The sequence below is a fragment of the Tamandua tetradactyla genome, chromosome 8 (assembly GCF_023851605.1).
Source record: "Tamandua tetradactyla isolate mTamTet1 chromosome 8, mTamTet1.pri, whole genome shotgun sequence".
NCBI lineage: Eukaryota > Metazoa > Chordata > Mammalia > Pilosa > Myrmecophagidae > Tamandua > Tamandua tetradactyla.
Genome location: NC_135334.1, coordinates 71252045 through 71373940, shown reverse-complemented (window position 1 = coordinate 71373940; position 121896 = coordinate 71252045). Strand labels below are relative to the sequence as shown.

The following is a 121896-nucleotide window of genomic DNA, read 5'->3' as shown; positions in this document are numbered from 1 at the left end:
TCAGAAACCTATTACCCAGCCTCCTCAGAATCTTGCTTTCTTCCTTCTCCTTGCTATTGCCCATGCTTGCAATGTCATTTCTGTTTGAACACCTGTTCATACTTCAGGGCTCAGTTCTAATCCCAACTCTTCCTTCCGAGATCCAGCCTAGTTTCCCCTTTTTCTGTACTACTGTACCATTTTATCCTTACCTCTACTTTAGCACTTCTATGACATTTTAATTGTTTGTATCTTCTTAAAGGTTTGCAATACCTCTTGTCAACTTTTTATTCACTGTTCTGATTCTAGTAGATTAGTAATATTTATATAGGAGAAGGAGAAAGGGACCACGAGGCAAGAGACCCGAGTATTAGTCCTACGTTTGCATGGGAAAAATCACTTTTCTGTGACCTAGGAAAAGTCACTTTTCTTTTCGGGGGTGGGATGGTGGCTCTTAGTTTTCTTTTACGTAAAAGTAAGGAGGAACTGTCTGGCTGGAAGACTAAGATTCATCAGAAGAATTTTAATTAGCCACCTTCATGTTGTTGGGTAGAATGCAGCAGACTGAGAATAAGATGACTTGAGCTCTGCAGTAGTCCGCACTATGGACTGGGGTTTATCCTCTCTCCCATCCTCAGGCTTTCCTAACTGTAAAGGGAGACATTTGGATTGAAATTGGGTTCTTTCCAGAGTACAAATTCTGAGTCATGTTTCATGGGGCACGGATCCTTGTCCACCAGGAGGAAGCATGCATATGAAGAATGGCAAACAACTCGAAAAAGCTGATCTGATCCAGGTGCTCTACTATCCCTACCCCCATGCATCCTCCTCTTTGCTTATTCACAGCCTACTTGCCTTTAAAAATGCAACTGAAGTTCCAATTCAGTTCACTTCACTTGAACGAATTTTTTTTTTGGCTGAAGGCTCATGATATGCCTGGCTCTGTACTGGGCACTGGCATACTGTAATGAATCAGCCAATTCAGTTCTCAGGGAGCTCACATTTGCCTGGGAGAACTTGAAGGACAAACAGATGATTTCAATATGGTATGGGAAGTGCTGTAATAGAGGTCAGAGGGAACTATGGAAGGATATAGGAAGGCCTCTGCTCAGCTGGGCCAGGAAAGGCTTTTCAGAAGAGGTGAAATGAGGGCTAAATGGAGAAGTTGTTTTCAAAGTAAAGAGGATTCAAGGAGTGGATAGACATGGCTAGGAGGTAACGTGGGTGGTGGCTGGATGAAACATTAGCAGGTTTATAAATCTCTAAAAGCTGGTGTTATTGCTACTGCGTATTTCTCATTATGTGCAACTTTGTGCATATGTAGAATGAAGAATTTAACATTCTTCTGCAAGCAGGAACCACGAGATTGGTTTAGTCATTAAATAAATTTTTATCGGTCAATTACTATGTGTCATGCCCTCTTCTAGACAGTGGTGAAGTAGTGGAAAAGCTATAGTCATGGAGACTCACAAACTACTTCTTAAATTTATTTGTTCATGTGTTTATGTGCTACGAGGAATAACAGAGTACAAAAAGGGGTTAAGGATGGGACCACCATGGTTCTCAGAATATTCAATTTAGAAGGGGATAAAATTACCTTATAGAACACTACTCCCACTCTGCCTCTGGAGTCTGATGGGAAGAGAGGGACGCAATGGAGATCATGCACTATAACCTTTGGAAACTCATTTCCAAGACCACTATTGTATCACAGATGTAGAGTTATTACCTTGAGGGATTTCCAAGTCTTAACTTGTCTGTTTTATGATGCTACTTGGTGTTAACATGGTCAAACAAATTGGGTCAACTGAAGTACAGAAAAAAATAGAACTGAAAAAAGTTTAATATTAGCTCGTAAGTATGGGACTTCTGAAGAACCAATAAAGAAACATTTGCTGAGTACTGAGCTAGAATAGATTATTCATTTAGACTCAAGTAGGTTCTAGGGTATGCCATGTATATATTTCAAGAATATGTTCAGTTTGGATAGCACATTTTATCAGCTTCACAGTATCTAACATAATAAAAATTACACAGAAACTTATGCCTATGGAGAGACTTTTTTATTACTGATAACACTTTATTTGGCTAAAACCACAAGATATCCACACACAATACTTTAAGTGCAAATCCTCACAAGCATACTTGTGATATGTTGACATATCACATATGACAATAAGATGTTGAGAGGAATAGTCAAAATAAGGGCACAATTTTGAACTACTGCTATGTACTTATCCAGAAAAATAATTCACTCTTAACTGCATATATTTTATCCAGCATATTCACTGAAGGATACCAAGTTTATTCTGGCCTATAACAAGAAGGCCTCACCATATAAGGTGCTGACTCCTGCTTGAGTGGATCTTGTACAAGATATAACTCATAACATTGGATAAAAGTGTACCAAATCGTATCAAATTAGTTAGGACAAACTTGGAAGGTAGGCCTAGTAGGCTCAAAATGGCACTTACACCAATGATATTGTCTTACATATAAACACTGTTTCCTTGTCCTCTTGGCCAACACCTTGCTTTTAATGTAAAATATTAGGCATTATATACAATTTCCAAATAGAAATATGCTCTGCTCTCTCCAAAGAAACTGATTATTTAAGGGTGTGTGTGCTTAATAAACATCACAAAATGAATTTCAGTACTGAGAATCATTCTTTTAAAAACTGAATTAGAAAATCAGACTATTTTCTTATTAGTCTAAACTATTTGCTTCTTCAAAATTAAATTTTTTAATTCCCATCATCATCAATGAAACACTCTATATCAGATAATGAACTAGAGAGTGTATATATGAACAATAATAAACCATGGTCCCTGGTCTCAGGGAGCTGATGGGAGTGTCTTCTTAGCTAAGGAATGTCAATACATTAAAAAGAACAAACTGGCCAATATCTCAGACTATAAGATTCAATGGTAACATAATTGTTGCAGTCAGTTTAATTTGGCATTAATACTTTAGAATTAAAGCTCTTAAAGAGTAAGGAATAGCCTATATATGTTCTATGTTTATATTTCTCATAATAGAGTCAGTCTCAGGGATATATAGCAAATGCAGGAGAGACTGGGGAAGAAAACAGGCCACATAATAAACTTGGACCTCCTTCAGGCACCACCAGTTTTAGTGAGGACTGGAAGAGATTATTTTTACATGAAAAAGTTTTCTCATGGAGAATTCAAAATTCACCTACATATTTAAGGCAATACATGAAAAAAAATTTTTATTTTAATACATGAAATTTTATGTTAGTGGTAGGGTGCTTCTGATTTTTCTCTCAAAGCCCCCCCATAACCCCCTCCCCACTCTTCTTCAGAGTTATGCTGGTGGAGAAATTCGAGAAGCAAACTTTAGATTTGTTACTTTGTCCCTATATTGAACATTTTACCTATTCTTGTATGTTCTCTCTTTTAGTACAGATTCTTGAATTAACAGGGAAAAATAAAGATTACAATGGAAAAAACAAGCAGGAAATACTTTAAAGTAACCAATAATCAATACTAAAGATTTTCCTTTAATTTTGTTTCCAACTAGAACTAAAAGACATGCTGTGTAGAGTCAGACATTGAGCGATTCTTTTCTTTCTATTTAGATTTTTTATGGCATTCAGTAAGATGCTTTGAGCAGTAAATGTGAAATAAATTTCCTTAAATCTTCTGCTTTGGATGCACAAAGTTCAAGGAAACCACAAATAAAATGCTAGATCAACTGACCATTCATTTTGGTTAATATGATTCTTTCCTCTTCAGTTTCTAGAGCAATCTCAGAAAACAAGTGAACTGTAAAAGGCCATAATAAATTAACATACAGTAGTATCCAGACAGACCAAAACAGCTTAGGAAATAGATTTAAAAAGTACTTTTACAAGTCTTAAATGTACTGACAAAAATAACAAAATAATCAATAGTTCACAAACAAACATAGTTTATGAATAAGTTTAAAGCATTCCAAAAGAATACAGTTAAAATTTCTTATCAGTGAGGTAATAGGGCAATAGTTTTTCACAGTAACAAAAATATGGGAGGATTTCTAGGAAAAGAAGGAGGTAGAGAGAAAAAAGGCATAAAATTAAATTTATCCAAGTGGAATTTGGATTTTTCAAGCATCACAAACATCAAGGGAAAACAACAGAAAGAAATACCAATAGCAGCAGTTTACAGAACAATTTATCCATTAAACTCCAGCTAACATCTTTGTTGCATCAATCCAGAAGAAACCTGCTTAAGAAATGGGAGGTCAATTTCCTATTTAAGGATATTTCAAAGTATCCAATTTCCCAGAGCCTCTCTGTCTGCTGAAGTTACTACATCCAAATAACAACCCTTTATATTTAGAACAGAAATTCTGAATGTCTTATAAAGCTATACATTCTTCATGATGAACAAAATTGTGTTCAAGTCTCACTTGATTTGCCATGTTAAATTAAACATAAAATCCAAATAAGTCTTCTATTCATTGCACTCATACCCTGACTACTCAAAATATACAAAACCCATTTTAGAGCTAAATTCTTCTAGATATGGAATGAATCCCAAATGTTATTTTCAGTGCTCTTTATGACATTATCTTTGTTCAAACCTGAGTTTAAAAAAAGCATTAGAAGGAACCATGAAAATCCATTTAATATATCCCTTAATGTTTAAAAATTTTGTTCTTGTAAGAGTAAAAAAAAGATTTCAAACAAGAGACTTTATGACAATTTCTGCCCAAGAAGTTTAATTCTTAAATTTTTCATGCTGAGCCCCCCACCCCACCCCCCATTTTAAGATCCTTATTCCCTTGTTCTGCCCTCACTGGAAATGAAAAAGTTTGTCATATTACTTCTTATTCCAGTCCTTCAACAAAAGCTTCAATTAATAACTTAAGACTTATTAAACTATCTCAACAGCTTTCTCCTCTCCAGAATCGAGAACTGAATGATCTCAATTCCTTGAGCTTTTGCTCAAAGGTCTTATTTTCCCATCTACAGGTTATTTCTTTTTGTTTTTGCTATATACCCTCCCAAGTTTTCATATGATCCTATCCCATACTACAATATGCTATTTGTACTTTTACTACCTCCTACAACTTGGCCTCTTTTCAACAGTGAACAAGATTCACTATTTGCATATCATAAAAAATAAATGCAAGTAAACAACCTGCTCACAGTTTATGCCCTGCTTTTTGGGTGACAGGTTTGCCCTTCACAAGAAGCATTTTCTGTGCTAACTTATTGACCTTTCTATTGTTTGCTCTTTCTACAGTTTATTTCCAATCTATGCTTTGATATTGCCTCATTAATACTTTCCTTTTCCCCAAATCTCTAAAACATCCCAGTTCTGAGCTACACACTCAATGAAAATGCGTGTGTACATCCTTCATGAAAGAAAAGGATATTATCATGAAAATAAAGGAAAAACAAGGCAGTGCCCAATGTCTACCAGCCAGCACTTATATCTCTCTTGACTGGCTTGGGTCACTACTGAATTTAGCTGTTAGGCAAGTGTGCATCTGCTATGTCAAGTTAAATTTCATGCTCAGACAGTCTCAAGAGCTTGGCTAGAATTAAGTAATTTTCTCAATCTATATTCTTGGGATACATTTGTAAAATTTTGTCAATATTTACTTTGAGTTTTTAAATTTCTGAAACAAGAATTCGAGCTTCAATTACTTCTCACCCACATGTTGCTTTATGTTAAAGCATTCAAATAAAACTGTTCTCTTTCTAACAGAATGAAAATCATGACATGGCTTTAGTGATTATGAATGAGCTGTTCTATCATTTTAACTTCACTGTCTTCTTCAGTTAATGAAATACAGATAACTAAAAACAAATATACATATTCTCATACATATATATATATATATATATATATATATATATATATATATATAGCATTGTTCATACCACTTTGTAGAATACAAGCCATTTCCTAAACTACAATATATATTCCTAAAAGCAAATAAACAAAAAAATTCTATGTATTTCTTCTTTAGTGCAAAATCTTTGAAAACAAACTCAATTCAGAAATACGGTGCTCTACATTTAGCTAGCTGTCTATTATCTACAGTCATACAAGATCCAGCTATAAAAAAGTTAGGAAGAAACAAATTAACAATAGTGGCAATACAATAATTTGAAAACTATATTTGGATTATATGAGCTCAACCAAATATTAGTTGACAGTTGCAACAAACCAAATCCTGATTTAGTGAGCATTCTAATCAATTCATTTTTAGGAAATAAATTCTCTAATAACAGTGCTATCTCTTATAGACAATTCATTTAGTTTGATTACACCAAAGGCCTTGTTATTGTTACTTCTTAAGTATACTCTGTAAGTATGCTGTGAGCTATAGGATAGAATACACTTTAAGAAGATTAAACAGACTTCTCTAGTAAGTATTTTTCAGAAGGCTGAAGAATCAGTCAGCAATTATCTTTAAAAAAATATTTTTCTACATTAAAAAAGATAAACGTAGTCATTGAATTCAGAAATTCCAAAGAAACCAGCAAGATATTAGAATAAACTTGACTTCAGTTTTAAAACACATAGTTTTAAGTATTTCATAATACTTAAAATTTGGATTTTTTTTTTAGTAAAATGACCATTACTTCATCAGATAAAGGAAAAAATCTACTTAAAAATGTAGTTCAAAAGTCAGACTTCTAAATAAATTCAGAGCTCATTTCCCAGTTCAGATTTTTTCTTTTCTTAAAGGTTATAAATGGACAATTCTAATACGAAGATCCCTAACTACAGTTTCGTTAAATGTACTTTCATAAGATCTTAATTTATATTCATTAGATTTTTAAACCAGCAAACCCATTTGATACAGAGGGGAAGCACCTACATGGTTTGGAAGATTTTCCTTAACTGCCTAAAAATGGACTGTTTTAATTATATTCGGTTCGGGAACACTGTTTCAGTGCACACCAGGCCCCGGGAAGGCACTGAGAAACTCGACAAAAACAAAGCCTCTAAGGATGTTGCCACTATTGTTTCATGTTCAGTAAACGTTAGAATTGTAAATACATACATACGGCACCAAGAGCACTTGAAACAGAGGTGCTGAAACCAAGTATTGTTACATCTGCTCTAAACTAGAAATTCTAAATACTCAATTTAAATACTCAAATTTGTACATTAATACCTGTGAAGTAACAATGACACTTTACCATAAACAGTGCCATTTTCTCACTGATTTTATGGATTAATTTCCTTAACTAATTCTACAATTATATATCACTTATCTGCTTCTATTTAAAGTGTTATACACAAGTACAAGAATAAGAAACTAAGCTTATTCAGACTTTAAGAAGAAAACTAACTTTTGTATTGTTATATTTCTGTTAAAGGAAGAACAACAAAACGTAATCCTTTTAATGTAATGACTTTTGTTCAAGATTATGAAAAAATTTGAATCATTTCTCTGCACACCATTTCATTTCAAATGTATATAGCTTATTCAGTCAGCTGACTAAACAGAAAGGAAAAAAAAACAGAAAAGTTACTTGGCCAGATGAGAAAGCACGCTAACAGGAGGTTCAATGCGTCAAGTTTTTGGTTGTTCTGTTCCGTGCGCCGGTACAGAACAGTGGCGTGCTACAGTGCACCTACACAGAACGCCAGGTCAGTCCGTTCTTACTGGGCTCAAGAAAATTCTCAATCAGAGCTTCAATGAGTTTCTTCAGTTCTTCTTCCAGTAAGGCAGTGTTACTGAAGAAAAAGATTGAGAGTTCTGAAATTATTTATTTTCATACCCTTAAAATTTGTTTAAATTGATATAACTTTTTTTTAAGAGGGCACATACCTGATGGAATGATTAAACAATTGGTGAATTAAAGGGAAATCATACAGTTAAAACAAAACAAGACAAAAAAAATCATATATACACACAGAAAACATTACTATGAGCGACTGACATTGAACTGCATTATAGGAGTTCCTTGGTATATAAAAAAAGGTTGGGTTATACTATATTTAAAGAATGCTCCTAGGTCAGGCAACTTAATGGATTAAAATGCTAATATCATGTATTAAAATAAAATGGCTTCTGGAAATACTTTTAAGAACATTCAATAGATGAATGGGATGATGTGACCTATTTTCCAGGTAGCAGAGGAAGGGGTAACGAAAATAATGAGATGTTTAAAAACAAATATATACACTTACACATTTGTCCTTCCAAGTAATCACCTGAGGAGGTGCTGTTGCCCAAAACATTTCTAGTAAAGCCTCTTCTAAGCTGCCTTGACAATAATCTTACTAGCTATACAAGTCAATTTTTATTAATTTAATAATCATTCTTCATTTTAAACCAAATATAGCATTACCCAATTTGGTTTACTTTAAATTTTGCTCTCTATGACTTCAGAGAGTCTTTTCTTCCCCCAAAAGAAATAAAATCTACTATTAAAATGTAAAGATTTGATGATATCTTAATCTTTTTTTGTTAATTTAATTAATAAAAAAAAAGTTTATATCCAGTCCTGTTGCACAGTCTGTATCCCTTCAGGTCCAATTACCCACATTATCTTACCCTATTTCTAACTCCTGATGGTCTCTGTTACCAATGACATATTCCAAGTTTATTCTCTAAAAAAATGTAAAGATTTGAGGTACAGTAGGTTGACTTATGTATCCAAACAAACACATGTTCTTAAACTTAATCCCTGTGGGTGCGAGCCCACTGTAAATAGGACCTTTTGAAGATGTTACTTTTAATTAACGCGTGGCCACCTGAAGCAGAATGGAGCATAATCCAGACAGCTAGGGGTTCTGCAAAGAGAACCTGGAAGTCAGAGAAGCTAAGAAAGGAGAGGACGTTGCCATGTGACAAGAGGAAGAATTATGTCAAGGAACTCCCAGGATTGCTGACAGCACCAGAATACTACAGTTTCTGGGCAGAAAGCATGCCTTACAGATATTTTCGTTTTGAACTTCTTCCAATTTCAAACCTGAAAGCCAAAAATTCCTGTTGTTTAAGCCAACCCACTGTGTGGCATTTGTGATAGCAGCTCTGGCAAATGAAGACATGGGGAAATACAAAATAATGTATGGGGCTCAGGAGGCAATTCCAAAAAATCCCCTTCCACAAAATACCTTAGTTAATAACAGCATTATAGTAAGTACTACTTTTTTTTGGTATGCTGTACGGTAGAGGTCACATTTCATTCTTTTCCTATGTAACTATCCCATTATTGCAGCACCATTTGTTGAAATTTTTTTTTTGGAAGTGAACGGGATGGGAATTGAACCTCCGTCTCCCACATGGCAGGCGAGAATTCTGCCACTGACCTACCCTTGCCCCCCTCTGTAAGTACTACTTTTAATATGTTTAAATAGCCTGTAAATGTGATTACTAAAGTCAATCAGCTAAGTGGAAGTACAATTTAGGCACAATTCATAATCTTAAAAGGAAATAAAGTCAAATCATATTAGATGTAGAAAATGAGTATTTGTCAATATTTGTAGATCATTTCTTTATGTTTGTTATATAATATATGAATCACAGCGGCTTCCCAAGAATATAAATTCACTAAAATTTTAGAAGTCAATTCTCAAATGATGCATCCACTTTGGAAAAACAGTCGGGTAGTTCCTCAAAGGTTAAATAGAGTTATCATATGGCCCAGAAATCCCACTCCTATATGCACATGAGAAATGAAAACATACATCCACACAAAAACTTTTAAGTGAATGTTAAAAGCAGCATTATTTGTAATAGTTAAAAAGTGGGAAGAACCCAAATGTCCATCAACTGATGAATGGGTAAAAAAATTTGTGGAATATACATATAATGTTATTCAACAATAAAACAGAATGAAGTACTGATACATGCTATAAAATGGATGAACCTTGAAAACATCATGCTAAGTGAAAGATGCCAATCACAAAGGACCACATATTGTATGATTCCGCTTATACGAAATGCCCAGAATATAAAAACAGAGAGCAGGTTGGTGATTTTTTAGGGTGGTGTGGGGGTGTAGGTGCTGTGGGAGGGAAGGGTTCGGGGAATGATTACTAACAGGTATGAAATTGACTGGGGTGATAGTTACAAAACCCTTTGAACATACAAAGAGCCAAGCCACTGAATTGTACATTTGAAATGGATAAACGGCACAGTACATGAATTATGTCTCAAAAAGTTTATAAGTGTATGTGTGTGTATTAAAAAGGCAATTCTCACCTCTGGTCAGGTGATGCACACATCTCTGCATAATACTTTATCTTTGGTTCTGTCCCGCTTGTCCGAAGAGTAGCAACACAGCCATTTTGAAAAGTAAACGTAATCATTTGGCTGTTTTTACTCACAGGTAGCACCTGTGCAGAATTGCAACAATGGCTAATTACACCCAGTATCCTTTTCATTTCCAACATATATAAAATACAAAAGAAGATTATATAATAATCCAAAAATAAACCATTTACTTGATACTTATAATAGTCCAAGCATTGGGTTATATACTTTACATACATGATCTCTGTGTCTCAACAATATCCTGCAACCTATGGACAGGGCTCAAAGAAAGTAAAGGATCTGCTCAAGGTAATCAGCTAAGTGGCAGAGCAAGAAGTAGAAGCCAGGTCTATATGATCCAAAATCTAAACTGCTTCTATATTTGCAGAGGGCTTTCCAATTTCAAAGCATTTTCTTAAACAGTTAATCAATGGTTTCCAAAACGCGGTGGACATATTCCGGGGGTTATGATCTCTTTTGGGAGCAGAAAAAAAGTGTTTACATATTTTTTTTCTAAATATTAAGAAAGAAATTAAGTTTTCCTTATAGTTAATATATATGTTGACACTGGCATCCTCCCTGGTCCACAGATCAGTCTGTCAAAGTATCTTGAGGGAACTGTTGGGGTGTACATCAGGGGGACTGCTAGAAGTGTTTTCACTCAGATATCCTGAGGCATTTTTCCAAACTGGTGGTATTACCTACTATACACAAGTTGCTTCCATACACTTCCCTCTTTTTCACTCCCTGACCTCTCACGTATATTGCTAAAACAGTGCATTACCTGGAAGTTTTCCTTCTTCAACCCACTGTCCACACATGCCATTCTACATAGAGAACTACTGGCAGTTCTCCGAAGGAGATGTGCCTTGTCATTCAATGGAGGAATGTGCCTCTATTCATCCTGCATCTGGATATTGCCTAATTATATTCTAAGACTCAGATCAGATTAGTCCTCTGGAAAGTCTGCCCTGGGACCCCCCAATCTGATGCTCTCCAAGCCCTGGTAGCACTTATCATATTGTAAAATAATTGCTATTTCGTTTGTCTATTTCCTCACTAGACTTAAGTACAGAACAGTACCTTTGTCACTGCTGTATTCCAGAGTGCCCGTGCCTGTAGCACAGAAGGATTAATAAATCATCTGTATGTTGTATACACAGATTGTGCTGGTTTGAAAGGATTATGTGCTCTAGAAAAACCATGTTTTAATCCTGATCTATCTTGTGGAGGCAGTTGTTCCTTTTAATCCCTATTCAGTGTTGTAAATTGGAAACTTGTTTAGATTATCTCCATGGATATGTGACACACACATTTGATTTAGAGGGAGATGTGACTCCACCATTCCAGGTGGGTTTTTGATTAGTTTACTGGAATCCTTTAAAAAAGGAAACATTTTGGAGAAAGCTTCAGAGCCAAGAGAATCATGAGAGCCCACACAGTCAAAGACCTTTGCTGATGAAGAAGGAAAACACCCCTTGGGACGCTTCATGAAACAAGTCTGGAGAGAAAGCTAGCGGACGTTGCCACGTTCGCCACGTGCCTTTGCAGTTGAGAGAGAAACCCTGAAATCATCAGCCTTTCTTGAGTGAAGGTAACCTCTTGTTGGTGCCTTAATTTGGACATTTCTATAGATTTGCTGTAACTGGGACATTTTCAGGGCCTTAGACCTGTAAACTTGCAACTTAATAAATTCCCCCTTTTAAAAGCCACTCTGTTCCTTGTATATCACATTCTGACGGCTAGCTAACCAGAACACATATCAGTGTCAATCTGAAGTGTGGAGAAGCAAGAACACAGGAAGTATTTGCTACTTACTATATAACTTGGGGATAATAACATCTATGTTACCTGTCTTACCAACTTGAGTAAGCATCAGGGGAGACAAGACAAAAATGGACTTCTGAATAATTAATAGCATAAACTTTTAAGTAGTCTACAAAGCAGAAAAACAGACACACACACACATACATGCACAGAATGCCAACAACTGAGAACTAGTATTTGTTGACTACGTAAACACATAAAAACAGAACATGGGTGATACTCTATACAAGAGTCTGATGATCTCCCAGAATACAAATGTCCCTATGATCTTGAGACAACATCAGAACATTACAGATTGAAATTTAGACTAATAAAAATCATAACAACAAAGTGAATGTGATCAGCAATCTATGACATTTAAAATATTTGTTGAGAATCTACCACATATAGGAGCTTTGAAAGGTATGAAGGTATATCAGAAGTGGATCTACCATGTGTAACACAATGATAACATAAGATAAAAGGCAATGAATACCACAATATGTAAATTAAACTTCAGGAGGAAGACATCTGATTATGGGACCTGGACATTAAGTGGAGAAGGTGACATTTGCCTTGGGTCATAAATAAAGGTTAAGGTTTAAACCTGTAGTAGTATGAAGAAAAGACAGACTGAGGAAACAGCGTGAGCTAAAACACAGAAATAATAAAATACATGGAAGTATGTAAGGAATTATAAGCTGTTCTATTTGACTGAAGGTATAAGGGATATGGTTGGAAAGGGAAGTTGCATCTAGGAAGATGCATAGAATTGAAATTATAGGCTTTTAGATTTTATTTTCAACATCATCTAGTATCAACGCACGCGCGCGCGCACACACACACACACTCTGCGGGTAGCATAGATGATTGTTGTGAGGCTTATGAGGACAGGATCAGAGATAGAGAGACCAGTTAGTGGACTCACATATTTAAATGTAAGCAATCCACTGCTTTTCTTCAACACTGAAGAAAAGCAATGGATCCTAGTCTTAAGAAACTCACAGTCTTTAAGTTCCACTATTTTTACTATTTCGATATGAATTACTAAAAATTGGTAAAAAAAATTTTTAAATAGGTACTTACTGATTTTTTATTCGGCTGGCTGCTATCATATCCAGTGGTAATGTCCCGTATATACAACACAGCAAATGTCCCACAAAATTTTGGATATTCTTTTAGAGCATCAAAATTGCGAAGTCTTTCAAATATACTTTTGATGGTAGGTGGATCATAACACAAAAAATATGAAGTTTTTGTAATATGGTAACCATATCTGCACAAAGATTTAAAGTGTTAAAATCAGATTTTGGATAAGTATTTTAGAAAAAATATATATTTATTAAAGACAAGCCTGTAGTAGTATTTTATAGAAAGTAGCAGCCCTTAATTTAGACAATTTTAATGCTTTTTAAAAAGTATTGACTATTCCTTAAAAACAAATTTAGAAAGCTAAGTCTCGGAAAAAGTATGAAAAATGTGACATATGTAATTCATAATAGTAGAACTTACTTTTCATAAACTTTAATCAGTTGCTGTTTCAATGTTATGTTCATAGTTTCAAGGTAAGCTGCCATCTCAGCCACAACAACAGCTGCACTCACCCCATCTTTATCCAAAACTGAAGTTCCACACAGAAAGCCTGACGATTAAAAAAACATCTTTAGAGGGGGAGTTCCAGGATGATGGCAAAGTAAGATAGGTCGAGTTCACCCCTGCTCCAAGGAACAGCTAGAGAAGGGATGGGAAGGTGACTGAGATGGCGATTTCAGGATGTAAGTGGCCCAGGAGGGTCTTCTATACCACATAGGGAGGCCCTGGTTGCAAAAGTGAAGAATTGAGACACGGAGAACAGGAGAGCAACTGGCTGGTGCAAACAGCTTAATCACCCCTTCACAAATGGAAGCCCGGAGCCCTCATGAGTGCATGGATGGATAGATGGGGACTAGGAAGCAAGCCAGGCTGCATTCCTTGAATGCACTACCCTCAGCAGCGCTGTCACTCACCCCATACCCCACGCACCTGAACCCTGTCACCTGCCCACCCCATTCCTGCGCTCCAAGCGCCCCTGCCCTGCCACCTCCCCATCCCCCCACCCGCATATGCATACCTGCCCCACACATCACCCCAAGGGCGCACATACCTGCCCCAGCCCAACCCACACATCCGGAGTAAGTGCAGTCTTGCCCTGCCCCTCCCGAGACCCACCTCCACCTCCCTACCCCCTGCAGGCAGTTGTCAGTGCATAAAGGCCACCCTGGGCTTTGCAAGTTTACAGCAGTTTACAGCCCTCCCAGATCCACACACATGCATGACCTCAAGTCACACCTTCCAGCTCTGAGCAAGCTGACCTGCCCATTCGGACCACACCCACAGGCTCAATCCGAGCCCGCTGCCACTCTGCGTGGGCACCCCTCCCGCACCCCCACCCCCTGTCTCGCAAATGTGCATACCTGTCTCTCCCAATTCAAGCGCCCCAGCACAAACGCCCTGCTCCTACGCCTGGTAGGTGCTTCCGTGCACACGGGATTGTCATCCATACCAAACTCTGAAATCTGTTCTACAACTAATTGTTGCACTGTGCTTTTAGATTTATTACTTTTTTGTATATATGTTAGTTTTCACACAAAAAAGAAAAAAGTGATGATGAAAAATATATGTATTTCCTCTAGCCTCCAAGGTTCTGGAGCAGCTAGAAGGAAAAATCTGAGACGTGTATGGTAGCCCATGACAAACTCTGGGGTCAGTCCTATAACTACTTGTTGAAGAGTACTTTCAAAACTATTGCTTTTTACTTTCTTTGCTTTGTAAAAATGCTATATTATACAACAAAAAAAGTTAAAAACAAACAAACCAAAAACATCTTAGAGAAGACACTATCAGAGGAAAACTTAAGCCTGTCATTTCAATAGTTTCACATTTCTTTAGAAGAATCAATCAAATCAGTGAATGTAAAAGTCTAGTAATGATGAAATCCATCTACATTAAACATTTTTTATGGGTCTTTTAGGTTCTTTTTTCCCCTGAGAAATGCATCTAGAAATTTCTGAGTTCACTCATAGAGTCAGAATCTAGAATACAGGTTACCAGGGGATAGGTAGAGATAGAGAACAGGAAGCTAAGGCTTAAAATGTCCAGGGTTCCTATTTAGAATGATGGTGATGTTTTGATAATGGATGGTGGTGAAGGTGACGCAACACTGTGACTGTAATTAACAACACTGAAATATATATCTGAATGTGATTAAGAGGGGAAATGTTAGATTGTATATATAGAATAAAATTTTTTTTTAATCCTTAGAACTATGCTACACAGTGAACCCCAAGTTAAACTATGGACTACAGTTAACAGTACAATTATAAAATATTCTAGTATCAACTGTAATAAATGTTCTGAGCAAATGCAAAATAATAATAAGGTGGTATATGGGAATACTGTATTTTATGCATGATTTTCAGTAAATGTACAGCTTCTCTAATAAAATGGGAAAAGGTAAAATAAAATAAAATGAAAAAGAAAATCCTCTGAATATTAAAAAAACTTTTTCTGAGTTCTCTATAGTTTTTATAACTCAAAATGTAAAACCAGAAGACAAAAATTCTTCCTTATTGAATTATCACATTTTTAAAATGCTCTCAAATTTCAAAGACTTCAATATTTATTACATACCTATAGACTCTTCAAATGCAAAAAGGACTTCTTTCCCATTTTCCAGGAGGTCTTTTATCCTACTTCCAATCCATTTAAAACCTGGTAATGTTTCCTGAAATGCAGAGAAGGTCATGCTCGTTAAATGATTCATAAATAGATATTAGAAAAAATTTGTCTAATATCTAAATGCACGTAACACTCAGATAGTGATCTTCTGTTATGGTCAATGGTGCCCACAGATTTATATAGTGGAAAGCATATAGTTGTAAAGGACCACAAAGACACACGCTGCCACTACTGATTACCAACTATTTATTGAGCACAGTTATAGGTGATTTACACCAAATATAATCCAATATTTTTAGTGGTGATGTGTATAGACCCAAAGTAAAAGAAACACACACTTACACTATGATCACCTACTATTTATCAAGCACTATAATAGGTGCTTCACACCTATTTAATGCTCACAGAAACTCTGTTGCTAAAAAAGTAAATTTATTCAAGATTATGCTGCATATGAGATGGAGCCAGAATCTGATTAGACTGCTTCTCAGAAACTGTCCTTTAAGTTGCGTTATAATCACTGATCTAAGAGTACATTTGAAGGTAGTGATTTAGTCTCTCTGAATAATCAAAGGCCATGAACTTTTTTTAATGATGTGCTTTCAAAATCAACACACCACATACTTGAACCAAGTGTATCTTATTATTATACCATGGCCTAAATAAAACTACCAAGAAAGTTGTTAAGTCCTTCTCTGATAATTAGATTTTAGGACTTTCTATCTGATGAACTAGAATTGACAGAAAGAGCATGACACACACTAATTCTAGAGCTCATCAATATAAATTTAAGATTCTTTATACACTTTACCTCCTCACCAAAGAGACCAAAACCAAAACCAAACCCCTCAAAATCAACCCTCCCCTCGAAAACAAAAGCAAACAAGCAAATTTATAATACTAGTCTTTAGAATATGCTCCCTTTTCCCCCTTTTGTGTTCATTATACATTTTTCTTGCCATAGACATAGACAGGGAAAATATTAACATCATCGTAATTAAAAATGTTAGGCTGAAATAAACCTTCAATTTGTTCTACATTGTATCTGTATTTTAGAAAAACTAAGATTAGGAAGTTCTATTTCATACACAGGTACAATTTTCTTTAACTCAGCCATGATAATGGTTCCAGAAAAATAACCCAGAGGTGACACTTCCACTGGCATTTGGTTAAGATGGCAGAAGAAAAGCAACTTAATTGGCATTAGTCCCAGTAGCAGCAAAATGGTCTATTAAAGATCAGTTTAATAGGTTGAAAAAAGTTAATGATCTCTGTTGAAAGAGAGCCATTACTTGTTTTTTAAATGTAGACTCATAGGGTCTTTATTTACAATTTAGAAGACTACTCAAAATAGCTTAAGACTGAACATTAAGGGACTAAACAAGTGGTTCATGACCTACAATTTTTTGAGGTGGTGTCTGTATTATTGATGAGGTCACCAGGAGCCAGAATTTCCCAGTATCAAAACCAGACACTACTGTACAGAATAATAAATGTTGAAACAATTTTTAGAATATTTCATCTAGTTCCAGAAACTGTTCACATACAGGATGAATTTTGGTAAAAGCATCTGAGCTATCAAAGAAAATTTAAAAGGATTAATAGAATTAGGGAAAAAAGTAAAATTATAAATGAAATCTATAAGTCAGCTTTGGTAAAGAGACACCTTTAATTTACAGAAAAAGCTTTAGAAAAGTAGCACATAGATATCTATTCTTACTTCAAAATGAAATCCTTCTTTAAGTGCAATTGCCTTCAAAATTTTGGAAGAGACTGTGGTAGCTAACATATAAACATTCTTCACATCAGCATTTCTTGATTTATTTTTCTTCCAGCAATCAAACATCCACCATCCAAACAAAGCTGCCAATTCATTTCCTGTGAAAACTTTCCAATGACCACTGTAAGGAGAATAAAAATTCAAAGTTAAAACCTTTCTAGTTTCTCATTAAAACTTCTTGACTTTAAGATCTAAAAATTAGCCTCCTTCAAATAAGAAAAGCCAACAATTACCATGCAGAATCTTTCAGAGAACATTTACTACTATTTCTTTTCTAATTAACCAAGGATGGGCTTAGGGTAGGAATGGTTGTAATATCTTTAGGAAAATTATTACTTTTATTCCTCTACTTAATAAGAAAAAAGTTATGATATGTGTTTGAGCCTTTTTGCATAAGGACATTTGTCACAACATTATAATAGCAAAAAGGCATAAACCAAATGACCAACTTAGGATAAGATTAAATAAATAGATAAAGCAATACGGTGAGATACGTTGTTTTAAAAATTAGTATTTTCAAACAATATCTAAGGACAGGGACAACTGCACACAGTACAAAGTTAAGTAGAAAATAACATAAAACAATATATAGCTTGATAACAATTTTATAAAAACAAAAAACAATTTTACAAAAACAAAAACAAATATGTCGTTATATATTTGATTAGAAAAAAGACCAGAAGGAAATGTCAAAATAACAATTTAGATTGATATATAAATATCAACTTAGGTGTCTGGATAGTGGTGCTTACGGAAGATTTCTTTTCTTATTTTTCATTATTTTCAATGAAACTGTACAACATAAAATCAAAAAACTATTTTTCAGAATTGAAACTTTTAATCAGTTAACAGATCCTACTTACTTTTCCTGCAGTTCTGCCACTGCCAGTCGGTCTGCATCAGGATCTGTGGCTAGCACAATTCTAGCATTTTCTTTCTCTGCCAGTCTCAGAGAAAGTTCCTGAAACAGTAACCAAAAAAGCTGGATTATACTCAAGAAGATAAATTCAAAGTTAATGTTCCTAAATGTAGGCACTATGTATGTCATATGAATTTAGGAGAAATACAGTTTGACTAAATTCAAAACAAGAATTATGCCAGTAGAGATACATACCATAGACATTTCAATTAAAATAGAACATATGGCTCTAATATAATTTAAAAGATGTAAACTAAAGTGGTTTCTGCTTTTGTAAGTAATTTCTGAATTTTCAGTGGGTTTATCTATTCTGATGAAGTTTAATAAACTAAAATTAAAATATGTATTTTAAAAAATACCAGCACAGATTCTCCTTCTTCAGGATTTGGGCATTTAACCGTAGAGAAGTCTGGATCAGGATCTTTCTGCTCTGGTACTGGGATTGGAGGCTTAAAACCAAATACTTGAAAAGCCAACTGCACGTAGTCATGTCCAACCCCATGAAAAGAGGTATGCACAAATTTCAAGGTAGTCTTTGAGTTTAATACCCTATAAAAGAAAATCATCATAATATCATTACTTGTCATATAATGAAAAACAACTTCTGAAGAAAAAGTGATTAAAGATTTCAGGTAAGAACAAAACAAAACAAAACTATGCAATATTAACATAAAGATCAAATGATTTTGAATTAAATTGCATTCTTTCAGGGTTCAGCTCCTTGGCCAGATAGCTTCCCTTCATTTGCCAAGCCATTACCTAAACATATCATCCTCATATCACCTCTTACCAGAATCATCACAAAAACTTCCTAATTGGTCTTTCACACTCTCCAGCAGATCCCTCCTTTCTTTACTTCTTTCTTGTCCAGCTTAGATCTCAAGGTTCTTCCTCCTTCCATATCACCTTGATTACCTTGACACCTTTATCAGGCCTGTTCAAAATAGCTAAATATTTATACAGAGTAAATCTCACAAAAGGACTAAATGGCTTCACTTTTTTTTTTAACTTCATTATTGTGTAATATAACATATACAAAGCAAAGAAAGAAAAGAACAATAGTTTTCAAAGCATTCTTCAACAAGTAGTTACAGGACAGATCCCAGAGTCTGTCAGGGGGTATGATACCATCATCTCAGATTTTTCCTTCTAGCTGCTCCAAAACATTGGAGACTAGAAGAAATAAATACATTTTTTTTATCATAATCAACTTTTTTATTTTTTGTGAAAAATAATACATATACAAAACAAAAAAGCAATAAATTTCAAAGCACAGCATAATGATTAGTTGTAGAACAGATTTCAGTGTTTGGTATGGGTTACAATTCCCTAATTTTTTTACTTGTAGCTGCTTTAAGATACTGGAGACTAAAAGAAATATCAATATAATGATTCAGCACTCATACTCATTTGTTAAACCCAACCTTTTCTGTATAACTCCACTATCACTTTTAATCTTTATCCCACTCTTTTGAGACATTTGGGCTATGCCCATCTAACTTTTTCATGGTGGAAAGGGCTGTCAATAATATGGGGTAGGGAGATGGGACTAGCTGATATTCTGGAGAGGCTGGGCCCTCTAGGTTTCAGGAATGATCTGTTCCAAGGACCTATCTGGAGGTTGTAGGTTTCTGGAAATTTACCCTAGTACATGGAACCTTTGCAGAATCTTATATATTGCCCTAGGTGTTCTTCAGGATTGGCTGAAATGGTTTTGGTTGGGGTTTGGCAAGTTATGATAGGTAGCAATGTCTAACTGAAGCTTGTATAAGCGTGACCTCCAGAGTAGACTCTCAATTCTATTTGAACTCTCTCAGCCACTGATACCTTATTAGTTATACTTCTTTTCCCCCTTTTGGTCAGGATGGCACTGTTGATCCCATGGTTCTAGGGCCAGAGTCATGCCTGGGAGTCATCTCCTGTGCTACCAGGGAGACTTTCACCCCTGGATGTCATATCCCATGTAGGGGGGAGGGTGATAATTTCACTTACAGTATAGGGCTTAGAGAGAGTGAGGCCACATCTGAGCAACAAAAGAGATCCTCCAAAAGTAACTCTAGGGCATAACTATGGGTAGGCTAAGCTTCTCCACTACATACATAAGCTTCACTAGAGCAAGTGAATGGCTTCACTTTAAATAGACACTCAACACTGTCAGGCAATTCTACTTAGTCACACAAATAAGCTTACTTTTTTTACTCTCAAAGATGATAATTAATTGATTCTTTCTTTTCTTAAATCTCCCACATTCCTTTCCTCCCCCTTTATCATATACATCAAGACAGAGAAGACATCTGATAAGAACTTAAACTTCCAAATCTATAACCAAATCTATAACCCCACCAGCAGCTAAACATATATTTTCTTTCTCCCATCTAACAACAATGAGGAAGTGTTCTTATCAAAGGTCAATCCCTCCACTTCTGCTCTGGTCCCCTGTTCCTCTCACTTAAGAATAATACTGCTTTTGTAAATTTCTCTCTCAGAGATTAGCATTAAGTCCACATTTCCCTAGTCTCTTCATAACAAAACTCTCTATATCCTCACTTACCATTTACTAATCTCTCCCACTTTGCATAATGACAATCATCAAATACGCACAAAAGCAGAGAACATAACACCCATATGTCATATGTCCATCATCTCCCTTCCACATTTATCAATATTCTGACAATCAAGTTTCATTTATTCAAGGTATCATGTTATGTCACAAGAAAATGATTTACTATTTAAAAACACAACCATAATAACATTATTATACTTAACAAAACTATCAGCAATTCCTTAATATCATTTAATACCCTGTGTTCAAATTTCCCAAATTTCTCAAAAAAATGTTTACAGTGGGTTTACTTAAATCTAAAAAAGGTCCACTTCATTTCGTTGTTTCTCAAGTCTCTTTTGCTCTATAAATGTTCCTCCCTTCCTTTTTTCCCTTCCATTTATTTATTAGCTGAAGAAACTAGATCACTTGCTCTGTATAATTTCTTACATGTTGTATATGCTGAGTGTATGCTTTGATATTAACATGTTTCTCTTTTTCCCTATTTTCTGTAACTCCATAGTTGAATCTAGAACCAAGATTAGAATCAGTTTCTTTTGGCAAGATTAGGTCCTGTGTACTTCCTATTTAACCAGAAGAGAGCCACAGTTACATCTGTCTTTCTTACTTCTAGTGATGGTAAATTTAAATTCATTAATGGATTCTGGTACTGTAACTGAGAAATCAAGATTTAAGGGATGATTTTGATCGCTGAATCATTACATAGACATTCCTTTTTGCTTTCTGGTATATTGGAGTAGACAGAGGGAAATACATGAAATCTCTAAATTGTAATTCAGCTGTCTTGATCTCTGATAATGACTGAATAGCCCTTATCTTCTGCCCCTTTGATTGTAAAAACCTTATAACTAACCTTCATTTGTACCCAGTTATCCAGTTTCTCAAGTTTAGAGTCTTGTAATTACTAAAGACAACCCCTAATGTTTATTAATGAGGGGTCTTGGGTCAGCCCAGAACTAACCCACCCCAAGTCCAAAGTGATCTTGAAAATGGAGACTGGATCTAAACAAAGTGGGCCTGTCTGACATGGGCAGCAGCTTAGGCTTTAACCTACAAGTCACCTACACCTCGGTATAATACTCTGCAATTTTCTTACCTGTGACTAAGCATGTAATCATCTACACATGCTCAATAACTAGATCACCTCAAATTATATCATTTGGGGACACTGTGCTAGTTATCCTAAACCCTGCCCATCTTTTTCTCTAATAAATATCAGAATTATTGCAATTCAGAGACACAGATTTTGGGCCGATAGGCCATCTGCTCTCCTACTACATGCCTAGTAACAAACTCTTTCTGTCTTTGAAACCCTAGTGCCCAGGAATCGGTTATTGAGCATGTCAGGCAAAAGAATCCTTCGTCTGATAACAGTATTCTCAGACCAATTCATTCATTATGAAATTTTCCACCAAGCTTTCACCTATTGGTCTTAGCAGTCCTTGATGATCATTGTTCATTAGAGGTTATAAAACAGTGATTTTTCTGTTATTCCTCCTGCATTTGTTAGTTTGATTTCGTCTTTAAAGAATAATTATCCTTCATCAAACATCTGGTTGATCCTGAAATCCAGTTCATACAGGAAAGTTAGAATAAAATAAAGATTCAAGCACTTATAAATTTTCAGAATGAGTTTGGGCCTAGCAAACCCCAAAAGTGACTAATGAAGTAGCTTTTTAAAGAATTACTACCAGTTATGGACTTACATTTAATGTTTTAATTCATTACTGTGATTATTCTTTTTGATGCCCAACTATCCCATCTTTGATCAGTAGGTGCTCCTGCAAGTCGGTTTCTGTGTCCTTTGATATGACACCGGTATCTTTGAAAGCTTCCTTTCTTATTGGTAAAAATAGACATCCCAGTCTTATTTAGTGCATTTCCTGCCCCAGTCCTGGAATCCACAATTTCTCTAAGGAGCCCTGGTTGCTTTTAGTGGGAAATGCTATTGAGAAACCACAATCTGGGCTTTAGGAGTACTCCCAGGCCTTTTCAATGAATGGAACTGGTATTTTAGAAAGAATAAGTCATGAGCTCATACTAACATTTCAAATTCATATATAAAGTTATAGCTTTAAAACGTATTTTCTTTGATTTTGTACTTGTTTCTCTTATGCTAAAATCTTAGTTCCTAGTGACAATAATATAATTATCTATTTCTTTTATAATATATATGTCTCTCTGTATGTATATATATATACATATATACACAAATATATACATCTATGTTTTTTAAAGCTTTCACATTATTATTAACAGTGGGTCTACAGAATGCAATATTGAGATCTTTTTGTGTGGTTTTTTATCCTTAAAATATAGCATACTAGAAATGTATAGTCAAATTATTATGTTTTAAAACTCACTTAAAATAATTATTTCCAAGAGATTATGCCTACAACTTGGCATAGAGTTAGGTCCATTTGTCTTCACTTGCTTTTGCCTATATACTCTTTAAAGACCAAAAAATTTAAATAACTAAACATTTTAGATAAAATCAAAATCTCCTTTCTGCCTTTCCTTCCCTAGAGATAACCATTATTCTGAATTCATTATTTTTCCATTGTCATGCAACTTAAAATTTTTTATCACATATCTACATTCCTATAGATAGGTCCTAATATTTTACATGCTTTTGAATTTGGCATAAATGGTATACTAATTACCATATATATGCTTTTTAAAAATTTCAACATTATATTATTGAGAATTTTCCATATTTATACATATAGTGTTGAATCATTTCTTTTCATTCCTGTTATCATATCCTATACCACAATTTATTCATTTTGTTACAGGTGGAAAAAACATTTTTTCTTTCTTTTTTTTGTTTTATAACCAATGCTGCAGTGAATATTTTTGCACACTTGCTTCTGGTGTGTGCTAAATCTTTCTTCCGATTAGTTTTACCAGTTTATCTTCCACGGCTGTGTTTCAGAGTTCTCATGTCTCCATATTCTTGTCAATGCATGGGGTAGTTAGACTTTAATTTGTTTCCATTGTTACATGTGGAAATAGCAGTTTTGTTGTTCTTAACTTGCATTTTTTCCAATTATAAGTGAGCCCATTTACTCATCAACCAGTTCCAATCTGGCTTCTTTTCCATGAAACTAGTCCTACCAAGAACAGTAATAATTTCCACATTAACATTTCCAGTGACTGTTTCTTTGTCATCTTCTTGACCCTCCACAGCATTTTATACAGCCACCGATTTTCTTCTTGAAATATTTCCCTCACTAGGCCTTGTGATACCACACTCTCCTATCTACATAACTGCTCCTTCTTAGCCTCCTTTACTTAATTTTCTACTTAGCTATAGATGTTTAAGAAGATCCTCTTGTCTACTCTCTTTCTACACGCTTCTACACACTTCTCATTCATTTGACATTTTATATCTTCTATGTGCTGACAACGTCAAATTTTAAACTTTTAGCAAACTTCTCCTTCGATCTCCAGACATATCTAACTGCTTACTTGGTATCTCCTCTTAAACATCTCATAGGGATCTTTTTTTTTTAATTTTCTTTTTCTCAATGGGATCTTAATATTAAAGATCCATAGCTGAACTCTTGAGGCTTTTTCCACCCTATGCCCCAAACCTCATTAAACCTATTTCTCCTTCTTTTTCTCCAAATTATTAATTATACCAATGTCTACCCAGCTATTAAAGCCAGAATTCAGAAGTCATCCGTAAGTCCTTCCTTTTGCTTTCTGCCTACACTCAGTTCATCTTTAAGTCCTACTGGGTCTACCTCCAAATATCACTCAAATGTGTCTCTGTCTCTTCATTTCTAATGCCACCACTACAGTCTAAGCCATCATCTTATTTTGCTTTCTAATTGATCTCCTTGCTCCCATTTTTACCTCCCTCTCATCCAAGCACAGTAGTCAGAGTGTTTTTTTTCATGACGTGAATGAGATGGAGCCACCCCTGCTCAAAAGCTCTTCAATGGTTCTCAATGCATTTGGAATTAATCCCAACACCTTTCCATAGTGTTTGAGGTTCCACTTGATCTGGTTTCTGCCTTATTTTTCCTCTCTTCTCATCATACCCTCCACTCTCACACTTACTACCCTCCAGGTTTTCTGCCTTTCTGTCATTTTTAAAAGCAGTGTGATTATTAATTTTATACAGAAGCTAAACTACCCAATTATTTAATCAAACACTAATCTGGGTGTTGAAGTGGTCAACATCTACGATCAGCTGACTTTAAGTAAAGAGACTACCCTTAATAATGTGGTAGACTTCATCCAATCAGTTCAAGAATTCAAGAGCAAAATCTGCAATTTCCTGAAGAAGAAAATCTATCTAAATACTGCAGTACATCCTGCCTAAGTTTTTAGCCTACCAGCCTACCCTACAGATATCAGACCTGTCATCCCCTATAATTACATGAGCCAATTCCTTAAAATAAATCTCTCAAATATCTATATTTATATCTATACCTATATCTATATAGTTTGTTTCCTCCGCCTGGAATGTTCTTTCTTGTCCTGCCAGCCCTTTCACCTCTAATCATGATTGACTCATGTCCATACTTCAGGTTCAATTTAAACAGTATCTCCTCACAGAAGCCTTCCCTAACCATCACTCTTCTAAGAATTATTCCCCATTATAGCACCCTATTTCCTTCACTGCACCAATGACAATCTGTAATTATTTTATAATTATAAAATTACTTTATTTGATTGCTGAAGGTAGGGACACCTCATATGTTTTGTTTAAAATTTTCAGTACCTGGTACATGATAGGTCCTCACCAACTATGTGTTAAATGACTGAACGAACTATTTTTGTGAAACTTCAGAGTTAAAATGACCCAGGTAAAAGATAAACAAAGATGGAACAGATAACAAAAGGATTAAATTCTTTTAATATTGACTATCACTAGCAGCACTTAGCTAGGACTATTGCCCAGTTCTCAGAAGCAGCAGGCAAATGATATCTCAAGTTGTACTTTTGAAAATAACATGAACTGGACTAAAAGAGCTAAAATCTACTTCGTAAAACAGGAAAAATATACTCAGTAAGCCAGGACTCTTTCTAGCAATAATGTTTGCTTTATAGAAAGGCAAATTTTAAATGAATAAATTCCTGATTTTATAGAGGGCATTTAGCTAAAATTTTAATGCCATTGAGATACAATTCACATGCTATACAATTCACCAATTTAAAGTGTACTTTCAAATATATTTAGAGTTATGGAACATCACATCTAAGATCATTCTCATTACCCAAAAGAAACCCATACTTCATAGTGGCCACCCCAAAGCCTTCCATTCCCCCCAGCCCTAGGCAACCACTAATCTACTTTCTGTCTCTATAGATTTGCTTATTGTGGTCATTTCCTATAAATGGATGTATATAGTATGTGGTCCTTTGTGAGTTCTTTCAGTTACAAACTATTTTTGGCTATTATGAATAATGCTATTTATCTATAACTTTAATATAATGAATAAACAACCTTTTTAAATTCCTTTTTCCCTCTCTTTTTTTTTTTCTTGCATGGGCAGGCACTGGGAATTGAACCTGGGTCTCTGGCATGGCAGGCGAGAATTCTGCCACTGAGCCACTGTCGCACCACCCAAAGAGAGGAATTTTTTTTTTTTTTTGAATGTGCAGGTTCTGGGAATCAAACCTGGGTCTCCCACATCACAGGCGAGAATTCTACCACTGAGCTACCCTTGCACTGCACCCCTCTCACTTTTTAACCTTACTCTAAAGTAATACAACCATACATTCCCAGTTGGATACCTGTGAAAACAGATCTTTTTCAGATCTTCCATGTATCTCTTGCAAATTTCCTGCAGAGGGTCTTTCTTCAGTGGGCTGGTATCCACTAGATTATCATTCCAGGAGCCATTCCAGGGTTCCACACATTCTTCTATACATTTCAGAATTTCTTTATCATGTGGAGATGTGATTTGCGCACCAGTTTCCCAATAAACCTAGATGATATGTAAATGAAGGTATAATTACATGAAATGTTTGTCAGATCCTTTCTTAACTATAGTAGAGATCTTCGGCTTTATGAAGATGCAGACCAAATTAATCAAATAGAAGCTACTGACCCACTAATTTAATAAATTCCAAAGGATTTTGGTGGCAATGATTTCACAAGACCCTTCAAAAAATGATCATGCATTATTTTCTCTTTTAGAAGTATACTTTAATAACAATACAAGTAAAATATAAATAAGCAGGGCATCATTATGACAACATTATAATATGCATAGACCATAATGTCAAATCCATATTCTTAGATCTACAACTATATACTAAAGACAATACCTTAGAAAGTAGGGAATATTCTATGTGGCAGTTAGATTCAGGTGTCAACTTGGCCTGGTGAAGGTGCCTAATTCTAATGCTGTGGACATGAGCCAATGGTATGTGAACCTCATCTGTTGCTGATTACATCTGCAGTCAGCTAGGAGACATGCCTGCTGCAATGAATGATGTTTGATTTAACTGGCTGGTGCTCAAATGAGAGAGCTCAATGTAGCATTGAGCTACAGCAGCTCAGATACCTCATCCCAGCACTCACAGCTCAGCCCACGCCTTTGGACATGCAGAAAAGAATCACCCCTTCTGAATTGATGCAAATGTTCTGGGAAATGATCATGATGATGAATATGTAACTATGTGATGATATTGTGAATTGCTGAGTGTATGTGTTGGGAATGTTTGTGTTTCTTTCTTGTAATTTTTTTTTAATTAATAAAAAATTAAAAAAAAAAAAGAATCACCCCAGGGAAAGTTGTTGGAACCCAGAGCCCTGGAGAGAAGGCCAGCAGAGATCGCCCTGTGCCTTCCCAAGTAAGAAAGAGCTTCAGTTGAAAGTTAGCTGCCTTTCCTCTGAAGAACTATACATTAATTAAATAAATCCCCTTTTACTGAAAGGCAATCTGTCTCTGGTGTGTTACATTCCAGCAGCTAGCAAACTAGAACATTCTGTAAAAGTTGATACTATTAAACTTAGCATTATAAAGTGGTTCTATTATATGACATAGAAGAAATCATTTTTCAGTTATAAATTAAAGTGGTTACAACAAATACAGTCTATATCAGAAAAGACAATGTTAATTATTCTATTTATATTTCAATATTGTCAGTTTTTCAATTAGCTAAATCAGTAAGACATTAGGAACGGTTACTAAAAAAGCAAGAAAGAGTATTTCTAATAATTCACAGGATCCCAAAGTTAGAAAATACTCTGTTTACAGGATTTCTATACTTACTTCTACCATGTATATTACATGAATCTTCTCCATTACATCTGAATGAAGGAAAGATCGGGAACAACAGTATTAAGTATTGAATGTAGTTGTCTAGATTCTTTGCAGTTATTTGCCTTTTGTACTTGTAAACATGAAATTTATGTATAAATGTGAGTGTATTATAAAGTATATGGTGTTAATCTAAAAAAAAATCTAAAAAAAAAAAAAGATTCTACAAAGTTTCCATGCTGAATGTGGACTTCATTTTTAGAAGTCAGAGACTGTATGTAGTTCTGCACACGTCTGGGTTTCCACTGAACTGAACTGAGACTCCATCGTGTTCCAGGTCAAGTTAGACAGAAAGAAATAATCCATGGCTGACTGAGTTTCATTGCTGGTGAAAAACAAACTCCCCAGGTTTCAAATCCCAGAATTCATAATCTGTGTTTCTGTACTGCTCAACTGAACTCTGCTTTCTAGAGTAGGTAGGTTTTTAATGTAAATCACTTCTGTTTAAGTTTCTGTGTCAGAATAATCAGTGCTCATGGAAAAGCTGGAGTGTTTCAGAATACTGCCCAGAGGCAAATGAGGGCTACTGTCTGTATTTGTGTATCAAACATTTCAAGGCCCAAGAAGTTAGCATTTCTCTTACAACTGTCTGCAAGTAAAAAAAAAAAAAAAAAGAAAGAAAGAAAGAAAAAGATGTCTACAAGCAAAAAAGTCGGTTTAGGTCTCCATGTCCGGGGATTCCAAGACTGGTTCAGTGTTCATACTGCTAAGTTTACTCTCTTCTGTTTGAGTTTGGATATTTGAGGCCAAAAAGAACTCTTCAATATCAAAATCTATCCTGGGATTCTGGGTTGGGCCAGAAGGGAGCTGGGTTTCAGGTCCAGTGTTCATGTCAGACAAAAGACTGCGATTATCCAATGTCTGACCTAACAGGTTACTTGACAAGACATTTTCTAAATCATTTAATAAATCTATGGTTTGGATCTGATTATTTGTTAGGTTTTGTGAAGGAAGTATACTGTTTTGCTCACTGAAGTTTATAATTGGTATGGATTTCTCAATATCTTGATTTAAATTCTTAGAGTCATTCTGAGGTAACAAACCATGAGTTATAGTCTTTGCTACCAAACTTTGGTGTATAATATTGTTTGTAGAAACCCTGTATGAAGAATGGATATTCTCAAAAATGTCTCCACACATTATTGCTTGGTCCATGTGTACCAGGTCATCTGTGGAACTCTGCACTCCACTAGTTTGAGTTTCTCTGGAGGTACCAGAGAAACAAGCTTCTAAAAAATCATTAGTCTGAGTGGCTGTACATGAAGTTACTTTGGAACTAGGAAACAATGTTCGAGTATGAACACTAATGGGAAGTGAAATTTGAGAAACAACTTAAAATCAGTTTGAGAACAACACAATACAGAGGAGACTGGGGAAGCCCGCTTCCCCCTTTTGGTCAGGATGACATTGTTGATCCAGGGCCAGACTCATCCCTGGGAGTCATCTTCCACTACACGAGGGAGACTTTCAACCCTGGACATCATGTCCCACAAAGGGAGTAGGGCAATGATTTCACTTACAGAGTTGCGGTTAGTCTCTCCAGGCTTCGTATCTCATGAAGCAACCCCGGGGGCATTTTCCTTCTTCATCTCCAAAGGTCTTTGGCTGCAGGGGCTCTAGTGGCTTTATGGCTCTGAAGCTTTTTCCAAAATGTTCTCTCTTTTAAAGGATTCCAGTAAACTAATCAAGACCCACCTTGAATGGGTAGAGTCACACTTCCTTCTAATCAATTGGGTGCACCACATCTGTGGAGATAACCTAATCAAGTTTCCAACCTACAGTTCTGAATAAGGATTAAAAGAAATGGTTGCCTCCACAAAATGGATCAGGATTAAAACATGGCTTTTCTATGGTATATAATCCTTTCAAACTGGCACACCATCTTATTAACATGAGCCATGATTATGGAATGTCTTCCCACACATTGAGATGTTCTTTGGCTTCTTTTAGCAATGTTTTGTAGTCTTCTGTATACAGATCTGTTTTAGTTTGCTAAATGCTGCCAGAGTGCAATATACCAGAAATGGAACAGTTTTTAAAAAGGGAATTTATTAAGTTACAAGTTTACAGTTCTAAGGTCATAAAAATGTCCAAACTAAGGCATCCAGAGCAAGATACCTTAAGAAAGGTTGATGCCTGTCACATTGGAAGGCACATGGCATCTGCTGGTCCTTGTTTGGAGTTCCACTGCTTTCAGCTCCTGATACCAGTAGTTTCCTCTCTAAGGATCTGTGAGCCTTTATTTAGATTCTCCAGGAAAAAACTCTGGGTTCTGGCTTGCTTAGCATTTCATGGGAAAGAACATAAAATGTGCTCTGCATCTCCAAACAACCATGTATAGGCATCTGCTCTCTCTGTTGGCACTCTAAAAGGCTCCAAATGTCTGAGTCTCTGCTGGGAGTCTAGCAACTGGAATCTCCTGGGGCTTCTGCATTTCCAAATACGTATTTCCAAATACGTGTCTGAGATTGCATCTGAGGTTTCTCCAAAATGTTTCCCCTTTTAAATGGCTCCAGTAAACTAATTAAGACACATCTTTAATGGGTGGAATCACATCTCCACCTTATCAAAAGGTCACAGCCAAAGTGGGTGTGCCACATCTCCACGGAAGTAATCTAATCAACGTTTCTATGCACAGTATTGACTCAGGATTAAAAGCAACATGGCCTCCCTCAAAAGACTGGATAAGGAAAGAGGACATGGCTTTTCTAGGGTTCATAACAGCTTCAAACCAGCACAAAGTTCTTGACATCCTTAGTTTATTCCTAGATACTTGTTTCTTTTAGTTGCAATTGTAAATGGAATATTTTTCTTAAATGCCTCCTTGTATAGCTCATTACTAGTATATAGAAATATTACTAATTTTTGCACACTACTCGTATCCCACCACTTTGCTGAATTTGTTCATTAGTTTAAGTAGCTTTGTCATGGATTTCTCAGAATTTTCCCAATATAGGATCATTTAATCTGCAAATAATGAGAGTTTTACTTCTTCCTTCTGATCTGGAGGCCTTTTATTTCTTTTTCTTGCCCGACTGCTCTAGCTAGATCTAGCACATTATTGAATAATAGTAGTGACAGTGGGCATCCATGTCTCATTCCAGATCTTAGGGGTAAGGTTTTCAGTCTTTCGTCATTAAATACAATGCTGGTTGTGGGTTTTTCATATGTCTTTTATCATATTGAGGAAGTTTCCTTTGATTCCTACCTTTTGAAATATCTATTAGAAAAGGATGCTGAATTTTTTCAAATGCCTTTTCAGCATTAGTTGAGATGATCATGTGATTTTTCCCTTTCAATTTGTTCATGTGTAATATTACACTGATAGATTTTCCTGTGTTAAACTACCCTTGCATATCTGGAATAAACCCACTTGGTCATGATGTATAATTCTTTTAATGTGCTGTTGGATTTGATTTACAAGTATTTGTTTCATCACATAGCTGGGTATTCATCATCATGATCATTTCTTAGAATATCTGCATCACTCCAGAAAAAGCAATAAAATGAAAAAACCTCATGCATACCATACTTCTTACCTCTCCTTCTCATTAGCCACTAGTATTTCCATCTACCCAATTTCTTTTACCCTTTCTCCCCCTTATTATTTCATTTTTATCTGTTTTTTTTTTTTACTCATCCTTCCATACCCTGGATAAAAGGAAAAACAGACACAAGGTTTTCACACTCACACAGTCACATTGTAAAAGTTACGTCTTTATAGAATTGTCTTCAAAAATCAAGGCTACTGGAACCCAGCTCAACAGTTTCGGGTACTTTCCTCCAGCCATTCCAATACACCATAAACTAAGAAGGGATATCAATATAATGCATAAAAATAAGTTTCAGGATAACCTCTGGACCCTGTTTGAAATCTCTCAGCCACTGAAACTTTACTTTGTCTCATTTTTCTCTTTCCCCTTTTGGTCAAGAAGGCTTTCTCAATTCCTGATGCCAGGTCCTGGCTTATCCTGGGATTTCTGTCCCATGCTGCCAGGGAGATCTACACTCCTGGGTGTCATGTACCACATAGGAGGGAGGGCAATGAGTTCACTTGCCACACTGACAGAGAGAGGCCACGTATGAGCAACAAAAGAGGTTCTCTGGGGGTGATGCTCTGGCTTAATTTTAAGTAATTTGCAAGTTATTTTTGTTGAGAACTTTTGCATCTACATTCAATAGGGAGATTGGCCTGTAGATTTCCTTTTTTGTAGTATTCTTGGTCAGATTTTGTATTAGAGTGATGTTTGCTTCATAGAATCAGGTAGGTGGTGTTCTCTTTTCTTCAATTTTTTTGAAGAATGTGAGCAAGAACGGTGTTAATTATCCTTGGAATGTTTGTTAAAATTCCCCTGTGAAGCCATCTCTTCCTGGTTTCTTTTGTTTTGTTTGTTTTTTGTTTTAGCTGAAACAATAGGAATGTATCTGGTCATGGTTTTGAGGCTAAGAGAAGTCCAAATGAAGGCATCAGCAATTCATTGTGCTCTCCCCAAAAACCATGGCATCCTAGGGTTGACAGTGATCCTTTGTTCCTTGGTTTTTCTTTCACTTGGCAATGCAAATGGTGGTATTTCTTCTTTCTCCTCTGTGTTCCACTGACATCCAGTTTCTTGCACCTCCCATGGCATTTCTATATGACTGAATTACATTCTGTAATCCAGTAATCCAGATCAAAGCCTAAACTGACTCTGTTAGTCACACGTCATCTAAAAATAACATCTTTAAAAGGTTCTATTTGGCCCCAATCACTGAGCTGCCACCAAGAATTCAGCAGCCTCTCCCTTGAGCCCCATATCATACCACTATCCTCAATCCATCCTAATCACTTTGAGTTCCATTAAACGTGCTAAGTAATTTCCAATGTCAGGGCTTTATATGTTCTGTTTCCTCTGCCTTGTGATAGTCTCCTAGCATTTCCCAAAAATGGTTTACCTTTTATAATGCAGTTTTATTGGTATATATTCACAAACCATCCAAAGTATACAACCCATGGCTCACAGTATCATCACACTGCTGTGCATACAACCCCATGATCAATTTTAAAACATTTTCATTACTCCAGGAAATAAATAAAAATTAAAAAGAAAATCAAAATTCTCCCATACCTGTCATCCCCAACCCCATTACTGACCCACAGTATTGATGTAGTATATTTGTTACTGTTGATGAAAGTATTAAAATATTACTATTCAACTGTAGTTCATAGCTTGCCATAGGTACCTTTTTTCCCATATCCCCTCTATTATTAACTCCTTGTAATAGTGTCATACATTTTTTCTAGTTCATGAAAGAACTTTCTAATATTTGTATAGTTAATCACTGACATTGTCCACCACAAGAGTCACTGTTCTATACATTCTCATGATTTAACCTCCAACTTTCCTGCAGGTAATGTACATGACTTTAAACTTTCTATAGAGAGGTTTTTGATGACTGATTGAATCAGTTTACTTGTGACTGGTTTGTTGAGATTTTTTATTTCTTCTTGAATCAGTATAGGTTGTCAGTGTGTTTCTAAGAAATTGTCCATTTCATCTAAATTGTCTGGTTTGTGGGCATAGTTTCTCTTAGGAACTTTTTTCTTTCTTCAGCTTCCTTGGCAATGACTTTAATTATTTACATCTTCTCTCTTTTATAATTTGTCAGTCTATATATTGATCTCAAAAAATCAACTTCTGGTTTTATTGATTCTCTATTGTTTTCTTGTTCTCATTTTATTTATTTCCATTTTAAGCTTTGCTATTTCTTTGTTTTTTCTTTTCTTCTACTTGCTTGGGGTTAGTTTAGTTTCTCAAGTTGTTCAGTTAGGCCTTTGGTTTTAGCTCTTTCTTCCTTTTTTTTTGGTATGAGCAGGCACCCCAAACCCAGGTCTCCAGCATGGCAGGTGAGAACTCTGCCACTGAGCCACTGTTGCTGCCTTCTTTCTTCCTTTCAAATGTAAGCATTTAGGGCTATAAATTTCCCTCTCAGTACTGCCTCTGCTGATCCCATAAAATTTAATGTTATATTCTTGTGTTCACTCATCTCTGGGTACGTACTGATTTCTCTTGCAATTTCTTCTTTGACCCACTGATTGTTGAACCGTGTTGTTTAACCTCTATATATCTGCGAAAGTTCTGGTTCTCTGGTGGTTAATGATTTCCATCTTCATTCCAATATGGTCAGACAAAGTGCTTTGAGTAATTTCAATCTTTTAAAATTTGTTAAGGCCTGTTTGTGCCCCAACATATTGTCTATACTGGAGAATGCTCCAAAAGCACTTAAAAAGAATATATATCCTGCTGTTTTGAGGTGCAACAATCTATATATGTCTGTTAGGTCTAACTCATTTATCACATTATTTAGCTTCTCTATTTCCTTATTGATCCTGTCTTTTTTTAAATTAATTTATTAATTAAAAAAATAAGAAACAAAATAAAACATACATAATCAGTAATTCACAATATCATCACCTTTGATCCTGTCTTGATGTTCAAGTATTGAAGAGAGTGTTGTATAGAAGTCTTCCACTATTACCGTAGAAACATCTATTGCTCTCTTCAGTTTTGCCAGTGTTTACCTATATACTTTGGAGCACTGTGAATAGGTACATAAACACTTTTTTTTTTTTGCATGGGCAGGTACCAGAAACTGAACCCAGGTCTCTGGCATGGCAGGCAAGAACTCTGCCTGCTGAGCCATCATGGCCCGCCTTAGGTACACAAACATTTATGAGTGTTATTTCTTCTTGGTGAATCGTCCCTTTTATTAATATATTGTGTCCTTCTTTGTCTCTTATAACATCTTTGCATTTAAAGTCTATTTTATCTGATATAGTATAGCTACCCCAGCTTTTTTTTTTTTTGGTTATTGCTTGCATGGAATATCTTTTTTCCATCCATTCACTTTCAACCTTTTTGTATCTTTGAGACTAAAATGAGTCTCTTGTAAACAGTATATAGATGGGTCATATTTTTTTTTACCCATTCTGTCAATCTGTGTCTCTTGATTGGGGAATTTAATCCATTAGCATTCAATGTTATTATTGTAAAAGCTATTCTTATTTCAACCATTTTACCCCTTAGCTTTCATCTGTCAGTCTAGTAGTTTACTCTCTTTTCATCCTTTCAGTTACCCTTACTGATAATCAACATTTCTATAATTTTCTCCAAGCTTCTCTCTCCCGTTTTGTTTTTTATAGCTGACAATACTCCATTTTATTATTTCTTGCAGGACATGTCTCTTGTTAACAAATTCTCTCAGCATTTGTTTACTATGAAATTTTTAAACTCTCTCACTTTTAAAGGTCAGTTTTGCTCAATAAAGAATAGTTGGCTGGTAATTTTTCTCCTTCAAAATCTTAAATGTATCTTACCACTGCCTTCTTACCTCCATAGTGTCTGGTGAGTAGTCAAAACTTAGTCTTATGTGGCTTCCCTTGTATGTGGTGAATCACATTTCATTGCTGCTTTCAAGATTTTCTTCTCTTCTGCATTTGACAATCTGACTAGTATATGTCCTGGAGTGGGTCTATTTGAATTTATTCTATTCGGAGAACGTTGGGCTTCTTTGATTTGCATATGCATATCTTTTATAAGGTTTGGGAAGTTTTCTCCAATTATCCCCTCAAGTAGTCTTCCTGGCCCTTTACTCTTCTCTTCTCCTTCTGAGAAACCTATGATCCTTTTTTTTAAAACTTTTTTTTATTGTATACTATAACATATATGCAAAACAAAGAAATAAAAAGGCAATAATTTTCAAAGCACTCTAAAGTGGTTACAGGATAGATCCCAGGGTTTGTCATGGGCTACCATATGATCGTCACATTTTTCCTTCTAGCTGCTCCAGAATATAGGAGGCTAGAGGGCTTAAATACCTTTTTTATCATCACAATCGACTTTTTTTCCTTTTTTTGTGAACAATAATATATATACAAAAAAAGGTATAAATTTCCAAGCTCAGTACCACAATTAGTTATAGAACATATTTCAGGCTTTGACATGGGTTACAATTTCACAATTTTAGGTCTTTACTTCTAGCTGTTCTAAAGTACTGGAGAAGACACCTATGATTCTTATGTGCTTCCTGTTGTCAATCATTTCCCTAAAATCCAATTAAAATTTTTCCATTTTTTTATTTGTTCTTTTGAGTGTTCAAATTTGGTTCCTCTGTTTTCTAGCTCATTTCTATTTTCTTCTGCCTCTTAAAATCTGCTGTTATGTGTCTCCAGTATATTTTTAATTTGATCTACAGTATCTTTCATTTCCGTAAGATGTACTATTTTTCTATTTATTCTCTGAAATTCTTCTTAATGCTCTCTGAGTGTCATCTTGATATCTTTTGTCTCTTTACCCATCTCATTGAAGATATTTAGGAGATTTGCTTGAAAATCTTTGATTAGTTGTTACAAATTCTGTATTCTTCCTACTTTTTTTGGTTTGGCTATATCTTCTTGCTTCTTCATGTGCCTTGTGAATATTTTTGCTAGCTTCTTGCCATCTGATTATCTTGATAAGATTATTTTAAAAGTTTGTTCCCCTCACTTGTCTAAGATTTTGTTTTTGCTTGGGTTTGTGTTGAAGGTCTCCTTTGGTACTTGGTTTGTCAGCAATTCCCAGCCAAAGCAGGGCCAGGGCCTCAACCAGGGGGTGCAACTCTTTTCAGAAGGGTGTTAGAGGCTGGGCAGAAAAGCAGTCGCCAGACTGCATTTTTCCAGTCTTCCCAGATGATGATGCTCTTGGGCCATACACCTACTTCCCAAAACACCAGTTCTTCCTAACTGCAGCAGCCCTCTAGGCGGAGTGCAGAGCAAGTAGAAGTCCAGTCAAGGCCACAGAACCCAGAGGATCACCCTCCCTGGCCAACTATTAGCTCAGGACTAATCTGCTTCTCCTTCTTTTCCCGAGAGGAGGGCCTCCCTGGAAACCACTGACTCTGGGGTGGGGGATGGGCACTGTACACAATGGCAAAGACTCTGCTTGTGGGTACAGTGGGTCTGGTGGTTTCACATATGTGGAAAGATTCCAGCTACAGGGTCTGAAAGTTTCAACTTCTCAAGCCAGAAGCCAGTCCACGAGTGTACTGTTTTTTGCCAGTCGGCAAGACACAGGTCAGTGTACACTTGCTGGCCTCGGGGATAGGGGAGGTGCACCTGGTATTGCAATGCAGCTCCCCTCCTTGCCCTTGCCTTTCTGCTCTTGTACACAGCTGAGCCACGAGCACCCTCATACCCCATGCTTCAATAAAAGGAATGAAGCTGAAGGACCCAGAGGGTTTCCTTTGCCGACCAATCATCAGATTAGCACTGCTCTGTATCCCCTCTCCTCTTGAGGGAAGGGCTTCCCAATCTCTCTCAAATCCAGGTGCCTGTAGGGGCCAGCCTCAGGGATGGGTGGGCACTGGGCACTGTCGCAGGGTCCCTGTATGTGGACATAACGATTTTTGCTGGCTCCTGAGTTCCTTCATGGAAACTCTAGGCTACAGGATTGAGAGGGCTGACTCTCCCAACAAGCAGCTACAGTAAAGTGCTGCGCTTTCCAGCTACCTGATCCAGCCAGTGTGCAGCCATGGGTCTCAGGGGTGATCGTGATTAAGCACACTCCTGTTTCTCAGTCATAGGTTCTACACTTTTTCATCCAGCTCTTCCTTACATATTGCAATGGTCCTTCTCTGGTCACCTGAGCACTGGAACCTCTGCTTTGGACAGTTTCTGCCTGTTATCTAGTTGTTCTATGGTGGAGGCAAGTGAGTTCTACCTGTCTTTATTTCATCATCTTCCCAGAAGTCTTATCATTTATATTTTAGACACTAAAATAGCTCCTGCAGCAGCCAAAATAAGAACAGCTATTATTGGTGAAGTTTTTCTGTTTATATTTTAAAAGATCATCTCCACTTTGTGGAGAACAGATTGCAGGGAAGGACTGGGAAGCAGGGAAGAGACCAACTAGGATGCTGTGGTTCAGAGAGAAGACAACATTATGGCTTAGAATGGTAGAGATGGGCAGAGATAATAAAATTCAACACATATTTTTGATGTAGAATTTGCAGAATCTGTTAACAGACTGAATAGGAGTGAAGGAATGGGAGTAATCAAGAATGATTTTTGGTTTTTGTTTACATGGGTGATAATGTCAATTTACATAGATGGGGAAGACACGGAGAGGAATACATTTTTTGGGTACATGTGTGGCAGGCTGCGGAGGAATCAAGAGCTTTGTTCTAGAGACACTAATTTTGAGATACCAAGTAGGCAGTTGGATACAGGCATCTGATACTCAGAGAAAAAGTCTGGGTTCTTAGCTCTATTTTTCAGTTGACCTCTCCTACCTTGCAACTCTCTTATCTTTTTTTGGTTTCTATGACAACAAGCTCTCCTGTTTTTTCTCCTATCTCCAGCTCCTCTTCTTCAAGTTGTTTTTTCCTAGGGATCCATTGTTGCCCTTCTTTATTTCTACTCTATGTTGTCTCTGGGCTGCTTATCCAATTAAAAGACTTTCAAATACTCATACGTGTGTTGACCCCCAAACGTGTAACTTCAGTGTAGATTTCTTCCCTGAGCAACAGATCTACTTATCCAACTATCAACAGGATAATTCTGCTCGGTTGACCCACAAACACCCAAAACTTAATCCCCAAATTAAATTAATCATGCTTACTCCCCTGCTTTCCCTGCCTCTGTGAACAGTATCATTACCTACTTTGCTGGGTAGAGCCAAATTCTTAAATTAGTATTATATCTTCTTTTTCCTAATAAAACAGAGTTCAGTGTACCCAATCCTCCCAAACAAGGAGAAAACAAATATGATAGCATGGGCATATCACACAGAAGCCCTAACCACTGTCTCAGGACTCTGCCACATTATCTTCTTTCAGCCCCTACACAGTCATTCTCCACCCTTATCTCCTCTCCTTTCTGCCATAGGTGGCTGATACATCAAATAGACTCTGGCCATCAGGAAGTGTCAGCAGAAAAGCAGAGGGAGAGGAGAGTGAGGTCAATGTATTTATTTTTCTGACTTTTCTCCTGATAAACTCCCGTCCATTCTTCAAATTGTCAGTACAATATAACCTTACTTCTGAAATGGTTGAGAGAATGGATTTGAGATGCAAAGGGGAAATCTGGGACAGTGAGATATTAGAATGCAAAAGACCAATGAAGAGACATTTGTAATTTGAGATGTAGTAAGGGTCATTAGTAATACACTTTCTTTGGGGGCTGGCTTTGGCTTTTCATCTTTCTCACCCCAATGTCTGTCCTGGTCCCCAGTGTAGAGAATATATTCAGTACATATCACTTGAACTAAAAAATAAGCAAAAGGTTAGGAGACAAAGTTTACCTTGTATCCATTGTCTTCCTTGCGGTTATGAGATGCAGTAATCATCACTCCTGCAACTGCTTGGAGCTCCTTGACTGCATATGGCTGAAAAAACAATAACATCACAATTCCATTTTGACTTCTAGCTACATAAAAATTGTATATAATGTAATTCTAATTAAATAACAGAAAAACACATTATGGTATAAAATCCTAAAACCTCAACAATCAACTCTTAGCTTGTATTTTATATGATAATACATTTTTCACATGTAAATTCTTTTAGGTCAACAGCTTTGATACCATCCATTTTTGTCATGGTTTGTTTCATCTTTTTTTTTTTTTTTTTTGTACGCAGAATGGCAGGGGTCACATTTCATTCTTTTTCCATGTGAGTACTCCTTTATTGCAGCACCACTTGTTGAATTTTTGTTTGTTTGGTTTTTCGTTTGCTTGCTTGTTTGTTTGGGAAGTGCATGGGCTGAGAATCGAACCTGGGTCTCCTGCAATGCAGGAGAGAATTCTACCACTGAACTACCTGTGCACCCCATTTCACCTATTTTTCAATATTGTTTCCATTTCCATTAGTATTTCTCTGCTAACATTTATCCACTAAAAAAATGAAAAACCCAGCAGATAACATCCACAGAGATCATAGCTGCATATTTCTTACAACTTTAGTATGTGCTTTTTAGAGAATGTGGAGTGGATGGATAGGGGTATGTACTCCAAGAGGCATCAGGAATTTTGTTTAAAAGGCATATTAAATTTCAAGTACCTTTATTCATTCAAGTACATACGTTAAATAGGGAGTTTAATAAATATTCAAGCCTGGAGTTCGAGTGCGTTTTAAAATTTCCAAACATATGGGCTTTTAATGAACTTTTTTACTTCTCATTTTTTTGCATTAGAGTCCAGGGATATGGCCTTATAAGCACTTCTCTGGTATTTCTTGAAAATCCCTTTGTGTTGCTGCTTGATCAGAATGTGTTTGTATGATCACTGGATACAAGGTTTCATACACCACCCTACGCTACCCCCACATCAAGCCTGTTAATGGTGTACTATAAGCTACCATTATTCTTTTTTGTCTGTCTGATAAATCAGTTTCTGAAAGAAGAATGTTAAAATATTATACCATTACTGTGGATTTATTAACTTGTCATAGGTCAAGTTCTTAAGCAGTTTAATAAATGCTATTGAATGGAAATAAACACAGGACAAAATCTGTTTTCCTTCCTTTGGTCCTTCATATCACTTAATATGGAACTATATGTATGACAAAGATTTGAGTTCTGGTTGATTTATGAAATCTTTTCAAGAGCAGGAAACTGCAATCAATAATACAAAACACTTACCACAAAAGGTGTAGGAACATATCTTGAAAAAAGATACACAGGAACTTCCTTAGCTAGCAAAACTGCAGCAGTGAGTTTAGCGAGCCTAAAAAAGAGAAGAAAGAGATCTTTTTTTTTTTTTTTTTTTTTGCATGGGCAGGCACTGGGAATCAAACGGGGTCTCTGGCTTGGCAGGTGAGAATTCTGCCTGCTGAGCCACCATGGCCTGCCCTAGAGAGAGATTTTAATTCAGCTTTTAAAAATCAATTGGTAGGGATTGAATTATGTGCCTCACAAAAGGTATGTTCAGGTCCTGAACACTGGTCCTGTGGGTGTGAGTTCATTTTTAAACAGGATCTTTGAAGATGTTTTTAGTTAAGGTGTGCCCAATCTGAAAGAGATTGGTCCTGAATCCAATATGGTCAAAAGTTCTTAGAAGTGAAGGAAATTGGACATGGAAAAAGAAGCAAGATGCCATAAGTCAACAGAACCCAGAAGAGAAAGGAGAAGATAGTGCCATGCATATTGCCATGTGAGAGAAAAGCCAAGTACCAAGAATCACTGGCAGCCAACCCCAGACCACCACAGTCTTCAAGGACAAGCATTGCCTTGTTGACTCTGGATTTTTCCTAGTCTCAAAAACATAAGCCAATACAGTCCCGTTATTTAAGCCAACCCATTGAATTTTATTTGTTTTAGTAGCCATGAAACGAAAACACCAATCTTTCACAAAATAAATGCTTTATATTACAATTACTCTGAATATATAGTAGCCTAATACAACCAAATCTTATAACCACTGTTATATACAAACTTCATACTCCAAATTAAACATTTAAGTAAATAGAATTTTTAAAAAGAGAACAATGAGCAAAATAATTAGTCTCTCATTCTCTTTTTCCCTCATTCATCTTCTGATGTCTCTTTTCTTAAGAAATAAAAACCATAAACGGTATAAAGAATGAAGGAAAGTGAAGAGGTTTTGATAAGCCCAAGATAAGATGGTTAATTATCCCAAGAAAAAGGTATCACTGTATTATGATTATCTATGTGTGAATATATCCTAAAACTAATCAAATAGGACTATAATGAGAATATACAAGTACATAATTATGCCTGCCTAGTGCAGTTTCCATTGTAAATGCAAACTCTTTAAATATTTAAAATTTTACTCCTTTCTATAAAACTAAAGTTTTTCTTTGAAATGTTGCTTCTTCTATTTCAGCTCTGTAAAAAAAAAAACATTAAAATGTGATCACATTTCTATTTAACAGTCCCGTTTCAGATATTCTACTATTGGATAAAACAATTTTTAAATGTTTTATTGCAACCCAACTTAATCTCTGAAGCCATTAACATCATACCTCTGGCTGCTGCAGCTGCTAGTTACTTGACCCCGGGTGTCATACCCAACAACAAAGCCTCTCTGCTTGAAGTCTGAGAAGCATCTTTCAAGGTATTTATACATCCCCTGAAGCAGAGAAACACAAAAGATTAGCTCTTCACTAATGCTTGCATTTTAAAAGACTTAAAATTTTTGATTTTTAAGTTTGCTGGACAGCTTATGGCTCCTAAGGAACTGGCTTTTTCCTTTACACCCATGCTTACTAATGTGTGAATAATATTGTTCAATCCACAAATACAATTTGACAAACCTATTTATTTCCTAGAGTTTCGGACACATTTAATATTACAGAAGTCACAATTACACCATCTGATCCAATACAATATATAACACATTAGAAAAACATGCAATATCTGAGCCAGTATGCTAAAAAAGCCTGTTATAGTTTGCTAGCTGCTGGAATGAAACACACCAGAGATGGATTGGCTTTTAATAAAGGGGATTTATTTCATTAGTTCTTTAGAGGAAAGGCAGCTAACTTTCAACTGAGGTTCTTTCTTATGTGGGAAGGCACAAGGTGATCTCTACTGGCCTTCTCTCAGGCCTCTGGGTTCCAACAACTTTCCCGGGGTGATTTCTTTCGGCATCTCTAAAGGCCTGGACTGAACTGCAAGTGCTGAGATGAGGTATGCTGAGCTGCTTGGGCTGTGCTACGTTGAGCTCTCTCATTTAAGCACCAGCCAATTAAATCAAACATCATTCATTGCAGCAGGCACACCTCCTAACTGACTGCAGATGTAATCAGCAACAAATGAATTTCACATGCCATCGGCTCATGTCCACCGCAATATAACTAGGCATCTTCACCTGGCCAAGGTGACAACTGAATCTAACTACCACAGAGCCCAAGGAAATTGTTTCTTGCCTTCATGGCTCCAGAGAATAGAGTTTTAGCCATTTTAGGCTCTGGCTAAACCATAAGACTGAAGCTAACCAAAAGATCTGACCTATTTATGCGACAAACAGATATGTATATAAATTTTTTTTTTTGCATGGGCAGGTACCAGGAACTGAACCCAGTCTCTGGCATGGCAGGCAAGAACTCTGCCTGCTGAGTCACCATGGCCCACTACGCAACAAACATTTTAAACTCAAACAACATAGTTCTTTGTGAGAATATTTCTTAATATGGCTGACCAGATTTGTAATTCCTTGGTTTTAAAATCTCATACAGTGGCTAGAGGGAAGTACGTGAAACTGTAGAGCTTTGTTCCAGTAGCCATGTTTCTTGAAGATGATTGTATAATGATATAACTTTTACAATGTGACTGTGCTATTGTAAAAACCTTGTGTCTGATGTTCCTTTTATCTAGGGTATGGAAAGATGAGTAAAAAATATGGATCAAAAATAAATAATGGGGGAACAAGGGTTTAAATAAATTGGGTAGACTGAAATACTAGTGGTCAATGAAAGAGAGGCATAAGGGGTATGGTATGTATGAATTTTTTCTTTTTTATTTCTTTTGCTGGAGAGATGAAAATGTTCAAAAAAATGATCATGGTGATGAATACACAACTATGTGATGATATTGTGAGCCACTGATTGTACACCATGCATAGAATGTTTGTATGTCAAGAATGTTTGTATGTTCGTTTGTTAAGGATTGACAATAAAAATATTTAAGAAAAAAGACCCAAAAAATCTCATAGAAAAATGAATCTCACAGACTAAAAAAATTCAGTAAAGAGTGACAAAAATGGAATGAAGTATTTAATATTGAAAACATCACAAACAATAAATGAAAACCATTTAAATATCTTTGAATAATTTGCTAAATTTAATAAATAAATGAACACTTTCATTTCTAAAAACAACACTTCATATTGTTAGACTTTTAAAATTACTTTCACAAATGCTGCCATATTTAATCCCTACAAAACCATGAAAAGTAGGAACTACAGGTATCATTTTATTCCTGTCTTTGACTCTCAAAATCTCTTTAGAAAAGAGGAGGCAGAATTAGACTGAAGCTCCATATAATGACATGCCCAAGGCTATGCATTCAACTAAAACTAAGTTATGCCAATTTACCGAAGATCTACTATATGGTAAGCAGCATACACCGTAGCACCTAATTAGAGCCCAGTGACTTCGGGTCCATTGATTTTTAAACTATAATTATTCCAGTTCCCTTCATAACTTATTCCCTGTGCGTGTGTGTGCGTGTTGGAGATGGGGTAGGGGGAGCTTAATATAGCCCAAATTATCTACTTTCACCAACATATCCATTTCAAATGGTAATACTGTTCTAAAATCCCATAAAACCTCATATTATGCTTTGCTATGAGAATCCATCTTCTTATCCTTTCAAACTCTGCAGAGGGGATTTTTGAGATTTGATCTGGCTTTTCCACATTGCAAAACGGGATCCCAACTTCTGCAAAAACTTGTACTTTTTTAGAAATTGACTTTTAAACACCCCCTCTGTTTCCTTTTATAAAGTCTAGGAATTTTCACCACTAATAAAAGCTTTTGAGGAAAGCTAATACATAAAAAAGATATAACTGAAGCATGTGTGTTTGAGGAATACATGAGATAGCATGTATCCTACCTATTTAGCCATCTTGTCGCTCTGTCTCCCCAATTCCCTGCATAACCCTTTAGCTTTAGAGATTTACTATTTGGCAATATTGATTAGAATTACGTTCATTGGGCAATTCTCTAGTCCAGAACTATTTTTAGTATGCATTAACTGCATTCTTGGCCTTAAAGGTGTTATTCTTTTATGCAACTGTCCTGTAGGTTTGAAATTATTTCAGAGTAAAAAGTATAAAGAAAAAAATTCCTTAAAATAAAAGCATAGTTTCTTGAATTAGTGAGGATGATTCACTGGAAAGAGGAGTGATTTGCTCCTAGAGTAAGCTACACAAAAATGGATAGGAATAAAATAAATTGTAACAAATTGTTTAAAATCATATTAAAGGAAAATAGTTTCCACTAAATATTCCAAATACTCTGGCTGATGTTCATCAATTTCTATATGCCAAACTAGTGGTAATCTCCTTTCTATCTAAGTTTCTTTGTATTAATCAGAAATATCAATACCCACTTCCTCATTTCAAATGCAAAGTAACATAAAGAAGCTGACATTGTCAATCAATATAAATTAATCAAAAAATTAGTCTATGACCCTGAAGATTGCAAAATGACTTCTAAAATAAGCCTTGGGCAAGAGCAAAGTTCAGAGTTTAATCTATATTTCCACTTCATAAAGTACCTTCCTGGAAATAAAGCTAAATTTTTAAGCAAGGCACCACCTAATTTACAAAGAAAAAAAAAAACAGAATGAGAAAAAGCATACATATAAGACTTTATAATATTTACCTGTGTTGATTGTATTACTGTAAGGTCATTAATATAGCAAAACCCTGCCCCCATGGCAGAACGAAGTCCTGCGGTCCCAAAAGTCATTCGACAGCAAAGACGATCTCGCAGTTCCTTATTCATCCCATTCCGTAACAGATTTTCAATTTGCTCTTTTGTTTTGGGATTCTATTTAAAAAAAAGAAACATTAAAACTTAATCATAATATTTATTTATTAAACATAACCACATACAAACACAAACATTCTTACCATATGATCATTCCATTCTTGATATATAATCAATGACTCACAATATCATCACATAGTAATCATAATACTTTAATGAAAAAATTAATCAGAATGACAAAAAGAGTCCTAATAATAAGCCCTTCTAAGGGGCCATTAAGTATTATGCATATATTATTAACTTATTAATAGCTGCCATTTACTGAGTCTCCAAAGGAGATGAGCACTATTTTTTTTTCCCATGTAAAATTCCTTTTTATTCCTATTTACCCAGAGGAAATGAAAACATGCATTTATAGTATGGGCCAGTACATGAATAACCACAGTATCTTTATAAACAATATCCCAAATTTTTTAATGTCCACCAAGAGGAAAATGGATAATCTATTTATGACAGTCATTTAAAAATGCCAAAATGAATCTATCAAGAAAATATAATGATTACAAATATATATACATGGAAAAACAGAGCACCCAAACATACAAAGGAAAAAAAAATAGAATTGAAGGGAGCAATACAGACTTCCAAAAAAGTGGATGAAAACACCAATTTCAAGTTCAAAAATGGATAGAGTACTCGCTCCTGCAGCACATATACTAAAATTGGAACAATACAGAGAAAAGATTAGCATGTCCCAGCAGAAGGATGACATGCAAACCTGTGAAGTAATCCAAAGTCTTCTTATATTTCCAAGAGACTTGCATGGTTCATGCCTTAATACCATCTCTCAAAATTTTGTATACTGTGGTACATTTGTACAGAGGCTTTTGAAAAACTTTTTTTATTGTGAAATACAACATATATGCAAAAAAGCAATAAATTTCCAAGTACATTTCAACAATTAGCTATAGAACAGATTTTAAAGTTACTTTGTACAGGTTACAGTTCCACAATTTTTGTTTTTTTCTTCTAGCAGCTCCAAGACACTGGAGACCATAAGAAATATCAATATAATGATTCAGTAGTCATATTCATCTGTTAAATCCTATCTTCTCTGTTATACTCTTCCTCTTTTTTTTTCTTTTTTGGATAAATATTCATATATACAAAAAAATAAATTTCAAAGTACACAGCAACAATTTCAGAGTTTTGTATGGGTTACAATTCCACAATTTTAGATTTTTACTTCTAGCTACTCTAAGGTACTAGAGACTAAAAGAAATATCAATATAATGATTTAGTGATCATACTCATTTGTTAAACCCTACCTTCTCTGTAGTAGAAGGTAGGGTTTAACAAATGAGTACTCTGTACTTCATCATCACCTTTCATCTTTCTCCTACTCTTTGCCCATTCTAACTTTTTTCATGTTAGAAGGAGCTGTCAATAGGGGATGGAACTAGTTGATGTTCTGGAGAGGCTGGCCTCTCTGCATTTCAGTACTTATCTGGTCCAGGAACCCATCTGGATGTTGTACGTTTCTAGAAAGTTACCCTAGTGCATGGAAACATCATAGAGTCTTATATAATGCCATAGAAGTTTGACAAGCTATGATAGGTAGTAATGTCTAACTGAAGCTTGTGTAAGAGTGACTTCCAGAGTAGCCTCTTGACTCTTTTTGAACTCTCTCAGTCACTGATATCTTCCTTGTTACACTTCTTTTCCGCCTTTTGGTCAGGATGTCATTGTTGATCCCATGGTGCCAGGGCAGTGGCTTTTTTTTTTAAGATACATTTTCAGTATGAAGTTTGTTTTGTTAACTTCTGCACTCCAGAGATTTCTATCTTGTGGAACCTTCAATACTATATCAACTATATATTTAAAAAGCACACTTGAGCAGCTAGGGAAATATTTTGAAAAATATATTCAATATTTAAAGATACAAACAATAGTGCTTTAAAAGTAATATATAAAAAGTTATTTTAAAAGTTATACTGGGGTCGGGGCGGGCCGCGGTGGCTTAGCGGGCAAAGTGCTTGCCTGCTATGCCGGAGGACCTCGGTTCGATTCCCGGCCCCAGCCCATGTAACAAAAACGGAGAAACAATAAAACAAGAAAATGTTTAAAGATGTTTCCCTTTCTTCCTTCCTTCCTTCCTTCTATCCTTCCTTCCTTCTCTCTGTCTTTCCTTTAAAAAAAAACAAAAAAAAAAAAAAACAAAAACAAAAAAAAAGTTATACTGGGGTCGGGGCAAGATGGCAGCATAGTGAGGTGTGGAATTTAGTTCATTCTCCAGAGCAGCTAGTAAATAGCCAGGAACTGTACAGAACAACTGCTAGGGAGATATCTTTGATTGGACACACAGCATACACCAGTTTGGACCAAGTGGAAGGGCTTATTGAATTGTAAGTCTCCCAAGCCATGGATACTGGTGCTTATCTGCCACAGGAAAAGCAGGCTGGTTCTCCGAAGGGAAAGGAAGCAGACTTTAGTAGCACAAGGACTTACCTCAACCAAGCTCTAATTGTGGAATGAATTAACCAAATTTTACTACTGAAAACAGGCCCTGAGCACAGATATGACTGGAATAAGCACTAAAGGAACTAGGAGTTTTTGACCCAGCAGAGAAGGGATGGGGCTAACAGAAAACAAACAAACAAACAAACAAAAAAAAAACCAGGAGGCTTTGAGAGTTAGACAGCACAAGATACTGGAAAAGAGCTGGACCCCAAGGAAAGGGGGTACATAGAGCCTGGAGATACACAGAACCACATACCAACTCAAGCTCTTGATTGGCAAACCTGAGGGGTCCAGCTCTGAAAAGGCTATTTGTTTTTTCAACTTCTAAAGAAGCTTCTTAAAGCACAGGATTTTTCAGTTGGACAGCACAAACACTGAAAAGGGCTGGACCTTCAAGAAAAGGGGGGCACACAGAGCCTGCAGATACATAGTGCCACATACAAACTCAAGTTCTTGATCGACAAACCTGAGGAGCAAGGGTCTGGGTATGAAAAGGATTTTACGCTTTTATTTTTACTTCTTAACAGCTCATTAGATAGAACTCCAAGTACTGTCAGGCTCCAGCACTGCCACAGGCAAGGGTAGAGACAAGGGTAGAACTAAGGCTTGTCTGAGAAACAAAGTAACTAGTCAGGTGAAAGGGGTTTATTCCCTAAAGGGCATCACTTCCCAAGAAAATGGGAAGCAGGGGCCCAGTTCAGGTGGAAACCCTCCTTCAGGGAATTCAGGCTCCTGAGACTGGAAAACAGAAGCAAAATAAACCCTTCTACTACCGCAGCTTCTGTCTCAACCATGCCCCTGGTATGGAGAGTCTGCTGCAATTAAACATACTACATCACTTTAAGCTGGTGGGAAGCTGGGAGCAGACTAGTACCCCACACTGGACAGAATAGGAAAAGCACAGGGTCTAGAGACTTCATAGGAAAGTCTGACAACCTGCTGGGTCTCAACTCAGGGAAAACTGATGCTGGCTACTATCTCCTCTTGAGACATAGGACTGTTGGGTCTGGGAAAATGTGAATGGGGTCTATATTATCTGAGGAGACCCTCCTAAAAAAAGGCTCCATGTAGACAGGGCAAGAAACAGAAAAACAAAAACTGAAAAATTCTGATCAGTTAAACAGAACCTATGCTAGAGGTCTAGGATAAGGTGAACTGAAAGACAAAGAACAGATAGAGAACAAAGACATCCAGCAAGAAAACCCTAGGTAAAAGAGTGAAAATAATCTCCAGAATAAACTAATAAGGACATCAAATGCCTAGACACCAGCAAAAAATAAGAAGTCATACTAGGAAAACAGAAGATATGGCCTAGTCAAAGGAAAAAACGAACACTTGAAAGGAGACAACTAATTCAGGATGATCGAATAGACATGCAAAATCTCATAAAATATCAAATCAATGAGTTAAGGGAAGATATAAAGAAGACTTTGGGCAAATAAAAAGAACTCAAAAGTTTGAAAAAACTCTTCTTTATGCTCTTCTAGTGTTTTCCTGTTATCCTTTATGTTTTTAGCCAACCCACTGAAATTATTTAGGAGGTTTGTAAGAGTATCTTCAATCTGGTCATTTGGCTTGGTAATATCTTCGTGTATCTTTATATAAGTGATATTTTGTTAATTCCAAGGCATTTGATTATCTTGATCAGGTTCTTTTGAAAGTTGATTTTCCTTGCTTGTACAGGATTTTGTAGTTGCTTGAGTTTGTTTTGAAGGTCTCCTTCAGCATTTAGTTTGTCAGTAAGTCCCAGTCAAACCAAAGCCAGGGCCTCATGCAGGAGGTACAACTACTAGAAGATCTGTTAAAGGCTGGGCAGAAAGGCAGTTTGTCAGAGTGCACTTTCTCTGTCTTCCTAGCAGATGGCATTCTTGGGCCACCTCTTCCACTCAGGCCTAACTTTCCCTGACAGTGGCAGCTGGTTGGGCAGGATCTAGACCAAGTGAAAATTCAGTCAAGGCCTCACGTCTCTGTGTGTGCTGAAAGCCTCCAACCCCGGGAGTGGAGGTGGGCACTATGGACCTCAGCAGCAAGTATGCTTCTGAGCACAATGGGTCTCGTGATTCCCAGAATCATGTGTGGAATTACCTTGGGTTGTAGACTGAGTGTTTCAACTTCCCCTGTCCATAGCCAGCCCAGCAGTGCCTGACACTGCAGTGCAGCCCACTCCTTCATCCCCACCTCTCTATCCATGCACACTGTGCATGTTGGAAGTGCTCCAGATCTTCATGAAGAAAAGGACAGAGAGGGAGCAGGACCCAGAGTGTCTCTTTTGTTGTCCAATTGTCAGATTGGCTCTGCTCTGTGTTCCCACCCCCCTCCTCTGGAGGGGAGAGCCCCTCAGTCTCCTCTAAAACCAGGTGCCCACAGCACCCTGCTTCAGGGATGGGGGGTAGGCACTGTGCACTGCAGTAAGGTGTCCATGTGTGGGTAAACCAAGTCTGCTGGCTCTCAGTTCCCATGCGGGAGCTCTCAGCTGTGGATAGAGAGAGAGGATCTCCTCAGCTGGCTGCAGAGGTGGAATTGTGGGATCATGCCACTCCTTCAGCACCCAGCTCTGGCTAAGCATGGCAGCCTAGGCCAGATGTGGTCATGAATGAGAAAGACTTACAGCCAAGAAGTCTTTTACTGCCAAGTTGTCTTACAAGATTGAGGGTGAGATTAAAATCTTCACTGATAAACCATGGCTGCAAGAATTTGCCAACAAAAAACCTTCCCTATGAGAAATATTAAAGTGCGCTCTGCTGACGGTAAAAAGACTAGAGAGAGGTCTGGAGGAGAGTACAGGATTGAAGAGTATTAGTAAGGGTAACAAAGGACAAAAGGGAAAAGGATATATAGCTGTGATAAGAACTATAGGATAAGACACTAGACCCGAGACTTGCTTTTACAGTAATAATTTTGAATGTTAATGGACTAAACTCACTAATTAAAAATACATTGAAAGAACAGATTAAATAATATGGTCTATCTACATGCTACTCACAAGAGATTTACCTTAGACCCAAAGATACAAACAGATTGAAAGTGTAAGGATAAAAACAGATGTTCTATGTAAGCTGTAACCAAAAGAAAGCATTAGTAGCTATAGTAATGTCAGATAAAATAGATTTTAAATGTTATAATATCTTAAGAGATAAGAGTATCATATGTCATTTGTAAAAAATGTGTATCTTTATATTTTCTTGAAATCAAAAACTTTGAAAATGCTCAGTAACATAGGTCATTACTATTGTAAAGTTGATGTTGTTTCTAATAACTGTCTACTTGATATTTTGAGAATGTATATAGCTGCGACAGCTAATCAAATGGTGTTTAACCTAGGGTTTAATACTTAGAATTTAAGAAACACTGATATCTGTATCTGTAGGTTTCTTCCTTGTTCACCTTAATTTTAAATTGGTTTATGTAACCTACTGTACAACATAGGCTTTACAATGATTATGTTTTGTTTGGCATGCCAAAAAATAAAGTGTACAATATAGAGGGGAAAAAAAAAACGATCACTAAGGAAGCAGGCATCTTAAACAACACTATAAACCAACCAGACCCAGCAGAACATACAATCCTTTCAAGTACAAATAGAACTTTTCCCAGACTAGACCACACATATCCCAAAAACATACATAAAAATATTAAAACCATAAATATCTTCTTGGACCAAAATAGAATAAAATTAGAAATCAGCAGCAGAAGGGCAAGTAGAAAATTCACAAATATTTGGAAATTAAACAACACACTCCCAAACAACTAATGGTCAACAGAACAAATCACAAGGAAATTTAGAAAATGCAATGAGACAAAAAGAACAACAAATCAACACTGATAGAATGCAATGAAACCCTGTCCGTCCATAGAGAAATCCATATGTATAAACACCTACATCAAAAAAGAACAACCATCTCAAATTAATAACTCAATTTTACACCTGAAGGGACTAGAAAACGAAGAGCAAACTAAATTGTACACCAACATATTAGATATCTTAGACAAATTCTTAGAAACACACCAAGCCTTCTTTATAATATCTACTTTTAAAAACATACCGGTCTGAAAAAAAAATTGTACTGGGTATTTACCAGCAGGTATTTTAGGTAATAATGTTTTATTTATTTCTAAATTTTTTTATTAATTTAAAAAAATTACAGAAAGAAACACAAACATTCCCAATATGTGATCATTCCATTCTACATATATAATCAGTAATTCACAATATCATCACATAGCTGCAGATGCATCATCCTGATAATTTCTTAGAACATTTGCATCAATTAAGAAAAAGAAACAAAAAGACAACAGAAAAAATAAAACAAAAACAGGAAAAAAAAAACCATGCACACCATACCCCTTACTCCTCCCTTTCATTGATCACTAGCATTTCAAACTAAATTTATTTTAACATTTGTTCCCCCTATTTATTTTTATTCCATATGTTCTACTCATCTGTTGACAAGGTAGATAAAAGCATAAGACACGAGGTTTTCACAATCACACAGTCACACTGTGAAAGCTACACCATTATACAATCATCATCAAGAAACATGGCTACTGGAACACAGCTCTACATTTTCAGGCAGTTCCCTCCAGCCTCTCCATTTCCTCTTAGATAACAAGGCAATATCTACTTAATGCATCAGAATAACCTCCAGGATAACCTCTTGACTCTGTTTGGAATCTCTCCGCCATTGACACTTTGTCTCATTTCACTCTTCCCCCCTTCGGCCGAGAGGATTTTCTCAATCCCTTGATGCTGGGTCTCAGCTCATTCTAGGATTTCTGTTCCACATTGTCAATGTCCACACCCCTGGGAATCAGGTCCCATGTAGACAGGGGGAGAGTGGTGAGTTTGCTTGTTGTGTTGGCTGGAGAGAGAGGCCACATCTGAGCAACAAAAGAGGTTCTCTTGGGGGTGACTCTTGGGCCTAATTTTAAGTAGGCTTGACCTATCCTTTGTGGGGTTAAGTTTCATATGAACAAACCCCAAGACTGGGAGCTCAGCTTACAGCTTTGGTTGTCCACACTGCTTGTGAGAATATCAAGAATTCAACTTGGGGAGGTTGAATTTTCCCCCATTCTCACCATTCCCCAAAGTGGACTTTGGAAACACTTTCCCACTCACTGTCAAATCACTCGAGGATTCACTAGGGCATCACTCTGGACAAACCAACAAAATCTCATGTCTTACCCAAGGTTCCATGTACTTATATTGTTCAATCAAGCTATCTACATAAGTTATATTAGGAAATGCACTAGTCAAAATACAAATTTTGTACCAAATAAACATTTTTTGCTTTAGTCTTACACATAAGTTAAAATTAAAAAATATTAATTACCATCTATTTTCAGCACCCTGCAGTAATTCCTTTGTTCTTCCTCATGCAAAACATTTTTTAAATTTGTACATTTAGTCACTGTCATTATACACTCTAGGCAATCCTAGATTATACCATCTCAATCTTTGTCGTCTATCTTTCTTTCTGATTTCATTTGTGCCCCCAGCCCTCCTCCCTCTATCATTCTCACATTCAGATTCATTCACTGTTTTAATATAATTGTATTACAGTTAGGTAGCATTGTGCTGTCCATTTCTGAGTTTTTACATTCAGTCCTGTTGCATAATCTATATCCCTTCAGCTCCAATTACCCAATATCTTACCCTATTTCTATCTCCTGATGGTCTCTGTTACCAATGAAATTCTCCAAGTTTATTCACTAATGTCAGTTCATATCAGTGAGACCATACAGTATTTGTCCTTTTGTTTCTGGCTTATCTCACTCAGCATAATGTCCTTAAGGTCCATCCATGTTGTTACATACTTCATAACTGTATTGTGTCTTACAGCTGCATAATATTCCATTGTATTTATATACCACAGTTTGTTTAGCCACCCGTCTGTTGATTAACATTTTGGCTGTTTCCATCTCTTGGTAACTGTAAATAATGCTGCTGTAAACATTGATGTGCAAATGTCCATTTGTGTTCTTGCCCTCATGTCCTTTGAGTAGAGACAGCGTATAGGTGGGTCCTGTTCCCTAATCCACTCTGCCAGTCCATGTCCCCCGATTGGGAAGCTTAATCCATCAACATCAGTGTTCTTACTGCCCGGGCTTTTTGCCTTTTGGCTTTTATACGTCCTTCTAATTTTCATTCTTTTTACCTTTACTCATGGTCTTCCTTTCTACACTCTTCTCCACACCTCTCTCTTCTGCCTTCGTATCTGTCTCTAGTGCTCCCTTTAGTATTTCTTGCAGAGCTGGTCTCTTGGTCATGAATTCTCTCAGTGATTTTTTTGTCTGAAAATGTTTTAATTTCTCCCTCATTTTTGAAGGACAATTTTTGCTGGATATAGAATTCTTGGTTGGCAGTTTTTCTGTTTCAATAATTTAAATATATCATCCCACTGTCTTCTTGCCTCCATGGTTTCTGTTGAGAAATCTACGCATAGTCTTATTGGGCTTCCCTTGTATGTGATGGATTGCTTTTCTCTTGCTGCTTTCAAGATTCTCTTTCTCTTTGACCTCTGACATTCTGATTAGTAAATGTCTTGGAGTACATCTATTTGGATCTATTCTCTTTGGGGTACGCTGCACTTCTTGGATCTGAAATTTTAAGTCCTTCATAAGAGTTCAGAAATTATCAGTGATAATTTCCTCCATTAGTTTTTCTCCTCTTTTTCCCTTCTCTTCTCCTTCTGGGACACCCACAACATGTATATTCATGTACTTCATATTGTCCTTCAATTCCCTGAGTTCCTGCTCAGGGAAAAAAATATTTTTTTCCCTACATTTTCTTTTTCTTGCTGGATTTCAGATTTTCCATCCTCCAGTTCAGAAATCCTATGTTCTGTCTCTCGAAATCTACCATTGTAGGTTTCCATTGTTTTTCTCATCTCTTCTACCATGCCTTTCATTCCCATAAGTTCGGTGATTTGTTTTTTCAGACTTTCAATTTCTTCTTTTTGTTCATTCCTTGCCTTCTTTATATCCTCCCTCAAATCACTGATTTTGTTTTTGATGAGGTTTTCCATGTCTGTTTGTATATTCTGAATTAAATGTTTCAGCTCCTGTATTTCATTTGAATTGTTGGTTTGTTTCTTTGACTGGGCCATATCTTCAATTTTCCTAGTGTGATTTGTTATTTTTTGCTAGTATCTAGGCATTTAATTACCTTAATCAGTTTATTCTGGAGATTGCTTTCACTTCTTTTACCTAGGGTTTTCTTGCTGGACGAATTTGTTGTCTATTTGTTTTCTGACATTCAGTTCAGCTTTTTCTGGACCTCTAGCTTAGGTTTTGTTTAACATAGGAGAATTTTTCAGTTCTTGTTTTCTTGTTTCTTGCCCTGCTTGTATGGTGTCTTTTTGCCCCCACCCTGAGGAGGGTCTACATAGGTATTACAGACCCCAGCTGGATTTTCCCAGACCAAACTGGCCTCTTATGAGGAGGAAAGATTCACCTGCGTCGGTTTTCCCCGAGGGTGAGACCCAGCAGGTTGACAGACTTTCCTATGAAGTCTCTGGGCTCTGTTTTTCTTATCCTGCCCAGTGTGTGGTGCTTGTCTGACTGCAGGTCCCACCCACATAAGGTGATGCGGTACCTTTAACTTTGGCTGGGGGTGTGGTGGAGACAGAGGAGAGGTTGTAGGCTGGTTTTAATGGCTTCAAATTACCAAGCCCTGGTGTCTGAATTCCTTGATGGAGGGATTTCACCTGAGTTGAGCTTCACCACTCCCATGGGGGTGGCACAGGTTCCAGACAAGTCCTCAAAACGAGCTTGTTTCTGCCTATGCCTGGGGCAGTTGCAGCCTGAGGAGCCCTGCTGCTATATCCAAAGGCAGCCAAGCCTTTGTAGAAACACAGCCACAAAAACCTCTGTTTCCTTCTCTTTTTTTTCCTTTTTCTGTCAGCCCTGCCCCCTTGGCGCAAGGGCAGAAATTAGTGACCTCTGCTTTGACCAGGTTCACCCTAGCTGGGGGACTATTTTTAGTAGTCAGAATTTGTTAATTAATTCCACAATTGGTGTTTGGTTGGGCTCAGCCCCTGCTGCTGGTAAAGTCTCTTTCCTTTCCCCTTTGGGAAGCAGCTGTGGGGGAGGGGCACTGGCCGCCACGGCTTGGGGATCTCATGGTTCTGGGAGGGCTCGCAGCTGATCCAGCTGGTCCAGACTGGGGTACGCTGTGTGTTCGGTCACTGACGTGGCCCCAGGAGCTGTTCTGTATTGTTTCTGGTTATTTACTAGTTGTTCTGGAGGACGAACTAAAATGCGCACATTGCTAAGCCGCCATCTTGGCCTGGAAGTCCATTTTATATATTTTTTAAAGAAGTTTTTTGTTTTGTTATTATTATTTTTTTTATATGTGCATGGTCCGGGAATCCAACCCACGTCTCCTGAAGGGAAGGCGGGCATTCTAACCACTGAACCACGCGTGCACCCTATTTTTAAGGCAGTTTTATAGAGATATACTCACATACCATAAATCCATCCAAAGTGTATAATCAATGGCTTTTAGTATAATCACAGAATTGGACATTAATCACAATAAATTTTAGAACATTTCACTACTCAAAAAAAAAAATCCCACACCTCAGACTACTTACAGTCACTTCTCAATCCCTCCATCCCTCCCAGCCCTACATAACCACTAATCTGATCTAGTCTCTATAAATTTATTCATTTTTTCATTTTCTATAAATGGAATCATATAACACATAGTACTTTGTGTCTGGTTTCTTTCACTTAGCATAATTTTTTTAATTAGTGTTATTTTTTAATTAGAGAGGTTGTAGGCTTATAAAAGAGTCATATAAAAAATACAACACACCCCCAAAGTAATGCACTGACACTCTGCATTAGTGGGGTACCTTTGTTACAATTGCTGAAGGAATATTAAAACATTACAATTAACTCTAGTCCATACTTTACATTAGGTGTATTTTTTACCATACACTACCTTATTATAACACCTTGTAAAAGTGTTGTCCATTTGTTATAATTCATGCAAGAACATTCTTATATTTGTACTATTAACTACAGTTCACCATCCACAACAGGGTTCACTATGTTATTCAGTACCATGTTTAATTTTCTTACTTTCCTTCTAGTAACATGAAAGGCCCAAAACTTCCCCATTCAACCACTTTCACCAACATAATTCAGTGCTATAATTACACTTACAATACTCTTCTACCATAACCACTATCCATGTCCAAGCATTACAATCAACCTACATAGGAATTCTGCACAAATTAAGCTTTAGCTCCTCTTTCTCTACTCCGTTCTATTCCTTGATAACCTATAGTCTAGATTCTGACTCAATGAGTTTATGATAATTAGTTCATATTAGTGAGGTCATACTATATATGTCCTTTTGTAATCTGACTTATTTCACTCAACAGACTGTCCTTAAGGTTCAGCCATGTTGTCTATATATACCACATTTCGTTTACCTATTCATTAGATGATGGAAACTTGGGTTGCTTCCATCTTTAAGCAATTGTGAATAATGCCGCTGTGAATGTCAGTGTACAAATGTCTGTTCAAGTTCCTTTTAGTTCTCCTGAGTAGTAGTGGGATTTCTGGATCATATGGTAATTCTATCCTTAGCGTCCTGAGGAATCGCCAAATTGTCTTCCACAGCAGCTACACCATTTTACATTCCACTAGAAATGAATGAGTGTTTCTATTTCTCTACATTCTCTCCAACACTTGAAGTTTTCTGTTTTTGTTTTTGTATAGCGGCCATTTTAGAGGGTGTGAAATTATATCTCATAGTGCTTTTTTTTTTTTTTTTTTTTTTTAAAGGAAAGACAGAGAGAAGGAAGGAAGGATAGAAGGAAGGAAGGAAGGAAGAAAGGGAAACATTTCCAAACATTTTCTTGCTTTATTGTATTTTGTTTTTCCGTTTTTGTTACATGGGCTGGGGCCGGGAATCGAACCGAGGTCCTCCGGCATAGCAGGCAAGCACTTTGCCCGCTGAGCCACCGCGGCCCACCCCTCATAGTGCTTTTGATTTGCATTCTCCTAAAAGCTAGCAAGGTGAGTATCTTTTCGTGTGCTTTTTAGCCATTTTTATTTCCTTTTTGGAAAAGTATCTACTCAAGCCTTTTGCCCATTTTTTCAATTGTTTGGTTTGTCTTTTTATTATTGAGTTGTAGGATTTCTTTATATATTCTGGAAATTGAACTCTTATAGGATATGTGGTTTCCAAACATTTTCTCCTTATACTGAGTATGCTGAATTTCACATTCTTGACAAAGTTCTTTGAAGCACAAGGTTTTTATTTTTGAGGAGGTCTCATTTATCTATTTCTGTTTTGGTTGCTTGTGCTTTGGGTGTGAAATCTAAGATACCACTGCCTACCATAAGACCTTTTTTTAAAAAAATATTTTTATTGATAAAACAACATACAAACATACATTCTTAATGCATAAATGTTCCACAGATGGTGTACAATCAATGGCTCACAATATCATCATACCATTGTGCATTCATCACCATGATCATTTTTTTAACATAAGCATCACTCCAGAAAAAGAAATTAAAAGGAAAAAAGAAAAAGCTCATAAATACTATACCTGTCACCCCTCCCTCATATTGACCACTAGCATTTCCATCTACCCAATTTATTTTAATTTTTGTTCCCCCCATTGTTTATTTTTTACTCATCTGTCCATACCCTAGATAAAAGGAGATTCAGACATAAGGTTTTTACAATCACATAGTCACATTTTAAAAGCTATTTCATTATACAATCATCTTTCAGAAACTAGGCTACTGGAACACAGCTCTACAGGTTCAGGTGCTTCCCTCCAGCCACTCCAATACATCATAAACTAAAAAGGGGATGTTTATACAATGCGTAAGAATAACCCCCAGGAAAACCTCTCAACTCTATTTGAAATCTCTCAGCCACTGACACTATTTTTTCTCATTTCTCTCTTTCCCCTTTTGATCAAGAAGGCTTTCTCAATCCCTTGATGCCAGCTCCTGTCTCATCCCAGGATTTCTGTGCCACATTGCAAGTGAGATTTAAATCCCTAGGAGTCATGTCCCACATAGAAGGGGAGGGCAGTGAGATCACTTGCCATGTCAGCTTAGAGAAAGGCCACATCTGAGCAATAAAAGAGGTTCTATAGGGGTGACACTTGGGCCTAATTTAAGTAGGCTCAGCCTATCCTTTGCAGGAATAAGTTTCATACTACCATAAGATCTTGAAGATGATTCCCTACATTTTTTCCCAGGAGTTTTATGGTTCTCACTTACATTTAGGTCGTTGATCCCTTTTGAGTTAATTTTTCTTCATATGCTATGAGATAGGGGTCCTTTTCCATTTTTTGCATTTGGATATGCAGTTCTCCCAGCACCATTTGTTGAAGAGATTATTCTGTCCTAGTTAAATGGATTTGGTAGCCTTGACATACATCAATTGGCCATAAACAAGAGGGTCTATTTCTGAACTCTCATTTCTATTCCATTGGTCAATATATTTCTGTTCATAGCAGTACCATGCTGTTTTGACCACTGTGGTTTGTAATATGCTTTAAAGTCAGGAAGTTTGAGTCTTCTTTGTTCTTCTTTTTCAAGATGTTTTGGCTTTTCACGGCCCTTTACCCTTCCAATTAACTTGATTACTGGCTTTTCCATTTCTGCAAAATAGACTGTTGGAATTTTTATTGGGATTGTATTGAATCTATAAATAAATTTGGACAGAACTGACAACTTAATGCTATTTAGTTTTCCAATCCATGAACACAGAATGCCTTTCCATTTATTTAGGCTTCTTTGACTTTCTTAAGTAATATTTTGTGGGTTTCTATGTACAAGTCCTTTACATTCTTTTAAAACTTATTTTTAGATATTTGATTATTTTAGTTACTATTATAAATTAAATGTTTTTTCTTGATTTCCTCCTCAGATAGCTCATTACTTGTATAGAAACACCACCGATTTTTGCATTGTGATCTTATACCTCACCACCTAGCTGAACTCGTTTATTAGCTCTAGTAGCTTTGTTGTTGATTTTTGGGGGGATTTTCTACATATAGGATCATGTCATCTGCAAATAGTGAAAGTTTTACTTCTTTTCTTCTGTGCTAGTTTGAATCCTATGTTCCTTAAATCTATGCCTGTGGGTGCAGACCTATTGTGGGTGAACCTACTGATAAAACTATTTCCATGGAAAACTGACCCGGTCCATTTAAGGTGGGGGTTCTTAATCCTTTACTGAGTCCTTTAAGAGAGCTCACAGAGATGGAGTTGAGAAAGAAAACATCCTAGGAGAAGTAAGGAGGGCCCACAGAAACCGAGAGAGCCATTTTGAAACCAGAGCCCTGGAGAGAAGGGCCAGCAAATGTTACCATCTACCTTCCCATGTGACAGAGGAGCCCCAGATGCCCATAGCCTTTCCTCAAAAGAAGGTATCTTCCTCTTAATGCCTTAATTGGGACATTTTCATGACCTGTGAACTGTAAATCTATAACCTAATAAATCTCCTTTGAAAAAGCCAACCCAGGGCCAAGTGGAGCTAGGAAGTCAAGCAGTTGTGTGATCATGTCTGGGAGACTGGTAGAGCTTGCAGCATGGCTGACCAACTGTGCTAGTTTGAATCTATGGTGGACCCCAGAAAAGCCATGTCCTTTAATCCCCATTCAATATGGCTGGGTGGGAGCATTGTGATTGTTCCCATGGAGATGTGACACACCCAATTGTGGGTGGTAACTTTTGATTAGATGATTTCCATGGAGGTGTGTCTCCACCTAGTGAAGGTGGAGATGCTTACTGGAATCCTTTAAAAGAGGAAACATTTTGGAGAGAATCCCTTTTGATAGAGCCACAAGAAAGCCAGCAGACACCGCCATGTTCGCCATGTGCCCTTCCAGCTGAGAGAGAAACATTGAATGTCATCGACCTTGTTGAACCAAGGTATCTTTCCTTGGATGCCTTAAATTGGACCTTTCTATAGACTTGTTTTAATTGGGACATTTTCTCAGCCTTTGAACTGTAAACTAGCAACCTGTTAAAAGCCTCCTTTTTAATTTCTCCTTTTAAAAGCCATTTTTGTTTCTGGTATATTGCATTCCAGTAGCTAGCAAACTAGAACATCAGCTGACTGAAGATTACAGGGAGGCCTGGATTGTAAAAGCTGAAGAACTGAAAGCAGAGAACTGAAGACTGTCCAGCTGGTACAAACAGCCTTTCCAAAAGGAAGCCTGGAGCCCTCACAAGTGCCCAGATGGGGACACAAGGACTAGGAAGTAAGCCAAGCCACATTCCTTGAACATGCTAGCCTCACCGGCGCCACTCCGTGACCCACAACTCACTCTACACCCCATGTACCTGAACCCCATTACGTGCCCCACCCCTCCCCATGCTCCTAGAGCTCCCACCCTCCCACCACCAAAATCACCACCACCCCTCACCAGGCATACTTGCCCCACACCCCACCTCAAGTGCTTGAACATCTCCCCAGCCCAACCCACCTCTCCTGAGCAGAAGCAGTCTCACCCCACCCCTCCCGAGACCCACCCCAATGTCCCTGCCCCTGTAGGTAGTCGCCAGTGCATAAAGGCTGCAGAAGCTTACCTTCACAACCAGGCCACACCTGCCCCAACCCCATGTAGCAATGCAACCCCAGCCAGCCCCCACTGAGCTATGTGCATATGTACATCAGTTTATGGCCCTCCCAGATCCGTGCATGCACACGGCCCCCAGCACGGCAAGCGCTGACCTGCAAAGGCAAGTCACACCTGCCTCCAGCCCATGCAGGCACAACTCTGGTCCACTGCCCCTCAACTCTGCACATACACACACAAACACCCCATCCCCTAGACCAGTGCACACCAGGGCCCCACTTCCCAGACCTGTGCACCCACATAGCCACATTCTCCCCATCGCCAGGCACCCATGCATTTGTGCACTGACTTCTTGACCCCTGCACTCCAACCCCATGCCCCATAAACTTGCAAATTTGCCTCACTCCCCGACACAAGCACCCTGATATCACACCTTGGCAAATATGTGTTACATAGTCCCTGCCCTGCACACATGCATACCTGCTCTAACCTCCTCCACATGTATGCACCTGGGCCAGGGCACCGCCCACCCAATACCACCACTTCCCACTCATGTCCCATACTCCAGTGACCTGTGCCTGCCCCTGTACATTCCCACATCCACATACAGGGCCCTCTGGATGCCTCCCCCTGTGCAAGACACACTTGCACCCTGATTTTCCATGCCCCGACCTCTGTGCCACCTACCATACACCTGATACCCAAGATTCCCAGGCTCCATGCACCCACCCATATTCTACCTGGCCACCAGCCCCACTGCATACAGCCTCTCCATCCACCTCCCCTAAAGCTCTACCACTGTGTGCCCCATGCCACACCCTGCCCTGTGCTCTAAGGTCTGCCTGAGCTGCCCATACCCTCAGCTCCTGCACCACACATCCATAATCCTGCAACACGCACCCCATGCTCACAGGCACCAGTGTAGCATCCCCAACCTGTGCCTACATCTGCACTGCAACACATCACTATACTGTTGTGCCCCGCCCCACATCCTGCTCCACATTCATCCCACAAATACAAAGCTTTAGACTACTGAAAGAATCAACTTCCAAAGTAAACGTATCAAGATATTTACATGCCTTGAAGACCACATAAGGTCACTAAGCATATCATAATGCAGACAGATACAGCCCAGTCTAATGACCAAATTAAAATACCAGAGAAGATAGACTTTGGAACAACTAATCAAAGATGTTCATATAACTCTACTAAATAAAATAAATGGGATGGCTAATGATATAAAGGAGATCAAGAAGATGCTGGTGCGCATAAAGAGGAATTTGAAAGACTAAATATAAAAATAGCAAATATCAGAGAGATTAAAGATGCTGTAGACCAAATAAAAAATATACTAGAGACACACAACAGCTGATCTGAAGAGGCAGAAGAATAAAGCAAAGTAGAGGACAGGATAATTAATTTTGAACTCTTAAAACAGCAAATGGCAAAACAGATGGAAAAATTTGAATTGGATCTCAGGGAAATGAAAGACAAAACATAGTGCACCAATATAAGAATCATTTTATCCCAGAAGGAGAACAAAACAGTAAAGGGCTAGGAAAATTAGTTGAGGATACAATGGAGGAGAACTTTCCAACCCTTATAAAAGATATATCCAAATCAAAAAAGTCCAATGAACTCCAAATAGAATAAATCCAAATTTGCCTTCCCGAAGACACTAATCAGTCTGTCAAATGTTGAAGAGAAGCAGAAAATCCTGAAAGTGGCAAGAGAAAAACAATCTACTACATACAAAGGAAACAACATAAGACTGAGTTCAGACTACTCAACTGGCACTATGGAGGCAAGAAGACAGTGGTATGATATATTTAAGATCCTTGAAAGAGAAAGACTTTCAGCCAAGAATTCTATACCCAGCTAAAATGTCCTTCAAAACTGAGGGAGAGATTAAAATTTTCACAAGCAAACAAATGCTGAGAATTTGTAAGCAAGAGAATGGCCCTACAAGAATTACTAGAGGTGAATTAGTTATTCAAAAGCTCCCTAAAAAGAAAAGTCCAGGACCAGACGGCTTCACATGTGAATTCTATCAAACATTCCAGAAAGAATTAGTACCTACTCTCCTCAAACTCTTCAACATAATCGAAGTGGAGGGAAAACTACCTAATTCATTCTATGAAGCCAACATCACCCTCATACCAAAACCAGGCAAAGATATTACAAAAAAAGAAAACTACAGACCAATCTCTCTAATGAATATAGATGCAAAAATCCTCAATAAAATTCTAGCAAATCGAATCCAACAACACATTAAAAGAATTATACATCATGACCAAGTAGGATTCATCCCAGGTATGCAAGGATGGTTCAACATAAGAAAATCAATTAATGTAATACACCATATCAACAAATCAAAGCAGAAAAATCACATGATCATCTCAATTGATGCAGAGAAGGCATTTGACAAGATTCAACATCCTTTCCTGCTGAAAACACTTCAAAAGATAGGAATACAAGGGAACTTCCTTAAAATGATAGAGGGAATATATGAAAAACCCACAGGTAATATCATCCTCAATGGGGAAAACTTGAAAACTTTCCCCCTAAGATCAGGAACAAGACAAGGATGTCCACTATCACCACTATTATTCAACATTGTGTTGGAAGTTCTAGCCAGAGCAATTAGGCAAGAAAAAGAAATGCAAGGCATCAAAATTGGAAAGGAAGAAGTAAAACTATCACTGTTTGCAGACGATATGATACTATATGTAGAAAACCCAGAAAAATCCACAACAAAATTACTAGAGCTAATAAATGAGTACAGCAAAGTAGCAGGCTACAAGATCAACATTCAAAAATCTGTAGCTTTTCTATAACTAGTAATGAACAAGCTGAGGTGGAAATCAAGAAACGAATCCCATTTACAATCGCAACTAAAAGAATAAAATACCTAGGAATAAATTTAACCAAAGAGACAAAAAACCTATATAAAGAAAACTACAAAAAACTGTTAAAAGAAATCACAGAAGACCTAAATAGATGGAAGGGCATACCGTGTTCATGGATTAGAAGACTAAATATAGTTAAGATGTCAATCCTACCTAAATTGATCTACAGATTCAATGCAATACCAATCAAAATCCCAACAACTTATTTTTCAGAAATAGAAAAACCAATAAGCAAATTTATCTGGAAGGGCAGGGTGCCCCGAATTGCTAAAAACATCTTGAGGAAAAAAAACGAAGCTGGAGGTCTAGCGATGCCTGACTTTAAGGCATATTATGAAGCCACAGTGGTCAAAACAGCATGGTATTGGCATAAAGATAGATATATCGACCAATGGAATCGAATAGAGTGCTCACATATAGACCCTCTCATCTATGGACATTTGATCTTTGATAAGGCAGTCAAGCCAACTCACCTGGGACAGAACAGTCTCTTCAATAAATGGTGCCTAGAGAACTGGATATCCATATGCAAAAGAATGAAAGAAGACCCATCTCTCACACCCTATACAAAAGTTAACTCAAAATGGATCAAAGATCTAAACATTAGGTCTAAGACCATAAAACAGTTAGAGGAAAATGTTGGGAGATATCTTATGGATCTTACAACTGGAGGTGGTTTTATGGACCTTAAACCTAAAGCAAGAACACTGAAGAAGGAAATAAATCAATGGGAGCTCCTCAAAATTAAACACTTTTGTGCATCAAAGAACTTCATCAAGAAAGTAGAAAGACAGCCTACACAATGGGAGACAATATTTGGAAACGACATATCAGATAAAGGTCTAGTATCCAGAATTTATAAAGAGATTGTTCAACTCAACAACAAAAAGACAGCCAACCCAATTACAAAATGGGAAAAAGACTTAAACAGACACCTACCAGAAGAAGAAATACAGATGGCCAAGAGGCACATGAAGAGATGCTCAATGTCCCTGGCCATTAGAGAAATGCAAATCAAAACCACAATGAGATATCATCTCACACCCACCAGAATGGCCATTATCAACAAAACAGAAAATGACAAGTGCTGGAGAGGATGCGGAGAAAGAGGCACACTTATCCACTGTTGGTGGGAATGTCAAAGGGTGCAACCACTATGGAAGGCAGTTTGGCGGTTCCTCAAAAAGCTGAATATAGAATTGCCATATGACCCAGCAATACCATTGCTAGGTATCTACTCAAAGGACTTAAGGGCAAAGACACAAAGGACATTTGCACACCAATGTTTATAGCAGCGTTATTTACAATTGCAAAGAGATGGAAACAGCCAAAATCTCCATCAACAGAAGAGTGGCTAAACAAACTGTGGTATATACATACGATGGAATATTATGCAGCTTTAAGACAAGATAAACTTATGAACCATGTAATAACATGGATGGACCTAGAGAATATTATGCTGAGTGAATCCAGCCAAAAACTAAAGGACAAATACTGTATGGTCCCACTGATGTGAACGGACATTCGAGAATAAACTTGAAATATGTCATTGGTAACAGAGTTCAGCAGGAGTTAGAAACAGGGTAAGACAATGGGTAATTGAAGCTGAAGGGATACAGACTGTGCAACAGGACTAGATACAAAAACTCAAAAATGGACAGCACAATAATACCTAATTGTAAAGTAATCATGTTAAAATACTGAATGAAGCTGCATCTGAGCTATAGGGTTTTTTTTGTTTTTGTTTGCTTGTTGGTTTGTTTGTTGTTGTTGTTTTTTACTATTATTACTACTTTTATTTCTTTTCTTTATATTAACATTTTATATCTTTTTCTGTTGTGTTGCTAGTTCCTCTAAACCGATGCAAATGTACTAAGAAACAATGATCATGCATCTATGTGATGATGTTAAGAATTACTGAGTGCATATGTAGAATGGTATGATTTCTAAATGTTGTGTTAATTTCTTTTTTTTTTTCTTTCCGTTAATAAAAAAAAAAAAAAAAAGAATTACTAAAGGGAGTTCTGCCAGTTGAAAAAAGAAAGACAGGAGAGGGAGGTCTGGAGGAGGGCACAGAATTGAAGAATGCCAGTAAGCATAACTTATAAAGGATAAAAAGAAAAAGGAAAAAGAATATATAGATCTGACAAGTAAAATCCAAAAGATAAGATGGTAGATTCAAGAAATGCCTTTTCAGTAATAACTTTGAATGTTAACAGACTAAACTTACCAATTAAAAGATACAGATTGGCAGAATGGTTAAGAATTATAATCCAGCTAAAGCTGCTTACAGGAGACACAAGGATACAAATAGAATGAAAGTGAAAAGATGGAAAAAGATGTTATATGCAAGTTGTAACCAAAAGAAAACAGGAGTAGCTATACTAATATTAGACAAAATAGACTTTAAATGTAAAGACATCATAAGAGACAAAGAAGGACACTATATATTAATCCATGAAGGAGCTTCAAAGTACATGAGACAGACACTGGCAAAAGTGAAGGGAGCAACAGATGTTTCAATAATAATAGCTGAAGACATCAATACACCACTCTCCTCTATAGACAGAACTACCAGACAGAGGATCAAGAAGAAAATAGAAAAGAAAAACAATTTGGTAAATGAATTAGACCTAACAGACATATACAGGTGATTACACCCCAAAACACCAGGATATATACTCTTCTCTAGCGCTCATGGAATATTATCCAGGATACATCATATGCTGGGGCACGAACAGGTCTTTATAAATTTAGAAACACTGAAATTATTCAAAGCACCTTCTCTGATCACAATGGAATGAAGGTGGATATCAATAACCACCAAAGAATGAAAACTTTCACAAATACATGGAGATTAAATAACATACTCTTAAACAACCAGTGGGTCAAAGAAGAAATTGCTAGAGAAATCAGTATGCATTTAGAGACGAATGAAAATGAAAATACAATATATCAGAAATTATGGGGTGTGGAAAAGGCTGTGCTGAGAGGGAAATTTATTGCCCTAAATGCCTACATTAAAAAACAAGAAAGGGGAAAAATCGAGGACTTAAGTGCTCACCTGGAGAAACTTGAGAAAGAACATCAAACTAACCAAATAGAGGAAGAGCAATAACAAAGATTGAAATGGGTTTAAATGAATGGGAGAACAAAAGAACAATAGGAAGAATCAGTAAAACCAAAAGTTGGTTCTTTAAGAAAATCAATAAAATCGATGGGCCACTAGCAAGGCTGACAAAGACAAAAAGAGAGAGGGTGCAAATAAACAAAATCAGAAATGAGAAGCGATGTGTTATCACAGACCCCGAAGAAATTAAAGAAATCATAAGACAATACTATGAACAACCATATGCCAACAAACTAGACAACTTAGATGAAATGGACAAATTCCTGGAAACACACAAACAAGCTACACTGTCTCAGAAAGAAACAAATCACACATAAAGAGATTCAATCAGTCATCAAAAATCTTCCTACAAAGAAAAGCCCAGGGTCACATGGCTTCACAGGGGAATTTTATCAAACATTCTAAAAAGAACTAACACCAATCCTGCTCAAACTTTAAAAAAAAACTGAGATAAAAGGAACACTATATAACTCATTTTATGAAACTAACATAATTTTAACACCAAAACCAGGTAAAGATGCTATCAGGAAGGAAAATTACATGCCACTCTCCCTAATGAACACAGATGCAAAAATTCTCAAAAAAATACTAGCAAATAGAATACAACAACACATTAAAAGAATTATACACCATGATCAAGTGGGGTTTATATCAGGAACGCGAGGATAGTTCAAAACAAGAAAATCAATTAATGTAATATAGCACATTATCAAATTGAAAGGGAAAAAATCACATTATCATCTTGATTGATGCTGAAAAAGCATTAGACAAAATTCAACATCTTTTTCTAATCAAAAACACTTCAAAAGATAGGAATCAAAAGTAACATCCTCAAGATGATAAAGGGCATATATGAAAACCTGATAGCCAGCATTGTACTCAATGGAGAGAAACTGAAAGCTTTTACCCCAAGATTGGGGATGAGACAAGGATGCCCTTCATCACCACTATTATTCAACATTGTGCGAGAAGTTCTAGCTAGAGCAATCAGGCAGGAAAAAGAAATAAAAGGCATCCAGATTGGAAAGGAGGAAGAAAAACTTTCATTATTTGCAGATGACATGATACTATATTTGGAAAATCCTGAGAAAAATCTAAAACAAAGTTAGTTGAGCTAATAAACAAATTCAGCAAGGTGGCAGGATATAAAATTGATGTGCAAAAATCAGTAATGTTTCTCTATATAAGCAATGACCTGAGGGCTCTATTAAGGAAAAAAAATCCATTCAAAATAACAACTAAAAGAATCAAGTACCTAGAAATGAACTTAACTAGGGATAGAAAGAACTTGTATATAGAAAACTACATAACATCGCTAAAAGAAATCAAAGATCTAAATAGGTAGAAAGACATTCCCTTCTCATGGATAGGAAGGTTAAATGTAGTTAAGATGTCAATTCTACCTAAATTGATCTACAGATTCAACACAGTACCAATCAAAATTTCAACAACCTACTTTGAAGACTTGGAAAAGCTAGTGTGCTAGTTTGAAAGGATTTATGTGCCCTAGAAAGGCCATGTTTTAATCCTAATCCCATTTTGTAAAGAGAGCCATCGAAACTTTGATTAGATTATCCTCAAGGAGATGTGACTCAATCAAGTTAGGGTATTAAACTTGATTAGGTGGAGATGTGTCTTCACCCATTCCAGGTGGGTCTTGATTACTTTCCTGGAATCCTTTTAAGAAGAAGCATTTTTGGAAAAGGCTTGAGAAAGCAGAGAACAACACAGCAATGAGAAGCAGAAAGTCCACCAGCCAGCAACCTTTGGAGATGAAGGAAAATGCCTCTCAGGGAGCTTCATGAAACAAGAGGCCACTGTGGCTTTATTATAAGTTTTAAATACAGGAAGTGTTAATCCTCCCACTTCGTTCTTTTTTTGGGGGGATGCTTTTAGCTACTTGGGGTCTCTTTCCTTTCCAGACGAATTTGGCAACTAGCTGCTCTAATTTGCTAACTGGTCAAATGCAATACACCAGAAATGGAATGGCTTTTAAAAGGGGAATTTAATAAGTTACAAGTTAACAGTTCTAAGGCCATGAAAATGTCCCAATTAAAGCAAGTCTATAGAAATGTCCAATCTAAGGTATCCAGGGAAAGATACCTTGGTTCAAGAAGGCTGATGACGTTCAGTGTTTCTCTCTCATCCGGAAGGGCACATGGCAAACATGATGGTGTCTGCTGGCTTTCTCTCCAGGCCTCTTGCTTCATGAAACTTCCCAGGAGGCATTTTTCTTCCTCACTCCAAGGTCGCTGGCTGGTGGGCTTTGTGGTTCTGTATTCCTTCTGCTTGATTCAGTGGCTCTCTCCTCCTTCCCAAAAGGAACTCTCTCTGAAATGTCTCCTCTTTTATAGGATTCCAGTAAACTAATCAAGACCCATGTAGAATGGGTGGAAACATGTCTCCATCTAATCAAGTTTAATACCTACAATTAATAGAGTTACATCTCCGTGGAGATAACCTAATCAAGTTTCCAACCTGTAGTACAGAAAGGTATTAAAAGAAACTGTTGTTCTTACAAGATTGATTAGGATTAAATCATGGCTTTTCTAGGGTACATAAATCCTTTCAAACTGAAAATTTGACAGTTGAAAAGACAAAACAGTCTTTTCAATAAATGGGCACAGAAGAACTAGATATAAATAGCCAAAAGAATGAAAGAGGACCATTATCTTACACACTATACAAAAATTAACTCAAAGTGGATCAAACACCTAAATACAAAAACTAGTACCATAAAGCTTCTAGAAGAAAATGTAGGGACATATCTAGTAATAGGAGGTAGCTTCCTAAACTTTACAACCACAAGCAATAAAAGAAAAAATAGATAAATGGGAACTCCTCAAAAAATCAAGCACTTCTGCACCTCAAAAAAAAAAAAAAGGATGAAGAGGCCACCAACTCAAAGGGAGAAAATATTTGGAAAACACACAGTAGATCAAAGGTTTGATGTCCTTTATACATAAAGAAATCATACAACTCAACAACAAAAGAACAAACAACCCAATTATAAAATGGCTAAATATATGAATAGGCATTTTTCTGAAGAGCAAATCTAGATGGCTCACCATCTCATGAAGAAATGCTCATTTTCATAATCTACAAGGGAAATGCAGATCACGACTACAATGAGATACTACCTTACACCTATTAAGAATGGCTGCTATTAAAGAAACAAGAAAGTATAAATGTTGGAGAGCATGTGGAGAAATTGAGACACTTATGCTCTGCTGGAGGGAATGTATAATGGCAGAACCACTATGGAAGACAGTTTGGCGGTTCTTTAGGAAACTAAATATCAAGTTTCCCTCTGACCCAGCAATACCACTCTTGGTATGTACCCAGAAGAGCTGAAAACAGTGACACAAACAGCCATTTTCACACCGATGTTCGCTGCAGCATTATTCACAATCACCAAAAGTTGGAAACAATCCAAATGCCCATCAACAGATGAGTGGATTAGCAAAATGTTATATATACATGATGGACTATTATGCAGCAGTAAGATAAAATGATGTCCTGAAGCACACGACAAGATGAATGAGCCTTAGGGACATAATTCTGAGTGACATAAGCCAAACACAAAAGGAGAGATACTGTATGTAACTACTGTACATAGTTTTTTTTGTTGTTGGGAGGTTTTTGAAGACTGATTCAATCTCTTTGCTTGTAATTGGTCTGTTGAGATCTTCTATTTCTTCTAAATTCAGTGAAAGTTGTTTGTGTATTTCTAGGAAACTGGATATTTCATATAAGTTGTCTTCTTTTGTTGTTACAGAGTGGTTCATCGTTTCCTCTTGTAATCCTTTTCACTTCTGTGAGGTTAATGGTAATATCCAGCCCCCACACACACCATTTCTGATTTTATTTTCATTTTCTTTCTTTTTCCTTTATCTGACTAGGTTAGGGCTTGCCAATTGTATCATTATTTTCAAGAAACCATTTTAAAATTTAATTCTATTTAATTTATTAATTAAATTCTATTTTTTATAGAATTTTATAATATTTTTAATTGTCTATTTCATTTATTTCTGCTCTAATCTTCGTTATTTCTTTCCTTCTGCTTGCTTTGGGATTATTTTACTGTTCTTTATCCAGTTCCTCCAGGTATGCAGTAGGTCTTTGATTTTAGTTATTATTTTTAATAATAATTAATGTAGGTATTTAGGGCCATAAATTTCCCTCTCAGCATTGTCTATTTGTCAGCAAGTGCTGCATTCTCATTTTTTTCAGCTTAAAATATTTACTGATTTCTCTTGCAATTTCTTCTTTGATTGTTCAAGAGTATACATCTAGCATCTACATGTTTGTAAATTCTGCAGTTAGTCACCTGTTATGAATTTCCAGCTTCATTCCATTACAGCCAAAGAAAATGCTAGCTTAATTTCAATTTTTTTTAATTTACTGAGATTTGTTTGTGACCCAATATGTAGCCTGTACTAGATAATGATCCATAAGCACTTGAGAAGAATGTACATCCTGCTGTTTGGAGTGCAATTTCTGGATATGTCTGCTAGGTCTAGTTTAATGGATGAAGCATCTAGACAGAGATGATCAAGTTCTCCTTTTGCCCACTGATCCTCTCTGCCTAGATGCTCTATCCATTGATGACAGTGGTGTACTGAGGTCACCAACTGTAGAGACGTCCATTTCTCCCTTGAGTTTTGCCTCATGTAATCTGGGGCACTCTGGGGTAGGTGCATAAATATTTATTATTATTATTTCTTCTTGGTATATTGCCCCCCCCTTTTTATGAATTAATTAATTATTTATTTTACTTTAAAGCTTTAACACATAACAGTAATTAACTTTTAGTTTTAAAAATAGTTGGTCAAACTGATGAGGGGGGGAGAGAGAGAGACAGAGAGACAGAGAGAGAAAGGGATAAAGAGAGAAAGAGAGGCAAAAAGGAGACAGAGAGAGGAAGACAGAGATACACACACACAGAGAAAGGCTGAGAGAGAGAGAAAGGGATAAAGAGAGAGAGAGACAGAGAGAGGTAACACAGAGAGACTGAGAGAGAGGTAGAGAGGGAGAGAGTAATGGAGAGAGAAAGATAGAGAGACAGAGACAAAGAGAGAAAGAGAGAGAGGCAGAAAGGAGAAGAGACAGGGAGAGGGCGAGAGAGAGACAGGGATAAAGAGAGAGAGACACACACAGAAAGAGAGCCTGAGAGAGAGAAAGGGATGAGAGAGAGACACACAGAGAGAGGCAGAGAGGGAGAGCAATAGGAGAGAGAAAGAGATAGAGAGAAAGACAAAGAGAGAAAGAGGCAGAAAGGGGGAGACACAGAGAGAGGGAGAGAGACAGGGATAAAGAGAGAGAGACACACAAAAAGAGACAGAGAGAGACAGAGCGATGGAGAGAGAGATAGAGACAAAGAGAAAGAGAGGAAGGAAGACAGAGAGAGAGACACAGACAGAAAGGGATAAAGAGAGAGAGAGAGGTAACACAGAGACTGACAGAGAGACAGAGAGAGAGAGAGAGAGGCAGAGACAGAGAGAGAGGCAGAGAGGGAGAGAGCAATGGGGAAAGAGATAGAGACAGAGAGAAAGACAGAGTGAGCGATATAGAGAGACAGAGACAGAAAGAAAAAGCTATATTGCTTCTTTTATTAATATATAGTGTCCTTTGTCTCTTATGACAATTTTACATTTAGAGTCCACTTTGTCCAGCATCAGCCACCTGAGCTGTTTTTTTTTGGTTACTCTTTGAGTGGAACATCTTTATTCCAAACTTTCACCTTCAAGCTACTTGTGCCTTTGGGTCTAAGGTCATTTTCCTGTAGACAGCATATAGATTGATCATACATTTTTAACCATTATGCTAATCTGAGGCTTTTGATTAAGGAGTTTAACCCACTTCATCTTCTTGTTTCATGAAACTCCCTGGGAGCGTTTTCCTTCTTCATCTCCAAAGGTCTCTGGCTGCATGAACTACTGGCCTCATGGCTCTGCCGTGGTTCTGTGGTTCTCTCTTTGTTCTCAAGCTTTCTCCAAAATGCATATTCTTTTAAAGGATTCCAGTAAACAAATATTTTTAAACATTAAATACTTGAAAGATGCTTGAATTCTCAGTGACTTTATAAAGCAGAGTTGAAAAAGACACACAAATAGAAAAATAGATTCAGGTTTGTTTGAATTGCATTATAGTATAATATCAACTGTTTTACATTATTTTTCTTTATAACTATGTCAAAGTTCTTTGATATTTATTTTGTACAAGTATGAATCTAACTTTACAGGAACCACAAACGGAACTTCCTATCTCTATAAAGTAAGATGCTGCAATTTAGAGTATATCTTAGCTGTATTTGATGTTTTATTTTATTGTGAAATTTAATTTTGTTAAATAACCATGGATTCAGAAAATCTTATAGTATACTCTTCATGGAAAAGTTAACAGTATCCACAGTTTTAAAACATATATTATAAGGAATACAATACTTCAATTTTGATTCACTTGAATGTTTTCAAGCACTGAAACAGTTCTTAAGTGATTTTTATAATGGGAGATTTCAAGCTTCCAATGTTATCTTCATTTGATTAAGTAAAAAACAATTATTTTTAACCAAATAGGAAATTCAGACAAAACCTTAGAATTCACATATGCCATGTTACTTTTCAGAAAGGAAAAGAATGGGATCAGGGAAAAGGACATGGGAATTTCTTTAAAAAGGAGATATGATTTAAATTTATCAAAAGGTTATGAGTTGATATTTATTTTCAGGGGGCAAGGCAGCAATACAATGAGGTGTGGAATTTAGTTCTTCCTCCAAAGCAGTTAATAAATAGCCAGAAATGGTACAGAACAACTGTTGAGGGAACAAAGTGACCAGATACACAGTGTCCACTAGTCTAGACCAAGTGGAATGGCTGAGATCGTGCACAGAATTGTAAGTCCTCTAAGCCACGGAGGCTGGCACTCTTTCCCCACAGGCACAGTAGGCTGGTTCCCAAAGGGAAAAGAAAACAGATTCTACTAGCAGCAAGGACTTACTTCAACTAAGCCACAATTGTAGAATTAAGTATCAAATTCTAACTACTGAAAACAGGCCCTAAGTACAGATAAACCTGGAATAAGTACTAAAGGAACTAGGAGTTTTTGACCAAGCAGAGAGGTGGCAAGACTGATGGGAGGGAAAAAAAAAGCAGAGCATCTTTGAGTTGAACAACACAAAACACTGGAAAGGGCTGGACCCTCAAGAAAAGGGAAACACAGAGAGCCTGGAGATACACAGCGACACGTACAAACTCTAGTTCTTGATTGACAAACTTGAGGAGCAGTAGGGGTCTGGCTATGAAAAGGATTTTATGCTTTTTTTTTTAACTTCTTACCAGCTCATTAGATAGAACTCCAAGCACTCTCAGGCTCCAGGCAAGGGTAGAACTAAGGCTTGCACTCCAGGCAAGGGTAGAACTAAGGCTTGTCTGAAAGACAAAGTAACTAGTCAGAGGGGTTAATTCCCTAAAGGGCACACGTTCCACAAGAAAGGGGGGCAGGGTGCAGCTCAAGAGGAATCCCTCCTTCAAGGAATACAAGTTCTAGGGGCTGGAAAACAGAAGCAATCAAAGCCAGCTGTGCTGGTCTGAAAGGATTATGTACCCTAGAAAAACCATGTTTTACTCCTGATCCAGTCTTGTGGGAGTAGCCTTTTTGTTAATCTTGATTCATAAATGTAGGTTGGAAAGTTTAATTAGATGATCTCCATGGAGATGCGACACACGCAATTGTGGTTTTTAACTTCTGATTAGCTGGACACATGACTCCACCCATTCCAGGTGGGTCTTGATTAGTTTATTGGAATTCTTTAAAAGAGAAAACATTTTGGAGAAAGCGTGAGAGCCATGAGAACCACGAGAGCCCACACAGCCAACTCTGGGGGAGGGAAGATGGGAACCTTGGAGATGAAGAAGGAAAACATCTCTGGGGGAGCTTCATGAAACAAAAAGCCTGGAGAAAAAGCTAGCAGACATTGCCATGATTGCCATGTACCTTTTCAGTTAAGAGAGAAACCCTGGACTTCATCAGCCTTTCTTGAATGAAGGTAACCTCTAGGTGCCTCAGTTTGGACATTTTTATAGACTTGCTTTAATTGGGACATTTTCACAGCCTTAGAACTGTAAACTAGCAACTTAATAATTCTCCTTTTCTGGGATATCACATTCTGGCAGCTAGCAAACTAGAACACCATCCTACTATCTCACTTCTGTCTCACTCATGCCTCTGGCAGGGAAGGTCTGCTGAAATTAAAGTTACCCCATCACTTTAAGCTGGTGGGAAGCTGCAGGCAGATAAGCACCATGTGCTGGGCAGGAGAGAAAAGGTCAGACTCTAGAGGCTTCACAGTAAAGTCTGGCAATCTGTTGGGTCTCACCCTCAGGAAAAACTGGTGCTGGATACTCTCTCCTCATGAAACATGGGCCTGTCTGGTGTAGAAAAATCTGACTCGGGTCTATAATATCTAAGAAGACCTTCCTCAAAAAAATAAATAAATAAAGGCTCCAATATAGGGAGGGCAAGAAACAGAAAAACAAGAACTGAAAAATTCTGATCAATTAAACAGAACCTATGCTAGAGGTTTAGAATAAGGTGAGCTGAAAGACAAAAAACAGATAGAGAACAAAGTCATCCAGCAAGAAAACCCTAGGTAAAAAGAGTGAAAACAATCTCCAGAATAAATTAATTAAGGAAATCAAATGCCTAGATGCCAGCAAAAACTAACAAGTCATACCAGGAAAATCAAAGATATGACTCAAAGAAACAAACCAACACTTCAAATGAGATACAGGAGTTGAAACAACTAATTCAGGATGTTTGAACAGACATGCAAAATTTCATCAAAAAATCAAACCAATGACTTGAGGGAGGATACAAAGAAGACACTGGGCAAACACAAAGAACAACTCAAAAGTTTGAAAAGAACAACTCACAGATCTTATGGGAATGAAAAGCACAATAGACAAGAAGAAGAAAAAAACAGTTGAAGCCCACAATAGATTTGAAGAGGTAGAAGAAAGGATTAGTGAACTAGTGGATTGGACATCTGAAACCCAACATGTAAAAGAAAATATCGGGAAAAGAACAGAATAATATGAGCGGGGTTTCAGGGAACTGAATGACAACATGAAGCACATGAAGCATATGTGTAGTGGGTGTTTCTGAAGGCAAAGTGAAGGGGAAAGGAGCAGAAAGACTACTGGAGGAAATAATCACTGAAAATTTCCCATCTCTTAAGACAGACATAAAATTGCAGAACCAAGAAGTGCAGCATACCCCAAACAGGAGAGATGCAAATAGATATACTCCAAGACACTTACTAATCAGACTGTCATATGTCTAAGACAAAGAGAGAATTTTGAAAACAGCAAGAGAAAAGCAATTCATCACATACAAGGGAAGCTTGATAAGACTATTGTGGATTTCTCATCAGAAAACATGGAGGCGAAAAGGCAGTGGTATGATAGATTTAAGATTCTAAAAGAGAAAGACTGCCAACCAAGAATTCTACACCCAGAAAAACTGTCCTTCAAAAATAAGGGACAGATTAAAATATTTTCAGACAATCACTGAGAGAATTTGTGACTAAGAGACCAGCTCTGCAAGAAATACTAAAGGAAGCACTATAGGCAAATAGGAAAAGGCAGGAGAGAGGTCAGCAGAAGGGTGTGGAAATGAAGACTATCAGAAAAGGTGAAAAGAGAAAAAAAAATTAGATATGACATAAAAGCCAAAGACAAAATGGTAGAAAAAAGTACTTCCTTTACAGTAATAACATAAATGTTAACAGATTAAATTCCACAATCAAAAGACAAAGACTGGCAGAATGGGCTAAAAATCAGGACCCATGTATATACTGTCTACAGGAGACTCATTTTAGACCCAATGACAAAAATAGGTTGAAAGTAAAAGGGTTGGAAAAGATATTTCATGCAAACAACCTGAAAAGAACAGGGGTAGCTACACTAATAGCCAACAAATTCAATTTCAAATGTAAAACAAATAAAAGAGACAAAGAAGGACACCATGTATTAATAAAAGCTAGTTCAACAAGAAGACATAAACAATCATAAACATTTATGCACCAAGTCAAAGTACTATGAGGCATGGGTGCATGGGTGGTTCAGTAGCAGAATGCTCACCTTTCATGCAGGAGATCTGGGTTCAATTCCTGGACCATGCACCCACCAAAAAAAAAAAAAAAATGCTATGAGGCAAACACCGACAACACTGAAGGGAAAAGTAGACACATTTACTATAATACTTGGAGACTTCAATAACCTGCTTTCATTAATGGATAGAACATCTAGACAGAGGATCAGAAAAGAAATAGAGATTTTGAATAATATGTAAATGAACTAGACTTTAAAATTGGGGTAGATTAAAAATCTGTGGATCAATCAGAGGGAGGGGTTAGAGGTATGGGATGTATGAGTTCTTTTTTCTTCTTTTTCTTGCTTTTTTTGGAGTGATACAAGCGTTCTAAAAATGACCATGGTGAAGAATATGCAACTATGTGATGATATTATGAGCCAGTGATTGTATAATATAGTTGGACTGTATGTGTGTGGGTATTTCTCAATAAAAATATTTTTTTAAAAAAGGTGATGAGTTAACAAAAAGGGAGCTGTTTATCATTTTTTGTCTTTCTAGAGAGAGGAGAGAAATCAATTTGCTTATAAGTCTTACCTTATTTCTCCATCCCTAATTTTCTTAAAAGGAACTCTATAATCACCCTAATATTTTACAATATTTCTGCAAGAGCCTCCAAGCTACCTTTCACAATTTTAGTCCATCCCATTCTAATAACATACTAAAGTCAGATTAATCAACCAAGAACCAACAACCCAATCTGGTTACATCAGACTTAAAGGTTAGGAAAGGTAAGATCAGATCCAGAAGGGCAAAGGAGTTCAAAGCCTTTTAGCATTCAAATAGTCTCTCCACATTCTGAACCCAAGTTTGTGTGTAGTTAAAAGATGGGTATAGGGTGGGCCACAGTGGCTCACTGGCAGAGTTCTCGCCTGCCATGCCAGAGACCTGGGTTCGATTCCCGGTGCCTGCCCATGTCAAAAAAAAAAAGAAAAGAAAAGAAAATACATTAATACATTTCCCTTGTTTTAAAAAATATAATGATATAGATAAAATTACAGATACTTTTGACTAGTACCCTCATTCCCTACCTCTTCTTGGGGGAACCACTCACTGTTTGTGATATATGTTCCAGACCTTTTCTCAACATGCTTACAGAAATAAAGTTTTCTTTAGTTCTTTTTCTTTTATATAGACATGGCATCATCAAACTGTAAATGATATTCCATAACTTACTAACATATCTTGGAGATCCATTCAGTACTTCTGGGTCTATGTCACTCTTTTCAACTGCTGCTGTGTTTCACAGTTAATTTAACCAGTCCCCTATCGATGAAGATTTAGGGTTTTTTCTAAATTTTCCTTGCATAGATAATTGAAATATTTCAGAGGAAAATGACATGAGAAAATTCTGAAGTAGAAACTATGAAATAAAATCTTAGTTACATTAAAGAGTAATTAGGTGAAAGTCAACATACCTAGCAATCTGAGAGCAACAGTATTTTTCATCTACTTTATTATTTTCATATTCTTTGGAAAATTATATATGGTCATTTTCATAGTTTTGTTTGGTAAGATACGGTGCTTATTAAACTACATGGTATAAAAGATTCTATGCAGGATTGGATACACATTCCTGCTTAATGCACTCCCTGTCTTTGTCTCCACCGCAGTAATTATTTTCTCCATTACGTAACTTCCAACGCCAGAGGGCAGCAGCTTCAGTACTAATTAGCAGTAATGGCAGAGAGCAAATTAACTAAACAAATACTCTTTAAACAAAATCTGCCCTAAATTACTAGTCAACCCTTTACTGGGTGGGGGTTGGGGGGATGAAAGGGTATATTTCTAAAAAACAGGAAATATGAAGTAGGCAAAAACAATGAAATAGGCAAATTACGCTGTCTCTCTACAAGTATAGATGAAAAAAATCTAATTTAGACTACCCAGGGAGGGGCCCTGAAAATCTGTCCTAGTGGAATGTAATGATATTTAGGTTATTTTGTAAATTCAATGTACCTCACAAGTAAAATCTAGATGAACCAAATGAAGATAAATCCCTATGTATTAGATTCCCCATGCTTTCTTTTTTAAAAAACAAGAAAGGAGAAGACAGGGCAAATTATTCTGGACCAAAGTTAGGCTTTTCTAATGGCCTTGAAGGAAACTAAGAAAAATCCTTTATGAAAGGAAAAATAGGGCAAAGAAGGCCCCCAAATAACAAGTATTCATAGCCAGTCCACCCATTTTGAGAACTGTCAGTTGGGAGAGGAGGAAGGGCTTTCAAATATGAGTCTCTTCACTTTCAAAATTGAAAGAATAGAAAGTTTTCATTCAAGATGAAAGAAAAACACCTGTTTTCCTTTCCTCCTGAGAACTCATCACAATGACAGTAAAGGAATTTTAAAAAGAGTAATGCAAAAAATTAGCACTCAGGAACAGATGAGAGATTTCAACAAATTTCTGAAAGACACAGAAGGCTAAAACAAAGCAGAATAAGCCAGAGCCCAAAATATGTTGATAACATCTACATTATGTTCTATAATCAAAATTAAATCTTGTGTTTGTCTTCTGGGTGATCCTCAAAGGATATTGAAAACAACATAAATACTATTTTGTTCATATAAAATAGATAAATTTCCTTCTCTTCAGATCCACTCTCATGAACTTTCTATTACTTAAAGGTGTTGAATCAAATGGATTTTTCCCATAATTCCAACTTTTCCAAAATTCCAAAAATTTTCCATAATTATTCAAAATCATGCCCCATTTAGTTTGCTTCATTTTGGACCATAACTTCCTTACTATAGTTTTTCTCTCTTCCCAAAGTGGATAACTTTTCTTTTTTTTATTTTCTTGTGAGAAGTAACATGCCATCTGCACCCTATCAATAAGTACTATCTTCCAACTTTTCATTACATATGACAGAAGTTGTATTCTTTTTCAAGGCACAGTTATTCTTTATTTTTTTTGCTATTGTGTATATTTTTAATGGTTTTTTTTTTTAGATGAAAAGGAAAGGGAAGCTGGAGGTAGTCACTTCCTATAGCCAGGGCCTGTTCTAGGAGAAAACACTCAGTAGACCATGTTACCTGCAGACATGACCTAACAGACTTCCTGGAGACCTCCCTTCCTAGCTCCCTCCGCCAAAGTCACAACAAAGCAGCAGAAGGCTCCAGCATGAGCACCAGTTCTGAATGTGGGGAATGGCAGCCATCTTCCAATAAACTCTCTTTGAACACGTGCTGTGTTGGCTTGAAACTGCTGTGTACGCTAGAAAAGGCAGCACATTTTAATCCAATCTTGTGGGACCAGACCTATTGTTGTGTGGGACCTTTTTGATTAGGTTGCTTCCATAGAGATGTGACCCCAACCATTCAAGGTGGGTGTTAAGGGAGAGACATTTTTAGAGAGAGCTCAGGGCCAAGAGAATTTAAAGAAACTTAGACAGAAACGCCCCAGGAGGAACAAACAAGGACCCACAGAAGCCCAGAGACATTTTGGAAAAGAAGAACTAGCAGATGCCAGACACACGCCTTCTCATGAGAAAGAGGAACCTCGGATGTCATTGGCCTTTCTTCAGAGTCAAGGTATCTTTCTCTGGATGCCTTAATTTGGCCATTTTTATGGTCTCAGAACTATAAATTTGTAAGCTAAAATCTCCCTTGTAAAAGCTAATCCATTTCTGGTTTAGTGCATTTCAGCAGCTTCAGGAAAGCAAAACACCTACTATGTGCCAGGCCCTGAACTAAGCACTGGAGACCCTAGGAGCAAAGAAAGCAGTCAAGGCCCTTGCCCTAAAGAGCTCTCAGTCCAGTGGGAGAGGCAGACGTGTAGACTGAAGTTCTGCAGGTAAAGGAACATTAGCAGATCCTTGAGGTCAGGAAAGTTTTCTTATGGAGGATGAGATCCCCAGTAAGACCTGGAAAGGTGAACTCTTCTTTGGAGGGACATATCTTCTAGGTAATGGCCAAGCAGAAATTCTTTGCCTGTCCTTGCTATGAAAAGAGCTCCAATTTTTCTGGGGAAATTAGACACTGGGAGTTCAGCCCATCCTGACCTCCCTTGCCAGCCTCTCCAGTGTCCTGTCCCTCCATGCCCTTGTTTGCCATTTGTGCTTCAGAAACCCTGATCTCCCTCTAGGTCCCCACAGAAGACAAGCTGCTCCGGGTTCTGCAGCACAGCAGTCATATCACAAGTGTTCATCTGTGTTGCAAGGACATGCCTTACTGATGTTATCACTCCTAGAGCATGGCAAAGTTCCTGGCACAGAGCTAGTTCCTAAAGTCTATTGAAAAAATGAGCTTACGAACACATCTAAAGTGAGCACAAGAGCTCTCTTAGGAGCGATGGAAATATTCAAAAATTGGATTGTGGTGGTGATGGTGCACTCTGTACATTTATTAAAAATCACTGACTTGTACACCTAAAAACAGGGATTTTTTTAATGTTATGTAATTTTTTTGCTAGCTATTTATTTTAAATATTTTTATTGAGATATCTTCACACACATACAGTCCATTCAAAGTATACAATCAGTGGCTCACAATATCATCACAGAGTTGTATATTCACCACCATGATCATTTTAGAACATTTGCATCACTCCAGAACAAGAAACAAAAAGAAAAAACTCAAACCTCCCATACCCCTCACCCCTCCCTCTCACTGACCACTAGTATTTCAATCTACCCAATTTTTTACCCTTTATCCTCTCCTATTATTTATTTATGTTTCTCCTTATTTTTTTACTCATCTGTCCATACCCTGGATAAAGGAGCATCAGACACAATCACACGGTCACACTGTAAAAACTATATAGTTATACAATCATCTTTAAGAATCAAGGTTACCGGAACACAGCTTTACACTTTCAGGTACTTCCCTCCAGCAATTTCAATACACCATAAACTAAAAAGAGGGTATCTATATAATGTGTAAGAATAACCTCTAGGATGACCTCTTGACTCTACTTGAAATCTCTTAGCCACTGACCCTTTATTTTGTCTCATTTCTCTCTTCCCTCTTTTGGACAAGAAGGCTTTCTCAATATCTTTTTTTTTTTCCTCATGCAAAAACATTTTCTAATTTGTACATTTAGTCACTATCATTGTACACTCTAGGCATTCCTATATTATACCATTCCAGTCTTTATCATTTATCTTTCCTTCTGATCTCATCTGCTCAAGGAACATTTCTTGAAGCCCAGTGTGGATCCTGCACTATCGTTACCTGGGATTTCTTTTTACTGGATGCCTGGGTTTCCTATTTCCTTTTGCTAAATATTTCCTCAATTTTAACTTTTATATTTTATTTACTTATTTAGTTACTTCCTTGCATGGGCAAGCACTGGGAAACGAACTCAGGTCTCTAGCATGGCAGGCGAGAACTCTGCCTACTGAGCCACGATGGCCCTAACTTTTATACTTTCTATGCATTTGGGTGGGGGGAGTACAATAATTTTTTTTCCCTTAATTTCCAAGGACCCATTCTTCTTTTTTTCCTTTTTCCAATAGAATGCTTTCTTTATTTAATGGAATAATTATCTTTTAAAATTTAATTTAAAAAATTTTAAGTTATGTTCCCTGATTTATCTCAGTTTTTTCTGGGTTCAGAGCTTTGTTTATCTTGGATTTTCCTGTTCATGTCACTTGTTTTCTTTATGTAGCATGAACTTTGGTTAGTTCTTGGTATTCACAGCTGTTTCTAGGAAGCTGGTATGGTTTTTCACTGTTTTTATGTATGTTTTCTGTCTCCCCTTGAATAGAATGGCCAATTAGGAGCTCTGTGTTTGTGAGTTTGGCTTACTGTCTTATAGACTTTGCTAGCACTAATTAAATTATTTAAATTTCCAAAATAATAACTAAAATTAATAAGAGAACTATCAAACTTTAGGAAGGAGTAAAGAATAGAGTAAGTGAGCTAACCTCCCATTTTTCATAGCAGGTATTTGATACAGAGTATTTAAAATTTTAAAATAAATAGGAAATTTTGGTATTAGCATATAATACAGTCTTTTCATGACAACTACCATAAAGTAGCTACAGTTAAAAACTGTGTAGAAGGAGCAAATCGAGCATGAAAAGAAGCAGTTAGATACACTGCTTTTTATTATAATGGAAAAGAAGCAGTTAGGTACGTTGATTTTATTATAATCCCTTCTGCATTATTATTATGATGAACATATTTTTCTTTAAATTAAATTTTTAAAAAATTTATTTATTAATTAAAAAAATTTAACAAACCAAATAAAACACCAACACTTTAAATTTTAAAATAAATAAATACAAATTGAAATTAAACCAATGGAAATGAGGGTAGAAAATACAAGAAACTTGGAAATAAAGAGAAAAATGAATTTTGTTTCTAAAAGGGAAAATAAATTCAAACTTTCATTTTATATGCACTAAATTTCTTGGACAGAGGGAGAATATTGCTGCTAAGGAAACCAAAGCAACTGTTGAGTTGCAAATTCAGCGCTCTAAAAAAGATTATATGAAAATTTATTTTGTAGAATATTACATTCTACTCCAGTTTTACAAAAGGTAGTAGGACAGGTTTAATGAAGTCCTTGAAACTTGATTTATTATTTCACTAACATTTAGTAAATATCCAGTTTACAGAATCTAATACAAGATAAGAAGACTAGGGTAGAAGTTAGCCAACGTTGGGTATAATCTTAACCCTATCACTTAAAAGCCATGTTCTTGAGCAAGTCATTTTCCTTTTCTAAGTCTAAGTTTCTTTCATTGCAAAGACATGTATAGCTACTATCTAGCCTGCTAACCACCCAGGGTTGCTATAAATATCAAATGAGAATTAAAGCATTGCTCAAAGCCTGAAATACAAATAAATTCAAGGAATTGGTATTAACATTTTCCAAAATTAATAAAGCCATTTATGCTCTGTACCCTTCACTGGTTAAACACCCAATCAAATAAAGTACTAGAAAAGTATGAATGAAATTATTTAATATATCCTAGAAAACTAAAAATAGTATTGAACTCTATGGCAGATCCAAGCTCTAGACTAAGCTCTAGTCCAAACTCTACCACAGGTGAATCCAAATTTCCACAACTTCTTTTAGTCTTTTATACAATGAAATTGTACTAGACACCTCTACAGATGTGCTTCGTGGGTGTATTTTCCATTACACAATGATTATTCAAAAGGAATGTGTTCACGACTTTTTAAAAAAATCTGTGCTATATTTTGGTTTAAAAAAATTCCACTATTAGATGACTGAAACTACTGTCTTTCATAACCCTAAGCCTACCTATCTTTAAGGTTACATTCCACTTGTTTTCTACATGAACCTACACTGTGAGACCAGAGTACTCTACTCACCATTATTCAAAATGCTATGGTCAATTCCCATCTCCTCATTGCTGTCGATATATAGGAAGTTTAACACCTTTGCTGTTGCTACTGCAGCTGGTTGACCAGCTCTGCACTGTACTTTAATCTCACCTTCCACTCTGCCCACCCAACCCAAACATAGTCAGTGCTGAATATCTTGGATACAAGAATGCTTTCAGAAGTTAAAATGCACTGTGGATCAAACATTGGAAATGGTTGTCATGTTAAATATAACCTGGCTTCTAAGCCAGCAAGACTTATCTGTAATTTGACAGAATGCATGAAAGCATTGAAAGAATGAACTAGGAAAAGGGTAGAAGCCTTAGTCAGCCCTAGAACACAGAAAAAGGAAGAGAACATTGGTAGTAGAGTTCATCTGTATACTGCCTGGGAGAGGAGAATGTTGATTCATGGATTGTTGGGTCCCAAGGACAGGAGAACCCATCATGGGATGGAAGCATCTATTTAATTTATAAGCTGATGCTATTAAGTATTTATGTCATGTATCTAACTCCCTGTGATTTGATTTTGTGTTCATCAAAAACTTCTAATTCTTTAACTCTCCTTGTGGTGCATCTATGAAAATGCCCCAACTGGAGACAAACCCACTCAGTTATACATTTGTACTATAAATTAATACCAAAAACAGCATTCTGAATTCAGACATCAGTCTCTGTCCATCCTGAGACTAAGTACAATAACAAGTTAGCCTGAAGGCACAGGAACCGGGCAGGGGATAGGAAGATTTTGGCCTATGGTAAATTTAACAACAGAATGCCACCCTTGGAAACCACAGATAGCCTTCCAAACTGCCCAATAAAAACCCTGTCTTGTTGCACGGTTGTCTTTTTAACAAATATATACTGTTTTATATCCAAGAAAACAAAAGAAATATTAAAGATTTTTATGACCTGGCTTGTATATGTCTTTCCAACAATTTTTCTCCACATACCCTAAACTCCAGCCGAAACAAATATTCTAACTAAATACATTATAGTTTCTATCTTTCCACTGTGAATAGGCCCCTCTCACTGTTACAGGCCTGGTCCTAGAATACAGGTCTACGTTGAGAAATAGTTGAATATCATGTTAAAGACAGGTTAGGTTAAGGTTACAAAAAAGGCTGGAAACAGAAATAAAGACTAGTCTAAGCCAGTAGTTGGTCTAAATTTTAATTAATTCTAAAGTTCAGCACAAATACTACCTTTTTCATGAAGACTTTTCAAAGTACACCACCCCACCAAGGCTAAAACTAGCAATTTTGGTGACCTAGACAAGTAGCAAATTGGCCTCTTAAATTGTACCTCAGAAAAACATGTCTTTATATGTAATCCAATCCTGTGGGTGTAAACCCACTGTAAGTATGATTTTTTAATGAGGCTACTTCATTAAAGTATGACCCACCTGAATAAGAATGGGTCTAAATCCTCTTACTGGAGTACTTCATAAGAAAATGAAATTCAGACAGAGAACCTTGCCATGTGGCAGAGGAGCCAAGGACCGCCTGAAGCCAGTCTTTGGGAAGAAAGCATAACCCTGAAGATGCCTTAATTTGGACATTTTCCTGGACGCTAACCATATGTGAATTTCATGGTATTGCTTTCAGCAGCCTGGGAGACTAAAACATTACCCTAGCATTATTTTTTTATGTGTACATGCATTTTATTATCTTTAATATTTCGGTTTATCCTAACATTATCTAGGCATAGCACAGACGATTAATAAATATTTATTAAAATTCATTTCACCCAACCTCCTGAAAATCAGTCAAGAAATTCATTAGAAGTACTGTTAAAACTGGCACCTAAAAAGAACAAAAGACCTCATCTATGGCAGTGAAAACCAAATTCATATTGTCAAAAGGCCAAAGGCTTTGCCAAACATGATAGCTACAGTAAACTAAATTGTATTGAGATATTACAAGCATCTTTCAATTTCATAAGCTTTCCTCTTCACTTAAGGGAGACATAAATATAATCACATGCATTTACTGACAAATACTAATAAAAGCAGATGGCTTTAAACAAAAACAATTCACTACATTAAACCTATAAAGGCAAAAATCATTTGTAATTTAGTTTACCCTGCAGAAGATACATATATATATATCCTATAATAAGGGAATGAGTTAGTTCTCTCCCTCCCTCTCTCTCTCTCTCTCTCTCTCTCTCTCTCTCTCTCTCTCTCTCTCTCTCTCTCTCTCTCTCTCTCTCTATATATATATATATATATATATATATCTCCTATAATAAGGAAATGAGTTAGTTCTCTAGTTCCGAATCTCATTCAGGACAATCCATACACTGTAATTGCTTATTTGTTGTCTTCCTGATTGCTAACTAAACGCTGCTGAGAGAAGGAACCCTTTCCATCTTGGTAACCACTGGGCTTAACAAGGACTGGAATATTACCTCATGCTCAATATGCGTTTTTTGTTGAACGAATAAATGAACAAACAAAGCAAAAATAAAACTTGTTCAGAAAACGAATTCTTTGGGAAATTCTTTTGTACATGATTTCACATACTGCCATACTAATTTTTTGATTCAGTATTAATTCCATTTTAATGTATTGTCTTCTCTTCTTCAACAAGTGCATTTTTTTGCACTAGCCAAAGCAAAAGCTTGGATCATCTTCCTCTTTTAGAGCCACGAGGAGCTTCTTTTACTAGTGAGATAGCTATATTTTAATTCTGGCTCACAAATCCATACCATATTCCTGGACAAGATGTAATCACTGCAACAACTCAGGGAGGGGCAGAGAGGAATGGGAAAGAAGGCAAAAACAATTCTGCAGCAGGAGCATCATATGAAACCTGGAAAACCTGATTCTTTGAAGAGAATATTTTCAGAAAAATAACTCTCCGAAATAGAAAGAAATAAGCAGCAAGAGAACCCTTACCTTTCTCAAGAGCAAAAGGCGATTACTAAAGAATACCAGAGAGCGGAAAAAAAAGGCCAGAGACTACCTAGCGACAGAAGGTGAAAACACTCCAGGTCAGAAATTAAGCAGATAGCGGTTAGCAACGACTAAGAAGGGTGCCAAAAAATACTTTCAGGTTTGCAGAGAAGGAAGTCAAGGGAAAAGAAAGGGGAAAGGAAATAGCTGGGGGAAGGGTCTAACTTACTAGAATGATGTGTCTCTGCTTGTTTGTTTTTGAGAAAGAGAGATAACCCACACTTCATGGGGGGTGGGGGTGGGGGGGGAAGAGCAATTTAGTGCGCTGCGAAAGGAAGTGACTGCAGATGTCCCTGCCCTGCTCCGACCGTCCGATGGAAGCAGCCCAAGCTAAGGTGGGTGGCAACGCCCAGCTCTGCTCTCCCCCGCCCCCTGGCCCTAGCCATCTCCTCTGAAGCTTGAGGAACACTGGGTGGGGACAGGAAAGGACGGGAGGGAGAAGGCGGCGGATGCCGCGCCGGGCAGGTACCCACCTTATCCCAACAGAGCCACTGTCCGATAGCCTTGTCCAGCTGAGGGTCCCCGGTGTGATAGGGGGCGTGGAGCAGGTTGGAGTTCAGGTCCCCCTCTGCGTTTTCAGCCATGACAGCCAATCTGGGGTGCGCGGGCCTGGAGGGCTGGCGAAGACACCGAGTTGGGGGTACCTGAGGTTCGTTCAGCAGGATCCGGACAGCCCCTCCTCACCGAAGGGCATCGGAGACCAACCGCTGAGTGTTTGCTCCAGCTGTGGCCACAGCTTCGGGGAACCTGCAGAGAGAGAGGGATACGGCCGCCCGCTATCGACCAGACCAGCTCCCCGTTTCTGGGCGAACTGACCGAGGCGGTCCCACCACGGGAGAACAACAACAGTCCCAGATGTCTGGGTCGTGGCCCGCGCCACTGCCGCCGCTTTAGCCGCCGTAGGCCCCGCCCCACGCCATAGGCCCCGCCCCTGCTAATTTAAGCCCTCGGGACCTGAGGCTCGATCCCGGGAGCGCGCTCCCGATGCCTCCGCAGTAGCGCCAGTTTAGGCGTGGGAGGCGTGAGTTCGAGCGCGTCTCTTTTTATTTTTTAATATGCCTTTCGCCAGACGTCTTATCCATGTTACCCGCGGCACCGCGCCACGCGTCTCCTTTCCTCAATCTGCCGCCACGGCTAGCACTAGCGCCCCGCCTCAGCATTCGCTCTACGGGTCCCCGACGCGCGCGCAGGCACCCGCTTCGCCTAGGGGCACGCGCCTGGAGGGCGCGCGGCTACTCCTGCCTGGTCTCACGGGAGTTGTAGTTCTTTCCTTTCACTGATGCCTGCGGAGACCACGGCGAAGACTACGACACCCAGCAGCCTCACGCCGTTCCTTTCCTCAAAGGAAAAATATCTACCTCGGAGCTCTTCCCCACGAACACGCCCTGTGGATGTTAGCGATGCTGCGCAATGTGTCGCTGAGATTAAATTATCCTCAACAAATGGTATCCATTTAGGGCTTTACGGTTTACGAATCGAGTTCTGTCACTTCAGTGATCTTGTGAGGTAGGGAGGCATGATCCATCCTCTCATAATACGCACAGAAGAGGCAGACTCTGTGAGGTGAACCGACTTTTTCAAAGAATCTGAGTTCATAAGTGAAGAAACTCTAGAGAGTTCCGACCAACCTCATTTCAGATCTCCTCAGACGGCAGTTCTTTTTGCACTGTTGCTACCGTGGACTAGGTAGTAAGGAGTATAAGAGGATTGGAAAATAGACAAGTAAGTTATTAGAGGAAGGAAGACAGGGCTGCATTTAACTATAAAATAAATAAGAATATATAAACGTCATAAGATAAATGCAAAGGGTATTGGGAATACATAGGAAGAAAAATTTAGTTCTCCCAAATTGAAATAATCTTCAATTTCTTCTCATCTTTGCCTCCTCTCTTATATGGAATACCCAACTTTTAAACACACCTTGAAGTCATGGAAAAGCTAAGAAGAACCTACCTGTCAGACACCTTGTTGCCCCTGGGTTTCTTGTCATGGCCTTCTACAATGGCTCTATGAATTTAACCAGATATCTTACAACTCTTTCCTTAGTCAGCTTTTTTTTTGTAAGGAGAGTGTTGTAATATTTACACCATGCTGGTCAGTAACTGAATAAATGGCTTTAGAGTACTTGAGGGTACTTGAAGTTCACAGATAAAAGACGTAATTGCAAAGTATTACTTTCTTTTCCTTTAAAGTAACATATACTGTAAGAAAACTCAAAATACCAAGATACCAAAAGATTGCAGTACCAATTCCTGAAAAAGAATATGCCTTAGTTGAGCGTTAGAATTTTGCTAAGCAGTCAGGTGTTTCTTTTATGGAATCAGCAGGTTCTTTTAATCACACAAAGCCTAGGGAAACAACCATGTGTCCTGGAGAGAAATTAATGCTTCGTTATCATCATCAGTATCGTCCATCGCAAATACTAATTGAACATTTACTCTTTGCTATGCATTTTGCCAGGAGCCAAGCCTACAAGAATGTAATTAACATAATTGTTCATGTCAAGAAATAAAATCTGACTAAAGATACAGGATATTGCAAGAAGAAATAGCCTATGATAATAGCAAACGCTGCTGCAGACAACTGTTAAAGAACTCAGTACTGAGGTGATCAATAAAAACATCATGAGGACAGAAGGAACTGCACTTAACTTTGAGGGACAGAAATAAACAATTAGGAAAAAAAATAGATAGAGGGTATTTCGAAGCCATAGACCAGTGGTTATCAAATCTAATTCTCTAGGAATTTAAAATATGTAGTTCTGGATACTGCCCGCAGATATTCTGAATTGGTACATTGGGATGGGTTCTAGGTATCTGCATTCTAAACAAATATCTAGGTGATTGTGATTTGGGTGGCCAAAGAGATAGGAGATCCAGGAGCATCAACATCCTCTGAGAGCTTATTAAGGAATACAAAAATTTCAGGCCCACACCAGTTCTACTGAATCAGAATCTACATTTTAACAAGATGGCTTATATGCACATTAAAATTTGATAAGCAGTGGTTTTTATAAGACAATTCTTTGAGAAACACTAATAAATCAGCAGCAAGTTTCAAGAGATGGAATTATATAGGGCAAGTGTAGAAGACAGGAGCACACACAAATTTTAATTCAATACCAAAGCCAATCGGCCTTTGCTTTTACCAGCAAGCTCATGACTAATACAAATTGGTTGCCAGGGTTACCTTACCCAGGGTTTCAGTTTACTGGTTAGGGTTTTGAAAGGTAACCAAGAAAATGCAGTTTATCAAATCCTAGAACAGTATCTAGGTGTGTCCACAAGAGGGAGTATAGTAGTTTGCCTAGTAAGAGAAAACTCAGAAACTTTCATATCTGTAGGAATTTGCAAAAAGATCTTTTCTTCATTTTTTTCCTTTATTTTCTTTTTCTTTTTTAACTTAACGAATAGTTGTCACTCTAAAATGAGTAACAAAACTGTTATGGAACTCTATTACATTTGGAAAATAAATGTATATTTATTCCTTCATATATTCAACAAAATTGATTCACTGTCTGCCATATGTCAAGCACTGCTCTAATTGCTAAAAATAAATCAGTGACCAAAACAAAGACCCTGATCTCATGGGGATTTCATTCTGGTTGGGAGAGAAGACAATAAATAAACAAGGAAATGTGATGATACATGCTATGGGGAAAAGCATAGCAGAGTAAGGAAGACAAGGAACGTGAGGTGAGAAGTTTTAAATTTAGATAGATGTTCAGAGAAGGTTTTGATGATAAGACACTTGAACAGAGGCCTGAGAAAATGGGCCATATGACTATCTGGAGGAAGGATACACACAGAAGAAATAGCAAGTAATAAGGCTTTGAGACAGGATTATGCTTGGCATGCTCAAGCAATGGCAAAGAGGCTAGGAAGGTTGGAGTAAAGTGATTAGAAAGGAGCTGAGGCCAGAAAATATAGGATCTTATGGCCCATTATAAGGATCTGGATTTCACTCTGAGTGAGATGTGAGGTATTAGAGCATTTTTGAACAGTGACATTATCTGATTAATGTTTAAAAGGATCACTCTGGCTGTATTGAGGATAGATTGTAGGGGAACAAGGATAAAAACAGATTCTAATAACAAGTTACTATAGTGATCTAGGTGAGGGATAATGGTGACTTTGGCCAGGGTGCTACCAGTGGACATAGTAAAAAAGTCAAATTCTGGATATATTTTGAAGATAAAACTGAGAAGATTTGCTGATCGTTTCCAAGTGAGAGCCAATGATTCTGGGATATTTTCCCTTAAGAATTAAAATTACTACTTGCTGAAAGAGACAAATCAGACTATAAGAGGAGCAAATTTCAGTGAGGTATGGTGGAGTAGTAGAGAGATTAGAAGTTTGGTTTTGGACATATTAAGTTTGAGAAGATTGTTATACCTCAAAGTGGAAATGTTGAGTAGGCAGTTCGATACACAAGTTTGGATTATGAGGTTAAGGGACTAGATGTGTAAATTCTATAAATAAAACCTCAAGGTATGAAACTGGATGCGTTCACCTAGGGAGTGATGGAAGGTAGAGAAGAGGGTCAAGAGCTTAGTTAGCCCTAGGGCACTCCAGGGAGATGAGAAGCAACAAGTAAAGGATTTGTTAAATCCTACCTTCTCTGCATAACTCCACCATCACCTTTGATCTTTCTATTCCTCTCTTTAGGGGGTTTTGGGCTATAGCCATTCTAACTTTTCCATGTTGGAAGGGGCTATCAATAACATGGGGTAGGGAGATGGAACTAGCTCATGTTCTGGAGAGGCTGGGACCTCTAGTAAAGGATTTGTTAAATCCTACCTTCTCTGTATAACTGCATCTTCACCTTTGATCTTTCTATCCCTATTTTTAGGGGTTTTGGGGCTATGGCCATTCTAACTTTTTCATGTTGGAAGGGTCTGTCAGTAATATGGGGTGGGGAGATGGAACTAACTGATGTTTTGGAGAGGGTGGGACCTCTAGGTTCAGGACTTATTTGTTCCAGGGACCCATCTGGAGGTTGTATGTTCCTAGAAAGTTACAGTAGTGACTCAGTGGTAATCATCTCCCACACTGCCAGGGAGAAAAGAATTAAAAATATGAACAGGGTCTCATAGAATTAAACAACAGCATGAAGGCCATGAATATATCTGTTGTGGGTGTCCCAGAAGGAGAAGAGAAGGGAAAAGGCATAGAAAGACTAATGGAGGAAATAATCATTGAAAATTTCCCATCTGTTATGAAAGATAAAATTACAGATCCAAGAAGTACAGTGTACCCCAAACAGAAGAGATGCAAATAGATATACTCCAAAACACATCTCAATCAGATTGTTAAGTGTCAAAGACAAAGAGAAAATTTTGAAAGCAGCAAAAGTAAAGCAGTCCATCATATATAAGGGGAGGATCAATAAGACTATTGTGGACTTCTCATCATAAATCATGGAGGTGAGAAGGCAGTGGTATGATATATTTAAGATTCTGAAAGAGAAGAACTACCAACCAAGAATTTTATACCCAGCAAAGTTGTCCTTCAAAAATGAGAGGGAGATTAAAATATTTTCAGAAAAACAATCATTGAGAGAATAAAAGGAGTACTAACAAACAGATAGAAAAAGGCAAGAGAAAGAGGTCTGGAGGAGAATGTAGAAACGAAGACTATCAGTAATTGAAAAGTGAACAAAATTAGATATGACATAAAATCTAAGAGACAAAATAAAAAGAAAGTACTGCCATTACAGTACTTTCTGTAAAACATTAGCAACATTAAATGTTAATGGATTAAACTCCCAAATCAAAAGGCATACGCTGGCAGAATGGGTTAAAGAAACAGGACCCATCCATATGCTGTCTGCAGGAAACTCACTTTAGACCCAAGGATAAAAATAGATTGAAAGTGAAACAACCTTTCACTTTCAAGTGAAAGATATTTCAGTAGTTATACTAATAACTGACAAATTAGACTTCAAATGTAAACAATAAAAGAAACAAAAAAGAACACTATGTATTAATAAAAGGAACAATTCAGCAAGAAGACATAGCAATCATAAATATTTTAAGCACCAAGCCAGAGTGCTCCAAAATACATGAGGCAAACACCGACAACTGAAGGGAGAAATAGACACCTCTACCATAATAGTTGAAGACTTCAATTCCCTGCTCTCATCAATGAATAGAACATCTAGACAGAGGATTAATAAGGAAACACAGATTTTGAATAAAATGATACATGAACTATACTTAACAGACATTTACAGAACATTATATCCCACAACAGCAGGATACATAATTTTTCTCAAGTGCTCATGGATTATTCTCAAGGACAGCCATACACTAAGTCACAAAGCAAGTCTCAATAAATTGTAAAAGCTTCAAATCATAAAAAACACTTTCTTGGATCATGATGGAATGAAGATGGAAATCAATAACATGCAGAGGGCAAGAAAATTCACAAATATATGGAGGCTAAGCAACACACTCTGGGATTTTGAAAACATCTCAGGGGGAGCTTCATGAAATAAGAAGCCTAGAGAGAAAGCTAGCAGACATTGCCATGTTTGACATGTACCTTTCCAGTTGAGAGAGAAACCCTGAACATCATTGGCCTTTCTTGAGTGAAGGTAACCTCTTGTTGGTGCCTTAAATTGGATATTTTTATAGACTTGCTTTAATTGGGACATTTTCATGGCCTTAGAACTGCAGCATAATGAATTTCCCTTTTTAAAAGTCATTCTGTTTCTGGTACATTGCATTCCAGCAGCTAGCAAACTAGAACAAGGAGGGAAGGCTACCTAACTCATTATATGAAGCCAACATCACCCTTATACCAAAGCCAGACAAAGATGCTACAAGAAAAGAAAATTGCAGACCAATCTTTTTATGAATATGGATGCAAAAATCCTTAACAAAATATTTGCGAAACAAATCCATCAGCACATTAAAAGAATTATACACAATGACCAAGGGAATTTTTTCTGGGTGTGCAAGGCTGATTCAACACAAAATGAATTAGTGTAATGCACCATATCAATAAGTCAAAGCAGAAAAACTAGATGATCATCTCGATTGATGCAGAAAAGGCATTTGACAAATTCAAAATCCTTTCTTGATGAAAATAATTTAAGGATAGGAATAGAAGGGAACATCTCAACATGATAAATGGAATATATGAAAAACCCACAGCTAACATCATTCTCAATGGGGAAAGCCTGAAAGCTTTCCCTTTAAGATCAGGAACAAGACAAGGATGCTCACTGTCACCATTATTATTCAACATTATGCTGGAAGTTCTAGCCAGAGCAATTAGATAAGAGAAAGAAATAAAAGGCACATCTAAATTGGAAAGGAAGAAACATCACTGTTTGCAGAAAACATGATATTATACATTGAAAATCCAAAAAAAAAAAAACAAAACACTACAGCAAAGCTGCTAGAGCTAATAAATGAGTACAACAAAGTGGCAGGGTATAAGATCAACACCCCAAAATCAGTACTGTTGCTATACATTATTAATGAGCAATTTGAGGAGGAATTCAAGAAAAAAATTCCATTTACAGTAGCAACCAAAAGAATCCAGTATTTAAGAATAAATTTAACTAAGGATACAAAAGACCTATAAGTGGAAAACTACAAGAAATTGCTAAAAGAAAGCATGTAAGACCTAAATAAATAGAAAAGTATACTGTTCTCATAGATTGAAAGACTAAATATAGTTAAGATGTCAATTCTACCCAAATTGATTTAGGGATTCAATGCAACACCAATTAAAATCTTAAAGACTTACTTTGCAGAAATAGAAAAAACAATAACCAAATTTATTTGGAAGGACAGGGTGCCCCAAATAGCTAAAAATATCTTGAGAAAGAAAAGGGAAGTGGGAGATCTCACACTACCTGACTTTAAAGCACATTACAAAGCTACGGTTGTCAAAACAATATGGTGCTTGCATAAAGACAGATATACTGACCAACGGAATACAATTGACTGTTCAGAAAAAGACCCTCTCATCTATGGACAATTGGTGTTGGATAAGGTGGTCAAGCCAACCCACCTGGGATACAGCAGCCTCTTCAATAAATGCTGTTTAGAGAACTGGATATTCAAATGGAAAATAATGAAAGAGGATCCATATTGCACGCTCTTTACAACAATTAACTCAAAATGGAACAAAGACCTAGATTAGAGCTCAGGCCATAAAGCTGTTAGAAGAAAATGTAGGGAAATATCTTTTACATCTTGTAATAAGAGGCAGTTTCTTGACCTTACACCCAAAGAATGAGCATTCAAAAAAGAAATAGATAAATGGGATCACCTCAAAATCAAGGACTTTTGTGCATCAAAGAACTTCGTAAGGAAAGTAAAAAGGCAGCCTACGCAATAGGAGACAATACTTGGAAAACACATATCAGATAAGCGTTTAATATCCAGAATATATAAAAAGATTCTTCAACTCAACAACAAAAAGACACGCAACCCAATTTTAAAAATGGGCAAAAGACACAGACACTTCTCAGAAGAGAAAATACACATGGTTAAAAGGCACATAAAAAAATGCTCAACTTCACTGGCTATTAGAGAAATACAAAACCACAATGAGATATCAGCTGACACCCACTAGAATGGCCATTATCAAAAGAACAGAAAATGACAAATGCTAGAGAGGATGTGGAAAAAGAGGCACACACCCATTCTTGGTGGGAATGTAAAATGCTGCAACCATTCTGGAAGGAAGTATGGCGGTTCCTCAGGAACTAAGTATAAAATTGCCATATGATCCAGCAAACCCATTACTAGGTATATATTCAGAGGAACTGAAGGCAAGAACACAAACAGATATTTGCACACCAATGTTTATAGCAATATTATATACGATTGCCAAGAGATGGAAACAGCCCAAATGTCCATCAATGGCAGAATGGCTAAACTAGCTGTGATATAGACATGATGGAATATTATGCAGCTGTAAGACAGAATAAAATCATTAGACATATAGCAGTGTGGGTGAACCTTGAGAACATTATGCTGAGTGAAATTAAGCAGAAATAAAAGGACAAATACTTGATGGTCTCACTAATATGAACTAACATTAATGAGTGAACTTTGAGAGTTAAAGATAAGTACACAGGTTGTGAGGAGATAGAAATAGGGTAGAGATTGTTTTTTTGGTGCTGAAGGAATACAGATTGTGCAACATGACCGACTGTAAAAATCCAGAAAGGGATAGCATGATACTATCTGGTAGTAGCACAATAATCTAAGTACACTGAATGAAGCTGAATGAGAGTATGATTGAGGGAGAAAGGCTGGAGGCACAAATGAAACCAGAAGGAAAGATAGAGGATAAAGACTGAGATGGTATAACTTAGTAATGCCTAGAGTGGACAATAATGGTGATTAAATGTACAAATAAAAAAACTGTTTTGCGTGAAGGAGAACAAATGGTGTCAACATTGTTAGATGTTGAAAATGGATGGTATACAGGAAAAAGAACAATGAGTGCAAGCTAGGATCTGTAGTCAACAGTAACACTGTAAAAGGGTTCCACTAAATGTAACACAGGTTTTATGCCAAAACTAAATGTCAACAGGCAGGGAGGATGGGTGAGAGGTATGGATTCTTTGTAGAAGAAAAGGAAGTGTCTTCATATAGATTATGGTGGTGAAGGCATGTCCATTTACTTAGGTTGCATTGTATGATGTGCAAATAAAACTGTTTAAAATGAAAAAAAGATTAGATGAGGCAAGATTCACAAATGGAGTCTAAAATCTAGATAGAAATTTTGATAAGGAGCAGAATATTTGCATGTTTCTTTTAAAAGTCTCTGAATAGATTGCTTTTTAGTTTCAAGAAAGAAAAAAAAAACAAATTATACAGTGGATTACATGTTGACTGAGTGATAAAAATTAACATAACCAATGAGAGATATGGGTTTGATGTGATTTCAGATGTGATACGCTAAGAAGAACACATTTACCATACAATATTCTAGCTGAGAATGCATAACCTTCATCTAATGTGAGAGAGCATCAGTCAAATTGAAAATAATGAACGTTTTATTAAAAATAAAAAGGGTGTAAAAAACAGGATGTGTACACTAAAAGCATGAGCAACAAAAGAAGAAACAGGCAAATAGGACTTCATAACATTAACAACTTTTATGTATTAGAGGACATTATCAGGAAAGTGAAAAGACAACCTTCAGAATGGAAAAAAAAATAGTTGCCAGTCATATCTGATAAGGTTTAATATCCAGTATAGATTTTAAATTTTAAAAGTCAACAAGAAAAGACAGTTCAATTTTAAAAGGGCCAAAAATTCATATAGACATGCCAGATATACACATGACTAATAAGCACATGAAAAGATGTTCAACATCATTAATCGTCAGGGAAATGCAAATCCAAACCACAACAAGATAGCATTTTACACCCAGTAGAATGGCTATTATTTTATAAATAGAAAATGATAAGTGCTGCTAAGGATGTAGAGAAGTAAGAAGCTTGGTACATTCTTGATGGAGATTTAAATGGTGCAGCCATTGTGGAAATTTCCTGAGTATAGATTTACCACATGACGTGGTAATCCACCTCTAGGTATATACCCAAAAGAATTAAAAACAGGGACTCAAACAGATATCGCACATTCATGTTCATAATGGCATTACTCATGATAGTCAAAAAGTGCAAGCAACCCAAATGTTCATCAACAGAAGAATGGCTAAAAAATGTGGTATATACATAATGAAATATTATTCCACCATAAAAAGGAATTACATTCTGATACTTGCAACAACATGAACATTGAAGACATCATAGTAAGTGAAATAAGCCAGACACAAAAGCGCAAATATTGTATAATCTCATTTATATGAAATAATTAGAATATGCAAATTCATAGAGTTCGAAAGTACAATAGAAGTTACCAGGGACAGGGATATGGATAAGGAGTGAGGTGTTAATGCTCAGTTTGTAAAGTTTCTCTTTGAGGTATTGGAAAAGTTTTGGCAGTGGCTGCTCATGGTGTCAGCATAATATTGTAAATTTTTTTTTTTTTTTTTTTTTTTTTGGCAAGGGCAGGCTCCGGGAATTGAACCTGGGTCTCCAGCATGGCAGGTGAGAAGTTTGCCTGCTAAGTCACCGTGGCCCGCCCTGTGAATGTTTTAACACTACTAAATGGCATACTTAATAGTGGCTAAAATTATTCATTTTAGGTTCCATATGTGTTACCAGAATAGAGCTTTACAACACAAAGTTATATACCACAAATTATAGTTGATATAATTATAAAATTATAATAATGTTTCATCAATTGTGCCAAAGTTACCACACTAATACAAAATATTAATAGGGAAAACTGTGTGCTTGAGGTGTGGTAGGGGGATTATATGGGAACCCTGTAATTCCTGCATGATTTTTCTGTAAACCTACAATTCTTTCTTTTTTTCTTTTTGTATGCTGTATGGTGGAGTCACATTTCATTATCATTTCACGTGAGTATCCCATTATTGCGGCACCATTTGTTGAATTTTTGTTTGTTTACTTTGCTTGCTTTTTTTTTTTTTTTGGTGGGGGGAAGAGCATGGACCAGGGATCAAAACCTGGTCTCCCACATGGCAGGCAAGAATTCTACCCCTGAACTACCCTTGCACCCCGCCAAACCTACAATTCTTATAATAAACTTTTTAAAGCATTTTTTGTTGTTAAATATAGCATATATGCAAAAAGGCTATAAATTTCAAAGTACATTGTAATAAGTAGTTATAGAACAGATTTCAGAGTTTGGTATGGGTTACAGTTGCACAATTTCAGGTTTTTCCTTCTAGCTGCCCCAAGACATGGGAGACTAAAAAAGAAATATGATTCAGCAGTCATATTCATTTGTTAAATCCTATCTTCTCTGTGATACCTCCACCTTCTCCTTTGATCCTTCTCCTTATCTTTTGGGGGTATTTGGGCTATTCCCATTCTAACTTTTTCATGTTGGAGAGGGGTGTCAATAATATGGGATAGGGGAATGGAACTAGTTGATGTTCTTAGAGATGCTGTCCCCTCTGGATTTCAAGACTAGCCCATCTGGAGTTTGTAGGTTCTTGAAGCAACCTTAGTACATGAAAGTTTTGTAGTATCTCAAATAGAGCTCTAGGTGTTCTTTAGAATTAACAGGAATGATTTTGGTTGGGGCTTGGCAAAGCATGGCAATTAGCAATATGTAGCCCTGAAGAGACGCCTCCAGAATAGCCTCTCAATACTATTTTAACTCTCTTAGCCACTGATACCTTATTTTGTTACATTTTCCTTCTCCCTTTTGCTCAGGAAGGCATTGTTGATGCCATGTTCCCAGGGCCAGGCTCACCCTGTGAGTAATGTGCCATATGGCCAGGGAGACTTTCACTCCTGGATGCCACATCCCATATAGGGGGGAGGGTAGTGATTTTCCTTACAGAGTTGGACTTAGAGAGAGAGAACACATCTGAGCAACAAAAGAGGTCCCCTGGAAGTAACTCTTAGGCATCACTATAGGTATGCTTAACTTCTCCATTACAGAAATAAGCTTCATAAGAATAAGCCTCAAAATCAAGGGCTTGGCCTATTGACTCGGAGGTTCCTAATGTTTAAGACAGTATCAGGGGTTTTCCCAGTGGTAAAGTTTAATAGTTCCATATTATTTCTCCAGTACCTCATGGGAGTTTGACAATACTTTATAATTATCTGCCTAATATACTCTGTGATCCGGGCTTTACCTTAAGCTGTACAGAATTACAAGTCCCCATTCCCATTCTGGGCACCATGCATTTGGATTGTTTAAATGAGCTATCCAGATAGGTTAAGTTAGATTATGCACCACAGAAAATTTAGGTTTTGGACAAAATAAACTTTTCTTCCTTTGGTCCCATACAGTAGGTGAAGTTATAAAATACAGACAATGTCATCCTTTACCTTAGTCCTGACCAGATTAGCTTTGTTCTTATCTTTAATTGAAACCTGATCTCTTTTTCAGTTCTTTTAACAGTTGTTGGATGTAGCAGTGCTGACTTTCAGAGCTGCAGAACTCCAACTCTGTGTCTTAGGTGTCACACAGGTAGCCAAAGTTCCAGAGAAATACCAAGTATACATATATAGCACAGCATCTTAAAATCTAGAAATAACATTTATAGCTCTGGACTATGTGACTTCTATAAGAGCTTAGAATGTAGGCCCCAATTTTCTTTTCAGTATTTTCTAGAAGAGACCATACAATATTTGTTCTTTTGTTTCAGGCTTATTTTGCACCACATAATGTCACCAAGTTTCATTCACCTCGTTGCATGCCTCACAACTTCATCATTTCTGTAGTCACACAACATTCTATCATATGTATACACGGTTCACCATTCTACTTCTCAGTCAATGTATTTTCAGCCAGCTCCATCTATTGGACATCATGGATAATCTCCAAAGTAACCATTCCATGTCTCACATTATCCTCAATTAGTTGTACAATAATCAATACTCTCAATTTTAGACAACTTTTATGCTCCAAAGAGAAAAATTACAAATAAACATAACCCGCACCAAGTAGGAAAATCCAAACCTCTCCTTAACTCCTGTCCTTCCCCACCAACTATTTACCCCTGATATTGATGTTGTACTGTTGATGTGTTCCTATTAATTACAGGTCATAGCATGCATTTGGTAGTTTTTCACCTATACCCCTCTATTATTGGCTCTTTGTACAAGTTTCATACCTTTGAATAATTTCATGCAAGAACTTATGCTTGCAGTATTAATCAGTGGGATACATGGCTCTATACAACCCATTTCAATCACGTTCACCTTCAATATGACAATATTACTTTAAAACCCACTAATGAATTGCCTTCACTTCTACCCATTCCCTTACATTTACATTCAACTTCATTAGCTAACCATTAACCCATTTCTAGCTTCCATTTATCTCTAGGTACTCTGTATTCTACATTATAAGCCTCTGAGCTTACCTTTACCAAGGTCATAATAGCAATATCATAGTATCTATCCTTTTGTGTCTTGTTTATTTCACTCAGCATTATGTCCTCAAGGCTCATCCACATATGCTTCAGGACCTCATTTCATCTTACTGCTACATAATATTTCATCATATGTATATTCCACATTTTGTTTATCTGCTCATCTATTGATGAACACTTGGATTGCTTCTGTCTTTTACCAATTGTGAATAATGCTGCTATGAACATTGGTGTACAAATGTCTGGTTGTGACAGTGCTTTAAACTCTTCTGGGTATATGCGGAGTACTGGTATTGCCTGATCATAGGGCAACTTGCTATTTCATTTCTTAAGGAACCGCCAAATTGTCTTTCACAGCGGTTATACCATTATACAGTCCCACCAGTAGTGAATGTGTTCCAATATCTCCACATCCTCTTCAACATTTGTAGTTTCCTGTTTGTTTAATAGCAGCCATTCTCATAGGTATAAGGTGAGTTCTCATGGTAGTCTTGATTTACATTTCCCTTATAGATAATGAAAAGGAGCATTTTTCATGTGCTTTTTAGCCATCTGTATGTGCTCTTCACAAAAATGTCTGTTCATATCTTTAGCCTATTTTATAGTTGTTTGTTTGTTCTTTTGTTGTTGAACTGTATGAGTTTTTTTATGTATATAGGAAAGCAAACCTTTATCCAATGTGTGATTTCCAAATATTTCTCCCAATGAGTTGGCTGCCTAATCACCTTTTTGACAGAGTCCTTTAAGGCACAGAAGCATTTGATTTTCATGAGTTCCCATTTATCTTTTTTTTTCTTTCATTACTTGTGCTTTGGATGTGAAGTTTAAGAAGCTACCTCTTACTACTATGCCTTGAAGATGTCCCCTGTATTTTCTTCTAGGACTTTTATGGTACTGGCTCTCATATTTAGGTCATTGATCCACTTTGAGTTAATTTTTATATAGGGTGTAAGGTAAGGGTTCTCTTTCATTCTTTTGAAATGAAAATTTTCCCATGCCCATTCATTGAAAAGACTATTCTGTCCAGGTTCAGTGGATTTGGGGACCTTGTTGAAGATCAATTAACCACAGACTTGGTGGTGTATCTCTGCACACTCAAATTGATTCCATTGGTTAATATTGGCATCTTTTTGCCAGTACCAGGCTCTTTTGACCATTGTGGTTTTCTAACAAGCTTTAAAATGAGGCAGTGTTAGTCCTCCCACTTTACTCTTCTTTTTAAGGATATTTTTAGCTATTTGAGGTCACTTTCCCTTCCAAATGAGTTTGATAACTAGCTTTTTCAAGTCTTCAAAGTAGGTTGTTGGAGTTTTGATTGGTATTACGTTGAATCTGTACATCAGTTTGGGCAGAATTGACAGCTTAACTACATTTAACCTTCCTATTCATGAGTTGAGAATATCTTTCCACCTATTTAGAACTTCTTTGATTTCTTTTAACAAAGTTTTGTAGTTTTCTATGTATGAATCCTTCTAAATACTTGATTCTTTTAGTTGCTATTTTGAGTAGATTTTTTTCCTTAATTGTCTCGTCAGGTCATTGCTTGTGTATAGAAACATTACTGATTTTTTTTGCACATTAATCTTGTATCCTGCCACTTTGCTGAATTTATTTATTAGCTCAAGAAGCTTTGTCATAGATTCCTCAGCATTTTCCAAGTATAATATCATGTTATCTGCAAATAATGAAAGTGTAACTTGTTCCTTTCTGATTTAGATGCCTTTTATTTCTTTTTCCTGCCTGATTTCTCTAGCTAGAACTTCTAGTACAATGTTGAATAATACTGGTGACAGAGGCCACCCTTGTCTTGTTCCTGATCTTAGGGGGAAGACTTTCAGTCTCTCATCATTGAGTACAATGCTAGCTATGGGTTTTTTGTATTTGCCCTTTATCATATTGAGAAGTCTTTTGATTCCTACCTTTTGAAGTGTTTTTTATCAGAAAAGGATGTTGCATTTTGTCAAATGCTTTTTCAGCATCAATTGAGATGACCATGTAATGACTACAAGGGGTTTAAATCTCCCTGGCAATGTGGGACAGAAATCCTGAAGCCTTCTTGATCAAAAGGGGTGTTCTAGTTTGCTAGCTGCCAGAATGTAACACACCAGAGATGGATTGGCTTTCAATAAAAGGGGATTTATTTAATTAACATATAGTTCTTCAGAGGAAAGTCAGCTAAATTTCAACTGAGGTTCTTTCTTACATGGGAAGGCAAAGGGTGATCTCTGCTGGCCTTTTCTCCAGGCCTCTGAGTTCCAACAACTTTCCCCGGGGTGAATCCTTTCTCCAACTCCAAACGCCTGGGCTGAGCTGTAAGTCCTAAGATGAGGTATGCTGAGCTGCTTGGGCTGTGCTATGTTGAGCTCTCTTATTTAAGCACCAGCCAGTTAACTGAAACATCATTCATTGCAGCAGGCACACCTCCTAGCTGACTGCAGATGTAATCATCAACACATGAGGTTCACATGCCATTAGCTCATGTACACAGCAATAGAACTAGGCTGTTCGCCTAGCCAAGTTGACACCTGAATCTAACTATCACAAGGAGGAAGAGAGAAATGAGACAAAAAGTTTTAGTGAAAGATTTCAGAGTCAAGAGGTTACCCTGAATGTTATTTTTATGCATTATATGGATATCCCTTTTTAGTTTATGGTGTAAAATAAAAGTACCTGAAACTGTTGAGCTGTGTCCCAGTAGCCTTGATTCTTCAAGATGATTGTATAATGATATAGCTGTCACAATGTGACTATGTGATTGTGAAAACCTTGTGTCTGATGCTCCTTTTATCTACCTTGTCAACAAACGAGTAGAACATATGGAATAAAAATAAATAATAAGGGGAACAAATGCTAAAATAAATTTAGTTTGAAATGCTGGTGATCGATGAGGGCGAGGGGTAAAAGGTATGGTAGGTATAATCTTTTTTCTTTCCTGTGTTCATTTTATTTATTTTTCTATTGTCTTTTTATTTCTTTTTCTGAATTAATGCAAATGTTCTAAGAAATGATGAATATGCAACTAAGTGATGATATTGTGAATTACTGATTATATATGTTGATGTTTTATTTGGTTTGTTAATTTTTTAGATTAATAAATATATTTAAAAAACAAACAAAAAAATAAGGAATAGGGGGAACATATGTTAAACAAATTTAGTGTGAAATGCTAGTGCTAAATGAAAGCGAGGGGTAAGGGGTATGGTATGTATAATCTTTTTTTTTCTTTTTTTTCTGTTATCGTTTTATTTCTTTTTCTGTTGTCTTTTTATTTCTTTTTCTGAATTGATGCAAATGTTCTAAGAAATGATGAATATGCAACCATGTGATTATATTCAGAATTACTGAATATATATGTAGAACGGAAATATATGTTAATGTTTTTGTCTGTTCTTAATTATTTTTAATTAATAAATAAATTTTAAAAAAACAAAAAAATTCCTTTTCTGTAGTGATGCAAATGTTGTAAAAAATGATCATGCTGATGAATACACAACTATGTGATGATATTGTGAGCCATTGGTTGTACAGTGTGTATGGATTGTTTGTATGTTAAGATTTATTGATAAAAATATTTTTAAAAAAAAGATGATCATGTGATTTTTCCCTTTCGATTTGTTGATGTGCTGTATTACATTGATTGATTTTCTTGTGTTGAAACACCACCCTTGCATTCTTGGTAAAAACCCCACTTGGTTGGGGTGTATAAGACTTTTAATGTACCATTAAATTCGAGTTGCAAGTATTTTGTTGAGAACTTTTGCATCTATATTCATTAGGGAGATTGGCCTGTAGTTTTCCTTTCTTATAGCATCTTTATCAGGTTTTGGTAAAGTGATGTTAGCTTCATAGAATGAGTTAGGTAGTGTTCCTTTCTCCTTAATTTTTTGGAAGAATTCAAGCAGGGTTGATATTAATTCTTTGTAGAATGTTTAATAAAATTCCCCTGTGAAGCCATCTAGCCCTTGGGCTTTTCTTTGTAGGAAAAATTTTGATGACTGATTGAATCTCTTTACTTATGATTGGTTTATTAAGATCTTCTATTTTTTCTTGAGTCAATGAGAATTGTTTGTGTATTTCCAGGAATTTGTCATTTCATCCAAGTTGTCTAGCTTGTTAGCATATAGTCGTTCATAGTATCCTCTTATAATTTTTTTTATTTCTCCAGGGTCCGTGGTAATGACCCTGCTTTCATTTCTGATTTTATTTATTTGCATCTTCCCTCTCTTATTCTTTGTCACCCTGGCTTAGGGTCAATCAATTTCATTGTTTTTCTCCAAGAGCCAACTTTTGGTTTTATTGATTCTATTGTTTTTGTTGTTATTCTCTAATTAATTTATTTCTGCATTAATCTTTGTTATTTCTCTTCTCCTATTTGTTTTAGGGTTTGTTTGCTGTCCTTTCTCTAAATGAGCAGTTAAGTCCTCGAATTTTGCTATTCCGTCTTTTTTTTTTTTTTTTTTTTTTTTTTAAAGGAAAGACAGAGAGAAGGAAGGAAGGATAGAAGGAAGGAAGGAAGGAAGAAAGGGAAACATCTTTAAACATTTTCTTGTTTTATTGTATTCTGTTTCTCCGTTTTTGTTACATGGGCTGGGGCCGGGAATCGAACCGAGGTCCTCCGGCATAGCAGGCAAGCACTTTGCCCGCTGAGCCACCGCGGCCCTATTCCGTCTTTTTAATACAGGCATTTTGAGCAAAAAGTTTCCTTCTCTGCACTGCCTTTGCCATATCCCACAAGTTCTGCTGTGTCATATTTTCATTTTCACTCGTCTCCAGATATTTACCAATTTCTCTAGCAATTTCTTCTTTGACCCACTGATTGTTTAAGAGTTCATTATTTAATCTCCATATATTTGTGAAAGTTCTGATTCTTTGGTAGCTATTGATTTCCAGCTTCATTCTGTTGTGATCAGAGAAAGTGTTTTGAATAATTTCAATCTTTTCAAATTTATAAAGACCTGTTTTATGCCCCAGCATATGATGTATTCTGGTGAACATTCCATGAGCACCAGAGAAGAATCTATATCCTGGGGATTGGAGGTGTAACAATCTATATATGTCTGTTGGATCTAATTCATTTATCAAATTAAATTCTCTATTTACGTGTCGATATTCTGTCTGATTTTCAAGCTATAGAGAAGAGTGTTGTATTGAAGTCTCCAACTATCTTATTGTTGAAATGTCTATTGCTCTCTTCAGTTTTGTCAATGTTTGCCTCATATACTTTGGAGCTCCTTAAATAGGACCATAAAACATTTATGATTGTTATTTCTTCTTGATGATTGTCCCTTTTATTACTATGCAGTATCCTTCTTATCTCTTATGGTATCTTTACATTTAAAGTCTATTTTATCCATTGTTAGTATAGCTACTCCTGCTTTCTTTTGGTTACAGCTTGCATTAAACATCTATTTCCAACCTTTCACTTTCAATTTATTTGTATCCTTGGGTGTAAAATGAGTCTTGTAAGCAGCATACAGATGGAGCATATTTCTTAATCCATTCTGCCAATCCATAACTTTTAATTGGTGTGTTTAGCCCATTAGCATTCAAAGTTATTGCTGTAAAGGCAGTTCTCGAATCCTTCATTTTATCCTTTGATTTTTATTTGTTAGATCTGCATATTATTTCCCTTTCACTCTCTTTTTATCTTTTAAATTACCCTTACAAATACTCTTCAGTTCTTTGCCCTCCTCCAGACCTCCCTCTCCTGTTTTTTTTTTTTTTTCAGCCAGCAGAACTCCCTTTAGTATTTCTTGTAGGGCAGGTCTCTTGTTGACAAATTCTGTCAGCCTTTGTTTGTGAAAATTTCAATCTTTACCTCACTTTTGAGGGACAGCTTAGTTGTATAAAGAATTCTAGGTTGGACATCTTTCTTTTATATATCCTTTAATATAGAATACTACTGCCTTATCACCTCCATGGTGCCTGTTGAGTAATCTGAACTTGGTCTTCTCTGGTTTCCCTTGTATGTGGTGAGTTGCTTTTCTCTTGCCACTCTCAGGACTTTCTGCTTCTCTTCAAAATTTGACAGACTGCTGAGTATGTGTCTTGGAGTAGGCCTATTTGTATTTATTCTATCTGGTGTTTATTGGGATTCTTTGATTTGCATATTTATGTGTTTTATAAGGATTGGGAGGTTTCCCCCCATTATCTGCTCAACTAATCTTGCTATCTCTTTACTCTTCTCTTATCCTTCTGGGACACTGATGTTTCTTATATCTTTGTGCTTCATGTTGTCCATTATTTCCCTGAGGTTCAATTCAGATTTTTCCATCTTTTTCACCATTTGTTCTTCTATGAGTTAGAATTCGATTGCCTTGTCGTCTAGTTCATTTCTTTCTTTGGTCTCTTAAAATCTGCTGTTGTGTCTCTCTAGTATATTTTTAATTTGGTCTACAGTATCTTTCATTTCTGTGAGATCTGCTATTTTTCTATTTATTTTTTCAAACTCTTCCTTATGCTCTTCTAGTGTCTTCTTGATATCCTTTACGTCATTAGCCAACCCAATGAATTTAAGACATTTATGTGAACATATTTGATTAGTTGTTCCAAATTCTGTGTCTCCTCTCCTGTTTTAATTTGGTCATTTAGCTGGGCTATGTCTGCCTGCACCTTTATATGTGTCATAGTCTGGTTCATGTGTCAACTTGGCCAGGTGGTAGTACCTGTTTGTCTGGTTGGGAAAGTGCTGGCCTATCTGTTGCTATCAGGACATTTCATAGAATTAAATCATGATCATGTTGGCTGCATCCACAGCTGATTCCATTTGTAATCAGCCAAGGTGAATGTCTTCTGCAATGAGTGATGCTTAATCTAATCACTGGAAGCCTTTTAAGGAGGATTCAGAAGAGACAGACTCTCTTCCTGCTTTGGCTGGTGACCCTCTCCTGTGGAGTTTGTCCAGACCCTCCATTGGAGTCATCAGCTTCACAGCCTGCCCTACGGATTTTGGACTCTACATTCCCATGGTGACGTGAGACACTTTTATAAATTTTACATTTACAGATATTGCCTGTTGATTCTGTTTCTCTAGAGAACCCTAACTAATATAATATGCTTTGTTATAATATGTATCTGTTGGTTTCAAGGCATTTGATTATCTTGATAGGGTTGTTTTGAAAGTTGATTTCCCTCAGTCATCTAAGGCTTTCTGTTTGCTTGGGTTTGCATTGAAGGTCTTCTCTGGAACTTGGTTTGTCAGTAATTCCCTGCCAAACCAAGGCCCAGACCTCATGCAGGGGATGCAACTCTACTTGAGGATCTATTTAAAGCTAGGCAGATAGGCAGCTTGCCAGTGTACACTTTCCCTTTCTTTCTAGCAGATGGTGCTCTTGGGCCTCTCCTTCCACACAGGCCCACCTCTCCCTAACTGTGGCAGGTGACTGGGCTGGATGAAACCCAGTGCCATTCCAGCCAGGTCCATTGGTCCGTGCTGAAAGCTGCCAACCCCAGGTTGCAGTGTGTACCTTAGCAGTGATTCCACTTTTGGGCCCAATGAGTGTGGTGGCCCACAGGATCCTGTTTGGAATGGTCTCAGGCTGTGGGACTAGGTATTTCAACTGCCCCTATGGGGGCACAGGGTGCATGTGTGGTGCAGAGGCACAGAGCGTGGGAGCATGGGGTTCAGGGGTGTGGGGTGCAGAAGCAGGGTACACATAGATTGAAACATGGGGTGCTGGGGCACAGGGTGGGACACAGGGTGCCTGGGCATAGGGTCACATGGTGCAGCACACTAGCACAGCACACAAGGGTCCTATGTGCAGGGGTGCAGGTCATGGTGCACAGCATGGGGTCCCAGGGGTTTGGGGTTTGGCATGGCCTGGTTACTCATCCCCACCTCTCCATCCATGCACTCTTGAGGGCTCTGGGCCTCTATATGAAAAGGGGAATGGTAGGGTCTGTGCACTAGCTGGGAGGTCTCTATGTGCAGGAAAAGCAAGTCTGCTGTAGAGCTGAAGGGGCTGATCTACCAAGCTAGCTGTGGGGGTAGGCACTTTCCTGGGTGCATTTCTTCTCCCCAGCTTGGAGTCATGAGCAAGCACACTCACCCCATTCCTTCCATCCCAATTCCTCCAGTTTTTCATCCAAGACCTCGCTATATAGTGTGGAAGCCCCTCTCAGATCACTTGCACCCTGGAACTACTGTTCTGGTCATTTTTTCCGACACTTGTCTAGTTGTTCCATGGATCAGGGTGGACTCAGCCTGTCCTATTCCACCATCTTCCCAGAAGTAATAAACTTTTTAAAAAGGGTTTGTCTATCTTCAAAGCATTAATATCATAAAAGACAAAAAACAAAAAAAGACTGTGGAAATGTCTTTAATTAAAGGAGAATAAAGAGATATAATGATTAAATACAATGCCTAGTCCTAGATTGGATCATGTGCTGGAAGAGAAATACATCATATTATTTTTATAAATCTAACTACAAGACTCAAAAATACACATTCTGTTGGGGTAGTAAGAAGTTAAATTTTGATCACTATCTGGGGCCCCTTCCCCACTCTGGTGATAGAAGCAAAAAAAAAAAAAAAAAAAGAACCTATAGCTCTGGTTTATCCAGGTTTCTGCTAACTACTGCATTGTCCAGGACTAGAGTGGTCTCTGGAAGTCTCCATAATGGTCAGCATGCAATTGATAAGCTATAACTAGGAGTCCTGTTGAAGCTCTGCATCCCAAAACCTTTAGGCTTACTACACAGCCATACCCTTTAACATCTTGCCAATTCCTTGAAGTGCTGCCATCAAGCAGATTTCAGAGCATCGCTCTTTTCTTCCCCTTCTACTTTAAGATTTTAAATCGAGGAAATCGGTCATTCTATTCTCTTCTTGTTGCTCAAAAAGATGCTTGATATAAATTCTAGTAATTCTGTTTTTGTTTGTTTTCTTGTTTTTAAAAAAGTGGTTATCTTAGTGTAAGGGAGAAGAATGCCAGACAAGGTAAGGACTTAGGGTGAAGCAATGTTGAGAGCTTAGGATGTAGAATGTAAGGAAGCATTCACTCTAAAGTTTGTGAAAGTGTAAAGTAGGTATCTAAAAGTGAGTGTCTCCTTATATTTTGCATCCTAGGCACCAGTGTCACCTATTAGTCCTGGCCCCAATGCAGAGAAAGTGAAAAATAGCCATGCTGGTAGCCAGACCATGATGTTCCCAGTTGAGCAAAATCAATGAATATAAACAGTACTTAAACAAGTTCACTCTACAACAAAATTGTCTAACATGAGTGACTGCTGCTATTTTACCAATAACAACTCCTGTTCACTTTAATCCTTTTACCTTCTAGATAAAATTTATGTGGATACCCAAGCACCGAATTGCCCTTACTTCTTGGAAGCATCCAACCTAGATCTCAGAACTTTTGCTTCCTTAATCTCTCCTTAGGGTCATTCCATACAAGCCCCATCCCTCTCTCCTTTTCCATGATGCCTTGCAGTTCCTTTAGGGTGTTTTCTCCCTTGTTGTAGCAATGCAGAAAATTCACTAAACTTCACTTTTTTTTTTCTAGCTACAGGGGTACTCCTGATGGTCATGAGCTTTAACACTACAAAAGAAAGAAAACACAAATCACTTTAACAATAAATCATTTCACTACATCATCTTTTTCCTGTCTGGAAAATATTCTTTTCTACTTTACCTAACTATTCCATTATTTTGGGGAATCTATGTCCTGTCATATTTTACTTAACTATTCCACTATATTTGAGCATCCTGATTATGTCTCTGCTTACTTTTTTTGCATACATTAATGGTTATTTCTTTCTTGTTTTGAGCAAATTTTTGTAATTTATACATTTCCCAGAATATCATCCATTTTACCTAGTTTTTCAAGTATGTCAGTATACAGTTGCACATAATATTTTAGCATTAAAATGTATTATACAATTATGTTTGCATCTTATTTTTCTTTATATTGTTTTCATCTTCACTTTTTGTTTCTTGATAAAATTTTATAAGGTTTCTTTTTATTGGTCTCTGAAGAAATTACTTTTGTTTTTATTGATTAATTCTACTTTATTTTTCTGTTTCATTAATTTCTGCTTTTATCTTACTATTCCTTTTCTTATACACTGTTGTGGATTTACTTTATTAATTATTTTCTTTTTTATTTTTTTAGTTGATTGCTTAGTTATTTGTTTCCTCTAAGGACTTTAAATATGCCATCCAACTGTCTTCTTGCCTCCATGGTTCCTGATGAGAAACCCACTTATGTGACAAGTTGCTTCTCTCTTGCTGCTTTCAATATGCTCTCTTTGTCTTTGGATTTTGACACTTTATCTGTCATGTCTTGGTGTAGATTCTTATGGTCTATTCTGCTTGGAGTTTGTTGAGCTTCTTGGTTGTGTATATTCACGTCTTTCACCAGATTTGGCAAGTTTTTAGCTATTATTTTCTCAAATACTTGTCCTGCCCCTTTCTCTCTTGTCCTTCTGGTACTCCAATAATGTGTATGTTAGTATGTTTGATGGTGTCTGTGTTAGTTTGCTAGCTGCTGGAATGCAATATACCAGAACTAGAACAGTTTTTACAAAAGGGGAATTTGATAAGCTGCAAGTTTACCACTCTAAGGTTGTGAAAATGTCTAAATTAAGGCATCCAGAAAAAGATAGACCAAGATGTTTCAAGAAGACCAGTGATGTTCAGGGTTTCTCTCTCAGCTGGAAAAGCACATGGCAGAAGGAAAAACCTGAGATCTTAGTACAGTAGCCCAAGACTACTCTGGGACCTGTCCTGTAACTACTTGTTGAAGAGTGTTTTGAAAACCATTGTTTTTTCCTTTCTTTGCTTTGTATATATGCTATATTATACAATTTAAAAAGTAAAAAACAGAAGCAAAAAATAAACAAATGAAAAAAGAGCACACAGCAATATTTTCCAGCTCTCTCTCTAGGCTTCTTCAATGGCTTCTCCAGGGCTCTGTCTGTTCTGGTGATCTGTCAGTTCTGGTGGCTCTCTCCAGGCTCTGGCTTGCTTAACATCTTATGCCAATGGCTGCTGGGCTCCAAGCATCTCCAAACATGCATGACTCTGTTCTCCATGTGTCCGCATCAGGGTCAGCTCTGCTCTGAAGTTTCTGTTGGCTCTGAGGCTTCTGTTATTTCTGTAAGCTCTGACTCTCCACCAAATGTTTCCTCTTTTGAAGGATTCCAGTAAACTAATCAAGACCCACCTGGAATGGCTGGGGTCACATCTTCATCTAATCAAAAGTTAATACCCATGATTAGGCACATCACGTCTCCATGGAGTTAATCTAATCAAAGGATTCCAACCTACATTATTGAATCTGGATTAAAAGAAACAGCTGCCTCCACAAGACTGAATCAGGATTAAAACATGGCTTTTCTGGGGTTGCATAATAGATTAATAGATTCAAACCGACACACTGTCCCCTCAGTTTCTCAGGCACTGTTCACTTTTCTTCATTATTTATTTTTTCTTCTCTTCACACTGGATAATTTCTATAGTCTTTTCTTCAAGTTTGCTGACCCTTTCTTCAGCTTGCTCAAATCTGCTGATGAATACATCTATGAGGTTTTCACATCAATTACTGTACTTTTCAGCTCCAAAATCTCTGTTTAGTTCCTTTTATAATTTTCATCTCTTATCTTGTTCAGACCATGCCTTCCTAATTTCCTTTACTTCTTTATATATGGATTTCTTTAGCTGATTAAACATATTGAAGATATTAATTTTGAAGATGGTTAATTTGAAGGCCTTGATTAGCAGTTCCAATGTCTGAGTTTCTCCGAAATGGTTTCTTTTTTTCCTGTGAATGGGCCATAATTTCCTGTTCCCTTGTGTTTTGCAAATTTTTTCTGAAAACTGGACATTCTGAATATTATGTTGTAATTCTTGAAATTTAGTTCTCCCATTCCTCTGGGATTGCAAGAGTTTTGTTATTGTTAATGTTTTTGCAGAAGGCTGGAACTGTCAATTTGTTACGTTTCTAAACTTTTTGCTCCCAAATGTGGAATGGAATATGTCAAGAGAAGGGGGAAAAGAGGTACTGCCTCTTTAAGAATCCTCTGCTGCTTTTCCCTAAGTGGGGGTTGATCCAAAGCAGTGATAAGTGATCAGACCACATTCCTCTGGATTTTAGAGGACTGGGTTCTTATAGAGAACTTTGTAGCCAGCAAGCTGCACCAGGAGCCCAGACTGCAGTCCCTACTGCTGCCTGCTATCTGACTGCAGGATTGGGGGATTCACCCAAAAGGGTGAAATTCACTGATATCTAATGCAATTTTTTTTACCTGCCTCTTCCTCCAGCTCTTCCCTGGATGCTGTATAGTGTTCCAGTAGACTCCAGAATTTCAAAATAGTTGATTCAGACCATTCCTGCCAATTCAATCATTGTTTTCATGGAGGAACTAATTCTTGGAGCTCCCTACTCCACCGTCTTCCCACAGTTGTCTCCCCAGTTCATTTATTTTCATTCTTCTTTATTTTTCAGTACTGCTAAGTACATTTAAGGCTCTAAGTTTTATCTTTGCATGCTGCCTTGGCAATTTTTCAAGTTTTAATGTAAATACTTTCAATGTTAATCATTTCTAAATAATTTTAAATGTCCACTTTATCACCTTTAAAAAAGGCATTTAAAGAGGTGTTTTCAAATTTTGAAGGAGATAAATTTTGGGGTTGTAGGACTCTCCTTTTACTGTAATTTTCTGGTGTTATTGCTTTGAAGTCAGAGAGGTACTTCGTATGATTTCCACCTTTGGAAGTTTATTGAGATTATCTCTGTAGCCTAACAGGTGGTCAATTTTTTACATTGTTTTGTGGCTGTTTGAAAATAATGTGATTTTTATTTGTTGGGTACACAATTATCTACACATCTAATAAATTCAGCTAGTTAGGTGTGTTAGCACACTTAGCAAACTTTTTTCTATAAAATGCCGAATAGGAAATAGTCTAGGCTTTAAATGTATATGTTTTTTGTCACAACTACTCAACTGTCCCATTGTTGCACAAACACATCTATAGGCAGGACATGAATAAGCCTGGCTGTATTCCAATAAAACTATAGCTACAAGATCAGTTGATTTGGGTCCATAGGACATTTTTGCCAAACTCTACTTTGTATCCTTATGCTTTATTTTTGTTTGTTTGTTTTACTTATTCTGTTGCGTTTTTAAAGAGATGTGTTAATATCATCACCATGTTTGTGAATTTGTTCATAACAAAGACAGTATAGTGTAAAAAGCTTAAGCACACGGGCTCTGGGACTATGAATTTGTATCTCAATTCTGATATTTACTAGCAGTGTGACCTTGGACAAATTACCTACCTCTTAATACCTAGTTCTCACCTGCCAAGTGGTGATGATGATAGTATATACAATATAAGATTGTTGTGAGACTTGAATTAATGAATATATATTAAGCATTTTTAACATCATATGGCACATAATAAATGCCATATGGATATTTGCAATTTTTCTTTTGTTTTTCTAATTTTAGTAAGTAAACCTCACATATACAATATTAGTTTATGTCCCATCTTCATATTGGTCCACACACTGCCCTCTTTATTTTATTTATGTACTTATAATTTATTTATTTATGAATAATGCAATAAACACCAATGAACTCATCATTTAGTCCAAGAAACAAAATAGTGACATTAACTTATGTCTACCTGTGCACTCCCCTCCTATCCTATTCTCCTCTCTCTTTGAAACTAACATTATTGTGAATTTTTCCTGATTTTTAAAAAATAATTTTATTATGTATTGTTTTGGTATCAACTTGGCCAAGTAATTATGCCCAGTTGTCTAGTCAGGCAAGCACTGGCCTGACCTTTGCTGCAAGGATATTTTGTGGCTGGTGTATTAAATCATCAGTTGGTTGATTGCATCTGTGGCTGAATACATTTGTGATCAACTAAGGCATGTCCAATCAGTTTGGAGGCTTTTAAGGAAGAACAGAGACTCTCACTTTTTCTTCAGCCAGCGAATCTCACCTGTGGAATTCATCTAGCCATTTCATCAGAGCCGACAGCTTCACAGCCTGCCCTATGGATTTAGGATTCTTCTACTCCCACAGTTGCTGAGACACGTTTGTATATCTCATATTTACAGATCTCTCCTGTTGGCTCTGTTTCTCTAGAAAACCCTGACTAACACAGTTTAGTACTGGAAGTGGTTATAGAGAAACAGAATCTTAAAAAACGGATTTTAATAATTGGTTTTCTACTCTGATTAGACTCAGAGACATAAATGACTCTGTTTTCAATAATCAAAATGGCACTGACAGTCCCTGGGGTGAGTTGGCAAAAGAGATACTCAAAAGTCACCTTTAGAGTCTGCTAACTTGTGTGCTTATATGAGGCAAGGCTCTAGGTGAGAAAGTTTTTGACACCTTTACAGAGTTTTGTGGAATTAAGAGGTATAATGATGTTGGCTGGTTGTTGTTAGATATACTGGATACAATGATGAGGGAAAGGGGTAAGATGAAGGCTTCAAATTTGCACTTTAAGAACCATATGAATGATGTAAAAGTTTCCATGTATGCTCTGAAAGAAAATCTTATTTCCTGTGGTTGCAGACTTGAGATCTCTGAAAACCAGACACAGAGCCTCATTGTGCAAATAGCAGATTTACAACATAAACTAAAATCTCAACCTTGCAGCATGTCTGCTGTTAAAGTAAGGGCTTTGATTGGAAAAGAATGGGATCCTGAAACTGGGGGTGGTGATATATGGTTTGATAAAATGCGAAGGGGAGACGAGATCCCTGGAATCTCCTGAACCTTTGCTAAATAGACTGCCCTGAGGAAAGAGCTTCCTGACCTCCAGCCTGCCTTGAAGAAACAGCTTCTGGACCTCCACTCTCCCCAGAGGAGTCTGCCATCCACTCTCCCCCTAATGAGATTAACCCTTCAGTGCCTGCTAACCCTGTAAACACCCCACCCCCCCAGGGAAACAGTCCTCAATCCTGTCTGGAGTGACTAATCTTGTTTCACCAGATGAAACTGCAACAGAATACCTTGAGGTAATTGGCTTGAAAGACACTTCTGTATCTTTTCATTACCCACCCCCACCACCCCTCTTTTCTTCAAGATTTACAACTAGACTAAAGTCCTAACAGGTCCTGAAAGGTAAGGTATACTATGCTCCAAAAGAACTGCATGAATTTTCCAATCTATATAGACAGAAATCAGGGGAATTTGTGTGGCAATGGATATTAAGGGTGTGGGATAATGGTGGAAGTAATATAAAGTTAATCAAGCTGAATTTATTGATATAGGCCCACTAAGCAGAGAATCTGCATTCAATGTTGTAGCTCAAGGGGTCAGAAAGGGCATTAACAGTTTGTTTGGATGGTTGGCTTAAACAAGGATCAAAAGGTGGCCGACATTACCTGAGGTCAAAATGCCAGAATGGTCCTGGTATAATGTAGATGAGGGATCCAGAGGCTTAGAGAGATTAGAATGTTAGAGTGGATTTATCATGGAAGACCTGCTCATATACCCCAGAAATGTCCAGAGGACACATCTTTCACCAGAACCTTGAGAAGTAAATTTGTGAGTCTAGCTCCATCATGCCTGAAGAGCTCTGTAGTCACGCTTCTCTGTAGGTCAGATATTACTGTGGGAGCTGCTGTCACTCAAGTGGAATCCTTAAACACAGTGGGAGTGATTGGCTCCTGAGTTGGCAGAAGCCATGTGCTGATAGTTAATCACCAGAGACAAAGTGGGCATGGCCACCATAATGGACAGCAGACTCAAAGTAGCAGTCAAAATAATTTGACTCGCAGAGATTTGTGGCGTTGGCTACCAGATAATGGGGTACCCAGAGGTAAAATAGATGGGCAGTCTACTAAATTCTTGTTTGAGCTGTACAAACAGAAGAATTCTAGGTCAATTGAACAGAAGTCTAACTTGAATTACAAAAACAGAGTGTCACAGCCCCTTAATGAATTCCCAGACTTGGGATGTTTACAGGCCTAGAGCCCCTCAAATGAGGGAAGGGCCAGGTACCCTTGGGGAAGGACCTTTTACACTGGCCAAAATTTACACTGTTAACCTTCCTCCCAGCCTTCCCCGAAGAGACCTATGGTCTTTTATCAGGTGACTATGCACTGGGGAAAAGGAAATGATCAAATATTTCAGGGATTAATGGACACTGGCTTAAAAGTGACATTAATTCCAGGAGACCGAAAAATGTCACTCTGGTCTGCCATTCAGAGCAGTGGCTTATGGGGGTCAAGTGATTGATGGAGTTTTAACTTAAGTCCATCTCACAGTGGGTCCAGAAGTTCCCTGAACCCATTCTGTGGTCATTACCCCAGTTCCAGAATGCATAATTGGAATTGACATACTGAGCAACCAGCAGAATCCCCAAATTGACCCTCTAACTCGTGGAGTGAGGGCTATTATGGTAGCAAAGGCCAAGTGGAACCCACTAGAACTGCCCCTACCTAGCAAAATAGTGAATCAGGAGCAATACTGTATTCCTGGAGGGACTGTAGAGATTAGTGCCACTCTCAAGGACTTGAAAGATGCAGGGGTTATGATTCCCACCACATCACCATTCAATTCTCCTATTTGGCCTGTGCAGAAAACAGATGGGACTTGGAAGATGACAATCGATTATCATAAACTTGACCAGGTGGTGACTCCAATTGCATATTCTTTTCCAGATGTGGTATCATTGCTTGCACATATCAACACCTGGTACCTGATATGTAGCTATTGATCTGGCAAATGCTTTTTTCTCAATAGCTGTCAGTAAGGACTACCAGAAACACTTTGCATTCACCTGGCAAGGCCAGCAATATACCTTCAGTGTCCTGCCTTAAAGGTATATCAACTCTCTAGTCCTATGTCACAATCTTGTCTGCAGGAACCTTGATCATTTCTCCCTCCCATAAGACATCACACTGGCCCATTATATTGATCATTGGACCTAGTAAGTAAGAAGGAGCAAGTATTCTAGATTTGTTGGTAAGGCATATGCATGTCAGGGCATGGGAGATAAATCCAACAAAAATACAGGAGCCTTCTACCTGAGTGAAATTTATAAGTGTCCAGTGGTGTGGGACATGTTGCAATATCCATTCTAAGGTAAAGGATAAGCTTAGAATATCCATTCTAAGGTAAAGGACCCCTCCTATGACCCAAAAGGAGCACAGTACCTAGTTGGCCTCTATGGATTTTGGAGACAATATATTCCTCATTTGCATGCGCTATTCTGGCCCATTTACTGAGTGACCAGAAAAACTGCTAGTTTTGAGTAGGGACTGGAATAAGAGGAGGCACTGTGACATGTCCAGGCTGCTGTGAAGGCTGCTCTGCCACTTGGGCCATATGATCCAGCAGATCCAATGGTGCTGGAAGTGTCAGTGGCACTATTGCCACTGGGATGCTGTCTTCTGGACCCTTTGGCAGGCCCCTATAGGAGAATCATAACACAGACCCTTAGGATGTTGAAGCAAAGCCTTACCATCTGCTGCAGATAACTTCTCTCCTTTTGAGAAACAGCTTTTAGCCTACTACTGGGCCTTAGTAGAAGCTGAAACTTAACAATGGGCCACCAAGTTACCGTGAGACCTAAGCTGCCTCTCATGAGCTGGGTGTTGTCTGACTCACCAAACCATAAAGTTGGGTGTGCACAGCAGCACTCCATCATAAAATAGAAATGGTGTATTAGAGATAGGGCTTGGGCAGATCCTGAAGGCACAAGTAAGTTGCATGAGGAAGTGGCCCAAATGCCCATGGCCCCCACTTTTGCCACATTATCTTCTCTTTCCAAGACCAGAACTATGGCCTCTTGCGGAGTTCCTTACCCCCTTACTCAACTGACAGAAAGAGAAAACTTGGGCCTGGTTTATAGATAGTGCTGCATGATATGCAGGGACCACCAGAAAGTGGACAGTCGCAGCACTACACCCCATTCTGGATGTTCCTAAAGGACAGTGGTGAGGGGAAATCCTCCCAGTAGGTAGAACTTTGAGCAGTGCACCTGGTTGTTCATTTTGCTTGTAAGGATAATTGGCAAGAGTTTGTATACTGACTCATGGGCTGTGGCTGATGGTTTGGTTCGATGGTCAGGGACTTGGAAGGAGCATGATTGGAAAATTGGTGACAGACAGGTCTGGGGAAGAGGTATGTGGATAGACCTTTCTGAGTGGGAAAAGAACATGAAGATATATGTGTCCCATGTGAATACTCACCAGAGGGTGACTTCAGATGAGGAAAGTTTTAATAATCAAGTAAAGCAGATGACCCATCCTGTGCATACAAGTTATCCTCTTTCCTCAGCCACTCCTGCTACTGCTACTTCATGAACAAAGTGAGCATAGTGGTAGGGATGGAGTTTATACATGGGCTCAGCAACATGGACTTCTACTCACCAAGGCCGACCTGGCTAGCTGCTAGGAGTACCCAGTCTGCCAGAAGCAGAGACCCATACTCAGCCCCTGATGTGGCACCATTCCCCAAGTTGATTAGTCTGCTACTTGGTGGCAGGTTGATTACATTGGATCACATTCATCATGGAAGGGACAGCAATTTTCTTCTAACCAGAATAGACACATACTCCAGATATGGATTTGCGTTCCCTGCATGCAATGCTTCTGCAAAAACTACCATACATGGACTTACGGAATGCCTTATCCACCATCATGGTATTCCACACAGCATTGTTTTCGATCCAGGAACCCACTTCACAGCCAGTGAAGTGTGGGGATGGGCACATGCTCATGAAATTCTTTAGTCTTACCATGTTCCCCATCATCCAGAAGCAGCTGGGTTGATGGAATGGTGAATGATCTTTTGAATATACAATTATTGTGACAACTAGGTGGCAATACCTTGCAGGGCTGGGGCAATGTTCTCCAGGAGGCCGTGTATGCTCTGAATCAGCATCCACGCTATGGTGCTATTTGTCCCATAGCCAGGATTCACGGGTCCAGGAATCATGGGTTGAAAATAGAAGTGGCACCACTCACTATTACCCATAGTGATCCACTAGGAAAATTTTTGCTTTCTGTTCTTGAAACCTTAAGCTCTGCTGATTTACACATCTTAGTTCCAAAAGGAGAAGTGCTCCTACCAGGAGACACAACAACGATTCCATTGAACTGGAAGTTAAAACTTCCACCTGTCCACTTTGGGCTTTTCATGCCACTGAATCAGTAGGCACAAAAGGGGATTACTGTTCTATTTGGGGTTATTGATCCTGACTATCAAAGGGAAACAGGACTGCAACTACACAATGGAGGTAAAGAAGAGTTTTCCTGGAATATAGGAGATCCCCTAGGGCATCTCTTAGTACTACCATACCCTGTCATTAAACAATGGAAACCTGCAACAATCCAATCCAGGCAGGACTACCAACGGCCCAGAGACTTCAGGCATGAAGGTCTGGGTCACCCCACCTGGCAAAGAATCATGGCCAGCTGAAGTCCTTGCTGAGGGTAAAGAGAACCGGGAATGGGTGGTAGAAGAAGGTAGTGATAAATATGAACTACAACCACATGACCAGTTATGGAAATGAGGACTATGATTGCATGAATATTTCCTCCCTGTCTTGTTATGAGTATGTTTGCATTTGTACATAAACTAATATCTTCTTTTCCTCTTAACATATGACATAAGTTGTGTTGTTCATCTTATAGTATTTAAATCATAGGATACGAAGTTTAAG

The 121896-nt window shown here is 37.3% G+C and overlaps 1 protein-coding gene and 1 non-coding gene across 3 annotated transcripts; one reads left to right on the top strand and one right to left on the bottom strand.

Annotated features, from left to right (window-relative positions):
- Positions 1 to 1379: 1379 nt before the first annotated feature.
- Positions 1380 to 89488, bottom strand: PGM2L1 (phosphoglucomutase 2 like 1). 2 transcript variants are annotated; one of them, XM_077113592.1, is made up of 15 exons: positions 89381 to 89488; positions 88767 to 89040; positions 45651 to 45818; positions 42285 to 42391; positions 40942 to 41026; positions 39605 to 39688; positions 26755 to 26948; positions 18800 to 18989; positions 18385 to 18482; positions 17462 to 17642; positions 15694 to 15787; positions 13537 to 13666; positions 13111 to 13300; positions 10168 to 10301; positions 1380 to 7691 (listed from the first exon to the last, which is right to left on the bottom strand). In XM_077113592.1, the coding sequence occupies exons 2-15, from the start codon at positions 88875 to 88877 to the stop codon at positions 7589 to 7591; spliced, it is 1869 nt and encodes a 622-aa protein (XP_076969707.1). In that variant the 5' UTR covers positions 88878 to 89040; positions 89381 to 89488; the 3' UTR covers positions 1380 to 7588. The 2 variants fall into 2 exon arrangements, with proteins under 2 accessions (XP_076969707.1, XP_076969708.1); XM_077113593.1 differs by lacking the exon at positions 89381 to 89488 and adding an exon at positions 89248 to 89293.
- Positions 46451 to 46558, top strand: LOC143645377 (U6 spliceosomal RNA). The gene has a single exon (XR_013157094.1). It is a non-coding gene; the product is annotated as a U6 spliceosomal RNA (small nuclear RNA).
- Positions 89489 to 121896: the final 32408 nt, after the last annotated feature.

What these genes read in the sequence shown, in the direction of transcription:
- PGM2L1 (XM_077113592.1), bottom strand. Translation starts at nt 88,877, where the DNA reads ATGGCTGAAAACGCAGAGGGGGACCTGAACTCCAACCTGCTCCACGCC. An exon ending in CAGTAATACAATCAACACAG is followed by an intron (nt 42,392 to 45,650) that starts GTAAATATTATA and finishes TCTCTGCTTCAG; the next exon opens with GGGATGTATAAATACCTTGA. An exon ending in AAAAAGATCTGTTTTCACAG is followed by an intron (nt 18,990 to 26,754) that starts GTATCCAACTGG and finishes TTTCTTTTATAG; the next exon opens with GGTATTAAACTCAAAGACTA.